This window comes from Vigna unguiculata, chromosome 11 (genome assembly GCF_037176805.1).
Source record: "Vigna unguiculata cultivar grain cowpea cultivar isolate G323 ecotype 2 chromosome 11, ASM3717680v1, whole genome shotgun sequence".
NCBI lineage: Eukaryota > Viridiplantae > Streptophyta > Magnoliopsida > Fabales > Fabaceae > Vigna > Vigna unguiculata.
The window spans coordinates 36,900,832-37,045,010 of record NC_140802.1 but is presented as its reverse complement, the minus strand read 5'-3'; the positions used below and the strand labels follow the sequence as shown (position 1 = coordinate 37,045,010).

General features: G+C 30.6%; 7 protein-coding genes and 2 pseudogenes across 11 annotated transcripts; 4 read left to right on the top strand and 5 right to left on the bottom strand.

Moving 5' to 3' along the window:
• Positions 1-2,556: 2,556 nt before the first annotated feature.
• LOC114169686 (protein ULTRAPETALA 1-like) lies at positions 2,557-6,707 on the top strand. Its single transcript, XM_028054948.2, has 3 exons — positions 2,557-3,065; positions 4,319-4,643; positions 6,347-6,707. Exons 1-3 carry the CDS (start codon positions 2,855-2,857, stop codon positions 6,519-6,521), a joined length of 711 nt encoding a protein of 236 aa, XP_027910749.2. The 5' UTR covers positions 2,557-2,854; the 3' UTR covers positions 6,522-6,707.
• A 1,327-nt stretch (positions 6,708-8,034) lies between these two features.
• Positions 8,035-10,743, bottom strand: LOC114170057 (uncharacterized). The gene is made up of 3 exons (XM_028055535.2): positions 10,053-10,743; positions 9,351-9,428; positions 8,035-9,175 (listed from the first exon to the last, which is right to left on the bottom strand). The coding sequence occupies exons 1-3, from the start codon at positions 10,602-10,604 to the stop codon at positions 8,168-8,170; spliced, it is 1,638 nt and encodes a 545-aa protein (XP_027911336.2). The 5' UTR covers positions 10,605-10,743; the 3' UTR covers positions 8,035-8,167.
• A 22,612-nt stretch (positions 10,744-33,355) lies between these two features.
• Positions 33,356-34,315, top strand: LOC114170357 (uncharacterized). Its single transcript, XM_028055832.2, has 2 exons — positions 33,356-33,836; positions 34,272-34,315. The coding sequence occupies exons 1-2, from the start codon at positions 33,356-33,358 to the stop codon at positions 34,313-34,315; spliced, it is 525 nt and encodes a 174-aa protein (XP_027911633.2).
• A 2,712-nt stretch (positions 34,316-37,027) lies between these two features.
• Positions 37,028-38,602, bottom strand: LOC146881872 (protein ANTAGONIST OF LIKE HETEROCHROMATIN PROTEIN 1-like; annotated as a pseudogene).
• Positions 38,603-42,049: 3,447 nt separating this feature from the next.
• On the bottom strand, positions 42,050-49,349 carry LOC114170443 (secretory carrier-associated membrane protein 1-like). Its single transcript, XM_028055918.2, has 13 exons — positions 49,101-49,349; positions 47,780-47,836; positions 46,148-46,249; positions 45,990-46,052; positions 45,593-45,626; positions 45,392-45,514; positions 43,947-44,009; positions 43,777-43,870; positions 43,344-43,389; positions 43,188-43,255; positions 42,856-42,904; positions 42,481-42,546; positions 42,050-42,387 (listed from the first exon to the last, which is right to left on the bottom strand). The coding sequence occupies exons 1-13, from the start codon at positions 49,158-49,160 to the stop codon at positions 42,301-42,303; spliced, it is 912 nt and encodes a 303-aa protein (XP_027911719.1). The 5' UTR covers positions 49,161-49,349; the 3' UTR covers positions 42,050-42,300.
• A 9,236-nt stretch (positions 49,350-58,585) lies between these two features.
• Positions 58,586-65,500, bottom strand: LOC114169511 (protein STRUBBELIG-RECEPTOR FAMILY 3-like). Of its 4 annotated transcripts, none has more exons than XM_028054686.2 (17): positions 65,344-65,500; positions 64,663-64,920; positions 63,981-64,110; positions 63,808-63,879; positions 63,550-63,615; positions 63,398-63,469; positions 63,248-63,319; positions 63,084-63,155; positions 62,940-63,005; positions 62,715-62,780; positions 61,724-62,145; positions 61,113-61,609; positions 60,222-60,493; positions 59,806-59,944; positions 59,486-59,622; positions 59,244-59,400; positions 58,586-59,136 (listed from the first exon to the last, which is right to left on the bottom strand). In XM_028054686.2, the coding sequence occupies exons 2-17, from the start codon at positions 64,781-64,783 to the stop codon at positions 59,038-59,040; spliced, it is 2,460 nt and encodes an 819-aa protein (XP_027910487.1). In that variant the 5' UTR covers positions 64,784-64,920; positions 65,344-65,500; the 3' UTR covers positions 58,586-59,037. The 4 variants fall into 4 exon arrangements, with proteins under 4 accessions (XP_027910487.1, XP_085525229.1, XP_027910488.1 ...); XM_085669103.1 differs by having other exon boundaries at positions 64,663-64,854; positions 65,344-65,488; XM_028054687.2 differs by lacking the exon at positions 65,344-65,500 and adding an exon at positions 65,092-65,295.
• A 30,445-nt stretch (positions 65,501-95,945) lies between these two features.
• On the top strand, positions 95,946-97,189 carry LOC114170356 (uncharacterized). Its single transcript, XM_028055830.2, has one exon. The coding sequence runs from the start codon at positions 96,092-96,094 to the stop codon at positions 96,992-96,994; it is 903 nt and encodes a 300-aa protein (XP_027911631.1). The 5' UTR covers positions 95,946-96,091; the 3' UTR covers positions 96,995-97,189.
• A 4,996-nt stretch (positions 97,190-102,185) lies between these two features.
• Positions 102,186-112,209, top strand: LOC114170355 (uncharacterized; annotated as a pseudogene).
• Positions 112,210-114,745: 2,536 nt separating this feature from the next.
• LOC114169157 (uncharacterized) lies at positions 114,746-116,529 on the bottom strand. Of its 2 annotated transcripts, XM_085668731.1 has the most exons (3): positions 115,972-116,529; positions 115,813-115,830; positions 114,746-115,339 (listed from the first exon to the last, which is right to left on the bottom strand). In XM_085668731.1, exons 1-3 carry the CDS (start codon positions 116,212-116,214, stop codon positions 115,172-115,174), a joined length of 429 nt encoding a protein of 142 aa, XP_085524857.1. In that variant the 5' UTR covers positions 116,215-116,529; the 3' UTR covers positions 114,746-115,171. The 2 variants fall into 2 exon arrangements, with proteins under 2 accessions (XP_085524857.1, XP_027909997.1); XM_028054196.2 differs by lacking the exon at positions 115,813-115,830 and having other exon boundaries at positions 115,972-116,521.
• Positions 116,530-144,179: the final 27,650 nt, after the last annotated feature.

Sequence of the window (144,179 nt, the reverse complement as noted above, 5' to 3'; positions counted from 1 at the left end):
CAGTGAAACATACCTATTTTACCTTTTCTTTCCCAATATGCTCCATTTTACACACCTGATGAAATTTTTTGTCACAGTAAAAAAAATATACCTTTTGCAATTTCTTTCCTATTATGGACTGTTTCACATCCCATGATAAAAGATGAGACCATGGAATCAATACATATCTTGTGCACTTTGGTAAAATCATGATGGTATTATAGCAGCTTCGAGCACCAACACAAGTTCATGCGCCCCCCCTGCCCTATCTGAGGGCCCCAATCAAGTGGCTAAGTTGTGTAATTCAGAGTAAAAACCAAGTTCCTTTCCAAGATAAAGATGTCCCTTTGTAATCTCAACTTGATCAATCACTTTATGGATGGGGACACAAAACAAACAACAATTATAACACAGTAAAAATGTGGAGATTTTCCTCTACAAACTACACAGAAATAGTCTGTTAAAGTAAGAACTTTGTTAAAGTATATTATGTAAGATCAGTCACAGAATTACTAGTTCTGATTAATCTGCAATTAATATTTAAACCACAACCCAGTAATTGTGGCGACCTGTGTGGGACTTAACTCAAAGAGTGCAAAATGTGATGATTTTAATGAAGTTGGAAGTACAGATAGATAAACATACAGTAGGAGGAGAACAAAATTGTGTGGTTGAGTTGAGACAAAATATGAAGAGTGAAATAATAACTGCTGGACCAGACATTGATTTCTTAATCAACGGCTTCTCTAATTGCTAAATATTCTCCAGAATCAAATCTATTGAATGGCACACTTTGCCTGCACTTTTAGTTGCAGAACAGACATGTATGAGATTAACTAGTAGAGTGATAGGAGACCAGATCAGCCACCTAGTATTTGCAATTTGTCTGCCTAAGTTGCGGCGTCAAAGTTGTGGTGTTGTTTGTTGCTTCTCTTAGGCTTAGGACGATAATATTAGGATGTCATGGATGAATATGAATTGGTTTTTTTGGCACTTTGGGCATCATCATGTGCATTACTGGACAATGGTGTGCATTTTAGGAAATTAAAGATGGTAACATGCTTCAGTCCTTAAAAATGCAACCGAGAGTTTAGAACCACCTCTGTTGATTAACAGGTTTTAAATCACAGGTTTGTTGCTGTTTTTTATGATACTGAGATGGTGTAGATTGTATTAGTTTCTGTCATGGAAACTCTAAAAATCTTGATCTTGTGGCTAAAATGGCAGACATTTTTTAAAACCTTTCTATCTACTACAATGGTGTAGATTTTCAAGGAATAATAGCACAAAAACTTGTTATTGGACTCCTACAAGAGAGTTTAGGCACATGAAAGCTGCCACACCATTAGCAATAGCAACTAAAACAAATTCAGAGCTTTAAAGTCCTGACAGTTTGCAGCAACTGAGATGCGTGCATATATATATATATATATATATATATATATATATATTTATATTTATTTATATTTATATATATATATATATATATTAATTCTATAATATTGTAGTGAATAATAAATAATTTTTTTTTTTTTTCTGGGGGAGATTTTTCGTGTTGTGCCTGATTAAGGGAAAGGTATATTCCTTTGATAAACTATGACGGCATTTTGATCGAGTCCTGGTAAAGAGTTGAGAACTTTATTCAGTGTGTCTGTATCAAGTTATCAAATAAAGACTTTACCAATTTTGCTGAATGGATTTTTCACACATTAACTGTGGTGTTGGGATTCAGAAACTCTTCTGCCATATATGGAGATAGATATAAAATCAATTCTCCTCTCATCACCTTATGTTGTTACAAGTTTTAACGTATATATACCATATATTATCACCATGGTAGTTGCGGCTGGAGTAACGTCTGATATAATTGTAGTAATCAAAACAAAATCGAAAAAGTTACCATATTTCTTTCGTGTTCAATGCTGTTCAATGCATATGAGTTAATGTAGTCACTGTCTTTGGTATATACGATCACTAAGTAATGTTATTAATTATATAGTTAATTATATAGAATATGACAAAACAACATAATAGAGGATTTAAATTCTGAATAAGGCATGTAATATAATATTATGGAACGTAAAAAAGATCTCCTTGTCACTATAAACGTGTAAATATTATACATAGGATCAAATTAGTCCAAGTAATAATAATATCAGAAGTTTAACATTAGTTTCTCTACTTCATCTCATTGCATTACCTTAAAAGTAAAAACTTTGAACTGAACCCTTTGACTCAGACTCATGATGTGGTAAAATGGCTTGCAGTTATGCAGAAGAGAATCAAATTCTCATTCCATATTGGCTTCATGTTTTTTATTTATTTATTTTTTTTTTCCTAAAAGGGTCTTTCTCTCTAAATTCGTTCCATTATTTAATGCAAAATCATAATATTAACAAACTACCCATAAAGAGTGGTTTCAGTTAAAATAAAAAAATAAAAATAAAAACAGAAACAGACTATCACACGAATATCAAAAACCTAGTCTGGTTTCATGAGAGGATTTCCCTATAAACTTTTGTTTTCTCTCTCTCTCTATCTCTCTTTATATATCAATATCCTCCCTCATCTCATGACATATCATATCATGCATAGCAAGTAGCACCCTAAGCCTTTTAACCCCTTCACCTCACTCACAACATTTGTTTGGCTACGCCAGCTCATTCATTTATTCATTCAACCCCATCACCAACCCCTCACTATCTCTCTCTATTCTTCTCTTTCTCTCTCTCTCTTCTCAAACATTTCAACGTTTCAGTGTCAGATCTCAAGGCTTAACGTGGTGTTGGGTCGTCTTCAGCATAGCGTTGCCTTTGGTATTTGATTCTACACCCACATCGTTTTCTGGTAAAAAACAGAGTCTTTTGAGGGAAAAATGGCTAACGGGTTAGAGAGAGAAAGTGGGTCGACGATATTCAGCGAGGAGGAGCTGAGAGAGGTGAGTGGGGTGAAGCGTGTTGGGGACTATGTGGAAGTCACGTGCGGGTGCACGAGCCATAGATATGGTGATGCTGTTGGAAGACTTAGGGTTTTCGTTAATGGGTACCTTGAAATCACTTGTGAATGCACCCCTGGTTGTCAAGAAGGTCTCTTTCTCTCTCCAAAGAAGAGGCTTTTGGTTTTTGTTTAGTTTTGTTTTGTGCGAGTGTTTTTGTGTTTTGCATGTCTGAAGTTTGTGTTGAGATGAGTTTTGTTGACGTTGATGGGTGTCATTATGGGGTTGTTTTGATCTGCTTTGGTGTGTGAGTTTGTGATGATTCCTTCATACAGTTGAACTGTATGTTGATTTGTCTCACTGAACTTATTGGTTTGGTATACTACACGATCGGGCTCGGAGGGTGTTTGTTTTTGTTGTGTGCAATTGTTGAAGATTTTTAAACAACACCTGTCTTTTTGTGTGTTTAGACGTGTCTCTCTTTCTTTATGAAGGAGACCTTTTTGTTGTTTGTATATAATAACGTGGCGTAGCCATTATGTTATATCGTTACTCCATGTTTGTTGAAAGTGATCGAAGTCTGAAATCTGTTTGACAGAGTAGACTGTTTGTGTGATCCTATGATATTATTATTAATCTATAAAAATGTAACGAGTTTTTCTCATGAGTTTGGTTCTTGTCCCTGATGACATATTCTCTTGTGTTAGGAATGAATGTGATTGATTGATATTTGTATCTGGCATGAACCATCCGTTCCACTTGAGTAGTTTTTAATTGTTGGGTACTGAGTTGAACGAGAGTACCTTCGGCAGAGACTGAAAATAGAATCTAATTCTTTCAATCACTATGCATATGCTTTGTCTAGTTGTATTTGTTCCATATATCAGATGTCTGCGTTATTTTTGCTTCCACACGAATGTATTGAAGGATTAATAACTTGATGCATGCGCATTAAAGAAAAATGAAAATTATTAACTGTTACTTTGTGAATCTTGTTCGCCTCGCAGCATGGGATATATTAAAGTAATCGTTTCTACAAAATATACATGAAATACCGCCTTAAGAAAATGATTTTCATAGAGTAATGTAAAGCGATGCCAATATGATTTGAACTTGAAAGCACCTACAGATCTACAATTAGTGAAGTGATCACATGATTAGACGTGGATAAGAATTCTGAAAAATTCACTGATAAATAAATATAAGAAAGGATTTTACGGGCCCTCTGGTGAAGTTGAGAGGGGAAAGTACGCTCCAGTAGCCTAGTTCTTGAAAAAGAAAAATCTTTTTTCTGATTTTGATTCTAGACTTTGCTTTCTATTTTAGTATTACATTTTTTTTTTATCTTGGTGTTTCTCTCCCAAATGACCTTTTTTATTTGCATTAACGTTGCTTTATTGATAGCCAAGTTGACTCCTTCTGCATTTGAGAAACACTCTGGAAGAGAGACTGCTAGGAAATGGAAGAATAATGTCTGGGTAATTGTTAATGGTGAGAAGGTTCCACTGTGTAAAACAGTACTGCTCAAATACTACAATCAGGTGTCAAAAGCAGCAAATGGATCCCACAGATCCCAAAATGGCCGTGCTTGTCACCGTGATGAGTTTGTTCGCTGCTCCAGGTGCAATAAAGAGCGTAGGTTTCGTCTGAGAACTAAAGAGGAATGCCGCATTCACCATGATGCTTTGGCAGATGCAAATTGGAAATGTTCTGATCTTCCATATGACAAGTATGTTTTTTTCTCTTATATATGGTGCACTTTTACTGTTGTTGATGGCTTGTTGTTGTAATGTCCATCTAATTCACCTTGCTTTGAACGCTTTCATTGATGCCAATAGCACTGCCTATTGGAAGTGATATGGTCACTTTCCAAGCTGAGCCAATAGCTTTGATCTTTTCTTAATCTTGAGTAAGATTTGAATCTGTAGTAGCCAATAGTTGCTAATTTGCAGAGTGCTATTCAAGCTATAGTGTACAGTCTTGGTGATAGTATCTTGCATGTCACAATCTGGGAGAGCTTAAGCATGCCTGGTTCTAAGGAAAGTTTGGTAGCATCTTTAGTGATGAAATTAAATATTTGAACAATTTTTTCTGATTTTTATGTGTTTGGTTGTATGTGTTCATGTGTTAGTTGAATTACGATTGTACAAACTTAAATTGTGGCATCTGTTGTTGTTACAAGTACATAAGTACCAATATTTCAATTTGGCCAGAAGCTGTGCATTCTGGATTTAATGATTTAAACAGGGATTCAAAAATGGAAGAGGGGCAAAAATATGCTGAAGCTGGCATTTGGCAAGGTCTGATATCAAGGGAATGATGAGTGCAATTGCATTGTACGACAAAAGAGCTTGAAATAGAATGCCTAATGATTAAGTTTTCAAAATTGTGAAGTGATGCGTTTGCAGTAGATTGAATATATTTGTTTAGAAAAAATTCACATTTGGCAATAATTTAATGACTATTTCCTGAGGCAACTTGGGCACAATTTTGTTATAGGAATGTAGTAGAAAAATAGGTCTTAGTCTCGTTAATGACAGTTACGCTTGTATGGGTCTTACTGTTCCCATGATTTCCTTTTCTCCTGAATTTAGAATGGAAACTATTCATAACCGTAGGAGCTTATGGTTTGAGGTAACACTTTTTATTTACATTTTTAATTACAAAAAAGGATGCCTTGTTTCTACTTTGTTTTCTGTTTTCAGATGTTTCTACAAGAAGCAGTGATACATGAAAAAATAAAAACTTTTTCATTATTTCCCATTTGAATTTCTGAAAACAGAAGACAAAGTACAAAGAAGGTGACACTTTTTGTAATCAAAAGTAAAAAACAGAAAAGGAAAACAAAAACTGTTTTCTATCTATCCCAAAAATTATAATATAGTTTTTTAGAAGCGTATTGCCTACATGTTCATCTTCCATCCACCACTGCTAATGCCTCTTACTGCTTTAGACTATTTTGCCCTCTACGGTTATACATACTGCTGTCTATGCTATTATTATATTTGAAACTAGATAGTTTCTAGAACTTCATTATTGTTAACTTAAATGTATACCATCGCTTTGATCAGCCATTGCACGTTATTTCCAGTTATCAGTCCACTATGTCCATTTTCTCCTTTCACCCCATGTCTGACTGATCACCACCCTTTTATTTAATAATAAAAGATTCTTTGCTTGAGATTTGCAACCAATGACAACGGATAGATTGTTACCCCCACTTTGGAGGCGAAGGACAAGCTGGTGGATGGGTATCTTATATTCTTATCCGTTACAAACAGTTATCTGAAAGCATTTTGGTAAAAGTACAGAAGTAGATAAATGGTTTTATTTTATATTTTCTATTTAGACAGTATTGGATTGTTTATGTTATTTGCAGGTTTGTGATTACTGAAATTTTTGGAGCAACTAATAATGGTGATTATTTTTCAGAATTACGTGTGATGATGAAGAGGAAAGAGCAAGTCGTAGAGTTTACAGGGGATGCACTCGTTCACCAACATGCAAAGGTTGCACTTCTTGTGTCTGCTTTGGCTGTGATATCTGCCGCTTTTCAGATTGCAGCTGCCAGACTTGTGCTGACTTTACAAACAATGCCAAAGCTTGACTCTTTCATTCATATTATGCTATTTTCTATTTTCTCACGTGTTAATGTGACCTATTTATGCCTCACGATAAGAACAATACGTTTAATTTAATTTCCTAATTGCTCATTACCAGTCTGACTGAGTTCACCATTCCTTGTTCTCACTGTGACTGGATCATAAATTTCAATCTCAGCAATTTATTTTCACTCTTTCTATTTTTCTCTCTCTCTGTCTCCTTATGTTTGTTTATATATATTATCATGAGGGAAAAAAAGATGTTAATAAAAGAGGTGGCAGGGTGGTGATTTGGTTTGCAATGGATAGTGACCTAGCCATAATAATGCAGTACCCGACCAGCTCCGTGTTTTGGACAATTATTGCCTCTAGTCGATGCATTCTTATTTAGTCCTGAATAGTGCCTTTGGAGGGTTGGACATGAGTGTGCTTTCTTTATCTATGAGCCACATGATTTTGTTCAAGTATAAATGATTCCAAAGGAAAGTAAGTGGTTGCTTATTCTGTTTTCTTTTTTTAAAGAATACTTTTATCGTCTTTTTGTTGTCTCAGACGGCCAAGGGAGCGTTTATATCTTTCTGTGTGATCATAAAAATAACCGTATCGGTTGGTTTTCATTTGTGAGAACGGTTAAGAGGTATTAAATTTTTAAATTAGTCCTACATTGTTAAACTTAAAACTTGAAAGTAGCTTGTATCTTACTAAAAGAGATAACATAAAGAATAAGAGATCTTTTAATGATAATCTATTATGTTTCAAAAAGAAGATAAATGTGAGATAAAAGCTCATTTCAAAATTTTACTTACAGGGAAGTCTTGCACATTATCGAACAATTAAACCATTATGCCTTTTGATTTCCGTAGGTTTGTAACTTTAACTCATTCCAGCTTCCTTGTAAAATGGTTTATGCCTGAAAAAGCTTCCAGGTTTACTGGCATTTTAGATTACAGAAATAAAATGGAGATGGTGTATAAATATTTGCCCTGAGCATAGAAGAGTAGGTTTTAGAAATTATTAAGACCAATTTTAGCATATAAATATTTCCAATTATTCTTCTGATCATTGCCTAGTGCAACACATTTTGTTTTGCCATTTTGGTTTATGTAATTCTTTGCATAGAAAGATTCTTAGCGATATTATATTGTTAACTTGATTGTTGCTAATAAGACATTCTACTTAGTTTAGGAAATCATACAATGAAAAGAAAGTCGTTAAATAAGACAATTATTTTAACTAATTAAAGAGTTTAAAAAAGTATTATTTATTAGTGATGCTAAGGTTCATTTCTCTCTGCACATACTGAAATTGTTTCTAGTTATTATGATAGATTCTTAAATACGGAATTTCTATCAGTGGCAGGAATAAATTGGACTTTCTAGGATGTGGTTAGATAAACATCCATTGGAATGATTCAGCCATTGGAAGTACACAAACAATAAAGAGCAGTCATCTATTCAAATTCATATAACTTTCAACCACAAATAAAATGCGATAATTTTATATTAGAAACTCGACTACTTCAAGAACTTGCCTAATTCATTTCAAAATTCAATAGGCTTACAAGAAATTTACATTTGCAATACATTCCTTGCAAAATAGCCCAACTCAATACATGAGTTCAGTTTACAATAGACCACACAATGAATGAACTTCACTTGGCTGGTCGCCACCCTTTCCTTCCTGCACCATGAAATGTTTTTCTACCACCACGATTACCAGATGGACGTGGATGAAACTGAGGGGGGGCAGCAGAAGAGGATGGAAATCCCTGTTGTGCAGGTGGCTGAAGCTGTGGGAAAGGTGATCCCATCCCAAATGCCATTTGGTTTTGACCAAGAAGCCCTGCTGCATACATGGATTGAGCAAACATATTTTGTTGCATTCCAGGTAGCATAGTTGTTGTAAGAGATCCCTGATTGCCATGTACTTGCTGTTGAAATGGAATTCCTGGCATTGGCATCTGAGGAGGAATTTGAGTGTTTTGTGGGAACCATGATACCCCATTTGCAGGAAAACCATTATGAAGCATAGCATTCTGTGGCTGCTGTGGAAATGTTCCGTTTGTCCAAATTCCATGAGTACCAAAGTTAGGGGGTGCGGCGTTTAAGTGGGGAAATGATGGAACTGTGGCAGTTCCACCCAACAGTGTTTGTCCAATGCCTTGAAAAGGAGGACAATTTCCCTGAGTAACCATTGGTGCAGCAGGTGCAGCAGGCATGGATTGTGCCGCAGGCTCTTTAGGTGAAAATTTCTTTCTGTTTTTCTTCTTGCCATGATTTTGATCATTTACACCTCTTTTTGTAGCTCTTTGCATTCTCCTGTATTCGGCCTCTTTCTCATCATCTGAGAACTCCATTTCATCAGATAACTCTTCATCATTCGCACCAGATGCATCGTACCCTTTCCTATAAAGATCTTTGTTATTAATCACATGCTCAGCAAATTCTGGAACAAACGAGATAAAGGTTCCCCCATTGATTCCTTCAGGAACTTCACTTGCAGAATTGTATCTCACAATATAAAAAGGGTTCTTGACTGGTCCAAAGATTTCATCAATTAAACCTAGTGGCTTCCGACTTTCAGTCAACCAAAGAATAGAACCCTCATTAAGAGGGTCATGCTTCTCCACTCCTTCAACAATGACTTGAGCACCAAGAATCTGAAAAATGAGAAACTTCATTAAGATGATTCCAACACTATTCGGCACCATTCCTATTCTATTCCCATTGCAATTTTAACAACACACACATTTAATTAAGCAACTAAAGAAACTATATTTGAAATCAATAATAGAATGAATATTTTTATTTGAGATAGGGCTATTGTAGACTTACAGAAGTAATGATTCCCACTGGCAACATTTGATGGTGTGGTTCCAAAGCAGCATTGACAGGAGGAACAAGGGGCAGATTCTGCATAAGTTGACAAAACCATTCAAAAGAATACCCAAAAGCACAATAAAATTGCAAATATCAATGATCCGAGTCATCATCAAGTTACTCACACTAGTTCCACTAATTAACTTTCTTCAGCACGTGTGTATTGTATTGATTATCACGACATTTTTCAAATTTCTTGTATTCTAATTCAAAATTCCTCATAAAACTCCTGTGTAAAAGGGTCAAACTTTGTCGTCTTTGGTTTGAGAAAAATGCTTTCTGTTTTCACTTAGTTTCTTAATTTTAGCAGTTTATACAGGTAATATAGAAAACAACTTTATCTTATTTCACATTTTCAATAATTACTGTGTAAACCCCCGGAAAACATGAAGCATTGCAAAAATAGAAAAAATAAATCTCAAACATAACTATCCTTGTGACAAACACTGGAACAAAAATATTCTCCCAGAAAAAAGCAAATTTAAATAAACATCTTACAATGAAATGAAAGGATCCAAACCTATCACACCGCATTTACTATAAACAAAAGTTAACACACAACACTTTACATCCTCACAGTAGACAACATTTTCTTTAAATGTTAATTTCAGGACAGCAATCAAATTAGCAATCTGACTCAAATAAATAAAATAAGACCTGAAGCTCGTTCTTTGACCTGATGGGTCCAACTCCAGCATCACCATCTTCATCATCATGTGCATCATCATCAACCATGCTCCAACTAGCCACCTTTTCTTCATCAGAACTAATCTCGCCTTCTTCAACTTCTACCTCGTTGTCGTCTTCGTCGTCATCATCACTCTCCTCTTCGCTATCACTACTGCTACTACCGTTACTACTACTAATTTCACTACCAGAATCAGAACTTTCAGACCCTGAATTTTCACTTCCGCTTTCGCTCTCACTTCCGCTTTCACTATCACTATCACTTCCGCTGTCATCCTTATCACCGTTCTCCTCAATCGGAAAAGAAAGAGAGGAACCCAACAAATTGATCTTCTCCACACCTTCCTCAATAGGAGCAACACAACCCAAAGTCGCAAACTTTTCTGTCTGCGCTTCTTGAGTCTCCACCCCAACTGGATTCGGGTCGATATCCAACCGATTCTCCTGTTGCAAAGCCATTGTTGTGTCGACCTCAATAGGAATCGGGTCCACATTCAACCCGTTTTCGTGTTGGGAGGCCATTGTAATAAACTTTCGGCACGAAATGGAAACCAAAAGCAGGTAGCTTCGAAATCAATGGGAGAATTTGGGATAGTTTAGGTGTGGTCGCTTAAACCCTAGGCGCTAGGGGTTTTTGTATTGTATGCGACCTTTATATGGGAAAGAAACATGAGATGTTATATATAGAATTTTATTTTCCCAATTAAACCTTTTCTTCTGAAAAAAATACACAAACATTTTTAAAACCTTTTTTTTTCTAAATTACATAAAGAGATGATAAAATTATGAAGATAACAGGTTTTTAATTTAAGAGAGAAGCAGTAGAAAAATATAAAAGACATGACTAGGTTTGTTTAAATAAATAAAAACAAAAGTGAAATACGGAGAAGTTTAGTTTATTTCTTTGTTTCTTCTATTATTTCTATTTTCTTTATCAAACACATTCATTTTGTTTTTTTCTTTTCTCTTCTCTGCCACATAAAAGGTAAAGGAATCTTTTTCAATAAAAGAAAAAGTGATTTGGTTATAATAACGTAAATATGGGTATGAAGTTGAAAATTTTATTATGAATAAAAATATATTGAAAAATTAATATTAAATTAGTTTTGAACTGATTTTTGTTTGAATGTTCTTATTGTAAAAGTAACCTAATTGCAAATATTTTTTTAACATAAAAATTACTTAAGTTGCCGGAACTTAATTAAATATAGATAAAAATATTTTTTTTAAATAAATAAAATTTTTGAATTGTATTTTATAATTATATTTAGTCTAATTTTTTTTTTTTAATTTGTTTCAAAAACTTAATAAGATTTCCATGTTGTTCAATTAAGTTCATTTGTTTTTTCAAAAGCATCTTTGATCATAATAAATGATGACGTTAAAATCATAAAACAACAGAGTGGGTAGGACTGTTTATGTGACAAAGTTTTGGCAATATAGACTTTTGATGAAGAATTTTGGATTTTAGTTATAAGTGTAAAAGATTAAAAACGTGAGGGTTCTTCAACGAGGCATGGGGTTGCTGGTTGCAAGTTGGTGATTGGGGTTTGTGAGTACAAATGAGTGGAGTGATGGGGGTTTCTGATCCCCGATACAACAACATTACGCGAGTAGGAAGAAGTGATTTTGTTGATTGTGTGATTGGAGGTTGGTTTCTCGAAGGCCCAAGTGTCAAATGTGAGTTTTATTGTTTGTTGTTGGATTTGGGGTTTGTTCTTGGGGTTTATTTAAGTGGTTATGTATTGTAATATGTGTGTGGATTAATGTTGTTGTTGCTTTTGTATATGTTGGGTAGAACTTGTGGATTGTCGCGTTGTCCGATGAAAAAAAGGCCCATCTTGTGTTTCTTTGTTTGTTGGTTGTGGTAACCCATTAAAAATCGTGTTTCAAAGTTTTGGGGCATGGGTTGTAATATATGTTGTTTTGGTAGAAATGAGTACTAGACAAAGCAATTGTATTTTATTTATATATAGGTTGATATGTCAGATGATTTTTTTAAAGTGGTGGTCCACCATGGGGATTTTGTTAATAATGGGACAATGAAATATAGTAGGGGAAGCAAGTAAATAGTCTTATGATCTAGATGGATAGAGTTATTTTGAGGTATTAAGGATACTTAAGGAAATGAGATATGTTGCAATCAATGAGTTGTGGTATGCTATAAAAGGGACTACTGTGTTGGATAAAAGGTTGTCGTTGTTGTGAGATGAATGTGTTGCAATGCACATGATTAATATTGCCAAGCGATATGGTCATGTCAACTTTTTATGGTACGCACAATATCTGAACCTAAGGTTGTAGACAACGCTGAGTTTGTCATTGAGGGTGAGGATAATGCTCAATTTGATGATATGGGTGAGGAGAATGATGAGTTTGAGGGTGAAAATGAGGGTGAGGACAATATTGAGTTTAAGGGTGAAGGGAAGGTGATGGTCATGCTGAGTTTGATGATGAGGGTGAAGGTAAGGGTGATGAGAATGCTTATAGTGATGGTGATGGTGATGGTGAGGGTGAAGGTGAGGTTAGGAGTTGGATTGAGTCTGAGATGAGGACGTGAGTGATAAGGATGGAGGTGTTGACAATGTTGAAGGTTTAGTAGATGTCAATATTAATTTTGATTTAGATCAGTTATGGAAGGGTAGTGTGGAGGTGGTAGTTCATCATGAAGAAGAAAATGATGTTAGTGGAGCTTGTGGGAATGAGTCCCGAAAAAGCAAGAAAAAAGAACATATGGGAGTTGATGTTGACAAAGGGTTAAGAAATGATTAAGATGTCGAAGTCAACTTTGATGAGAGAGGATGGTCTGGTGGTGAGAGGGAATCAAAAGAGTTGGATAATGGTGAAGAGAGTGATGCAATGGTGGATGACAAACAAAATTATGGGCAGTTTAGCGCCTTTCCAATGCTCAAAAGCATGGTTGAATACAATGGGAAGTTGGAACTTATTTTGCAAATAAGACAAAATATATAGACACCATCAAAACATATGAAGTGCATTGTGAAAGAAGATTGAAGATACAAAACAATAATAAAGAAAAGTTAGAGTCATGTACTTCGGGATAAAAGGAAAATGATAGTGGTTTGCTTATTGTGGGCATATGGCTCCAATGCAGACATGGCAATTAGGGAAAATTGATGACAACTATATATGCTCACAAGGTATATTGCCCGCTACACACACACTTTTACCTAAAGTTGCTCATAGGTTTTGTGTTAGCCATATGTACGCAAACTTTAGGAAGAGATTTGCTGGCAAAAATCTAAAGCAGTTGATGTGGAAGGCAACTTCAAGCACATACCCACAGGATGAAACATTCAAACACCTTATGCAAATTCCCTTAAGGTAATTTTCTCTAGACCTTTAACTGTTAGTTTTTATCCACCTTTCTCTTTTACTTTTTAAGAAACTTCTCTACAACTTTCTTTGCTTTTTCTGACACTTTCTTATTTTATATGTAAATTATGTGTTATTGGTGGTAAGATAATGTCAAATGGAAAACTTTATTTCCTAAAGTTTATGTGATGAAAAAATGACAATATATCTAAACTATATCTAAAATTGTGAGAAAGGAGTGACCATTACGGTGCCTAATCTCGTCATTACTAAGTCATGTCTTCAATGCATTGAGCATATTTGAGAGGGTTAAGCAATTACTAGATATAAGGTTTGGTAATTAAAAAAGGTTGAAAAGGAAGATTGGCATTGCAATTGTTTATAATAAGAATAAAGTTGATACTTTGCTATCATGTTTATGTTTTATTTCTCAATAGAATTTCATTAGTTTGAAGATATTATTGTGTTTGATCTCTTATTCAACCATGAAATCGCCATCTTTTACAAAAGGTCCTTAACAGGGAAATAATTGAAAAAAAAGGATACATCTTAGTCATCAAATAAAAAAACCAAACACTTCACTCAAACTAACAATTAAGTAGTGGTAGATTAATTTGCTATGAATGTATAAAAGAATTCTCTATGTTCAAAGTATAAAAACAGATCATTAAAAAAATGCTTGACTAAGGATTTTAATGGTTTTACATATGCAGTTGTACCAAGATGTTTACTGAAATATATTAAGGAAGAACATTAGAAATATTGTTTGGAGAATATGCTATTAAACCTACTGACAACCTTATCACTGATTAATAATTACTAATTTACCTTATAACTCTTATAAAACTATAGCTTAAATTAAGAAATACCAACATATAGAAACTTGAATTTAGAGGATCACCCAAAACTTATTGAGCATGCCTCAACTGATGTATGTGTGTAGGAAAAGATGAGTACAAGTATAATACAAGGAAAAGGCTATTACTTATGACTCTTAACACTTAAGCTAGATGCATCAAATTGGCAAGTTTATAAAAGTTAAAGAACTTAGTGAATGTATTTTATGTTTTTCGATTATTTTATGTTCTTCAATTAATTAACTTCTACATTATATACCTTGCTTTAATATATATATATATATATATATATATATATATATATATATATATATTTGGAAAATTTCATAATTTATACGTAAGTCAAAGTTATAATCAAACTTATACTTATGATAAATATTTTATTTATCTCTTAATTAAAGTTATATGTTAAATGTTATACCTTAACAACCAATATTTTATATGTTGAATGTTGGATGTATCATATCTTTTAGGACTATGATAATTGTTTGTTAAGTATTCATATACTCAAACTTGAAACCATGTACACATCATAGTTAAATAAAATGGTATTTTAAAATAACATAATGAATAACAAATATTACTACAATATAACAATTGTTGTTGTAATTCTTTTGCTTTCATTTGAGTCTATTACACAGTAAGATCTAAAACATAGGTTCTTTGCAGGTTTTGGTCAAGATCAGGGTTTAGTTCAACACTTATGTGTGAAACACTAGTTAATAACATGAGTGAGGCATTTAACAATTTTATTCTTACATCAAGGAGTAAGCCTATTATAACTATGATGGAAGATATTTGACTATACATGATGCAAAAATGAGCTAAGAATATATTGAAGATAAATACTTATGAAGGTTCAATTAGCCGCAAAATTTACAATAGATTGCAAAAGTAGTCTGAAAATTCAAAGTACTAGGTACCAAGGTACTTGCATTTTCATTTCAACCATTTTATTTTCATGATTAAGAAGTTCTCTCACTATCCCTCTATTTAATATCACAACAAGTCAGCAAACACGGTCTTTGAAGTTAAACACGTGTCAACCATTGGGGAGAAGTTTGTTGACAACATAGACAATCAAGAATGAAGTTGTAGGAAATGGATATTGACTAGGATACCTTGTTGTGACTCATTGACAACTATGAACTTTGTCAACTTGGATGGAGAAGATTACACCCCCACTAGTTTAGAAGATCGACATATAAGGAAAAATCACTTATCTTGTCATTGGCCAACATCTATGGGATAAAACTGCTTTCCCTAACGTATTTCCTTCAAGTAAAAGGGTATTACCTAGAAAACCAAAGAAGAATATAAGACTTGAACCTTGGGAGATAAAAAGAATCATAAAGAGCTAAGTAAAAGTGGTCTTTAGAAAAAATGTGGATTTGTAAACAATTGGGACACAAAAGAAAATGTTGCCCTTAAAACAACCTTCTCATGCAGGTGAAGCAACAACTTCAATTGCACCTACACAAACTCACTTTAATGAAGCATCCCCTGCACCCCCACCACCACCAACACAAACTACTCAATCTTCTCACATATCCCAACAACCACCACCAACTACGCAGACTTCCCAAGCATCCTATCCACCACAACCAATTCATCCTCCACCTAACTCTTCACAAGTTAGTCCCAACATAAGACATAAATTGCAAAATAGGAGAGGACGTGTGTGGAAACCATGAATTTTGCATTATATATGTTTTGAAGCTGTAGAATTTCTTTCATAATGTGTCATGCAACTTTTTGTTGTTAGGCTTATGTATCTCTTTTTGTTGTTAAGGGACATGTATCTCTGTTGTTGTTAAACATCCAGACCAATGTTTCTCTTTAAATGGATGTCTTATGTAATGTAATTATAAACTACCATTGTGCTTGAAATCTTGCCAAGTATATAAAGCCTTTTAAAGGTATTTTCAATTCCTTGATGTTGTTAGTATGTCTGAATTATTCATGGGTTAAAAAATGTTTATCATAAGTCACACCTGATGCAATTAATAAAATGTGTAATATCGAATGCACTATTTTTTTTAAAGATTGATCAATTTAATTCAATTATGTTTATGACAAGTCACACTTGATGCTTACCAATATGAAATCAATTTTAATATTGTTCACTCCATACAATTTACTTTTTAGTTCTTTAACAAAGTTAATGAATATTAAGTGTCTATTTTAAAGTTCGTATTTGGAAAATATATTAATGGCAAATTTGTATAAACAAGTCAACCTTTCCATTGATTTAATTTCATAATGTTACCATCATAATACAAAACACAATACAGTCATAACTAAACTACATACCATCCTTCAACACCTAAATTACATATCATATTACTTACAACCCATTCTTTTACATCAAATCGTGGAATTTTCATCAACTAAGACACTAGGGTCATGTTAATTACAAAAAAATAAAATAAAATAAACCATTCATATCAACACATTCACCCACTTCTTCAAAACCTTAACATCTTTCTCTATATTATATATCTTCATCCTCTGTCTCAAAATAGTAGAATCCCTTTAGTCACCACCATCTTCAGTGCACCATTTAAAATAATTGCATCCCACCAAATCTTTACTTCCACTCCTTTCTTCAAAACAACCATAACAAAATATAACCTTGTAGTTAGGTCAAATGCTAAAAACAACAACTAAAAAAATGATTAATATAACTTTGTAGTTAGGCAACCCCAAAATTGTTTCCCACCATTCTTTGCAATTTTAATCGTTTTCAACACTGCAAACTCTCCACAATTCAATGGATGTTACACCCAAACCCTTGGACCCATCACTATGAGAGGAAATGTTATGATTTTGCATCCCAATGCATTGCATGAGCAAGATGAAGATGAAAGACACCTAGCCAAAATTGAGATGACCAACATACAAAGAAAACAAAACCTATGGATGGAGAGACAAACTATTCATTTGGAAAAATTTCACATGTCTCAACCCTAAAAAGAAAATATTTGCCATGTAAACTCCCCCATTTGCACTCAACATTTAACAAATGTGCCGCCACGTTTCCATTATAACATACCACCTCACCACTATCTTAACGGTGTTTACTCCAAAATAACGGTGAGGACCATGTAGAAATGCATTGTTAATGTTTACTCGGTGAGTCGGTCATCGATATATGATTGCAAGAGTGAGAATGATACGCATTATTGTATATTTAACAACGGGATTGAATGTCTCCATATAATCAAGGCCATAAGTTTGCTGAAAACCTTTAGCCACTAAGCGTGCTTTCCTACGTTGTAAAGTCCCATCAGTATTGAACTTGTTTTTGAAGACCCATTTGGAGCCAATGATTTTTACATCAGATGGAGGAGAAACAAAAGTCCATATGCCAGCTTTAACCAACGCATCATACTCGAGTTGCATAGCTTGGCACCACTCAAGATGTGACAAAGCATCTTTGACAGTAGATGGTTCATTCATATTTAAATCAACATATATATTGTAGAGCTTGGGGTTAGATATACCAGCCTTAGAGCGAGTTACCATAGGATGGAGATTTATTGGAGAAGGAGTTGATAGATCACGTTGAACAAGAGAAGGGTCATGAGCCGACAAATGAGAAGAATGAGGAGCATCCTCATGAGACATACCACAATCTTCAGGCGACAAAGTTGGAAGGGTGGTGGGTAGAGACTCATGAGATGATGTAATAATAGTAAGGGGTAAATGTGGAGAAGAATAGATTATATCATGGTTAAAGTAAGTTATAAAGGGATTTGACGTTGATTTAAAAGGAAAATCATTTTCATTAAAAATAACATGTATAGAAATATAACGTTTACCAGTGGGTGACATGCATATATATATCCCTTAAAGTGTGGATTATAACCAAGAAATAAACATAAAGATCACATAGTGAGTTTATTGGAGTTATATGCACGTAACATTGGATAACACACGCAACCAAATGTTTTAAGAAATTGGTAATATGATGCTTTATTAAAAAGTAATTGATACGAGAAACATTATTAAGCACAACAGTGGGTAAAAGATTTATAATATAAACATCCGTAGTGAAAGCTTCACCCCAATATTGCATAGGTAGGGATGAGGTAGCAAGTAAAGATAAACCTACATCTACTATATGCCTGTGTTTTCTTTCAATGGACCCGTTTTGTTCATGGGTGTAAGCACATGTCAAATGATAGAAAATACCAAAATCACGTAAAGTAGGGGAAAAACATAAGAACTCTTGGCATTGTTAGTTTGAATACATTTGAGTTTATAACCCGTTTGTTTTTCAAAGAAGATTTTAAAAATTTTGAAAATAGATAAAGCTTGAGACTTATGTGTGATAAGGTACAACCATGTATAGCGAGTATAAGCATCTAAAAAGGATATGTAATATCGCTCACCACATGAAGCAGCCAAAGGAGTAGGACCCCAAATATCAATGAAAATTAATTGTAATGGTGCAATATAGACAATAGTAGATGATGAAAATGGCAACTGATGTGATTTAGCAAGAACACACGATTCACAAAAAAAACTTATGAGGTTTACAAGGTATATTGTTGATTTGTAGCACATGTTTAACAACATGTTGTTAAGCATGACCTAACCTAGAGTGCCAAATAGAAAAAAAATAGAATATTGTGAAGAACATTAAGTATTATTTGCAGAGTACAAAACATTCTTATGAAGAGGTGGAAAAACATATAAGCCATCTCTAACAATTCCTTGGAGAACAATCTTGTTGTCCTGAGTTTTCATGTAGCATTTGTCAGCATGGAACTCAAAAAAGACATTGTTGTCTTTTATAAACTTAGACACACTCAAAATATTTTTCACAATGTTAGGCACATGCAAAAGATGGCGTAAATAGATACGTGAATGTGTTTGAGGAACAACAAAGGAAGTAGAGCCTATGTCACAGATATTCATACATGTGTCATTGCCAAGTTTAACAATAACATTTTCTGTGTAAGGATGTTTCTTGGTTAAAAGATAAGAATCATTCGTCATATGATGTGTAGCTCCACTATCAGGATACCATAAAGGGTCCATCATCGTGGAAAGGGTTCCAAGAATAAAGGAGGCATTATTATCTGGAGAAAATAATTGAGACGAATTAGAAAGAACAAGAGAGGAAGATTCTTTGTCATACCTGTGCCAACAGTACTTTGCATTATGTCCAGGTTTATCACAGATTTGGCATTGAAGACATGACTGCAAAAAGGTGTTGGTCAAAGTAGATGATCTGTAAGAGTTTCGAGCAGATCTCCTTGAGTTCTTGGAGATTGACCGAAACTTATTATTATTGTGAGAACTTGTGCCAGATGGGTTGAACGGACTGCGTGAAGTCGTAACGGTGTTTACAGTCGAGCTTTGTTGATCAAGAATGCGAAACTTTTCATAGCGCTCTTCTTGAGCTAAAAGCAATGCCTCAATATCATCCATAATATAAGGATATAATCTTGAAGTGACTGAGGTGATGAAACCATGGTAGTCTTTAGGGAGACCATCAAGAATACATTCAATGTGATTCTCAGACGTAATGGGTGAGCCTATTACAACAAGAGTGTCAACTATCTTCTTGATATCAAGAAGATAGGTTGTGACAGACCTTTCTTTCTTTTGTTGACGTAATTTGATTTTGAGTTTTCTAACCTTGGTCTGAGTTTGGGTTGCATAATGAGTGCAGAGACGAGTCCAGATTTGGGCAAAGGTTCGGAGGCCAACCATTTTGATAAGAAGAGGAGTAGTCATTAACGCAAGAAGCCAAGATACGATCATCAAGTCTTGTTGCTTGTAGAGCGAAAGTTGTGAGTCAGGATCAGAGGTAGTGGTCAAGAAATCTTGGAGATTAAGGCTGTCAAGGGTTGCAAGAACCCATTGCTGCCAAATCAAGAAATTATCTTCATCAAGTTTAAGGGTGATAGGGGTTGTAAGAGTATGAAATTTGATGGAAGAGGATGCAAAAGATGTTGAATCAGTAGATGTCATTTTGCCAAAAAAATTGATTCTAGATACCAAGAAAGGATTACAGGAGAGAGGGAAGGAGAGATGAAGCAAGAGTTATGTAGAAAAGAGAAAGAATATTATTGTGTATTTGAAAAAGAGAGTTACAAAGTTTATATAAGAGTGTATGCATAACAGTCAGCATAATTGTTTTCACGTAACACACTTTGAGCATATGGAGCATATGGTTAGAGGTGTAGGCGAATGAGTTGCATGAACAATGAAGAGGGGAGGGAAGTGAAGGAGAATGGAATGAAAGAAAGGGAAATTAGGGTGAGACTTCATATCCATTCTTGAAAATTATTTCTTCCGTAAACTCTTTTATCAATGTTTCTTGCTGCATGAAAATGGTGAAACCACAAATATGGTGACATCATAGAAAAAGAAAAGGTCATTATGTAAGTGAACGAAAATTTTGAAGAAAATAAAATATTCAAATAAATAAAGAAAAAGAAAATATATGCAAATGACATATATAAAAAAGTCACACAAGTGAAAAGTTTTAAACGGAAAATTATATAGATAAATACAAAGTTTATTTTCCAATTATTTTGTTACTTGAAAAGTTATTGGACTTTCTGGTCAGGTATCAAGGTGATGGGTAACTCTTGTTTATTTCATTATAATTTGTAATTCTAGAAAGTTAAGAAATAGTTGTATTGATGATGAAAATCTTATGCTCTGAAACTGCTAAAATAAAATTTTATTTTCACGTATGGAGATCTAATTCGACTAAATTTATATAGAGGACAAAACTTTGAAACTTAATATCTTCTAAAACTTTTATGATAGATCATTTGTAAGTAATTAATGTTTCGTTAGCTATATATATATTCAAAATATCTTTTTCTCGGGTTTAACGAGCCACTAATTAAGTTTTATAATTTCATGAACAACCTAATTTCTAATAGGTACTTTACAAAAAAAATATCACTACTTTATTAAAACAAATAAATAAAAATAAACAATATCTTGCCTTCACAATTTATTTGGTAAATTAACAATAAATTATAAATATATTTTATTATTTATTGATCTTGTCCAATATCCAACTTTTCTAAAATTAAAAATAAACTTTTCTCTCTAAGCTTCCTGGGTCTCCACCGATAGGAATAAAATATATATAAGATATAATCAGTGACGGAACTTGACCAAAAATTTTAGGGGCCAAATTATATTTGTCATATATAAAATATTTTTAATTAAAAAAATTTAATTTCTTTTAATTAAAAAAAATTAATTTCTTTACATCATTTTGTTATTCAAAATAAGCATTCATAAAAATAAAATCTAAACAATATAACAATAATATATATGAAAGAGTAACATAAAGTTTATCATCAACAAAAATATATATAAAAAAACAAAAGTTACCTTTATTCAGATGTTCCTTTATACTCTTTCAATGACTTAAAATCTTCTATAATTGAATCAGAGTTGAAGCTAGTTGCAATATCCCTTTCAATATAGATTATTAGTGCTTGCTAAAAATTTAGCCTCCATCTTATTTCTCAACTTGTTCTTGATTATTTTCATTACAGAAAAAAGATCTTTTAGTTGTAGCTATAGAAACTTGAAGAGTCATGATAAGACGAAGTAATCTATCTATCAAGTAGTAAACTTCAGACTTTTTTGTTGTTGCCAAACATGTACATAACTCTTGCATTGTTGATAAATTCTTCAAATTTGAATCTTCGACGAGCATCAATAATGAAATGTTGAAGTTGAAAATTCAAATTAATCTTCTCTTGCTCATTAAAATCCATGGGATAATATTTTTCCACAAGAGTGCAAATTTTATCAATATTAAAAGCTTTATAAGCATCCTTAGGATCCAAAGCAGAGCTTAGAATTAATAACTCCATTGCTTGGTCATTAAATCTACAATTTAACTATTGTAATTGCTTATCAACGGTAACAAAGAATATTTCAACTTTGAAATAATGCTCCACTGTAATATTTCAATTCTTTTACTCTTTGTTATAATTTTTCTAATATAAATTTTTCACCTCTCACCTATTTACAAAAAGATAAAATATGAATACCCAAAATTAAATCTTAAAAGCAAGACTTAATATTTTAAGAAAACTAATAACTTCTAAATGATTAGCTTCCCTTACCTTAGAGTAGATTCATAATCTTGTTCTTCCGTTACACAACTTCAAAGCCTAAAATAGCTCTATCTACACAAAGAAGAGTTTGATCAACAATTAAAGCATGATTTTATGATCTCTAACAGATAGATATATGCCTAGAGCGTAGAAAAGCCACATACAAGAGGGAAACATATTGCTTAAAAAAAGAGAGGAAAAGATGAACTTACTCAAAAGAAGAAATTGTTCGCTCCAAAATGTTCCTTAACTCTTTAATTTTGTCGTAGTGCAATTTGATTTTGAAAATAATAAAGAATTGATGGTAAAAATTGAGATGAAAATAAAACGAGAAAAAAAGATGAAGGCACGGAAGAGAGAAACCAAATAAAAAAGTATAAAAAATTATAATAGAGAAAAAACATGATTTTTAAATTTTAAAAAAGATTTTTCAAACTAAATTAATATAAATAAGATAATAATATATAAATAAAGTAATAATATATAAATATATTTTTTAAATATATAGAAAATAAAATAAAATAAAAATTAATTAATATAAATAAAATAAAAAATATTTTTTAAATATATAGAAAATAAAATATAAAAAAATGTTGGGGGAGCCGTGGCTCCCCTCTGTCCCTTCATTCTTCCGCCTCTGGATACAATAATACAATATATTCAAAACATATTCAAGTATGAGTTAGAGTTAAAAATTGGTTTACCAAGAATTAATAAAGGATTCATGGAAGCACGTAGTATGAGGTGTTACTGTTCTCTTTCTTATGGGTATTCTAAAACGTAAGAGTGTTTTACGTTGTTACTCTTAAAATTGAAATTGACTAATGGGATATCAGTTTTATAACCTTTCAGCAGAGACCAGGGACATCTCAAATAAATATATGATTATTCAAGTCCATCATAGACGGTTTACTAAACAATCCTATCCATCACGGATCATTCATCAGAAATCCAAAATTATATATATTACCCATACAATAATAAATTACGTGCAATATAATTAACACTAACAAATAACTTAATTTATTTATTAATACTAATACATAATAATAACAAAATAGAGAATAATAATTTTATATAATAAAATTATATAAAATATAACATCCTCCCACTTGGATAAATTAATAAATAATTACTTATATCAATTGCAACATAAGTACAAATACCAATTAAGAAATATAAACATGAATCACAAAGATAATATTCTTTAGGCATACTTACCATATGCTTAGATTTCTTAAATAATGGATAATATATAAAATAAAATAAACATAATAAATATGTGATCCCAAATGGTTCATAAATTTTATATATAGAGGAGAAAGAGATGTAATGAAACTGACGTCATTGACAAATTTACATCTCATGAAAACCATAATAATAAAAAGTGTAAATCTCAAACTCTCACTAACCCAATACATCAAAAGACTTAACCACACCCATATGAGTTACATGATTTTGAAAAACTCCAGCAGATAAGCCTTTAGTTAGTGGGTCTGCTAACATATTTTTTGTAGCAGTATGCTCAATCTAAGTTTGATAATCCAAAAATTCTCTCTAATAAACATAAATTTTATATCAAAATGCTTTGAGCGAGTAAAACTTCTGTTGTTTTGAGATAAGTGGACGGCAGCAGTGTTGTCACAATATATCACAAATGGCCTAGAAATACTTTCAACAATTTAAAAGCCAAAAATCAAATTTTTAAACCACACAGCTTGACAAATAGCTTCATAACAAGCAACATACTCCTCCTGCCATCATAAAAATAAAGCTAGAAGTAGACTTTTGGTCGTTAGGGCAACCAGCAAAATCAGAATCAGAATAACCAATGACCTGAAGTTGATCGAACTTCTTAAAGGTCAACATATGATCCTTAGTTCCCTGCAAATATCTAAAGACCTCTTTAACAGCTTTCCAATGATTCAAACCTAGATCACTCAAGTATCTCCTTAAAGCATTAACAACAAAAGCAATATCGAGACGAGTACAAACTTGAGGAGCATACATTAAACTACCAACAGCGGAAGCATATGAGATTTTTTTCATTTCAACTCTGTCATTATCATTTTGAGGACACTGAGATTTGGAGAGTTTGTCACCTTTTTGAACAGGTGTTGCACATGAGGATTAAGAATGCATATTAAACCTCTTGAGGACTTTATCAACGTATCCTCTTTGAGACAATCCAAGAATGCCACGTGACCTATCATGAGAGATCTGAATGCCCAAAACAACAAAAGCATCACCAAGGTCCTTCATATCAAAGTGGCATCTCTAAAAGAGTGTGATTCCTCCTTTCCGCAACTCCATTTTGCTGAGGAGTACCAGGCATAGTGAGCTTCAATATCCCATTCATAAAGAAATCTAGCGAAAGGTCTAGGATTTCTTCCAGTCTCATCATATATGCCATAATACACTCCACCTCTGTCAAACCTTACACATTTTATTTTCTTTCCTGTTTTTAACTCAATAGCAGCTTTGAAAGACTTAAAAGCATTCAAGGAATTTGATTTTTCATGTAGGAGATCTATCCATCCAAATCGGGAATAATCGTCTATAAACGTGATAAAATACCTATATCCCCCCATGGAAGTGGGTGTGATAGGTCCACATATATCAGTATGAATAAGCTCCAACACATTATCACTTTTGTTTGCTCCTGTATTTCTTACTTTTACGGTAAGCTTGCCCTTAACGCAATCAACACAAGTATCAAAATCAGAAAAATCCAGATCATGCAGAATACCCTCTTTAATCAACCTCTCAATCTGAGGTCTAGAAATATGTTCCAGACGTCTATGCCACAACATAAAGGAATTTACATCAACTCTACTACGCTTATGTCCAATAACAGAATTAACAGACATGTCATTCAGATTCAGCATGTAAAGTCCATCATATAAAACTCTTGAGCCAACAATAATTGAATTGAAATAAAAAACAAGTTTACCATTGCCAAATTCAAAAGTGTAGCCATATTTATCCAAAATTGAAACTGAAATCAAATTCCTTCTCATAGAAGGTACATAAACAACGTCTTTCAATAGTGAAACATGTCCAGAAGGTAAATTTAAAGAAACTACTCTTATATCTTCAACTGGTGCTCTAGCTCCATCTCCCATGATAATCTTGGACTCGACATCACTTGGTTTTCTCAGACTTGTGAACCCCTATAAAGAATTCACAACATGAATAATGGCACTCGAGTCTAACCACCAAGAGTTAGTAGGAACATTAACAATATTAGATTCAAAACAAGCTAGAGCATATAGGAGTATACCTTCCTTATCAGCATTCTTCTTCTTAAGAATATAATAGTCAGCTATCTTTTGCCCAAATTTCTTACAATAGGCACAATTGCCCTTGAAGTAATTCTTCTTAGGCTCCAAAACCACTGATGTTTTCCCTGTGTTCCCCTTTTCAGGACGAGATTTACTTTTGAATCCCTTTTTCACAAGTTTAGTGTCAGAAGTAGTAGCTTTGAACTGCACATTATGCGACTTGGTCTTTTTAATCAATGCTTCCTCTTGAGAAATAATAGCTATCATTTCATCAATTGTCCATTCCTCCTTCTAAGTGTTGTAAGAAGTCTTCAACATATCAAACTAAGAAGGAAGAGATTTCATAACCTGCCATAATAGTGCACAAGCTTCATCATATGCTCACGAACACCACTGACACCATCATATTTGGTCTTCTCAAGAACTGACAAATATTGACCCTTTTGAGCTTTGTCAAAAGTCTTAAACTTCTCACCAACTGATATCATAAAATCCTTAGGATTGTCATTATCCGGAATGCTCTGTCGAATAGTCTCCATGGTGTATCTCATCACCATCAGGCACACCTTGTTTGAGTGTTCCCATTTTTCACTAGAAATTATCTGGACACTAGTGGACTCAAGCGTAAGAGCTGAAGGTTCTACTTCTCTCAAGGAAAAATCCATGTTGGTAATTGCCAAATACAAATCCAAAAATTCTTTCCAGTCCTCAAAATTTATCCTATTTAAAGTTTTGACCGAAGTCAATGGCATAGGCAAAAAAAACTAGTATCAAAATAACAAAGAAACATTTAATACACACTTATTGTGTAAATAAACAAAATAAATGTTTCTGAATACACAACAAAATATGCCTATAATACCAAATTATTTCTCATTCACTATGATCTTGCCTAAGGGTCCCAAATCATAATAAATAAGAAATATAATTAGAATAAAAAATAAAATGCACATCTCATGTCAAAAGAAATTTAATACTGATAGGGTACAAGACAAATAATTGACATAATAAAATTCAAAAAATACATTGTAACAAGAAAAATAAAATACATTAATAATAAAATACCGATAGGATATAATTAATATTAATGTAATATCAAATTAATTAATAAAATAATTAAATTATATCATTACCACAAAATTTCATACAACTGTACCCACGATAGGTAAGCTAACAATTATATAAAATTATATCATGTTTAACAAAAAATATAATAAAATTATATAATGCATGAAATCATAATAATAAAATAATAATAATATTTTATTTTTATTTTTATTTATTATTATTATTATTATATATATATATATATATATATATATATATATATATATATATTTCACGTGAAACTTGCATAGTTTATGGCTTCTAACCTACTTCACCACACTTCATCATTGTTTTAAAGATATTATATATAAATAAATTTATTTAAGAAAAATAAAAATAAAATGTGATATGAATGGGCTCGCTCATGTTTTCCGCTTAGTCTTTTTGTGTCCTTTGGGCCCAATAGGTTGAGACACATGTGGAGCCTGCTTCACTTGTCGTCGTCGCTCGTCTTCTCGACTAACAGAATGCAAATGCACCGTGTAAGCCACTGGAAACCACTCAGATCGGAGCAGTAGAACCAGAAGCATTTTGTAAGACCCGAGAAAATTAATTAATTAAATAATTAATTAATTAATAAATGCGGGTAGAGGGCGCCTTTATGGCATTAATTGTTGTTTATTGTGATGTGGAAAAGTACTAGCTCATGTGGTTGAGAGTACTTGGTTTGTGTGAGAGGACTTGGGTTTGAGTCCTAAGTATGCCAATTATATGTGATTGTTTTGTTATTGATTTTTTTTAGAATATGAATGAGTAGGTGATTGGTATTGTAAACTATTGTTGATTTGTGAGTATCACCAAATGTGGTTTGGTATAGTGGTTGTGCTTTGGCCTTATGAGTGGAAGGTTATGGGTTCAAACCTTAGTGGGCAAAGAATAAGCTTTATTTTTGCTAACTAATAGTTGTGGTATGAATGTGAAGGGGTAAAGAAAAGCCTAGCAGAATGGGACAGCCAACCAGGGCGCGGAAATTTTGGGTGTGCAAAGGCTGAAGCAAGAGGGAGGTTGGAAATCAAGGTGTTGTCTTCTCAATTTTGAGCACCAATTCCAGGTTAGGGTGTGGGTTTGGGGTCTGATGTACTTGTGCCACTACGTTGTCTTGATAATGATTGGTTGATGTTTTGGTATGATTTTAACGAAGTGGGTGCGTGAACAGACACGAAACCCTGCAAGTCTCGCCCAAGCGGGTCCATCTCGCCTAAGCGAGAGTTGCAGAGTTCCATGTAGAGTTCTGATTTGTGGTTCTCGCCTAGGCGACCAAGGAGGGGTTTGAGCGACATGGTCTCTCGCTCAAGCGAGAGGCACTCGCCTAAACGAGTGAGTGAGGAGAACTTGGAGGTTTGAGCGCAATTTCTCGCCCAGGCGAGAGGCTTTGGAGTTTTGAGCGACTGACACTCTCGCCTAGGCGAGAGTGGTTCGCCTAAGCGAGTTCTCGAAGTGTGTTCATGTTGGTTTTGTCGTTTTCTCGTCTAGGCGAGGTTTGTTTGTTGTTGGGCGAAAGTGTGACTCACCCAGGCGAGGGGATCTCGCCTAAGCGAGATAACGTGTTGTGGTCACTGTTATAAGCTCGCTCAAGCGAGGTGAGCTAGCCTAAGCGAGGCTAGAGGCTTAGCTTGGGCGGGTGTCCCTGGCTTAAGCGAGTTTATGTGAGTTGCTATGTTTTACATGTGCTTGTGAGTGCGTTTTGGCTGTTTATACCAAGTTTAGATTGTATATGCATGTGGTGTGATGTCTGGGCTTGAAGGACTAAGTCCAATAGGGGTTTGGGATGTGCTCGGTGGTTGGACACATGATGAACATGGAACTGGTTAAGTTCCCGTCGGCTACTATTGGGCGAGGAGTCCTTAGTATGGTGATTGCATGTGTCGGGCGCACGATGGGCAAGGAACTGTGATGTTCCTGTCGGCTACTATTGGGCGAGGAGTCCATAGTATGGTGATTGCGTGCGTGCCAGGGTCCAAGTGTGAGACTTGGATGTTTATACTACAAGTGAGGAGTCTGTACGGCAGGACTATGAGCGGGATAGGCTCATAGGGTTGGACCACAAATGAGTTAGTTTCGTGGGAGCACAGGGAAGTCCCAAGACCTAGTTCATGCATATGACTCATGAAGGACTATGAGGTAATGGTTTGGGTAATTTGGAAATTATGAAGTTAATTATGTTATTTTGGGTTGGGAAATATACTCATAAGCATGTTTATTTCACATACACCTGTTATATTTTAATGTGCATAGCTCACCCTATCTGTGTGTGTGGCGATGATCGGATATCTTGTTATCCGGGAGCAGATGATGTGACAAGTGGGCCAGGAGATGCATAGGCTTGGAGCGAGGGCTAGCAGGGGATATTTTGTATACACATATAGTATATGTTGATGTTTTTGTTTTGAGAACCTCATGTAAATTTGGAGGGAGCCACTGTTTTTAATTCCATTTCATTAAATATGGATTCTTGGTTTACGACTTTATATCTATTAAAGTTTTAAATTTCCCGTGTTTTTGGGAAATAATTTATATTAAATGTGGACTTTATTGTAATTCCGTTTTAAATTATTTATTATCAAGTAATATTCCTTAGGGATGTTACAATTGGTATCAGAGCAAAAGTTTTGAAAATATTTTGGGGCTAGCGGGGAGTGAGCTTATCGATGTGCTTGTTGTGATATGTGGTGTGTTCAATGTGAAAAGTGTGTGGTTTTGTTTGACTAAACGACTAATTTTTAGCAGTTGTAATGTGGCGTATCCAGGCTATGGCTGCTAACAGGAGGAGGAGGAGTAGTGGCGCTGATGACATCGAGGAGGCGATTCACCGCATGGTGGATGCGATGCAGCCACCCGTAGCAGCGCAGCCTAGGACGGCGATTGCACCAGTTAGGGTGCTGACAATGGAAGATTTCTTGCGCCACAAGCCAGCTGAGTTCACTGGCAAGGCTTCCCCCGATGAAGCGGATGCATGGCTCCGCAAGTGTGAGAAAATCTTCAAAGTGATGAACTGCGAAGATGAACAGAAATTGTTGTTTGCTGCGTATCTGCTGAATGGGGATGCAGAATACTGGTGGGCTGGCATGCAACAACAGATGGAGAACAGTGAGGAGCCAGTGACTTGGGCCAACTTTAGAGCCTGTTTCCTGGAGAAGTACTTTCAAGATACGGCGAGATAGGACAGAGAGGCTGAATTCCTAGCACTGCAGCAGGGAGACATGACAGTGTAGGAATATGTGAATAGGTTCGAACACTTGGCGAGGTATTCTTCCCAGAACATTACAGAAGAGTGGAAGTGTCTAAAGTTTGAGCGAGGTCTCAGACTGGAGCTTAAGAGGGTGGTAACCCCTCTGAGAGGGAGGAGATTTCCTATCTTGGTGGAGCAGGCCAAGAGTGCTGAGAGTCTTGAGAAGGGCCATGGCTCTATTGTGAGCCGACATCAGAAGAATGTCGCGGAGGCTAGGCAGATGAAAAAGTTGTACAGCCGGCCACAGGCATCTCAGGGTCCCAGTTGCTATTAGTGTGGCGGATCCCACCTGAAGAGAAATTGTCCACAGCTGGCAGGTGGAGTAGGAGGGTCAGGAGACCGTTGCAAGTGTTTTATATGCGACAAACCTGGACACTTCGCCAACAATTGTCCAGAGAAGAAAAGCCTTAGTACGAAGAAACCAGTCGCATCGCCAGTAGAGCGAGCGAGAGCAGCGGGCAGAGTCTTTGCCCTGACCACCACAGAGGCTACACAGTTGGGTAATCTTATTCTTGAACCTTGTGTATTGTTTGGTAATTTAGTGTTGGTGTTGTTTGATTCCGGGGCAACCCATTCTTTTATTTCTAATGTGTGCGTGGGGAGATTGCAATTGGTGACACGTGATTTGGGATGTGAGTTGCTTGTTTCAACTCCCTCCTCAGGTCAAGTGGCTACCAGTTCAGTCTGCGTTGGGTGTTCTATGGAGGTGGCAAGTCGTAGATTCAAGGTGAACTTGGTGTGCTTGCCTTTGGAGGGACTGGACGTAATTTTGGGGATGGACTGGCTGTCTAACAATCATGTCATAATTGATTATGGACGGCGCAGTTTGGTATTCCCAGAACATGTAGGACTGGAGTTAATCTCGGCTCAAAGGGCGATAAACGAAGTAGAAGTCGGAGCCACCTGCTTTATGATAGTGGCTCATGCCGAAAAGAATAGTACCGTCGAGAAGATCAATGTGATTCCAGTTGTGGAGGAGTATGCCGACGTATTTCCGGATGAAATACCCAAGTTGCCACCGAGTAGGGATGTGGATTTCTCCATTGATCTCATCCCTGGGGCTGGCCCAATATCCATGGCGCCGTATAGAATTGCACCCGCATAGTTGGCAAAGCTGAAGAAGCAAATAGAAGATTTGCTTGAGAAGAAGTTCATTCGGCCGAGCGCATCACCTTGGGGAGCACCGGTACTGCTAGTAAAGAAAAAGGATGGCAGTTCGAGGTTGTGTGTTGATTGTCGTCAGTTGAATAAGCTGCCGAGGATAGATGATCTGTTGGATCAACTGAGGGGAGCCACAGTGTTCTCTAAGATTGACTTGAGGTTTGGATACCATCAGATCATAGTCAAACCGGAGGATGTGCAGAAGACGGCGTTCAGGTCACGATACGGCCATTACGAGTATGTAGTGATGTCGTTCGGGGTGACAAATGCTCATGCTATTTTCATAGACTACATGAACAGAATATTCCGATCGTACCTTGATCAGTTTATTGTCGTGTTTATTGACGACATATTGATATACTCGGAGGATCGGGATGTACATGCAGATCATCTGAGAGTGGTGCTAGGAATTCTCAGAGAGCATAAACTGTATGGGAAGCTGTCAAAGTCTGAGTTTTGATTGGATGAGGTACAGTTCTTGGGCCATGTAATCTCAGCCCAAGTTATATCGGTGGATCCAGCGAAGATTAAAACAGTGGTGAAGTGGGAAAGGCCACAGACGGTTACTGAGGTAAGGAGCTTTTTGGGTCTGGCGGGTTATTACAGGCGGTTTGTGGAGGGGTTCTCTAAGCCGGTGAGTCCTTTAACTCAAATCACTAGGAAGGACTAGCCTTTCTCTTGGACAGACGAGTGTGAGGTCTGGTTTGAGGATATGAAGAGGAGGTTGACTACTGCACCCATACTAGCTATTCTTGACACCGCCAAGACATTTGAGGTATATTATGATGCTTCATACCAGGGTCTGGGTTGTGTGTTGATGCAGGAGAGACGACCCATTGCTTATGCATCTCGTCAGCTGAAGGTGCATGAGAAAAACTATCCTACACATGACTTAGGGTTGGCGGTGGTGGTTTTTGCTCTCAAAACTTGGAGGCAATACTTGTATAGGGCACAGTTTCAGGTATTCAGTGATCACAAGAGCTTGAAATACTTGTTTGATCAGAAGGAATTGAATATGAGGCAGAGACGCTGGATGGAATTCCTGAAGGACTACGATTTTGAGCTATTATACCATCCTGGTAAGGCTAATGTTGTAGCAGATGCTTTGAGCAGGAAGAAATCTCATGTGTCGGCCATGATGATTAAGGAGTTGGAGTTAATCGAGAAGCTGCGAGATATGAATCTAGGATTGGATATGGAGACAGATCACATACGGTGCAGCATGTTGAGGATCACTAATGAATTCTTGGATGAGGTTCGGGTGAGACAGGGTAAGGACCAGGAATTGCAGCATATCATTAGTGAGTTGGGCATAAAGAAGAGGAAAGACTTCAGGATGGGTAGAGATGGCATCCTGCGATTCAGAGAGAGGGTGTGTATACCCAGCAGTCGGGTACTGAGGAAAATGCTCTTGGATGAAGGGCATAAGAGTCGTCTTAGCATACACCCAGGTATGACTAAGATGTACAAGGACTTGAAGGCGACTTTCTGGTGGACTGGTATAAAAACTGATGTGGCAGACTATGTGGCATCTTGTTTAGTGTGTCAAAAAGCGAAAATAGAGCATCAGAGGTCAGGTGGTACGTTAGAGCCTCTTGAGATTCCTCAGTGGAAATGGGACAGCATTTCCATGGATTTTGTTACTCATCCACCGAGGTTAGTGAGGGGGCATGATTTTATATGGGTAATAGTGGATCAATTGACGAAGTGCGCTCACTTTCTACCTATTAATCAGAAAATGTCCCTAGATAAGCTAGCAGAGTTGTACGTCAGGGAGATAGTCCGATTACATGGTGTGCCTGATAGTATCATATCAGATAGAGATTCGAGGTTTACCTCGAGGTTCTGGCAGTCGTTGCAGAACACTTTGGGTACTCAGTTGAGGATGAGCTCGGCATATCATCCTCAGACGGATGGCCAGTCTGAGAGAACCATACAGTCTCTGGAGGACTTATTGAGAACGTGTGTTTCGGACCACCTCGGGACTTGGAGTGATGTGTTACCACTAGTGGAGTTCACTTATAATAACAGCTACCATTCCAGCATCGGGATGGCACCGTACGAGGCCTTGTATGGCAGGAGGTGTCGAACACCTTTGTGTTGGCAGCAGGATAGGGAAGCTATGGTACTTGGTCCATAGTTCTTACAACAGACCACAGAGAAGGTCAGGGTAATACAGGAACGGATGCGTGCAACTCAGAGTCGGCATAAATCCTACGCAGATAAGAGGAGGAGGCCACTCGAGTTTGAGGCGGGTGACCACGTATTTCTCAGAGTTACACCTACAGCAGGTATTGGGAGAGCATTGAAGTCAAGGAAGTTGACCCCTCCATTCATCGATCCATACCAGATTACGAGGCGAATTGGACTGGTGGCGTATGAGATTACATTGCCACCTCACTTGGGAAACCTGCATAATGTTTTCCACGTATCACAGTTGAGGAAGTACGTGGCGGATCCTACTCATGTGCTGGAGCAGGATGATGTTCAGGTGCGTGAGAACCTGACTCTAGGAGTTGGACCGGTGAGGATTCTAGATTCTCAAGTCAAACAGCTCAGAGGGAAGGAGATTCGGACAGTGAAGGTTCTCTGGGACGAGGCAACCCAAGAGATGACTTGGGAGATGGAAGATCTCATGAGGAAGTCCTATCCTCACCTCTTTACTGGTAAGTTCTATTTTCGAGGACGAAAACTTTTAAAGGTGGGGGAATTGTAAGACTCGGGAAAATTAATTAATTAAATAATTAATTAATTAATAAATGCGGGTAGAGGACACCTTTATGGCATTAATTGTTGTTTATTGTGATGTGGAGAAGTACTAGCTCATGTGGTTGAGAGTACTTGGTTTGTGTGAGAGGACTTGGGTTCGAGTCCTAAGTATGCCAATTATGTGTGATTGTTTTGTTATTGATTTTTTTTAGAGTATGAATGAGTAGGTGATTGGTATTGTAAACTATTGTTGATTTGTGAGTATTACCAAATGTGGTTTGGTATAGTGGTTGTGCTTTGGCCTTATGAGTGGAAGGTTATGGGTTCAAACCTTAGTGGGCAAAGAATAAGCTTTATTTTTGCTAACTAATAGTTGTGGTATGAATGTGAAGGGGTAAAGAAAAGCCTAGCAGAATGGGGCAGCCAAGGGGGCTGAGAAATTACCAAATAAGTAACATTGAAGAGGGAGGTTGGAAATCAAGGTGTTGTCTTCTCAAGGAGGAGTCCTTAGTTCCTTAGTATGGTGATGAGTTAGTTTCGTGGGAGCACAGAGAAGTCCAAAGACCTAGTTCATGCATATGACTCTTGAAGGACTATGAGGTCATGGTTTGGGTAATTTGGAAATTATGAAGTTAATTATGTTATTTTGGGTTGGGAAATATACTCATAAGCATGTTTATTTCACATACACCTGTTATATTTTAATGTGCATAGCTCACCCTATCTGTGTGTGTGGCGATGATCGGATATCTTATTATCCGGGAGCAGATGATGTGACAGGTGGGTCAGGAGATGCATAGGCTCGGAGCGAGGGCTAGCAGGGGATATTTTGTATACACATATAGTATATGTTGATGTTTTTGTTTTGAGAACCTCATGTAAATTTGGCGGGAGCCACTGTTTTTAATTCCATTTCATGAAATATTGGATTCTTGGTTTACGACTTTATATCTATTAAAGTTTAAATTTCCCGTGTTTTTGGGAAATAGTTTATATTAAATGTGGACTTTATTGTAATTCCATTTTTAATTATTTATTATCAAGTAATATTCCTTAGGGATGTTACACGTTCAACGAGCAACAAAAAATAGCGTAACACAGACCACCACCACGCAGATCCAACACTGTGAAAAACCCATCACTGTGTCGCGTGACCATTAACTGATCGATGTCGTCGGCAACAACTATGACTCCCAACTGTCAGCGGGATCGCATCCCATCACCAGAGAACAAAACTGCAAGCCACCGTGAAGTGAACAGGACCACCAATGCAAGCAAACGACCATTGTTCGCGCTGCTGTGAGCCTCCACGATGAAACCATCGCTGCGATTGCTGCAAACTACTCGCCAAAGGGGTGATGAAACCTTGTGAAACCACCATGACTAGGAACCTCCGCGATATCAGCATCGCACTCCATCGCACCAGTGATGGATATCGAACAAACCAGACGCGCCGTAGCTCCCCGCTAGTGACAGGTCGTTCGATTTCCAAGCAAAATGAAGAAAGGTTCAAAAGGTATTTTAGTTAGGGTTAGGATTTCTTTAATTTGGGGTTTCAATAATTTTAATCCCCTATAAAAATTCATTAATTTTCAATATCACCATGGAGCAGCATCTAGAACACGAAAACGAGAAAGAGAATGGGAACAGATAGCAATTAATGTTCGTGACAATCGAGAACAAAACGTAAACATAAATAATCAATTAAAACCCTTCATCAATTTTCTAATTGAAACGAGAATGTTAATATCTCCATATAATATTTCATGCCTCAGTGAATAGTTATGGAAATTAAAATACACTTTCAAAAGAATAATTATATTTTGTATCTTATAAGCTCTGATACCATTTGATGGAATAAAATATATATAAGATACAATAATACAATATATTCAAAACATATTCAAGTATGATTTAAAAATTGTGTACCCAAAATTAATGAAGGATCCATGAAAGCACGTAGTATGAGATGCTATTATTCTCTTTCTGATAGGTATTCTAAAACATAAGAGTGTTTTTCGTTGTTACTCTTAAAACTGACTAACGGGGTATCAGTTTTATAACCTCTCAGTAGAGACCAGGGACCTCTCAAATAAGTATATGATTATTCAAGCCCATCACAGACCGTTTACTACACAATCCAACCTATCACGGATCGTTCATCATAAATCCAAAATTATATATATTACCCATACAATAATAAATTATGTGCAATATAATTAACTTTAACAAATAACTTAATTTATTAATTAATGCTAATCCATAATAATAACAAAATAGAGAATAATAATTTTATATAATAAAATTATATAAAATATAACATGCACCGGATTTGGATGGATATCCAACTGATTCTCCTATTTCTAAATTATACAAATAGATGATAAATATTACGAAAGTAACATGTTTTAAATTTAAGAGAAAAGTAGCACAAAAATATAAAAGGCATAACTAGGTTAATATAAATAAATGAAAACAAAATTGAAATAAGGAGTAGTTTTAGTTTATTTCTTTGTTTCTTCTATTATTTTTATTTTCTTTATCAAACACACTCATTTTCGTTTTCTCTTTTATCAATTTTCTTTTTTCTTCTACTACATAAAAGGTAAATGAATCTTTTTCAATAAAAAAATAATTTGGTTATCAGATTTAATATTTTAATTATTAATTGAAATAAAAAATTATAATATATTTGATATAAAAAATTTAATATTTTAATTTTCAAATATGAAAACTAAAAACATTACATATTTGTTATCATACAATTACTAAAGTCAACTTAAAATATGACATAATATCTATTCCATAACATGAGAACATAAATATCATATATGATCAACCAAAGTCAAGCTCTTCCATTCGTATAAGTTTGCAACCTCTTCCAACAATATTTTGTTGGCATCCCCATAATACATCTTGTATGGAATGGGTGTGAACAAAGAAAGTCGTAGCACTATCTGAATAAGTTGTCATTGAAATGTTCATGCTTCTTAATAACTCAGAAGTTTGCTCTCTTGTATATTGAGATGAAGGAGTTCTAGGAATTGGGTTGTATCTATCATTTAGAATGGTGTTGTGACGTTCAACAATTGCAACTTGACAGTTAATAATTGCATTCATTCATCTTTAAAGAGCATTTGCTTCCTCCTCAGTCCATTTCGTGAACTCTCGAGGAACCATAGCAGAAGCGACAACTACTCCCTTTTTCCTGTATTCATATGATAATACTTAGGGCAAACAAAGGTTCATGACATGATAGTAATTTAATAGTTGATAAAAATACAAATTTTTATTTAATGAAGGCATTGTAAACATGCTTAATTAAGTACATATAGCTAATTGTTTTGGTAATCAAACCACATCTAATTTACCATATCATCCCTAATATTACAATCAACCCTATAATCACCATCACGGTCCACTTGAGAATTTCCTGTTTCATCTAGATGTTTCCTCAACTCACGATCAACCTCATCGATCGAAGATTCATCATTGTCAAAACCTCATAGGAAATTGTGGAGGATACAACATGCTAAAACTATATTTGTCATTGTCTCACAAGTGTAACGAGGCCTAGTTCCACTTGCTATAATAGAAAATCGTTTCTTCAAAACACTAAATGTACATTTCTCAAAGATGAATGTCAATGATTAAATAGTTCATGAGGATTTTGTAGCCCTCTTCATGCATACTCTTTAAAGTGATATATGAAACCTTTGTATGAAGTCATTATTGATTTTTTTAGAATAAAAGCAACATCCCTAAGATAGTATTTTTCTACAATAGTGATAACATTTAGGTTATCAGTGACCGATAACCTAAACATAATAAAATAAACCATATAAAAAACTAACTTTCGGGTATGACCAAAGGATCATCTCTAAATATTGCATCTTTCAATATTCTTGAATCAGATGTTGTCCCCTCCCATCCGTCCAGCACATAAGTGAATTCATATCAATATCACATGCGGCGAAGACATTTTGAGTTAGCCAGTCCTTCCTACCTCAATACCTGGGAGCCTTAGATCTTGGAACCCTTACTTGAGCATGAGTTCCATCCATGACCCCTAGACAATCCTATTTGAGCCAAATTAAAAGTGTAAATGAAAAGAAAAAAAAAATTATTATGGTCACTATTAGCTTGAAATACAGAAAGAATCAACTATTGTTGAGGACACAATCTTGTACTTTTGTCCCTGAAGACTAAATTAAAAACTCTGACTCCAAAGTTAAAATTGCATCCAACATATTATGGAAATGTTTACTAACAGTCGAGCCAAAATGATAAAAGAAAAATGGCACACTACGATTCTTGACATCATGCCCAATGATGTGTAGAAACTTTGCAACTTGTTCATCCAATGTGCATCATACAAATCTTTCACTAACCCAGTTGCCCTTAACCGCTGACATAGGTTAATAAATGCCTCTGGTCCCATCCGAATAATGTCATGGCATCAATTTCTATGTATTAGCTAAGAAATCAACTACTCTTTGCGACGGCCTCTATCCGGGACAAAATCCCTAACACTATTTCTTGAACTAGAATATATATTCAATATATTCAATGCATGCGCAACAATGCATAAAATTGTCAATGCAGTTATCGTTGTGTGCAATTGTAATTGTTCAGGCAAGTGTTCAACTATATTGAAGTCAACACTGACATCATCTACTACATCTTCAGCATCAAAAAATGACACATTTAAGTTCTCTTTCATTTAAATTACCCATATAAACAATATAAGCATCTTACATCAAAATAAATACAAATAAAGATGAACCTAAAAATGTACATGTTTTATACCATATCAAAAGCACAAAAATTTATGATCAAACTAATTCAAAACGTATACAACTATCTTACATAGAATACATATTTAGCATACACAATGAATAACATAGAACTTGTAGAACTTATCACCTATTTGTATAAACGTCTACAGAGGTTGAAAACGAAGTGGATAAAGAAGTCAGATACCACGAACAAATGACAACTACACAACATATCCTTCTAGGATACTACCTACAACCGTAAACAACCACAGCGAGGGTATCACCTAAAATACCAAACAACAACAACATTGGGTTTAAATCACATTCAAATCATAGCAATATCATATATTTTCTTCAAAATGAATATATGTCAAGTTCATCACCTCCACGCCAAGCTCATGGGACCAAATGGCCTTGCCTAACCACGCATCACCATATACTAGCCACAACAATGAACTAGTGCACCATGTCCACAACAACAAACAACCCCAACCTTTTAAATATCACATACAACAACCAACAACCATAACAACTCCAGCACCTCCTTCCAGGAAATCACCTATAATACCAAACACCAACAATCTAGGTTTAAATGACATTGAAATCAGAAGCAATATGAACCATTGCACCACCATATAGCACCCAAAAGAACCAACCACTGCACCACACCCACCAGTTCACGCTGAAGAGACTGAAAACAACAACCACCCCCAACGTCCAACAAGCAGACACATCCTTGAACTCTCTAGTGAAGTCCTTCAACGAGCTCACCACTTCCTGCCACAGAAATAGACTTTCAGAACTTTGGAATAGGTTCCACGAAAACGGAACCAGTTAAAACCACCGGCATGAAGTTTGGAATCAAATCCAACAAAAATGGAACCGATTTCATTTACTTCTTCAAACCACATATTTGATTCCAATATCCATATCAAGTTCCAACGATGTGGTCTTCGATTTTCGTGAGCCTGCATCTCCCTTGACGACCAACAATGGTGGAAAGGTAATGGACGGAAGGAGAGTGGTAGGGAATATCACAAAAATAAGAAGAACATATCTCTTGTTTGTGCTTTAGGAATCTATAGTCCTCGAGCTCCAAATGAGAATGTAGTGTATTGGTTTATTTTAATCAAACAACAGCGTTATTTTAGTAAAATAGCTCAAATCACTCGTAAATCTCATGTTGAAGTGGGATGACATAATGAGACAGTTCTCCCAAATCGGCATTTTGTCTCACTTTCCATTCAATAGAAAAGAATATTAAAGATTCCTCAAATTAGCACTACCTATTACTTATGAATAATAATTCTCTCCAAAAGAACACAGTCTTAATGTGTTTTCTGTTTTAAAATTTATAAAGCGAGTAGTAAATTTATTTTGTATACAATTTAAAAAAATTATTAAAAGAGATCGCTATTTATATGTAATGAAATATAACATTAATGTTTTTTATTATTGCATATTTTTAACATTGAATTTTTTTTTAATTTTAGAAACAAAAATAATTAGTCACTGTAATAATCAGTTTATAAAATTATAAATTATTGGTTACTAAAATAGTCACTTTTATAAATAAAAATTATAATATCTTAAATTTACAACAATTGTATTCTTTAAGTGTTTTTTTTTAAATTAAAATAATGATCTATAATAAAAAAATCATCTTTAAAATAAATAAATCTATCTATAATAAAATTGTAAAAATAATTTATATATTTTATTATTTTTATTACCATACACATATATTTCCACTAATTAATCTGAATAGTTTATTTTTATTTTTTTACTTTTTAAATATAAGTACGAGTAAAATAGAAATATTGAATATAATCTTTTAAATCTTACTAGAAAAAATATATGTACTATATCACTTTTATCCTATGATAATAAAAAATAAAATTAATTTTTATTATTAAATTTATCAAAAATATAAATGGGGAAGTAAGAATAAAATGAATCGTTTTTATAATTTTAAAAGTGAAAACACATGTGCTATATGTGTATACGTCTGTTTCCTTTTTTTGTGATAACAAAAAGTTAAAAAAAATATATATTTTTATTGTTACGGTAAAAATAAATTGAATAACTTTTACAATTTTATTATAGATAATTTTTTTTAAATAATTTTTAAATGTTTTATAAATCCTTAATGGAGAATGAAATTTGTATATGTTTAAAATTTTGATACATTTTAATTTCAAACTTTAATAGTTAATGAATATAATTTTTTTTAATTTTATTATATTAATTTTATTTAACGTGTCGAATACCTTTTATATTAATATTTGAATATTTATATTATTTCATACGTTTTCGTGTTGTTGTCAACAGAAAAATAACATACATATTTAATCCTAACTTTTATCTATTTTGAAAGAGTAGTTAAATTTAAAAGTTGTTGAAAGTAAAAAAATAAATTATTTAAAAGATAAAATTAGTAAAATAATTATCATAATTTAAAAAAAATACCTAAAGGTAAAACTGAAAACAACGTGTATACCAAAAGAAACTATCTCTTTTATATAATAGCATAAATAAATTAAAAATAGGTAGTTTTTTTTTTTTGGAAATAGTTACTGATTAAGAAATTCAATTCCAAAATTAGAAGGGTAAAATAATAAAATTAACGTTTATAAAAATGAATCTTCTTTTTTATATTAGTTATAGATTATAAAAATATATAAAAGTGAAGGCAAGTATAAAATGAATAATTTTATTATAAGTAGATAAATTTTTTGCAGGTAGTTATTGAATTTTAAAAAACAAGTTTCAAAATTAAAAGGATAACATTTATATTAATAAATACACGAAAATAGCAATAAATTTCTTGATAACAGTATAAATTCTAACCTTGTTTCCTTTTTTTATTTTTAAAATATAATTAAAGATAAATAGAAATACTGAATATATATATATATATATATATATATATATATATATATTTAAATATTTTTATATATTCTTTCTTTTATTTTTAAAATATGATTACAGATAAAATAGAAACATAAAATGTGTAGAAGAGAATCCATATTGTCATAAAAAACATATAATTAAAAAATGTTCACTTTATAGAAAATAAAAAACATTCAAATTCATAAAATAACTACTAATTGATTGTGTTTAAAATCAGAATCCAACACAAGCATGAAAAACCATTTCCATAAAAACAGCTATTCAAAACATCTTATTTTAATTGGGTTATTGTTCACATTACTTTGAAGTGTTGAAACAAGCAAATAAAAAACTAAATGGAAGCAATTATGTTTTTAACAAATGTACGAACCCTAAAAGTCGCAATTTGTTCTTATATCTGTACTGGATGAGCTTTTACATAAGTTGATTCAATTATTGATGGTTTAGTGAAAGCGAACGCAAGAAGAAAGACGCAGGAATAGATCGAGTATTTTGTTAATAAAAATATAAGCAAAGCTGAAATAACTAACATGTAAAGGTACTTATCTCAAACAATGTTTTTCTATATATGCACAACTAACCTTCTTCTATCTTAATGATTTGGTTTGACTCAAAACTAGTCAAAAGCCTAGAAAAACAAATCCAGTATTAAACAAAGCGCGAAAAGTGTGTAATGATATGGTAACTTATGAAATAATCTTTCTTGAAGAAAACATTTGCAGGTGCCATGTTATAGAGCTGCCATCATTGTCCCTCTCGCAGCATCACGTTTCAAAACTTCAGCCTTGCCACTGCCGCGGAAATACATGTATACTTGCTGCAATGCAAATATCAAATCAAACAGTCAAACAAATAATATCTCAAGTAACTTCAACGCAATACCAAGTTGACGTCATAATATGATAAAAACCTGTATAACCCAGATGCTCAGCACCGACTCAAGACAGAAAAATCCAAACCCAATAAAGTAGAATATCTGCAATTCACCACCACAAGTAAACATCATTTCCATTTCCATGTAAATTTGTCATTCTGGTACGGAGACAAACATCTTCATAAACACTTTTAGAATAGAAAATGAATTTCTCCGCAAACTTAAATTAATTTTTGCATGAATAAAATTGTAGAACCTCTACATAATTTTTCTAAATTCTTATTTTAAATTTATGCATAAACTAATTTTAGTTTATTGAGAAGTTCATTTCATCTTTTTCTTCTTATTTTTTTTCCTTGTAAAAATATTTCTGCAAAAGTTTGTCCAAATATGTATACAAATGAAACGTACCCCAACCAATGCATTATCGCCCAAGACGTCAATCGCAGCCAAAATACCCCTGCCCACATCATAAAATGTAACCATTAGTATGAGTAGAAGTGGAATAAGAATAATAAATGTATTTGTCACACTAATGATCCACAACAAGGTCATCAGAATTTATTGATGATTAAGATATAGTATATGGATGAAACACCACACGGGAAATTAATAAGCTCGAGACGCTAAAGTCATCCTTAGCGATTCCCTTGCTTCCAGAAGATCATATCAGTAAAACACTAGTTACAGAAGAAAATCAGTTTGAAAAAATTATCCCGTAGATTGAAAATTAGGACACTAACGTCAGAGATTTTCCTTTGAAGATAATTGGTGGAGCAACTGCAGCGAGAATGCAGAAGCCAATGTGAATCTGTTAGAGGGAAAGGGAAAAAATGAGCGCGTAACGAAATTAGAATAGAACTAGCGAGACTAAAGAAGGAAAATACATAAAGACTTGCCATGTAAATCAAGAAAAACCAGCCAAATTTCAGAGCACTGTCAGTCCTGTAACACAAGATGGCACACAATTATAACAGCAACAAATTGTAACAAAACAAAAAATCACTAATAAACTAACAGAAATTAGAAAATAGAGTGATTTCTGTTCATGATAAGCATTTGCATATCCATAATTTTCATGTGATTTGGAAGATGTTATGCATCAACAGACTCCACCCGCCTCATCCATTCATCTCACCATTTCCCCCACACATTACCTAGGCGCAAACTAGCAATAAAAAATTTATGCTCGTAATTCAGCTATAGTTTAGCTTCATAGATATCTTCTGCCTCCTTTTTATTTTTTCAGTTTAGCCAATAGGCTCAAAAACTTCTTTAACACACATCCCTACTTTAAACTGCAGAAATTGCATAAATATAATCTAACACTACCTCATAGCACGATAAAGAGGGCGATACCACAACACATAGGATCCTGGAACACCAGAAATACAATATATAATCGCAAGAAACCAGATGGTTGGACCTACAAGGAGAGACAAGTTGTAAATTAAGCATGACTAAACAAGATTGATGCATCAATATCCAGTTGCAGTACAAACCTTCTCCTTTGATCCAAGCAGTAGTAACTGCCACAATATTCCATACAAGACACAGAACCAAACCTGCAGATATTACAAAGTTGAAAAAGCTAAGCCTCACGAAGTAAATACATATAGATAATTAAAAATGCAGAAATACAACTGTAAAGCAAAAATAATGGAAGACATTACCATATAATTAATAACAATAGCAAGTCTAAAAATTCAAATAACAATAAAATCAAATCAAAACACCACTAAGTTCAGTTCAAGAGATTAAATAATGACAAAACATACAGCTTAAAATAACAGTTGTCATTGAGATTGCTGGAAAATAGGTGATCAAGTGTCCCAGATGTACAGAGAATAAGCATGAGTAGAATAGAAAAAGAAATAAAGAAAATGGAGAAGGGTGATGCCACTAAACAAAGAAGAAATAGAAGATAGAGAAACAAGATGACCTTGTAGTGGATGGCGGCAGTGTGTTGGCAGCATAGGGTGTCATAGGGGTAGGTTATGTTTCTACTTTTTCATTTGGCAACCCAAACTTTTTCAAATAATAAAAAGAAACTGGGCGGACTAATGCATTGGGTCAGGTGTATAACCCAGAATAAACCAAAGAGAAGAGAAAATCAGGGTTTACACACCCTGAGACAGGTCGTGCTGACCAAAGGCTTCTTTCTATGTAGCACAGGATTGCCATGGCCGCTCTGAACCCAAGATGGGGACTAAGTGCCATCACAGAAAACACAATCCACAGTCATGTTGTGACAGCCTATGAAAAGTCTGCCCATCAAATCTGCCATGGCCATTTTTCAATAACACTGATTCTAATTAAAAAAATTATGAAACCTGTGGAAACCACTTCTAAGAGATTATCTAAAATATCATAGTGATATACATTTCAAGTGAAATGGTGGAGGGACACTTTCGAGGTTTTATAGGTTGAACAGGGGAAGATAGAAGCGTACATCTCCCCACTAAAAGAAAAAGAAAGAAATGAAATGTTAGTGGACATAAACCATATCTTGTACTTTATTTATATATTATTGCAACATTAACCATGAGTTTCCAAAGGGTCTTTAATTTTGTTGTGAATCATTGGAACAAATTATTAACCGAGTTAAAAAAACAACAAATTAACTGAATAAAAAGAAACAAAATATACACAAGACTATAGTATTTTGAGAAGACAAAATCTACTAAAGTGAAACTCCTTTCAAGATGAAATATATATGAATTTTAAACCATACTGATCTCTTGAAATGTCCATCAGTGCGGCAGACAAGGAATGCTTAACAATTTCAATAATTTCTGTGATAAGATAATTCATTTAGAAATTGATGCAATTGATTGCACTAGCTATATGCCAATGCCTATTTTACCTAGAACTGAATTACATGTCATCAAGTGAGTAGCAATATGACTTCACACATTCTAGAAGACAGTTCTGGAATTCAACATACCCAACCATGTCGAAAATGCAATGTATTGGGTCCTTTGAAGATGTATTGGTATTTCCTTTCCAATGTCATGATGAATGATGGGGAAAAAAGGTGGCCAATTTTTCTCCTCTATAACTATTCCAGCTGCAAGTAAAAGAAGAAGTTAAAACACTAAAATAAACACTCCAACTGATTTTAATAAGAATAGATGAACCAAAGTACCTCGTGCTATGGCATCTTCCCTTCGTTTTAGTTCCTACAGAGCATTACAAGAGAATCAATTTCTAGATTACAGCAAAAACTATTATAGCATAATGGCTAAGTCAAATTCATAACAAGGTTAATTAATGTACTGAATAAGATTCTCAACAGAAGGTCGACAAACAAATACTAACACTAAAAATAAGAAAAAATGGCCACTGATAACATAATTGACCTAAGTTGCCCTTCCTATCAATTAAGTCCCTGATGCTAACTTAGAGTCTATAGATTCATCATATATTTTTGCATGTATATAATATAACAAATATAATATTGAATCTGACAAACCAAGTTTTTAACTCAAGTACGTTGTGTACTTGGTCTTAAAGATATCAGATGAGAAAACAAGATGAATCACCTGTTCCCTTCTTTTCAAGTCAGCTTCTCTAGCTTGAAGTTCCTTCTCCTTTGATTTGATGTCCTAAAGTTAGGAAGTGCAAATTAAATCTATAGTCTACAATAACATTGAGGAACATGGTTTTGATATATATTTCAAAATTTTCATAATCACCCTACCTTGGAGCTATCAAGGGGGATGTCAATATTTGCTCCACGATCATAAGGCTCTGGAGGAAGGGGAGAGAGCTTTGAGTTTGCAGCGGGAACACTTCCAGAATTCTGTAAATTTAGAAAAAGAATGTACAAAGTTAATACAAAGACTTTTTTTCCTCTTCCTTTTACATATTATGTTTAAACGGAAACACAGAATTTTTAGAAAATGAGCCTCAAAGAGACCGTAGGAATAAAAAGGACACAAAATAATCCTGCTGACAAATTATCAGAAAAGAACATCATATAATAGTTTTGCATCAATCTACATTAAGTGATCCCCCCAAATGGAAAAGGAAAAGATACAGACAAAATACCAAAAATGAAAACCATAATATAATAGCAGTGTACTACCACAAACTGGTTCCCAAATTTCATAACAAAAAACACCATAACATATTCTATTAGTAAGTCCGCCCAAAATTTAACACTTGATCATTTGGTTGTAGACTTGTATGACCTACTTTGCAATCAAAACAGGGAAAAAGTCTAGGCCAACCAAGAACACTTTAAGATACCTTCCAAGGAAGCCGGGAAAACTTTGCTTCTTAGCCCCTAATGCAAACTTTGTACGGAACAAATTCTTTCCCGTCTCCACCTCAACAAAACCCTCACTCAACTACTACATTAAATAAGCAATGGACTACAGAGAGTGACCTGAGAAGCTGTGTTTTGACTTCTCTGCTACCCAAAATGTATCAGGGGATCCTAACAGAAGAAATAGGGCCATTATGGTTATCCACAAACTCTAGCTATTTCATAGTCCTCATCATAGGCTATAAAAAGATTAGCAAATCTCAATTCAAATCAAGAAATTCCATAGATATCACATCTGCCCTTCCAAGTTAGTAAACCCTGTCCTCAATTCCTACTTCATTGCTGATGACTGAACATGACTCTTCAGCCTCCTGACTATCTTCAAATGCCCCCCATTCAGTGGACTCTTATACCTTACATACTATTGATACACCTATTCCTCACAAAAACGAAAACCCATCCTTAAATCTAGAACCTTCATCCACAAATCATCACTTTCATGCAACAAGGCGAATATCTCCGTGCCCTTTCCCCGAGAAGTTCAACACTAAGATCTCAAAATTTTCACGTCCTAGTTTCCCCACTTTAAATGGAAGAGTCATCTTGACAGACAACTAACCAAATGAGGCTGAATATTTCTTTCCCTCTCCCACACGAAATTAGTTCCTATCATCATACCCCTAAAAAGCTCCATAGAAACAGAGTTGCCATTAGTGTATAACTTTACAACCTATTGCACAGAAGTGTCTTCAAATCCCATTGTTTTAGCTGATAATAACATTCTTTTAAGTGAGAAATCATAAACACTTGAAAACATTGTACATTATGAAAGAGACTTATCACTGAATTCTAGAGTCCATTTCAACTTTTTAGTATTCTACAACATGTAAATCTTCAGTAAGTCAACAGTGACAGTTATCACCCTTGCACTGTTGCACAATTAAAATACAGAGGATACATATCAAAAGTTAACAAACATTGATTCATTTATTTGTTTAAAAAATATTTAATAAAACAGTGTATAAATGCATCAGTCACGTTTACAGGAAAAGGCAAACTTACAGTGGTATAAAATGCACCTCCACCATAACTTGACCCTTTTCCTTTAGCATGTCCATCCTAATACCAATAATAAAAAGGCAAAATGCTTCAGTTCTAAATTAATAATCAAATAAGCAAGACTACAAGAACTCAGTATATGAGGTAGCACTTTTGCAAGTTCAAACCAACAAAAGCAACAATCATGGCATAGTTAGAAGAACATGTTTCATTTAACAATCACTAAACAAATCATCAATAATTCAATAATATAGAAAAAAATTATGAGAATACTTAATAAATACTTAATAACAGCATGTTTCCTCCCAAGAAGACAGAATCAGCCCAAAACGTGAGTTTAGCCTTTCTGGATATCAAGAGATTTACATATCCTTTATCTTGTGCGAGGGAGAACTACTAGTGTAATTGGTAAAATGCTTTTTTTTTTCTTAGTTAGATTCATGACTTTCTCACATTAAGCTGTGAGGGCAAGCCTTGACGCAGCAGTGAAGTTGCCCTTTGTGACTTGTCAATCACGTTTGAACCCGAAAATAGCATTTTTCCAAGGCTAGGGAAAAAAACGGCGTACAATGACTCTTCCACATCTTCCTAAAGCGAAGAGTCTTCAAACCATCAGGGTACGCTAATTTTTTAGCACGAATTTTCCTTTTATACAAATCTAGCTGTTGGCCCGATATACTCGGTTTTTTTCTGACCGAAAAGATATTTAACATCATATGAATACATTTCAAAACTGTTTTTTATTTCGAAAGATAACAGTAAAGTTCAAATAAAAAACAATTGTTAGATTTTTCAACGGAGAAACATCAGCAGGAAGGAAAACGATACAGTTTCACATAAGCAAACATAATTACAAATCAATTACATTATTTAGCCGGCCAAAAATTAATCCCGACAGAACCACTGTTAGCGACGGTTCGATCTCTCAAATCCCCAAACCAAACAAATTCAACAGCATTCCAAAAAAGAATCCACCGTTAAGAAAAAAAATCAAGTCGTTCAGCCTAAGACAGGTCCATCAACCAGATCGTAAAATGGAAACGAAAACCGCTAAAATTAAAACTAAATAAAAATCACGATCCGCATGCTTCGCAAAACTAAGATCTTATCCACTCAACCCTCGCTCTCTCACTGGATATCTCCGCAGTTCAGTTATCAGTAGTAACACATCCGAAAATTTCCGAACGATACATAAGGCGTTCGTTGAATTGAGGAACGATCTGGAGCAACGAAACGGATCTAGGTATAGCGAAGAGCGACTGCGAAGAAAGAATTAGGCAGTGGAAAAGCGAATGAAAGGAGGTTAGGGAAAATGAATACTAACCGCAAAGGGATTAACCTCGACCTCTTCTTCCTCGAAGGGATTGGGATCGTAGCGACTCATGAATCGGAGCGAAAGAGAGAAATGGATGCGATTGTTAGTGCAATGTGCGTGAGAGAGTGAGAGAGTGACAGACAGAGAAGAAAGCCTTGTAATCTACGGCTTCCTCTCTTTCCGATTCTGTTTGTTTCTGACAAACTCCACAAACGAAAAGAAAAATCTGCATGCGTTCTTTTAAAACCATCTTCTTCTTCATCACCTTTTAATTTTTAATTTTTTTTTTTGGTACAAAACTTTACTTTAATATTCTTTTCAGGGAATCCGTTATTTTATTCTTACGAATAGGTATTTTAGAAAACACCTTTGTCTTTTATTTCCTTTTAAAAAATGATTTTAAATATTTTATCAAAAACAAGCTTTTATTAAAAATTGTGGTTATGTGGCATCATTATCATATACGGTAGTGTTTCTTAAACTTTACTTTGTTGTTGGAACATACACGTTGAACTTTAATTTATTTAAGTTATACTTTTTTTTTAAATTAATATTTTATACTTTAATTAAGTTTTAAATTTATCTTTTGTACAAATAAATAGACTTCTTTATAATTTTATCTTAAATTAACATTTTTTTCACGTACTTTTTTTTGTTAGTTTAAATTTTATTTTACCTTAAAATTAAGGTAAAATACTAAGAAAAGGAAAAATTAATAGCTTATTCAACTTTAATGTTAATTGGTTATTATCATTTTTCTTGCATTTCATTCTTTCATATAATTAATAAAATATTAATTTAAAAAATTATATGAAAACAAAAAAGTAAGTATCTTTTAATCTTTACTTTCGGAAAAGGGCTTATAAAATTAAATAAAATCACTGAACGATTGAGAATTATATATATATATATATATATATATATATATATATTTATTGTGTTTAATCTTAATCTATTATAGGATATTATTATAAAAAAAATAAAATTTAAGGATTAATTGGATGGAATTAACAGTTAGGTGTGCATATGTTAAATTTAAGAATTAATTGAGACAAAATTTAAGATATTTATTTATAAAAGTGACACAAGGTTTAAGAATTAATTGGATGAACTAGAGGATTGAATCTGTTTGTTTCGAATTTATACTTGATCTCATGAAAGAAAATATTTTATTGTAAGAATTTGTTTAAACTAATTCGTGTTTTACTCTAAAGAAAAGAAAAAGAAATAGGTATATATCATATGGCGGATCTCAAGTCTTAAAATTTGGAGGGATCAAAATAATATATCTAAAATTTATATATCTCTTAAATAGTTGTTGTAAAACTTCTCTCTTACAATTATAATTATTTAAATTCTAAAAAAGGTTTTCTCTATCCTAAATTAAAATTCATATATCTCCCAAATGGTTAATACTAAACACTTCTCTTACAACTATAATTCTTTGAATTCTAACAAATGTTCTCTTTAATTCAAAAATTGAATTTTTAGTATTATCTTTTAAAGTATGTGAAATATTCAAAATATGTGAAGTAAAATCTATCTTGTTTTCTCTCCCAAAGAGTTAATATGAAACTCCTATCTTACACTATAATTTTTTGAATTCTAGAAAATGTTCCCTCTAATTCAAAATTAAAATTCATATATCTCCCAAGGGGTTAATACTAAACTCCTCTCTTACAAATATAATTATTTGAATTCTAAAAAAGGTTCTCCATAATTCAAAAATTGAATCATTAGTATTATCTTTTTAAAGTATGTGAAGAATTCAAAATGTGTGAAGTAAAATGTATTTTGTTTTCATCTTTATTGTATCTTCTCTTATCATTCCTAAACAATAATCTATTTTTTATTGTTCATCTATATACCTATTAAAAACAATAAAAAAATAATTTATCAAAATTTAATATAAAATTAAGAGATGTAATTATTAAAAGAAAAAAATCTATAATAATCACGTCACAAAACGGTTGTGAAAAAATATATAATACATATAAAAAACTCATAAGATAAAAAAAATACTGAACTAAAATTTCTCTACAAGAGAAAGTTATATTTTTATTATAATATATGAGAAATTAGAATAAAAATAATAATTTATGTCTATCTAACTTAATTTTTTTTACAAACAAAAAAATCACATACAAAAATAGAAGATAAATATAATATATAATCAAATCATAATAAAAAAAAACATACAAAATATTTTTATAAATTTGTTTATTCTTTATTACTTAATTTTATATTTTATTATTTATTAACATTAAATATTATAATTTATAAAAAAAATAAAAAAAAAATATAATTTAATTTTCATAAATAAAATATATTACATATAATTTAAAAAATAATATTTTTTTGGGGGGTCATAGTCCCTGCAGATCAAGATCCGCTTCTGGTATATATAATATAAACTCGACATAATTACATAAAACTATTTTCAAGGTTAAAAAAGATTTAAGAATAATTCAAAAATAAAACAAAAAAAGTATGAGTATTAAAATATACTAATATATTGTTAGTGCAAATAATATTGGACTCGTTAAGGTTGAACATAATTAGTCCTAAAAAATTTATTCACGAATTTTGATTTTTAAAATCAGTTCTAATAGTCTTCATTTAAAATTCATGATTATTTTAGTTTGAATGACTTACATTTTTTGTTATAAAAAGTCATGTTTAATTTAGACATATCTTTATTAATGTTAGGATTTTAAGGGTAAATTGGTTTCATATTAAGAATGAATGAGTATCAAGAAGACTATATAAGAAATAAGATTCACACAGTGTTATTTTAAATTTTAAGATTTTGAATTAAAAGTGTTGTTTATGATTCAATGATACTAAATTTCTAGATTTTTTTTCACTGAAAAATTTAATAAAATAGTACTATGAACATGTATCGAACACAATGAGTGATTGAATCCAGTATTAAGATTTTTTTTTTGTTGAAAAATTTTCTGACAAATGTTTTAAGTAACCTGAGATTGTTAGGATTTAAAGTGAAATTTGATATTACATTAAGTAGAATGAACACGAAGAATACGAAATAGAAAAGAAGAGTGGTAGAATTATTTTGTCTCAATGTATTTTGAAAGTAATTTCTTTACTTTATTATATAAAATATTTATGATTTATTACTATGGAATTTTCATAATAAAAAAAACTTAATTATTAATATATTTTTTATAGTATTTAGCAAATTCACATAATTTATATCTAAATTTAATATTATTACTTTAAGTTAGAATGTGTAATATTTTATAGTTTGGTAAAGTTGTCATTTTTTTTATTATTAATATATTATACTTAAACTTTTTGTATTGACATGTTAGACTTAATTTCATACAAGATATTGTCCCATATAAATTTTATTTATTAGGGTCAAAAGCCAAACCATGAAAGATGTATAATTTGTCAAAAACGGAAATTTTGGGTGCAAAATGTTCTAAAAAAAAGCATTGAAAATGAAATGCATATACTTCACCTGAGATTTGTTTAACTAAGGTTAACTTTTTGGCTTGTATGGTGATGAATTAGCCACTAAAAAATAAAAAATGAAAACTCTTGCATTTCATCAGAAAGTGATGAACACAAATAGTAAGATTTCTCTTTGGGTGCATTAGGACCTGTCAATTCGATTTAACACGATACGTCACGTAGTTCAAATTATTTATCTCAATATTTAATCATCCAACACATTGCAGCAACCATCAGCCAAATTTGCTTTTGATAGTGAAATCTAGGTTAAACTTTAATCAATGTGATGTCCTTCAAATTACTCACTTAAATATAACATCTAATAACTGTTTCTATATAATAATAATAATATCATTAATTATATTTACAAGTGTTTCCGTTCAACCAATTCATTCAAATATTTCAATTTTTTATTATTGTTTTCTTGTTTATTTATTTCATCAAGTGTGATTTTCACATAGACCTCATATATTTTCACCTTTCATATGTGAAAAAAAAAGTATTTAAAATAACTAACTTAAATGTGGATTACGACTCTTGATTCAATTTAACCTAGTAAACAAACATTCGAGTTAAATTGGTCTATGAGTAAAAATAGTTTAAATAAAATAAAATATGAATGTTTTAATCATGTTAAAAAAATTATAAACAAAAAAATAAAGTTATTTAAATTGTTAAGGATTTGATTCGTCCTAGTCACATTAGCATAAAAGAGAATGCTACTTATTAATTTTATTTTTAGAGTAAATTTTTCTTTGTTCTTCTTTCTTTCGAGTTGATTGTCTATAAGGTGGTTTATATGTCTAGAAATGTGCATTTGTATATATAATTTGATGAATAGAGATGGGTTATATATATTTCATCATATATATGGTTATGGTTATAGACATGGTTATTGAGAGATTGTGATTTTATATGCTTATATAACATTAGTCTTACACATATAAGACCTTAGGCACCACTTTTACACCAAAATCTTAACGCAATGTTGTTATGGGTCTTTATTCTTATATAGTGTTTAACTTTGTCTTTTCTATCCAATGTGGGACTTTTGACTCACACTTGGACTATTCCCAACATCTTTGTTAATTTATTAATTTAGTATTATAATAATTTATTTTTTTAACGATTAAATTTTTTAATAAACAAGGTTAAGTTTCTTGTATTAAGTCGTGCATTGTTGGAGCTTTATTTAGAATTATAATTTCAACTAAGTTGAGTTAACTTAATTAACTTCATTTTAGTTGAGTTGGAATTGTTTGTAGGAGTGTGAATGAGAATTTGCTAATATTGTTTGTTGTTAAAAAGGAAAAGTATAACATTGAGTTAGAAAATAAAGGCATGCATGATGTATTTATTTTTGTTTGAACTTGAGTTTTGGAGTGATCAATTGGAAATAGAAGTTGTGTATCCATAATGTCATGTAAAACAAGTGTATATGAGAATCAATATTATGTCATTTTGGTTTAGACATTTTCAGTTTGATGACATTGTATGATTGTACATGTATGGGTTGAGATGAATATAGAATATTACTTTTGTTCTGATCTTGATTATGGAAGTAACCATTTTGGAACTAGAGTATCGAATTAGAAATCTTGTATTAGTGTTATTATAATATGCTAAACAAGTATACTATATCTTTGGAATGATGCTCGTTGAATATATGTTAAACAAATTATACTTGGTTAAATATTGATTTTTAGTTTTGGTGGTGCTATGAGTTATTGGTATTTTTTGTAAAAATAAGAGATTTATATTTAAGCTAAATATTTTCATTTAAGCAAGAGATTTTTACTCAAACAAATCTAACATTTTCTCTCATGCTTATTTTCGTTTAAAGAAGATATTCCCGACAACACAAAAATAAGACAAAATAAATCTAATATACTCTTGCTTAAGCTACATTATAACTCAAGTTATAGCTCAAGTTAGAAATCTTACTAATGAATCAAATTCCTTTTTTAATTTGACATTTATATGATGAAATTAAGTTATTTTTAAATTAATAAATGTTATGTATAAGTGTATAACACATTTGTTTGTGTATCATACTCGTCTGAATCTTGGTAACTCAAGCCTATTTATACTTAACACTCATGATCAAAGTGAGCACCACATCGGCTTGATCAAATTCATGTCGGTCAACCAAGATCGACATATGGAAAACATTGACTAAGTCGATTGGCTTAAAATTATGAATAAATAGATTAATCAGCTAAAAACTAATCCAAGTAATTAGTCATGTGGACTAGGCTAACACAATCTATGAGGTAACTATTACGTTCATTAATGACAACATTGATTACCTGCTAACACACTTAGCTAACTTGAGCGTCAAAACTTCTTTTGTAGTTCTACAAGCACAATTCCTATTCGACTATGAGAGGACAAGTACCATTGGAGATGACGAGTACCTTGTGCTTGGAGTTGAAATTTTTACAGATATATTTAGCTATATAAGAACAATTTGTTCCATTGATTGTCATCTAGACTATGATTTTAGATGAGAAGTTGATGAAAAGTTCTTGTAGGTCACAAGATATTAGTGTTTATGAATCGCTTAAGATTACATAGACAAGACATGTTATGTCAAAACATTCCATTACCAACAATTTAATTGTTCCATTTTTTATTTTTTTATATAAATTTCATTCATTATATAAGGCATTAATGTTAAGGGTTTTCAACATATTTGTTCAAAGAAATATCAAAATAAGAGAGGCAAACTGAATTAAAATAATCCAAATGAGATTTTTAAGATTTTAAAAGGAAAAAGTTTTTAAAAAATGTTAAAAGAGAGCTAAGCAAATGCAAGTATATTGATTAAGATTCAAAATGGCAAAAAAACTAGAAGAATAGATTGTAGTAATAGTAAATGGCAGAGAAATAAATGGCCAAAAGAGTAAATGAAAAGAAATTATTAAAGGAGAAAGAAAAGACTGCATACAGAAAAATAAATTTTAGTTAACCCTAATTTTCTCCGTCAATTTGTGGCTCTCTATATATCTCTTCCATACAATTTTCCACCAAATAATAATAAAGGTATAACGTATTTGTCACGTTGCTCTTTTAACGGTTTAATACACTTAACTAAGCTTAATTGTCATGTTAAGTAACAGTTCATTTTCCACGTAGTCTCTCATGTGGGTGTCAACCTATAAATAATTAATTTGAAAAATTCAATATTTACTGTGTTTTGATTAAGAACTTTCTAATTTTCATGTTTAAATACATTGGATTTAAATTGACACAATTTTAAATTATTTAATTTTTTAAAATATTTTGCATAGGTTAATTCAAATTTATCAAATTTTAATTTTTCTCGTTTGTATTAAGTATTTTAGTTACTCCTAAATGCATAAAGTTATTTAAATATCAAGCAATCTCAATTAGTATTAGTTTAGGGTTCAGGATATATGATTATATTTCGTCGTTTCATGGCCTGAATAACGTTATGATACAATAAATCATTAACATTGTTTCTTAAGTATTTTCAATAATGCAAGCAACTTATTTCATTTGATTAAATATCTATAACCAATCCATTTATTCTCATAATTAATTTTCAATAAACTTTAGCCTCTGATCTTCTTCAGTAGACAAAAGCTCTGAAAAACTCTTCTTAGTAGAAAAATAAAAAATAATCACATAATTAGTTTCAACCACTTTTGTTGAAGAATTTGAAGAACAAATGTAGAAGGCTAGATCAATAAAAGATAAAAGTGCAACAAAAGAATATGGAGAAAGCACATCATAGTCAAATCCTTATCATGATAATGAAGATATGTTAGAATGACGGAAACTGCCAATAAGACAATATGGATGAACCAATAAGAAGTGTTAGGCATAAAATGGACAAGAATATAGTAAAGATTATAAAGCAAAAACTCTTAAATTTGTGGGTCACACTGAATAGTAAAGATTTAAAAGCCGAAGTCATACAATTTTGTCGGTCACAACCAAAGATCAAGAAGTTAATTGTAATAGTATATCAAATTTGTGGGTGGAGGCAAGCCTGAACTTGTAAGAAAATTATTTGAAAGATCTTTCTCTCTTTAATAAAAGTTTGAAGTTTGATGTATTCAACAATATTTATTGATTAGCTTTCATCTATCCAAGAATTAAGGTGTCAATGATTCGTGTTTTTAAGAAGTAATTTTAATTTTGATATTTTTAGAGGCCAAACAAGAAGCATTACACACTTAAATGTATCATAGAAGGGAAAATGACTTAGTTTTATATTAGTGATTAACTTTAAAAGTTAATATCTTTAATCATGTTTATGTTACTTAACACATACAAAGTATAGTTAATTCTAGGTTTAATAAAGTTTTAAGTCTTAGATACTTTTAATTTAACCTCTATTATTTTTTTTATTGAGGATTAAAATTTTTTATATTCTTTAACGTGAGAGTAAATTTCACATTGGGTAGAAATAAAAAAAATTTAACGTCAAAGAAAAATATTTATATAGTCATTGTGTTAAGGTGTTGAATTGATGCAGTGTTATTATGTTTCATCAATACTTCTCTTGAAACACAAATCATCTATAATCTATAACAATATATAAAGATGATTCCCTCTTTTGTGTTCACATTTCATAATACCAATTATACCCTTTATAATATAATTATTTATTAAATCTTTTAAAATTAATGGTTACTTTTACCTATTTTTTATAAAACGGTTTTTCTTTTTTCTTTTTTTTATTCATCAATAATTATTCTCTATTCATTTCATTTTATTTTTAATAAATATACATTTATTTTATATATTAACTTAATAATATTATACTGTTATCATCTACTAATATAATATCATTCATATTTCAAAAATATGTACACACAAGCGCGATAACGTATGTGTTTATGCTAGTTATTAATTATTAATTAATATATTAAGAATATAAAGAAGATTCTCTCTTTTGTGTCCACATTTTATAATATCAATTCTATCCTTCACAATATAATTATTTATTAAATTTTTAAAATTAACGGTTAATTTTATCTATTTTCTATAAAATTGTTTATCTTTTTTTTTATTCATCAATAATTAATTTCTCTGTTTATTTCACTTTATTTTTAATAAATATAAATTTACTTTATATATTAACTTAATATCATTACACTATTATCACTTACTAACATACTATTATTCATAATTAAAAAATGCGTACACACAATCGCTATCACGCCTCTGTGTACACTAGTATTTTTAAAAATTATTTTTTTCATTTCCTACATTTTTAATACTCAGCCTAAAGAGTATACACTTAACATGAGCCACATATAAAACTTGCCCGATTAGACAAATAACTTTGTATGAGGTGTAATGTTGTGGACCTTTTAAGTAGGATATAGAAGCATTTCATCTAATTTCCTACAAGTACATGGTTTTTCTTTTTCTTCTCTTATTTGTTGATTTGAGTGGCCATGATTTGAATTAATATCCATGCATACCTAATACCCATTTGAGTCTAAGTATTTATAATGATAACTTTGAAAATGACCTATATCAAATCTTAGGTACGAGAAAGAATATGTGTTGACCGAGACGAAAAAACACTCTTGATTAATCCAATTGGCTAATAATTATCCTACATGGAATTCTAGATTCAAATCCCATTGCTTCTGTTGTATAGAAAATGTTAGATCTGTAATTAATATTTTATTTAATGATTAAATCTTATAATATCCAAACTTTAATTAATCAATATTTTATTTCATTTTTAATGTTTTTAAGCCAGAAAAATAATTTCTTATTTTCATGATCTGGAATTTTAAATTATATATCATATCAGCATACTCTAATACCCTAATAGAAAACTACAGAACTTGAAACTTATGACTTATATATAATCCCTGAAAACAAAGATATCCTAACGATATCTAAGAAATAAAATTCAAAGAACTTGAAAACAATTATTTTGCACCTAAAATTAATAAACTGTGATCTTTGAAAGAGAAAATGTAACAATTCATCTATCAATAGATCAAACGGGCACAAGCACAAGCACAACTAAACAATAGATATAATTTTGAAGTGTACAAAGAACAATAAATATCAAGTTACAATGCCTATCTGATTTGGTACAAATGATCAACAATTTTTATTGTGAAGGATGAAAACCTAAAAACCACAATTTGGAAACAATTATGAAATAAATGGGTTAGTTAGCACACCTCTACAATACTAACATGGCAATGGTCTAATCAACTATGAAATTATGAGATACGATGGCTACAGATACAAGTGTTGATCACAACAATTCAATTCTCTTATGTTGATAGGACAAAAACTCCTGCTAGAACTTGGCATTGAATGTTGAATAGGTTAGTAGGAAATAATGAAGCATGGAGACAACTAATTGGGCTCCTCAGACATGAAATTTCTACTAGTTGAAATTCATCAAGTGATTCTCTGCACATTATGATTAATTCACAAACAAATGTCATCACCATTCTCATTTTTCATTTGATTCACCTTGCTGAGACTCCTTCTTTATCATATTTAGTAAGTATAAGACAACCTCGGACATTGCTGGCCTAAATTCTGGCTCGGACTGCATTACATTACATTCAAGGAAAAAAAATTAATTCCATAGAATAAAGATGAAATAAATAAGCTAACAATAACTGGAACTTAAACTTCACGTAGATAATCAATCACCTGAAGGCATCTAGAGATAATGTCTGCAAAATTTGACAATGATTTTGCTGGGTAATTTCCATTCAAAGCAGGATCAACCATGTTCGATAAGGCTTCAATATCATGAAGTTGGGGAACTGCCCATCTGGCCAGAAATTGCTCACCCCGGGGACGTGTCCTGTGGAGGATGTTCCAAACAATAACTGAGCAAGAAAGTTAAACATATGACTGAAGTACTTTGATTACGATGTCGTCATTCTAACCTGTCGTGGGACCGACGGCCAGTCAAAAGTTCTAACATGATCACTCCAAAGCTGTACACGTCACTTTGATATGTGTATATTCCAGACTCAAATTCAGGAGCTCCATAGCCATAAGCAGTTAACAGGTTCCCCGAGAGCTAACAATACACAGAATACGAACACACTTATATCATGCAAACGGCATTGACATGCTTATTTAATGACAAGCTATTTAAGAAGAAATCTTCCTTCAGTAGCATGAAGTACATCAACCTAGTAAAATGTTTATCATGTCCCTCGTTGTGTTGAAAAAACTTTTACAATATCAAATGCTATCTTACCTGACTGACTGCTCCTGACGCTATTAATGGAGCTAAACCACAATCAGAGACCCGCACGGATAGATCATCATCAAGTAGAATATTGGCAGACTTCAAATTTCTGTGTACTACAGGTGGCTGACATAACTCATGCAGATATCTTGTTGAAGGACAAGAAAAATATTATATTCAGAACATCAAATTTTGTATCATAAAACATAAGTTTAAAAAATAAGTTCCCACCACACAGCATCCAAATACGTTTTTGCATAAATTATAGAAAATCCTATAGCTCTCTAAAGAGACTGAATATGAGATTTCTAAGTTTGACAAACAATGATTTGGTCAGCTACAAACAAAAACCTTTGAACCTATCATAAGCTAAAATAACAAGCTTGAGCAAATATTTTCTTCACGATAATAGCTACTTGACTTACTCTAAGGCTCTGGCTGCCCCAAGAGCTATTCGAATTCGAGTATTCCATGAGAGTGTTGTTTTGAAGTCATCGTCTGAGTGGAGCGCATCATACAGTGACCCATTACTGCAGTACTCATATATAAGAAGCCTCTGACCATGCTCGGAACAGTATCCAACAAGCTCAACAACATTTGCATGCCTAATTCTGTCAATACTATTAATCAATTCAAGAAATTCCTCATCCTTCTGGTTATCTGAAGCTCTCTTGTCCAGTTTCTTTACAGCAAGAAACTAACAATTTATAAAGGAAGTCAAGTGTCAGATATGCATGCAATGAAGTGATAACACAAAGATTATTTTATTGAGTAAGGAAAACAGATATCAGTAGTTAAAACTATGATTGATCAATATATGCATTTAGCCATTTACCATGTCATCCAAGAAAAAACTTCAAAAAATATTGAATAAACAATCTTATACCGTTGAACGTAGTTCAAGAATCATGGATGTAACAGAAACAAGTAATTGCGTTAGCAAGAGAGGGAGCCGTCAATACATATACCGCAATTGCATCTCCAGGAAGAGTAGTGCTTGTTTAAGATTTTTAAAATAAGAAAGTCTAAGTGTGTAAAATTCACATCACCATGCAAGAACAACCATCAGAAAAGAAACCACAAACAGCATTAATAAAAAATTGCATACTACACTATATTTTGACATCAGGCTAGAAATGTTGAAACAAGAACAAACGCGAAGACAATGTCTGTTCAACTACAAAACCATTCGAGAAACTGCTAATGAAAAGGACAAAGTATCAACAAGAGAAACGTAGCATTATTGCAAATTCAAAGGTGATAAAAGTCAAGAAACATATGACATATTCAATGTAATTGATAAGCAACAATGCTACCTTGCCATTAGGAAGCTCAGCTCTATACACATTACCAAGCATGCCTCCTCCTATAAGATTTTCTTGAGAAAAGCTATTTGTATACTGTTGAAGGGATGCAATACCAAAAAACTTTGTAAAAGTAGGAACTGAACTTTTTTTGTGCGTAGTGACATTTGTTGCTCTGCGCGATGTGGCTGGCTCAACAGTCACCTTCTCAGTAGTAGGAGGTGGAGGTGGAGGTGGTGGTGGAGGAGGTGGTGGGGGTGGAGGGGGAGGAGGCATTGAATATACTTCTAGTGTACTAATATCTATCTCATGATCGCCTGGGTTTGGTATTGTTGCCATTCTTTGCACATCCTTCTCTTGCTCACTCCGTGGATTTGTATGTGGATTTGGAATAGCCGAGACTGTCCTGATCTCTGCCTGACGACCTTCTTTTGGCCTTGGATTAGCCCAGACTGTCCTATTCTCTACCTGACGTTCCTCTTTTGGCCTGGGAACATCCCCTACTGGTACTGATTTAATAAATGATAATTGTTTAAAATTAAAAGGTTTGAATTGGATAATCATTCCAATGAGTAATTAAAAGTTAGATAAAAAAAAATGAAGGACTGGATATATTTATTTACCTTTTTCAATTTGACTAGGTGGTTGGACTGAACTCCCATTACCCCTGGGCATTTCCCTTTCAGCCCCATACGCACCAATTTGATGCTTGGACCTTCTGCCATCCCGTTCTCTTCTGCTGCATCTTGGAATAAAGAGAATGAATCCTAGTAACAAAATAATGAACCCCAACACACTACCAATAGATATCCAAACCACCCTTTTTGTGGAATTTTTGGATTTCCCAGTGTGCGATTCATTTGCTGCAGCTGGTCCATCGGCCTGTTTAGTAGGTACACGGCCAGAAGATGGTGGTGACCCAGAGATGGGAGTTCCCGGTGGTGTCCCAGAAATAGGAGTTCCTGGTGGTGCTATTGCTGGGGAGCGAGGTGAAGAAGCCGGAGTTGTTGTTGTACCATTAACATTAAATGGGTTTCCAGCTTGCCTAAATAACAAATATATCACCTTTAAAATCTAAAGCTACAAAATAAATATATATACTTCAAAATCCAAATTCTGAGGGGACCAAAATCAATAAATAATAGAATAAATATCAAGCAAGAAACAAACACCTCACAGTCAAAGAAAAAATAGCAAGCTACAGGATAGCCGGATATGATAAGCCAAAACAAAACGTTAAGTCCTGCTATTGCTAACCCCCAAGTATTACTTTCAGTACAACTTAAACTACTCACATCTTATGTCATTTAAATGATCCAGAATCACAAACAGTATACCCCACTCAAGGTAATGCCCCCATAATAACCAATCTGAGCGCAACACAAGTGCATCTTACTTAATGCACAGTAACTATTACAAATTGGAAATGGTGTGTAACATTGACTCTTGAGACTAATCATAGATAATGTGTTTACTTTTCCTGGCCACTTAACTAGAGAAAAGCTGAACCACCTACTTCCATCTTCATCTTCCCATTTACTAATTCAAGGTATCATCCCATTTAAGCATAAAGAAGCAAAATACATAAAGTTCTTGATTTTTTAAGACTTTCACCTGAAGGCTGGGATGCTTAGCAACTTTGGAGGTATTGGGCCAGCAAACTGGTTGTTCTCAATATTCCTGCTCAAAAAGGGTAGAAAAGCATAAATTTCAGAGAATCAAGTAGTACTAAAATCAGAAAGATAGCATCTAACCCTATACACATTTTAAAAGGAATCAAATCCAAAATTAAAACAACTTTATAAACTAAATAGCAAGAGACATGGTTAAGAGAAGTACAAATCTTTCAGAGGAAGGTCTTGTAAGACATCAAGTGTCCCAGATAATTGATTGTTTTGTAAGCGTCTGCCAACAAGGAAATAGTGAGTTTGCTTGGCACAAAAAATAAGTCATAATTTGATCTTGCTAAGACAAAATACTAACAGGGTGGTCAGAGATGACAAGTTATCCATAGAAGAAGGCAATGCCCCACTCAAATTATTATGAGATAAATCACTGCACAATAGGTAATGCCTCAATCAAATATTTTAATATATAAGGAAGCAAAGAATCTTCATCCAAAAGAGCTAAATTAAATGGGGTCATACAGATTGATCAATTGCGTAAGTGACTGAAAAGCATCTGGTATTTCTCCAGTTAAGAAATTGTTGTTAAGAGACCTGAAAGGAGATAACTCAATATAAATTGAATGAACTTGCATAAAACTTAATATAAAACAGGAGAAGCAACAAACTCACATGTCTGTCAGTCCAGCCAAAGTGGATAAAGAGGTTGGAATACTTCCAGTAAACTGGTTGGCTGAAAGAAAACTGAAAATACAATCCATCACGCCTTTTTGCACAAATTGTTGGTAATAGCTAGTATCAGAGTTGGGTTATTTATTACATACAAGTTTCTCATGGTAACTGGCAAACTGGATGGAATATTTCCTCCAATGTTGTTGTTGCTTAGATCACTACCTCCAAAATACATAGCAAAAAGTAAAGAGGATGCAAAAGAAATTTATATGTACTACAAGAAGAATGACCACAGAAATACATGAGCAGGAAAAAGCAATAGATGCGCAAACATGTACACGTTCATGCATATGTGCATCTACACAGATAAATGAAGAACGAGAGAGAGAGAGAGAGAGAGTTATGTTTACATTACTGAGATTGAAACAAAAGTTGATAGTTTATCTCCCAGTTCTCCTCCCAAATTTGCACCATTTAGAACTCTGTGATATATAAGATGATAAGAAAACTTGTGATTATCTATTTTGTTCAGATTCTAATCAACATATCAACATGAAGCCAGAGTGATAACAATATAACATACATTTTTTGTATGAATGACCCATTACACAGAATGCCTTGCCACCCTTCTCCACATGGATCTCCTCCACTAGCAACCCACCCAGGAAGAACAGGGGATCCCAGTGCAGCATATAAGCTATTAATTGCAGCAACTGATACAATCAGAAAACTTTAGAACTCCTAAAGACTTCAGATATATGACATGACAAATCAAAAATATGTTGAAACAATAATTCATAAATATTCTGTTTGGCTACACGAATCACACTTCACCATTCAGCTCATTTAAAGACGAAAAGACCAATTATTAAACATTAATATTACAATCATCGTGTTCATTATTAAACATAATGCTAATTATTAAACATTAAATTAGGGACATTCAAACATAGCAATTAACTATACACTGAATAGCCACGGGAACACAAAGTGTAATTACTTCAGTTTTAAAGGGGAAGAAGGATATCAACCCCAAAGAATCATCTAAGAACACATGAAATCCAATTTGATCGTCATCATAGCAGAGAAGAAGATAGACTTCAACCACCATTGAAAAACACAATATTCAAAACAAAAAGAAGTCCCAGAAGCCTGCACTATCAACGGTCCACTACACCAGTGTGACCACCGAATCTACAGTCATTCACTAGGGAGACCATGCAAAATGCCAAATCTCAATATACCAAAAGAGTAAGAATCCTTACCATCAGTGGGATCGGTGACAGCACTTGAAGTGTGAATTGTGCAGATCAACAAGAATCCCAACAGAACTTGTCCACAGATCTTTACTCTCTGGCACTCCAAAGCAGATCTCTTCCAATCCATTGATCTCCACCACACCCTTAATCTTCAGCACACTCCTCTCAGTGAACCCAATCACAGAACCATCCTCTTAACTGAAGAAGAACCCGGTCAACTCCTTGAAGCTATTATCACCACTTCAACAAATCCAAAAATCAAACCTACCAAAAAGGTCCACATCCCATCCATTCACGCCGTAAATAAGCAAAACACACCACGAGATCAAAAGAAAAAACAATGCATACTTTGACACGAAGCATTAAACATGAAACAAAAATTAAAACCTGACAAATAAATAAAATAAAATAAAATAGTGAATTAGGCGAACTCACTAGTAAAAAGTAAATAAATGAAGAGCAAAAGAAGGTTGGCAAATGCAGAGAATTTGTTTTTTAGATTGTGCTATAAGAAGTAGTTACAATTGTTGGAGGAGTGGTGAAGAGAAACAAACTTGGCGTGTAAGAGTGATGAAAAGGAAGGGAACGTAAGCACACACAAGGCATTGCATCAAAAAGGGGAATTTGGCGTATAATAATAAACTGATAATTATTGTTAAGTAGTTGAAACTTGCGTAAAACCCTAACCTTTGTAAAAGAAGGAGCTGGGAACAAGGAAAAAGGCAAAGGCAAATTTGGAAAGGTACAATGACGAAGCTAAGAGCTTGGTCTGAAACTCTCTCTCTCTTCTCTGTCTCACTGTTCTGTTTTTCTCACTTCTATAAAACAAAGGAAAAGGTTGTGCTAAAAATGAAGTCAAGTCATATATATCCACTCTGTAAAGTTTTCAGAAAGCCAGAGTTATCTTTCCACGCTCTACGCCTTGGCGCGTGCACTCTCTTTTCTCTCTCTCCATTTTCTGAATAATTAAAATTTAAGATTATTGTAATTTCAATTTTCATTTCTTGCAAAAACCATGGAATATATCAATTCTTTTGAAGAAAAGTAATTTGATTCCAACCTTTTTATCTGCTTTGAAAGACCAGGGTCAGTTGCTTCTTCAAATTAGCATATATTCTCCCAATAAATAAAATAATAAATTATTGTCACAATTATAAATATCTTTTATTATTGTCGTTCCCAAGAGATATAGTTTTTTATTGTAATTTGTGTCTATGAAAGTTTGTTTAAAATATTTAATTCAGTTCTTGAAAACAATTTATTTAATTCAGTGATATATTTAGGATTAAATTTAAAAGCAGTTAATTAAATTAAAACAACCATTTATTACATGTTCAATGAATAATTTAATTTGATATGTGATTTACTTATGCAACGATGAATGTTGTCCAACATTATTTTAGAATAACTTTAAAAAGTATAAAATGGAAAACAAAAACAAAATTCTGTTTCACCTGTTGCAGCTGCACGTGATGTTAGAATTTATCAAGGTTCTTTGGAACATAATTTGCTACCTGTAATTACTTTCTACTTATTTGTTTATGGAAAGTTTACTTTAATTAATAAAATGCTAAAAATGTTAAATTTTACTATAAACAAATTAAAAAGTATGATAGAGTATATTAGTATTATTTTGAATATAGTTTACATTTCCAATCAACTCCTTTAAATAAATCTTTAACATTACTTTAAAATTATGGTTAAATAAGAATATTATGTTTCAAATGTCCACACACATCAGTATTAGGTACACTTAAATGTAATTTTATAATATTTTTATTGTTTTGGTTTAATTTTGTATAATTTGATGTTATAAAGACTCGCGTAAACATAGACGTATCTTTTAAATCATATTATATTTATAAACCATAATATTATAATGTTATTAAATTTATATGTGAAATAAATTTATATTTATTAAAAATAAAGTAAAATAAATAAAAAATATTAAAACATAATTATGGATGAGTAGGATAAAAAAAGAGAAAATATATAATTTTATAGAAAACATGAAAAAAAAGTCTTTAATATTACTCTAAAATTATGGTTAAATAAGAATATTATGTTTCAAACGTCCACACACATTAGTATTAGGTACACTTAAATGTAATTTTAAACTGTAACATTTAACTATAATAATATTTCTATGTAATAAATTTAAAATGTAGTTTGAAAATTAAAAATTTAAAACAAGGTACTATTAAAATAAAGTATACAGTACTGGTATAGAAATAAATGCAATAATAACAACAACCAATGAATGTTTAATAATGCATTGTCTTTGTTCAATGTTAAACTGTGTAAGAGAGCCATTGGTTTCAAAAAGATGACCTCACACGTGCTTTTACATGAATATCCACTTATATAATTGGTTGGATGCTGATTTTAATAATTGTATACAGCATTAAATTAGTTCTTTTCTACTTCTAAAATTGATGCATGATAATATTAATATATTTAAACTTATTTTAAACTTAAAATAAATAAGAAAAAACTTAGATACAAATCAATTTTAAGATATCAATAACTTATTTTATGAATAAGATGTCAAAAAGTTATTTTAGATAACATATTTTTTATTTTTGTTAATGAATTGTATAAAATGATTGGTAATCGAGTAGAACAAATCGTATAAGCAACTGTGCTTTATCTTTCAACACAAAACTCAAAAGGCTTTCAATAACCATCGATTTTCTTGAAACAATGATTGGTTTTGAGAATAGAAAAGAAAGAACAGGGTAGAAAACATGGTGGAAAGGGACAGGGACGAAATTAATCAACATAGTATATGATGATTTTTAAATGATGAGAACGTTATAACCAAATTTATATTAATCATGATCTTATACGAGAATATAAATAATCAAATACAAAATCTATGGACTGTACATTTCATCATCCGCGTGATTTTGCATGTATTTAATGTAAAACAATAACCTAAGCTTGTTCTTAATCAACCTAGTAATGTCATTGTTTAGCAAAAAACAATGTTATGTTTGTTGTCGTTTTCTTGTTTGTTTATTGGAATAAGAGTGTGCATGGCTTCAAAGAGTTGAAGCATGGGAAGAAGGATAAGTACTGAGAGAATTTCCAGGTCATGATTACGTGGGAAGAATAATTTCCACGTCGGAAATGAATAAAAAAAAAAGAGAGAAGGAAAAAAAAGAAAGAAGAAGGGAAAGTCAATTCCATAGCCATCAAGAACAGAAGTGACTGTTATATGATGAAAAGGAGAGAGAAAAAAAAAAAAAACTTAAAAGGTTGGCCATCTTTATCTCTTTTATGAGAACCAAGATGTCATTAATCACTAAAAAGAACAGTAAATTGGATTCTATGTGATGGACACTCTTTCGAAAACCCTACTCTCATGGCTTAATTACTTTCGTGTCCACTTTATAAAAAACAAATAAAATAAACTTTGGAGTTAAGGGTGTAAAATGCATAAAATTTAATTTAAAAATTGTAATAATTTAAATAAACTGTATTATATTTTGAGCAAATTCAATTATCATTATAAGAAAATGTTTTATAAACAATTAATTTTAGTGACTATAAATTATTATACCAAGATACCAATTTATAAAATAAAAAAATTATTGGTTAATAAAATAGTCTCTATTATGAATAAAAAATTATAATTGGTCTCTAAATTGGTTTTTAATATTTAGTTACTAAGGTTTTACCTACTAAAGGAAATTGGTCACTAAATATTAGTTAGTATTTGTTACTAAAGGAATTTGTTTATAAATTAATATCTTAAATTGGTCACTATAGTGAGTAACAAATTTTGATCATTAAAATTGGTTGTTAATGAGACATTTTCTTGTAGTGTATGATTTACATTTGAATCGTATAAACCATTGAAATGTATTATATTTAAGAGTAATTTCATTTTAAAAAGTTATATTAAAATAATAATTCAATTTAGTTTTTAAAAATAATTTTTGTTAATGTTAGAAGGTTTGAGAAAATAGTACAGGTAGTATATATATGACAAAATAGAGTAGATTAAGAGATCAATTTATGAAAAAATCAAATAATGTTTACATTTAACTTAGTTGTAAACAAGTTAATTCTATCTTCTTCCTGAGTGGACTCAACTCGAACTTCGTTCTAGACTGACTCGACTCGATCTTTTGCCTGTGCTGAATCATCTCGACATTTAATCCAACCGACCCCGTTCGGGACAACATGTCTCAACCTTTGGCTCATACCAATTCTTCTAAAACTCCAACCTAGTTCGAATCGATTTGATTTTCAGCTTGAGTCGACTTTGTTGAGTCTTTAGTTCGAATTGACCCAACTGAGTTTTCAGTCATGCTTATTGAATTGTTAGCCTAAACCCATTTGGATCGACCTTTGTGAGTAGAGTGAAAAGGAGAGAAATTTTAAACATTTTAGATTTTTTGGTGTATTTGAATTTTTTCTGTTTTATTTATTTTAAATATCTTCCAAATTTTCTTAAATTTCAATTTCTTTCTAACTATTTTATCCAAACAAATCATTTTAATATAAAATTTTTTAATTTTTCAAATAAATAAATTACATTTATAAATTATCTTATCCAAACACACAAAAAGGATTTCAAATATCTCTTCCTAATCTCCTGTAATATCATTATATTATTTTCGTTAATGTTATTCTTTTACTTGTTGTGTGCTAGTTGGTTTGAAATTTATTTAAACAAAAGTACATGAGTGATAATTTGATCTATTCAATCATTGTTGACCGACCATATACAATTAGAGGAAATCAATTTTTATGTTTGTTAAAATCTTGACAAATCATAGATTCTTTGCTACCATTTATCCTTTTGAATGTTCTTTTGAATGTTGCAAATAATATTGTAGATAGACCCTCCGTCAACTTTAGTATAAGTTATTTTTTCAAATTGAATAAAATTTGAAATGAGCATTGACTATCACAATCACTTAATCAACCGTAGAATGTTCACACATGTATGATGCAATATTTTTTTAGCACACTTGACCCTTTTGAGGGTAGTTGTAGAAATTATGTATGTCAATGTAAATATGCATTTACTAAGTGTTTTGTTTAGTAAACAATATATAAATATAGGAAAATGAAAATAAAAAAAAATGAAAATGTGCACAAATATAAATTAAACGTGTTTGGTAAAAAAAAAATTAAGATGAAGATAAATGAAAAGAAATAAGTAAAAACGCTTTGGAAATTTTACTATTGATGTAGTACCACCATTTTAAAACTGTTTTCTTTCTCTCTTGCCGCACAATAAAAACTAATTATATCATTTCTCATCCTTTCAATTTCTTACAAGAAATCAAACAATAAAAAAATTAAAATAAGTAACAAACATGTAATATTTTTTTTAAAAATTCACATTAGCATTAATTGTGAAAAACATATTTTATTAAGAAATTTGTAATTAATACATTAATTTTGTGTAAAGGTAATTTTTGAATATAATAAAGAAAAAGATATATTAATTTACTTAAAAATAATAATTTTAAGATAGTTAAATTCTAAATTCTGTTTGTTTTAAATTTTATCCACAAATTTGATTTCTTTAATTTCGGTCACTAAATTTTATAATTTTAATCCAAAATCAATAATAGAAATGACTAAATTTATTTTAACAAATGTAGTCTCTTAACAAACTCTGCGTGACTTTTCTCGTTACAACGATTAAAGGTATGTGGTTGTGAAAATGACACTGTCGAGTGTTCTTTCACTAAGTGATAACTTAAGATATACATTTTGCATATAATAGTCACATGTGGGCATTTAGTGAAACTCACTGACATAATCACCAAATTGACTATACTTTATCCAACCACAACTCTATAATATGTTTACATATGTGGTAGTTGCTTTTTCACAAAGTGGTCACTTGGTATATAATTTTGAAACATTACCTTTTTGTTGCAGCATAGGAATTCATCCCAAACGAGTATCCCACTAGCAGAATTAAGATTGTACCACCACTATATTCACCAATAAGTATTCACTTGTCCTTGGAAGACAAAGGCAACAATTACACCTATGTGGCAAGTTCTTTTTCATTAAGTGGTTACATGCGATAAACATTTTGAACACAATGGACATCTATGATTTTTTACATCTGTTATTTTAGGCTTTTCATGTTTGTTTAGGTTAGATATAATTGTGGGAGACGTAAATATACGTCAGTTAAAATCTCCAACATAAATTCATGTTTGTTGGTTGAATAACAAACATAAATTTACACATGTTGGTTGAATAATATACGTGAATTTGCGTTAATTGATTGAATAACATGCGTAAAAAAGGTTAAGTGCAATTGTTTCAAAACAATGAACCAACCTAGAAATTCAAAAAAAAAAATGAACGTCACTAACCAACTCAAAACCACTAATTTTGACTCTACACACTGAGTTGTCAAAATAGGATTTTCAAACACTCAAAAGTGCAACATCCACAAAAGATGAAAAAAATGAAAGTACCTTCAACGCATGAGGGTAAGAGGTCTCCCTTGGATATCTCGTCTTTGTGTATGATTATGTTAATGACATCACTAAGGCGATCCCAAAGCATATCAATGTTCAAGTACTTTGCCTAAAACATTACAATCATAATAGGTTAAGAAAGAAGGACTTTATCCAACATAGTGAAAGATCTAATAATTTTCGAGCATTTGAGAAACTAGGAAAACCTCAGAATTGGCTTTGGAATACATGATTTCTTGATTTCTTTGGCCCTTAGAACAACTACAAGGAGGTTCTCCTGACATTCCTTGTTCTTCATTTGTCTATTTTAATAAAACAATAAATTGACTATATATATATATATATATGTGTGTGTGTGTGTGTGTGTGTGTGTGTGTGTGCGTGTGTGATTGTGTGTGTGTGTGTGTGTGTATGTATATCACACTTGATGTAACATCTCGTTCGGATATTACAAATTTCAAATAATAAAATAAAAACATAATAAATATACCTCATGTATTTCACTTCATTTCCCAAAAACGCGGGAAATTTAAAACATTTATTACATTCGAAATTATTCCAAAGTCCATAATTATAAACTCGAATAAAATATAAGAGTCGATCACATAGGTGTTTACAAATTTATTTAAAAACCATAAATCATAAAAAATCTGATAAATCTTTCTCAAAGACTAGCCCCGCTCCGGCTCTCGGCCTCACCAGATCCATCTGCAACATCCTCTGCTCCCGTATACCGCGTACACGATCATCACCAAACACAAGCAAATAGGGTGAGCTAACACTTTAAACAACATATACATAAAACATATATACATACAAACACACCAAAGGAATTACATCCTTTGATTCCATATCACATGGCCACCACCATGTCATCCATGGTCTACGTCTTTAGACGAATATCTCAAGATGCCTTACTGCCACACCTACAAGCCACAACTTGTAGAGCACATGCGGGAAACCTGCTACAGACCATACTCTGTAACGCCAAGTGGAGTTCACAATACGAACATAATTCGTACATCCCAAGACTACCAAACTCGTCAGTTTAATACCGAGGATGACAATCTATATAGACTCATCCGTACGAGCCACAACTTGCACACTCACACCAGCAACACTCGCCATCTCGAGTCACAACTCAAGAGTTCCTCGTGTTCATCCATCATCCCAAGCCACAACTCAAAAGATGTCATTCTGAGCCATAACTCAAGGAATGCTACATACTTAACCCCTATCCCGAGCCACAACTCAAGGGATACGTTCCAAGCCACAACTCAAGAAACACCAGCAAGCCGACCTTCGAGATATCGCCAAAACCTTGTAGACTACACCCATCTAAAGCAAGCAAAACACAAGCCCTACCTATGCATTATCGACTGACACTGCTTTTGAGACACCAGGCGAAATTCGCTTCCAGACCGCCTGGCGGGGGACACGTGCTGCTAGGCACCACTCGCCTCGAAGCCCACTGACGTTGCAGACATCGCCTGGCAAGACCACCCTCACTGTCAGGCGCCACACGTTCCAGTAGCCACTATGAGTGTAGCTATCACCTGGCGATCTAGCCTTGCCGCCAAGCACTACACCAGTACAACGAGTGGTACTGGTTGGTCACAGTCCTGTACAATTTTCAACAAACCTCTTCTACCTCAACACTTACCCAGAATTCATAGACTTAGTTGAATATTATCAACATGGCTTCCCATTATCCTATCTGGTCTCATATATAATTAATTAGCTCCATGTGGTCCCATATATGAATTCATTCTTATACTGCCAAGTGCACATTATTGTACTCTTATGTAATCCTTAATCCAGCCTTGGTTTAAAACTCCTCTTTTTAATTCACTACTACAATATACCCATTTTACCACATTGATTCTACTCTTGGTTAAATAGGCACTCCATATCAATCACAAGGTCTACATCCTTTTTCCACAACCAACATTATTCATAATCATAGTTGATAAACTAACTATATTGTATTTACTACTAAACCACTTCTCCTCACACTCCAACCCTTACATTAAATCGTGCCAATATTCATTCCCTTTTCTTTCTTGAGCCATATAAAAAAGATCCAAGTTCTCTCACATAAAGTAATTTCTACTCAACATAAACCCAAACTCAGCGTCTGCCATCACAGCCACGCAATGCAGACTCCATTACGCTGGCACTTGGCGAAAATGCAAGTGCCGCCAAGCGATGCATGAAAGTCGGGGTAAATTCTAGAATTTCATTGCACCTGCGAATGCCCAAAAATCCAAAACACCTACATTGATCATTTACCCAATCTCAGCAATCAATCATGCTACCAATGGTACCTATTCTCCAACCAGAGTCAAATTTACAGATTATCAACACAATTCCAGCATCAGTAATTATTAACACTCAAAATCCCCAATTTGCCAAACCCTAAAAGCTATTCATATAACTTCATCCAATTTAACCTCCAATCACACGTAATTCAACTATATATGACATCTAATTATTTATAAACAGATAGAACTTTCTTTCTCCTCGATCAGAATCATCCTAGAAACCTCAAAACACCAAAATTGAACCAATTTAGCTTGTGTCGCTTGGCGTATGTTCATAACCGCCAGGCCTTTCATCTAGAAACCCAGAAACTGGGTGGCAGATATGCGTCGCCTAGCGGTCAAGATCATGCCGCCAGGCGGTTCCTCTTCAGGAACCTAGAAACAAACATAAAGGGATGAGTCGCTTGGCGACAGTTCATCGCCCGCTAAGCGGTTTCTGAAAAAATTGCAAAAACACAAAGTTCAAGCGAAGTAAGGGAACGATCATGCATATACATGCTATAATTTATACAGTTATGCAAAAAAAAAAATAAAGAGAACGTAGTCCAGCTCCCCTAACCTGGATTTCCTTGCTAAAACTTGAAGGTTCTTGGCTTCTTCCTTGATTAAAAATGGTTGCCTCGTGCTTGTCCACTTTAGCACTCCTTCTCACTTCATTAGCACAGTCCACTCTCTGAATTTTCTCTCCTCACAGTGCTCACTAACAACAACAACAACTCTAATCCTCTCTCTCACAGTGCTCACTAACAACAACCTCTAATCCTCTCTCTTTTTCCTCTTAATTGGCCAATTACCAAGTCTTAATGGTGGTTAGTGGCAAGGAAACGAAAATCACCTTAATGGTGATGGTAATGACTATTCAAGGATCATTAAGAGTTGTTTTCCAACCCTCTTGGCTAGCTAGGGTTCCTCTGCCCTTTCGCATTCATGCCAAAGAAAATTTTGGCAAAAGGAAAGTTTAATTTGGATCTACCAAGGTTCAAATCCAAAACCATGCCAATGTCAAATCAATGCACCACCATTCAACCAATTCATGTTTCGTGATAATTCCTATAATTCTAGGATTATATTATTACTCATTATGATTAAGCATATTATTAAAATAATAATCAATTAAATAACTTATAAATGACATACATAAGACTTAAACTCAAGTCCCCTTACACAAACAAGTACTCTCTACCATTTGAACTAGTATTTTTTCACGTCACAACAATCAACATTTAATGCCATAAAGGCTCCCAATACCTACATTTATTAATTATTTATTTATTTAATTAATTAAATTTAGCAAATCTTACACTTGACATGTTTAATAATTTGCCATGTCACGTTTATGTTATATAATTCTTTAGAATTCCATCGTACAAAAGATGCTTTCTAAGTTTGGAAACATCCAATGTTCTTTTGTTCAAACAATTCACGCAAGGGCAACTCATCCTTAATTTGTTTTCTACATTACGAACATTATGTTGAGGAAACTATATAAATTCTTTCACTCCTATCTTGTAATTGTTGTTGATTAAATGTATTTGAAATGTTTTTGATGATGTCCATAATAGCATGACAATGGTTAACATGACATAGCATGACAATGGTTAACATGACATGTGTATAAAATATTGAATCTGTTAATCTGCTGCCTCGATAGTCGACTAGCTAACTAATGTAGTCGACTATGTGTGTAAAATCCTGAATCTGTTAATCTGTTGCCCCGATAATCGACTAGCCAACTAATGTAGTCGACTAGGCTCGTGCTGACAGCAACTGGTTTTATAAAATGGACTCTGCACCTGCTGTTAAAAAAAAGTTGTGCAATCAAAAGAAAGAAAGAAAAGTGTGGAACAGGTTCTTGGAGCTATCTTGGAAGATCTTCTTGAGAATTTCATCAAGACACATCAAATTTGGCTTGACAAGAAGAAGAAAATTCAGATTTGGAAAAGGTGTACTCAATCTAATCTTTGGGTTGTGTTCTTGTGTTCTAAATATAGTTTGAAACTCTCTGATTTACTATTTTCTGGTTAAGGCAAGTGTGTGTGATAGCCTTGCTGTTTTTGGTTGTTAAAGCAAGTGTGTGTGATAGCCTTGCTGTTGTGTGGTTGTGCAAGTGTGTGGATGCCTTGCATTTGTATTCCTTTATCTTAGAATTTAGATTTATCAAGTGTATTTGTAAATCTTGAAATTCTTGTGATATAATGAATATCTCTAGCTGTGGTTTGCTAGATGAACTGGATGTAGATTCTTAAGAATCGAACCAGTATAAAAATTTTGTGTGCTTTATCTCTTTCTCTCTATATCTTGTCATAGTATAAATGCTCCATACATTAAGCATCAAACCATACTATTTCAATTGATTCAAAAGAAAAGGTTTTTATCAAAACAATTTCAAAAGTGCTAAAACTGGGCAAAATTTGTTAATACCAATTCACCCCCCTCTTGGTTGTGAAATATTGCTGCATCAATTCTAACAGTAATCATCACTTATAAGTGGTGAATTAATCCAACTCTGGTCCATTTCTATGTTCTATAGATACGTGATTGAAATTAGTTTTCTATCCATGCATGCAAAGCTCATTTTTTTATCATAGGTATGACATTATCCTATTCTAGAAGATTCACTTTTATTATAGTTGAATAGTACATAAATTGTAATTGTCATCCTTTATATTTCACAAATTTTTTACAACATGAAATGAAAGTGATGACACAAAATCTCAATAGTCAAATATGTACATGAAGATCAACATAAAGTGTAATAAACCAAAATTAAATAAAATATATGAATTGTAGATTATAATTTAAATATTAATCAATTGATAAAATGTGACTACTCTTCTCAAACTGTCCAACCGGACAATTCAAAATTTAATACAATGATTATCGATACAAACTTCATTAGTTTTCATATAAAGTTTAAATTAACATACGAAGATGTATAAAATTGGATGAGTACTACACAACTCAATGCATTAAATTTCAAACGATAAACTAAGGATCGCTCAATAAACAAGTACAAAAAAAATTAGTATAAAAAAAATAAATAATAATTGTAGAGAGTTAGACACCCTTAGACTCAATACCAAACGTTCAACTAAACAAATATAACAATGTTTGTTAGGGTCAAAAAAATATAGTAGCATAACAAATATAATTTAAATTTAAATTATCCAAGGTCTAACACAAATATAATAATACATTAAAAAAATATATATCTAATAACACATAAGATACAATTTAAATTTAAATCATATCTAATTTGTAGATAATAAACATTAATCAAATTAAAAAAAAATACTTGGAATGGAGAGTGGCATTGTGGGGAGCAAAAGGAATAGAGAAAGTGGCAATGGTGACACAAAGCAATTGTAATGGAGACCCATAGAAACTAAGATGTGACAAACAAGGAGGGAGGATGGTTGTAAACGTGTGTAGACCCAAGACGAGAAACTACGAACAATTATAGTAATGATGTTAGTAAACAATGGTGGCACGACTAGAGCCGATTGTAGTGACAACGATGTCAACAAACGACAATAGTAGCAATGATGTGAGTGAACGATGATGGCAGCAACACAAGCAAACAACGACGATAATGATACGAGTGAACGACAATGGTGGCTACGGTAGCAATGATACAAGTGAATGATAGTGGCAGCAAAGCGAACAACGACAACAATGATGTGAGCAAACGATGACAACGACATTGACGAATGGTGGTAGGATCAACGATAATAGTGACGAAGAATTTAAGAGTTGTGAAGATTTAGTGAAGGAAGGAGAAAAGTCCCGTTTTTTTTTTTTTTATAAAGAAGACATTTATGAGAGTTTTGCATCCAACCATAATCGATTCTCCTCCATTCAACTTTTAATGAAAGTTCAAAGGATGGTCTTCTTTCAAATTTTTAGTTTTAGGTACAACTATAAAACACAATTTTGAATCGTTGGCTCCAAAAAACACCATCATATAATTATATAAATTATAATTATGTCTAATATTTATACTTATATATAAAAAAATATCTCTTAAACTACCCAATTTTTATTTTTATTTATCTTTTATAATATAACTATTAACTATTTCACAGAAATAATTGTTATTTTAAAATATTTTATACAAAAAATATTACAAATTTAATTTTTTATTATTATATTTTCAATTTTTACCATTAATATTCAATTACTTTTTATTATTTTTTATATATATTAACTTAATAAATTTACATGTATTATTTAACTTATAATACAAATATAAATATTTAAATGATATAGATACATAGGCTCTACATTAGTGGATTTTTTTTCTCCGAATGGTGCAATTTGAAACCTTATTTCCCAAACTAGTGCACCTTTTTTTTTTTAAATTCTGAATAGAGGTAAGTCGTGTGAAAATGGGATGACTTCATCGGAAAGAAGTCGTGCCAAAATGGGACGATTTCAGTTAAGAGGAACTGAAGTCGTGCCAAATTAAAGAGACTTTAATATATTTGGTAGAAGTCGTAAGAGATTAAGACAACTTCACTTAAGTTAATTACGAAAATAATCAAAGTCGTGCTTGATCGAAACGACTTCAAGGAAGCAAAGTCTTTCCAAAATGGGACAACTTCATTTACAAAGAAGGTCTTGCCATAATGGCACGACTTCAGTGTATTGGGCTGTAATGCTATGTTGTGTTTGGATTAGGGTGTGGATTTGGAGGAGTGGATTTGCATTGATTTGAGTTGATTTGCAGGTAAAGACAAGGTTGTTTGGATTAAATAAAAGATGATATGATTTAAGTGGATATGAGTGGAAAGTTTATAAAAATTTGTGTATGACGTGATTGATAAAATTTAATAAATTATAATTTTTAATAGAATAAATTGTATGATTACCATCTTACCCTTCAATGTAAATAAAAGAAATGGCATTCAAATAAAATTAAAAATATTATTTAAAATTACAAAAATATAATTTATTCATATTATAATTAATAACTTAAAATAATTATTATTATTCTCAATTATAAGAGAAGTCTCGCAATAATAGCATGACTTCAGTGTGGGATGTAAGAGAAGTCTTGCCATAATGGCACGACTTCAGTGTGAATTCGTAGCAAAGTCTTTTCATAATGGCAAGACTTTAGTTGAATGGTATTATTGTAAAAAAGTTATTTGGTTATGATAATATTAAATTGAATAAAGAAGTTAAAATTTTATTATATATAATAAATTATAGAAGAATAAAATAGATATAAAAATGTAAAGAAAAGAAAAAGTGTTTTTAATAACAAATATATGAAATCAAATAATTTTTTGATAATATAACTACAAGAAAATGTCTCATTAGTAACCAATTTTAGTGATTTAAAGTTGTTAGTCACTATAGTGACCAATTTAGATACCAATTTAATAAATTAAAATTTATTGGTTACTAAAATAGTCACTAATATAAATAAAAAATTATAATTGGTCACTAAATTTGTCACTAATTAATTAGAGACCAATTTAGTAACTAAGTTATTTTGGTGACCAAAACTTAGGTAGCTAATTTTTAGTAACTAGTTTCCTTTGGTAGCAAAAACTATGGTAGCTAATTTTAAAAACCAATTTAGTGACCAATTATAATTTTTTATTCATAATAGTAACTATTTTAGTAACCGATAATTTTTTGTACTTTGTAAACTTGTATCTAAATTAGTCATTATAGTAATTAACAACTTTTGGTCACTAAAATTGGATAGTAATAAAACATTTTCTTGTAGTGATATTAAAATAAAAGTGAACAACAAAGTCGATAAACTGAAGTTACGAGAATTTCATAAAATAAAATTTCAATGTCTATTTGGGCAGTTGGTTTTGTTATGACCAATACTTCTTCTGCAAAATGAACATTTCTTTGGTTTATTTTCTTTGTGGATATAGTTGTAGTTCGTCTTCCTGGTTTATTGTATCGCATGTGAGAGTCAGTTAAATTTGGACCAGTTTAAGTAGACCAATAATCTTCATTTTGAACAGGTTGAAATAAGATCTCAAATAAGACCTAGACGACAAAGAAGAAGACCTCCTTGTGGCACAGGCTCTCATAAATAACTTTCACGTCCTATTATAATGAAAAAAATCATCATGAAATTTTTAACTACTTATATGCATTATTATTTAACTAATTAATATCACTAAAAAATATTTAATTTTTCTTCTGCCCAACTGAAGTCGTCCGAATATGATACAACTTCTTCATTACCAATATAATACTGAAGTCTCTCTAATATGACACGACTTTTTCATTAAAAATTTAATACTGAAGTCTTCTCATATTGCACGACTTTGCTTAGACAATTAACTAAAATCGTCTCAATTTGACACGACTTCTTAGCAACAAGGAAGTCTTTCCATACTGACGTATCTTTAGATCATTTAAATTAAAATTATTTTATATTGACACGACTTCTTTATTGCTAAATCGTACCATCTTGGTACAACTTACCCAGAATTTTTAAAATTTCTAAACTTGATAATTACAAAAATAAATTATACCATTATGATAAAGAAAACCACATTAGTGGGAATAAAGACACAGATATAGCATGACGTGATAGTATAATGATAATAGTGACATCAAGATTATAATAATAAAATATAGATTTTAATTTAAGAGTGCTTATTGTAACGGTAATAAAATTAGTCCGCTAAAAAATAATTATTTAGAATGTGTAACCTTTGGATTCCAATCATCATTCCATTATTTTGAACAAGTTGCATTACTTTACGACTCAAAAGAGTTATTGTGTCGATTATTTAATCTATGTTAATTGCTGTACACATTCTTTTTTCTTGTTGTCAAATTTCTTTCCAACAATTTATATTTTTTTATACATGAGTCTTATTTAAACAAATCACACACTTTACCGTAAAGGTGATACGTAAAAGTCACACACTTTGTGAAAAAATAATTATATCTTTATCATTTAACTATTATTAGATTATAAGTTTCACTACATATTTTTTTTTACATATTTATTTATCTTGTATGTTTTAATATTGACAATTTTAACAAAACAATGTTAATAGTGATAAAAGTATGCAATCAATTTTAAACTTGCCTCCAAATTAGGTATAAAGTAAAGGTGTTAAATGACACGATGACCATAAAATTGATGGCATGGAAAAATTGAATTGAATTGAATAACACAAAAGTTGACTAAATTGGACTCCAAAATTGAATTTGAATCTGTATAAGTAGATGCTAACTGATGACAACATGAATGGAGTTTGCAAATGTTTGATGGATTAATTTAATTTTTCTATTTTATTATGTTGTTTATTAATTTATTGCTTACTTTTTAACTTGAATTATTTTAATAAGTTATGAACCTAATACTTTATTAGTTGATGATAAGTCTCTCCATGTTAAACATGAAACTCATTTATCTCCACTAAAATTATTAAATAGTACCAATATTAATATTAGGATAATGATATTTTGACTCCCTTAATTTGACTTTCATCTTATACTTCCTGATGTGATTTAGCATTAGAATTGATTATTTCAAAGGAATAGATACTGGTACATTAATCAATGTTCCACACTAAATCACATCAAATAATACAAAATGAGAGTCAAAATATAATTTTCCTTAATATTATTAGATAACAAATGATAATACATGTTTTTCCATATATATAAAAAGTCAGTTTGAGGATAAAGCAAGTAAAGCATTTACTTTAGGACTCAAGTAAAAGAAGCTCTCAAAAAAATTATTACTAATATTTTTCTATTAAATTAATTATAAAATTATCTCCATGTTAAACATGAAACTCATTTATCTCCACTAAAATTATTAAATAGTACCAATATTAATATTAGGATAATGATATTTTGACTCCCTTAATTTGACTTTCATCTTATACTTCCTGATGTGATTTAGCATTAGAATTGATTATTTCAAAGGAATAGATACTGGTACATTAATCAATGTTCCACACTAAATCACATCAAATAATACAAAATGAGAGTCAAAATATAATTTTCCTTAATATTATTAGATAACAAATGATAATACATGTTTTTCCATATATATAAAAAGTCAGTTTGAGGATAAAGCAAGTAAAGCATTTACTTTAGGACTCAAGTAAAAGAAGCTCTCAAAAAAATTATTACTAATATTTTTCTATTAAATTAATTATAAAATTATGTTTAAGAAAAAAAATCTCAATTTTTTTTACTAATATAACCCTATTAAATTAATTATAAACTTATGTTGAAGAAAAGAAGAAGGCCTCAAAAAATATATTTCATTACTAATATAGCTCTATCAAAGTAATTGTAAGTTTATGTTTGAGAATAAAATTCAATTAAATTATTATTGGTATTAAAAATGTTAATTAAAGAGTTAAAAACTTTATTTAGTGAGTTATAATTTTGTTTAAGAAAAAGAAAAGATTATTTATCTTTGTTCTCTTATAGAAAGATAATTCAAAGTTAGGTTTTTTTGAAGAAACATAATTCAAGTTTAGAAAAAAAACTTACTATCAAGTTTAGAAGAACCTAAGTTTGGTTAAAAACGTATTAGACGCAGAAAGAAACAATTGGATTAAAACGTGAGAATAAAATTGTAAAATCTTTTCAAGAATCATTTAGAAATGATTACTTTTTATATATTGTAGATAAAGTAATTACCACACTTCAAAGTAAATTTGAACAATTTAAAATATATAAGGATATTTTTGTTTTTTATTTAGTGTTAAAAAATTAAAGTCACTAGATTGTACATTTTTTAAAGAAAAATGTTGAAACCTTAAAATCTTTAAAATATGATAATTTGTTGGATATTGATGAATTTAATTTATTTTTAGAATTAGATTTCTTAAGAAAAATTATAGGTTTAAAAAATGATAAATCATTTGACATTCTTAATTATATAAAAAGAATGAATTCTTTTCCAAATGCACGTATAAATTATAAAATAATATTAACAATTAATTTAGTCGAAAGGATTATATAAATGGATTAGTCATATTATCTTATTTAAATTGCGTATATTATCTTATTTAAATTGCGTTTAATTCGATTCCTAAGAAATTTATTAAATGTACCAATATATATATATATAATTGTATAGAAAGAAGTGAGAATTAAATAAATATTTTTAATGTACCCAGTTGTGTAGAAATAGTAGTGTATTATTCTAAAAGTATAGAAAAAATATATTTTAAAACTAATTTGTTTTTATAAGAAAGTTAAGATCTATGACCAATTCAATCCTATATTGGATTAACTTAATTAATTCTAAAAGAAATTTTTTTTGGACTGAGTGATAAACCTATCCCATTTGCACCCTACATTGTATAGTAAATATATGATGAATGAAAATGATGCAAATAATAATAGTTATGTTGATAATGTTACATTACATTATTGAAGAGCCATCACAAAACAAAGATTGAACATGAGGTGGGGTTTGTGGTTCAATAGAGGAATCAAATATGGAACCTAACAAAGACAAAAATTGCTGACAAAGAAGAAAATTATATAATCTTATATAGTCCAAACAAAACGGTATCAAAGTGTTTAACATTTAAAGAATTATTCTAAATCATTTCACCACATTTACTTTTAAATATTCAATTATTTCAATAATTGATTGTATGTACAATAAATCACCGCTAGAACTAATTTATATTTAAATAATTTGATGATAAATAAATTTAAATTGATTTACGAAAAATGTATGGAGCCATTGGAAAACAATTAACAGGAAAAATTGTCAAGAAATTCTTTTTTCATAGATATATGAAAATAACTTATTTTTGAAGATTTTTTTTATTCGCACATTTTACCTAGTACTGAACACATTAACTATTTTTCCAAGCACTTTTTTTTTTCTCAAAAAATAAATCTAAAACCTAATTGTTGCATATCAAGAATACTAAATATGTTTTATGATTTCATGACATTCAAATGTTTTGTTTTATTTTCTTATAAAACTCATACCAAATATAAATAGGTACTATGCCATTTTAGTCAAACTGCACACCAAAAATTTATTATTATATGAAAAATCCTTGTTTCATAAAAAAGAATATGACGGCCATTTTGGAGGCTTCCTAATATTGTTTTAATAAAAGTTTCATATGTATATATGGTGGCTAAAATTTGTAAAACTATGATTAAAGTACACAAATGGAAAATGTTAAAAAAATTCCGTAGTTCATCAATAATTTGTAAGATATGATAAAATATCTTGAAAATAATGTTTTTTTTTTTCTTTGAGAAGCTAGTATTGATGCCAAATTACCACAAACATTGGCCAAATTAATATATGAAAATATCATTAACTGGTTGAATATAACCATTTTTTGTTTGTTTCCATTTTTGAATAATTCATCATGTTAAATTAATATAAGTGGTTAAATATTAGAAGTCTCACATCGACTAAAGATAAAGTAATTTCATAATATATATAACTGAGGTGCAAATCTCACCTTACAAGTCAGTTTTGTAGGGTTGAGTTAGGCTTTAAACCTACTTCTAACATGGTATTAGAGTCATTGTTTAAAAAAAAAAAACTATCCTGGTGAAATTTCTTGAATATTTTGTTTCACCTCCTATTGGACCGTTAACGAACCATTCGTTCATTTCTAGTCTCACACACTTTTATAAAAATATTAAAATTATAATTGATTTATAAGTAAAAAAATTTGCACTACAAATGTTTTATCTATTTTCTATAAATTAATAAGACAAAATAAAGTTGAATGAGATACATGTTGCAAAAAATGGTAAAAAGAAACTCTTCTTTTAGCACTATAAGTAAAAATAATAAGATGGGTCAGGTCCAAACCTAAGAGCATTTCCTTCATGCACCCCAATAATTTCTCACTGCACACCCTTAATTTCAAAATGATCATTTTCTTCTTTGTAAAAATTGCTCTCTCTATTACTTGTTCTACAAATCTCAACTTTTATGAAATTTCCAGTATAGAATTCCCAGAAAATGTAACTATATTCTAAAACAATATTTTCAAAATATAACTTTTGGAATAAACTTTCAGATCATATATAATAATACTATTTGAAACAAATTTTCTACAATAAACTTTCTAGAGCATATATGTTTTCAAATGAGTTTTTTTTTTTTTCAAAATTGAACTCTTTTTCTTTTTCTTCTCCCTCTAGTGAGAACCGAGTGGTAGCAGCTATGGTTCAGCGACAGAATATAATTTAATATTTTTGGTTGGTAAGAGAAGCAGTCAGTAACAATGGAGGTGCAGCGAGAAAAAACCATTATAAGGTATTTCAAAGATAATCCATTTTGTAGAATGGTCCATGGGCTTTAACCCACGATGTCAAATAATAAAAACAAAAGTTTTTTCGAGAAGGTTTGAAACAGAGTTGTCGTGAACTTTGAACAATATTTGAAATACAGAATAAATAATCGAACCAGTAAAGGTTAATAATGAATAATATACCAATATCATGTCTAAATCGATATTCTTTTATTGAATTGGAATAAAGGTATGCTGGACAATTTTTTTTTTATATATAAACATCTACAACAAACAACAATGTATATTAGTTTTTTTATCTGCTTTTTACACATTTCCTTTATTTTTTAATCTTTATATTTGTTAATCAACATTTTAATTTTCATATCTTATTATTTTTATTGTCATAAAAAGTATGGACATATATACAGCTGTATTTCCACTAATTTATAGGAAAGAAGAATAATAAAACTAAACTAAACAATTCTTTTATAAGTTAAAATTAAGTTATAAGTATTTAAAAAAATTAAATAAACTACATAATATAAATTTTATAAATTAACTTATGCATAACCAATTTTTAGTTTTTTTATAAGTTAATTTTAGCTTAAGGTAAAATAAATTTATTTTTTACATTTTTTTTATTAAAAGTACTTTAAAAAATCCAAATAAAGTTAAATTATACAATAGAATCTTAGTTTGTGTTTTCTTTGGATGAATTTGAAAAAGTGGACTTAATTAAATTTCAAGGGAAAGAGAGATGAATGTAAGGTATTTTTTTGGGTTAAAGAAAATATGTTGAGAAATAAAGAAAAAATGAGATGAATGTTTATGTAAGTTAGTGATTAATGTAATGAGTTTAATAGATTTAAAAAGAAATATTTTAATTAAAAAAATTAAATGATTACCATTGGTCATACAAGTAATTTAAAATAAAATGTAATTAGTGTAATGAGATTTAAATTATTATTTTAAATAAAAAAATTGATGAAATTATTTTGAAATAAAATGGAATTAGTAGAAATAAAATTAAAATAAATTGTGGATGATTAATTTAAGGGTTAAATATGTTTTTGGTCCCTCATTTTTTAGTGAAAATTAAATTAGTTCCTCTCTAAAACTTTAGTCCCCTAATTTTAAAACTGTGTGAATTTAGTTCTTTCTACCAAATTTTGTTAAGTTTATTTAACGTTTCAAATGCATTTTATGATAGCATTTGAATTGTTTAAAATACATTTTTCTTCAATGTGATCTAAGAAACAATCATAAAACGCATTTGAAATGTAAAATAAACTTAACAAAATTTGGTTATAAGGACTAAATTCACGCAGTTATAAAGTTGGAAGACTAAATTAGACCAAAGTTTTTTAGAGAGACTAATTTCAATTTTCACTAAAACTTAAGGGACCAAAAACGTATTTAACCCTTAATTTAAATACAATTAAGTAATAATTTCTACATTATTATTATTATTATTATTATTATTATTATTATTATCTTATTCATCTTCTTGGGTAGAGGAATTGCAATACAAATCTTTAGTAGCTTCTTCTTCTTTAACACGGTTTGTAACATAGATCTTCAACACCAATTAGGTATGACGAAAAATTCGTACTTGCATATATTTGTAGGTAAAATTTGTGATAGATATTAAATGAAAATCCTTAATAGATATTCAGAGATAATGGGTATGGGTATTTAATTACCCATTTGATGAGATGAGTGTGAGTATCATGTTATCTGACTCGTAAATAATCGCTCAAAATTTTTTCTTTTTTAATATATTTTTTATAATAACTATTAGTGATTTTTATTTTAGTATTTTTTTTTTTAAATCAAGGGTCAATTATTAAATAATTATTTAAAAATTGACATATATATTTTAATATTTTATGGAGGCTTAGAATTGAAGTTATTTTTAAAAAGATTAATTTTTAAATTTATATTTTGGTAAAACTCATTCAAATTTGTATTGCATTAATATTTTAGTTAATAAGTTAATTTGAGTTGTACTTTAATATATATATATATATATATATATATATATATATATATATATATATATATATATAAGTATTTATGGGTATTTTTTCACGGATACTCAACAAATAACGAGTTAATAAAGGGGTTGTTGTTTTTTGAACGAGGCCGATAACGAATAAACACTACTCGTATCTGACTTGATCTGTTATTATCGCAAACACCAAACCACATCAATAGGAACAACAACAAGCCACACCACTAGGTACCCAAAACTACACTTCCACCACTATCACCAGACCAACACCATTACCAACACATCATCACCACCACGAGAGTCTCACCTAGACAACCTCTTTAATAACACCTCCATCACAACATTAGAACACTCATCGCGAGACCACAATAACATCATAAAACAATCTCCAACACCAAACACCACACAAGCCACTACCAAACTATCAACAACCACACAATGATTATCGAGCACCACCTATAACATAATAATTCGAAAATCACAAATGAAACACAAAAAAACTAAATGGAAAATTGATTCTCATCACAATAGAATCGATTCTCGGTGCAACTATACTCTTCAAAATAACACAAAAATTGATTTCTAGGAATTGATTCTCTGGGTCTAGAATTGATTCCCTTGTGTGTCTGTGCCATGAATCCTTTCCCTTACCACACTCTCGGTCCATTCTTACAACACCAACACAAGTTTGATTCCAACCACAATCCTCGCCATCCTTCATGCAACACACCAATTTTGTGTAACTCAAATTCAAAACTTTAGAAACCAAGAACTAACATTTTCAAATGTACAATGTTACTCGACTTTTGCAACATATATACACAACCCAACCACTCATTCACAAGTCGTTAATGATGAATTCAAATCTTCATCTACTATAACAATGGTTTATGCATGCACATGAATCTCTATTGTTGAGCCTTATGAATTTGTTCAATAAGAAATCTCTACATGCATGCCATGCATAGTAAAAAAAAACACATAATAAAAAGAATAAAAGCATATAACTAAATCTATAATTTCTTCTACGATAATGTATTTTTATCGACTCTTCTATTCACTTGGACAAGAACCCTCTTATCCTATAACCTCTCAATTTTACGGTTCCGTCGGTAAAAACAAACATTTGCCACACTCACTTTCCCTCTTAGGGGAAAATAAACACAACTTTCATTTTTTCTAATAAGATAAACAGTTTCTTCTACGGAGAAAAACAAATTCATATTTGAACTTACTGAATTTGTAATTCAAACACACACACTCAGAAATTAGAATGCAAGTGTTATTTTGTAAGGATATGTGGAAGTTTGTTATTAAAGGACAAAGAAAGGAACAAATAGGGGATAAGTGATTGGAGTGTAGCATTGGTGTTATTGTATAAGATGTTTTTGTATTTTGTAGGGTTTTGTTTGGATGTGGACAACTCACAGGAAAATTAAACAACTACGCCCTGTTGGACACTGTTAGGGAAAAATGAATGAAAACAAACAAACTTCAACATCATTTCTCTACCTTCCGTTCACCACCATATAGGGCAGAGAAGGTATTAAAGAATTGTTTTTAGTATCATCACAAAACACAAAAGTATCCTATATATATATATATATATATATATATATATATATATATATATATATATATATATATATATATATATATATATATATATATATATATATATATATCATAAGGGTCATTTTCTTACTTTGAAATAATTAGAAGTTAAATATAAAAGAAAAAAAAAACACCTTATTATACCCAAACAACTATTTTAATATGTTTGAAATAAATTATATATACTTTGAAATAACATTGAATGGCAGTATACACTATATTCAGATATAATATACTTTATGAACTATTTATCACAAAGGCATGGTGCCCATCCCTTTCAGCAAAAATAAGCATAAACTATTAATCACAAAATTAAAATACAATTTACATATTAATAAATATTTTTTTTAATATGTTTATAAGTGGAGGTATTTATTTATTACAATTTTCTTTTATGTAACGTAAACATTTATTTTATATATTAATACTAGGCATTGTATAATACATAGTACATTCAAACGCTTGTGAAAATACTGCTTCAGTGTATTATTAAGGTGATCTTCCTTTTAATCAATCATCCCCATGTTTTAACATTCACTTTTTGCTAAATCTTTCTCTACAAAATACACTCTTGTTTTGCTTCTTTAAAAATGAAAACTGGTTGGAAAGAATATGGATAAATAAATAAAAATATATATAAAATCAAACTATCAATAATTTTTTATTATTAATATTATTCATAACTTTATTTTAGTCATTTAGGTCTAAAAACTTTAAACAAAAAATATTAACAGTATCATAATTATCATATTTATTCCACTAATGATTAAGAAGTTTGTATTTATTAATAGCAAATATCATTAAAAGTATTTTTTAATATTCATTAAAAAAAATCATTTCATTTGAAGGCAATCACAAGCTTGGATTTGTTTACATGTCTACTCTTGTTTTCTCTTTGTCACATTTTTCATACTATTTATTTTTTCTTAAATAATACATTTTTTTAAAAATATTTTTCTAATGGACCAATTGACAACTAATTCTCCAAATGAACCTATTTATTGTACATGTTGGGAATTCGGTCTCGGAGAACTAAATCCATGTTCAATTTGCATCTCTGACCGGAAAAAAAGGTCCTCTAGAATTTGATAATACATGAATTTTGAGTGAGTTTTTGACTTTTTAACAAAAAAAAAGTAAGAAAACATAAAATGGAATTAATTTCAGAGAAAAATAAATTAAAATAATTAATTATACATTTGTACACTATTTTGAGATAGTATACCACCAATATAAATAGATAAAACTATATATCACTGGGATTGATAAAACGAATTATTTAAATGAATGGAAACAATAATTGTATAAAGGGTCTTGCAAATCGATGTTCTTAACATTAATTAAGAATAATTGAGGTATTAGTTAAATATAACTAATGTTATTTTATTGATGAGTATTGTTAACCCGTGTCCTAAGTACATGGGTTTAAAATAATTAATATGTATTTACAAAAGTTCAAAGTGAAATGTGACATTAAATAAATTTTAACTTTAATCATTAATATAATTTTACTTTATTGGATTATGCTAACCAGTGTCATAAGAACATTGTTTAAAATGTAATTAATGAACATTAAATTCTATAAAAGTTCATAAATAATTGTAATATCAAATGAATTATGACCTTAACAATTAGGAGTAAGTAGAAATATTCAAAATTGTCCAAATCCGTAAAACCCAAAAAATAATAAATAAGGATTCAGTTTGATGCATTTTCATTCGATTTAAATGAGTAATATTAATTAAATGTGGATATATATGGTCGGATTCAATATCCAATAAAATTTTTGTAGATACCTGACCCTTTCCGGAATATTAAGTAAAATTTGTTCATAAACCCTACTCTACTGCTATCGCTGATTTTCTGAGCCTTTTGCACATGCCAATCACCTTTTAAACCCAAGACAACAATCTTCCAAAATCAAGTGGTTGTATAGGAACATCAGAAAACACAAACCATCTTCGTCTTTCTCTAACCTTTCTCGCAAGCACCTCTTCCAGCTCAACTTTGAAATGATTTTGCCTTTGGAGGAGTGGGTGCCATAGAAGGCAGTGGAATTACCTACCAAGCTTGCAACGTCTCAAGCAAGTGTGCACAGTGGTTTGATCTACTATGATATGCTCTGATGTGCTTGGATCTACTCTGATATGCTCTGATGTGCTTCGATCTACTCAGATATGCCTCGATCTGCTCATATATGCCTAGATCTACTCATATTTGTTTTGATATGTGTTGTAGGTGGCAGCGTGGTGGTGTTTGATGATGTGGTGACAAAAAGAAGCTAGAATGATGGAGAAGTTAGAGAAACCATGGCTAGAAACTAGATTTCACCCTGTTCGTCACATTTTTAATCTTTTGTTCGGGTAAACTGACATCCATCCGCATTTAACCGACCTAAATTAACCTGAACTCATTTAACCTGAAGAATAAAACAATTGGATATGGATTATAAATATTAAATTCAAACTGGTTGGATTGGTCTTGCTGAACCAGAATCTAGCCAAACCCGACCGTTGCTCACCCCATTAACAATTGTTAGTGGACTTTTACTTTATTTAAAGAACAAAAATACCTATAAATATAATGCATTTGTAATTAATAATTTATTTGATGAAAAAAAATAGTTAAAAAATAATAAAACAATATAATAATTATATTTTAATGTTACTAAAAATTAAAATATAATTAAACATAAAAAATTAATTAACATAAAATAAAATAATGTTTGTTTTTTTAATACAAATATTATGTTAATTATTTTTATCTTATTTATTAAAAAAACAAATAATATTTAATTTTTTGTTAATTTAATTTTTTATTTATTTTTAATTGTATTTTAATTTTTAGCAACATTAAAATATAATTATTTTTTGATTTATTTAATGTGTAAAAAATAAATTATCAAATATATATATAATATATATATATATATATATATATATATTTATATATATATATATATATATATATATTTATATATATAGATGACAAATAAACTCGTCCCCGTGGGTATTGTCCGAACCCGTTCCCGTTTTGACGGAGAATTCCCGTATTGACTGGGTATGAGTATGGATATGGGGAATCCCCGATTTGTTCGATTGGGTATGGGGATGGGGATGGGGATGGATATATCCCTGCCATAATACCCGGCCCCGCTATATCTCCATCCTCTTTTAAATTATTAAAATATTCACAATTAATTAAGTAACCATATATATATATATATATATTATATTCTTTCTATTTTTTATTTCTTCTAAATATTTGGTTTGTCATGAAACTCATTTGAATCTCCAATATAATTTTTATCTTATCATAACTTTTATGTAATTATGTTAAAATGATGTATGTCAATTAAAAAAAAATGTCTAACATTTGAATATTTCTATTATTTTTTAATATTTTTATTTATTGTATATTTTCCTTTCACATGAGAATGTTTAATACTCTCAATTTAAGTGTTTAATAGGATAAACATTTTATTTACTAGGTAATATAAAAAAATTCTTTACTTATTATTATTATTATTATTATTTTTCATTTGAACTCTTTTATTTCGCTAAAACAATTTTTGTTATTTCTCAACCATTGAGTATATATGTTGATATTTGAAAAGTTTTCTTAGATCTCTAAGATATTTTTCGTCTTATCATACCCTTAATTATACATTTGTTTTTCTTTGTGCAATTCCTTCCAATAGTCTCCAAATTGTTTATAATACACACATTTGTTAATTTTTTAATATTTTTATTTTTGTGGATTTTCATCATGTAGAATATTATTTCGATAAATTTTATCTAATTATTTTTTATTTTCTAACTCATTACAATCATACTTTAATTTTTTTACTATAACTGTATAAATAATTTTTATTTACTACAATATAAAAATTTAATGTAGTTGCCATGAATATTTTTTTATCACCATCTAACATATATTGGAGTTTAAAAGATACAAGATCTATGATAAAATTTTATTATGTTTATTATTTATTTTTTGCGTCATTTTTTTATCAACCATTGAGTATATATGTTGATATTTGAAAAATTTTGTTAGATCTCTAAGATATTTTTCATCTTATCATACCATTAATTATATATATATATTTTTTTTGTGATTCCTTCCAATAGTCTCCAAATTGTTTATAAGACACACATTTGTTAATTTTTTAATATTTTTATTTTTTGTTTATTTTCATCATGTAGAATACTATTTCGATAAATTTTATCTAATTATTTTTTATTTTCTAACTCATTACAATCATACTTTAATTTTTTCACTATAGTTGTATAAATAATTTTTATTTACTACAATATAAAAATTTAATGTAATTGTCATGAATATTTTTTTACCACCATCCAACATATATTGTGGTTCAAAAGATACAAGATCTATGTTAAAATTTTATTATTATGTTTATTATTTGTTCTTTGCGTCATTTTGATCAAATGATGTATTATAACTTTATATGAGTGTATAAAAAATAGATTCATTATAATTTAAAAAATTGAAGTAAACAAACATTTAAAATATATTTTAATTTAAATATTTTTTCCTTTCATATTTTTTAAAAAATATTCTTAAAATTTATCAACTAGGTTTCATTAATATTTGCAAATTTAATAAATGTTTTGGTTCTAATCAAATTTTATTTGGTATTATAATCTAAAATGTAAATAATTATAATTTATTTCAAAGTATTTGATATCGAAGAAACAACAATACTCCTAATATTGAATATTTAATAATATTATGTTTCCTTTACCGTAATTTTTTATAAAAATTAATTAAAATTAATATTAAAATAGTAAGAAAACGGGTATGGGTATGGGTACAAGATTACACCCGTTGCCCGGTAGGGATGAGGATAAGACAAAAGTTTGATACCCGTTATGTTTGGATATGGGGATAGTGATGAATTTTTTTTACGGGAATGGGTATGGAATAGTGAAACCCGTCCCGTCCCGCCCCGTTGCCATCCCTATATATATATATATATATATATATATATATATATATATATATATATATATATATATATATAATACTTTATGGACAATTTTGTCTGCTAAATAAAGTAAAAGTGCACTAATATTTATCAAATTCATAATTGAGTTAATATTCCGTTGCCATCCCTATATATATATATATATATATATATATATATATATATATATATATATATATAATACTTTATGGACAATTTTGTCTGCTAAATAAAGTAAAAGTGCACTAATATTTATCAAATTCATAATTGAGTTAATATTCCGTTGCCATCCATATATATATATATATATATATATATATATATATATATATATATAATACTTTATGGACAATTTTGTCTGCTAAATAAAGTAAAAGTGCACTAATATTTATCAAATTCATAATTGAGTTAATATTACAGTTATTTATGAATTTTTGTAATAAAAGTCAATGTTTATTAATTACAACTTAAATAGTACCTTAGGATACAAGTTAATATTCTCCTTCTTTATTTAAAATACAAAAACACCCATAAGTGTTATACAATTCTTATTTATAAATATTTGATTAAAATACTTTTTGGTTTCAATTTGCTCAAGTTTTGTCAAATCAGTCTTAATTTTTTTTTTGTTTAAATATGTTATATTTTTCATCAATTTTGTTCAATTTAGTCTTTTTTTTTCTAACACCGTTTAAATCATTAACGATAATGAATAATGTTTGCCATGTATCACTTTGTGAATTTTTTTAATTTTTAATTTTTTTAAATATTCACATGTCAACCCAACAATATCTCACGGGTTAGAGTTAATATTTTATATCCAGTTTGGTCCCTATATTCGTTATTTTTGTTCAATTTAGTCTCATTTTTTTTTAAATGAAACAATTTTATCCCTCTTCAAATTGAGACCAAATTTACTTTTTATATTAAAATTCACATTTTTATTAAATATTTTTGTTTAGTATTACAACTAGTTTAAAATTAGAACAAAAATTCTATGGATAAAGACTAATTTTAAAATTTTAGATTAATGATGTTAGTTTTTATCCTTAAAATTTTCGTTCTAATTTTAAATTAATTATCACCTTAAAACAAAAATGCAAAATAAAAAAGTAAATTTTAACAAAAACATCATTATAACTTTTATATAAAAATTAAATTTGGTCTCAATCTAGAGAGGGACAAAATTGCACAATTTTAAATAAAATGGGGACTAAATTGAACAAAAATAATAATTATAATATTAAATATTAACTCTGACATGTGACATGATGATGGGTTGGGTTGACAGGTGAACATTTTTTCAAAAAAAAAAAAAAAAATTAAACAAAATTAACGAAAATTATGACCTATTTAAAAAATAAAATAAAATTAAAACTGATTTGACAAAACTTGATAAAAATTGGGAAAAAAAAGTATTTTAATCTAATTTTTTTATGCACAAAGTTAAAAGTTAAAAACTAATTAAATGATAAATAATTTTAAAGTATTTATACAGTTAAAATAATTAAATAATAAAATTTAATGTCATCAAAAGTTTAGCTTTTTATTTTATTTTTAATCATTCTCATTACAAAAATTGTCGTAAAGACTTCTAAAATTTAATTTAAATATTATTATACTGTATTTTTTTGAAACAAAATAGTGTTATACTATTCATACTTTTAATATAATTTTATTTTACTAATTACAAGTATGTTAACATTATTTTATTATTTAATTATTTTAATTTTAATTTTAATAGATAAAATTAATTATTATAATATTTATAAATAATTTTTTCTTTTAAATGAAGTAAAATTACATTAATAATTATTAAAATTATAATTCATTTAATAACAACCTAATTATGAATTTTAAGTTTATTAATTATATATTAACCCATATTTGCATTCTTCTACTTTTATTTAGAAGATAAAGAATATCCATAAATATTATACAGTTGTCATTTATAAATTTGTTTGATGTATAAAAAAAATTAAAAAAAGATAAATAAAAAAATAATTTTAACGTAATTTTGCCATTAAAGTAATTAAATAATAAAATTTAATGCAAAAAATTTAATGTTCTTCTTCTATTAATACATGTTGGTAAAATCCTATAATTAACTTTTTTTATTCATTCTTCAATGTAACTGTATTAGTTATTTTTATTATAAAAGTTACTGTATATAATTTTAAATTTAATTTAAATTTTACTGTACTATATTTCTTTAAATAAAACGGTGCTATAATATTTATATTTTTAATATAATTTCATTTAACTATATTATAATCATGCTAAAATTATTTTATTATTTAAGTATTATAAACATTTCTATCTTTTAAATAAAATAAAATTACATAAATAATTATTAAAGTCAAAATTCATTTAATATTATTATTGTTAACAATAAATTTAAAGTTTATTAATTATATTTAATCGATGTCGTACCATTTTCGAAACATAAATCAGATTTGGCAAAGAACAGCCGAATTTTCAAAATGCTGTCTGAATAAATCCATTTAAAGAATTATCTTGCCACATCATAAATGGAGAAATTTACTTTTGAAAGAGAGTATGTGGGTAAAAATTTCTTTTTCATATTAGTGGTCACTTTTATAATTTAAAGAAGAAACATTAATGGCACAGTTACTGCAAACCAAACCACATTCCCTCCTCAAACATTTCAATAGCCGTTGCACTTTTGTCTGCTGTGCTGTCTCCACATTTTCAAACCCAAATCTCTTCCTTTCACTGCCTCACCCCCACACTCTAAATTCAACCCCTTCACATTCTTCACAATGGGTTGCTGTTTATCCACACCCAAAACCCAAAACCAAAACACCCAAACCACTCACAAAAACCAACATCATCAACCACCACCTCCACAACCGCCGCCGCCGCCATCACCGCCACCACCACCCTTTGAAGAAGAATCTGTGAAAGAGGTTCTGTCAGAGACCCCAATTCCCAAACCACCCCAAGATCCAATTTTGACGCCAGAAACAAAAACCCTTTCGCCTCTCCTTCAAAACCCACTTCCCATTTTTGAAACCAAGCTCCCCATCGAAGAACACTCCGAGCCTGTTTCTCAGCACTCGGAAACATGCAGTATGAGCGAGAGCTTCTCCGCCGCCACAACCACCACCACGGCCACCGTTACGACTACAACGGTCACCGAGGTGAGAGAAGAAGACGAAGCAACCAGCAAAGTCCACAAGTGGGATCGGTCTCCGTCCAGGAAGAGACCCCACGCCCCAGATGGCAACTTCGCCGGCGGGAGAGACCGTAGGCTCAAGTCTCCGGCTAGGAAGTCGGAGCCGTCGCCGGAGAAGAAAATCAAAGGCGGTTCCAGGCCAATTCGGGGAAGGGAAACGAGGGAGCCCGTCACGGCGGCAAATCGGAGGCGAAATACCGGCGCCGCTGCCATCCGGCGGGACTCCGGTGAAGGTTCAGGTCGGAGGTCGAGGTCGCCGGCACGTGCTATGACGGGGAAGGTGAATGCAGGCGGTAGCCGGAAAGAGGTTGCGCCACCGAGTGTGGCTGAGAAGAAAGAGACTGCGCCGGAGATTGCGGTGGGGAAAGAGAATGAGAAGGAAAAGAAAGGCGAGAGTGAAGAAGGTGGGGAGAAAAACGACGTCGTGTCGCCGGAAGAGTGCCTCGAGAACCCGCACGTATCGATGGAGTGCTTTATTTTTCTGTAGAAGCACGTTTTCCAAGCCTTTTTGGGAGTTCTAGAAGCGATTTTCACATGCAGTTGCTTTTCTTTCAAGCAGTAGCAATTTCACTTTTTGACATTTTTAAGGGCTTTGTTAAAACGGTGGAGCTTTTGTGCTTCGCTTTTTCCATTCTTCTTCTGGACTTACTTGGTGTAAATAATGAGTCCCCACTCTTTCATATTTCCTATTTCTTTTTGACAAAAAAAAATTCTTCTGATTTGATTGGAATATTTTTTCACACATTTGATCAAAGAATAGAAAGGTGTACACGATTTTACAACAGACATCACAAGAATATTATACAGTGTTTGTTTTATTGGTCTAAAAAAAATAATAATACAATTTTATTTTGACAAACATTAGATTTTTTAAACTCTGTGTTTGACCATATGAAGTAGGTGATTTCGATATTCTATACGTATTTTATAAAGAAGTAAAAAATATTTTATAATTCTATGAAAAATTAAGAATACTAAACAATACTTTTAATTTGGGTTTTTCAAAAAAATATTAGATGAAGTATAATGAAGAACTCAAACTTGAAATGGCTTCTTAAACTAGACTCATTCTAGGTACAAATAAATATACAAAAGAGGAAATAAATATACAAAGTAGGGTGTTTTTTGATGAAATTAATGTAATTTTAATAAAATTTATCGAATTGATAAACCTTTTAAGAACGATAGAAATGAATAAGTTGTATTTGAAAAACGTGACATCAAAATAAATAAATAAATAAATATATATATATATATATATATATATATATATATATATATATATATATATATAAAGATAAAGTTGCGTTTTAAAATAGATTTATTTAGTAGTTTGGTTTAAAATTTTAGAATGTAAACTCTTCCATTAAATCACAGACGATGTCACAATAATTTCACATGTCAAAATCTTCAATTTCTATTTTATTTTTAAATTTTTGTTGAATTTTTTGTTTTCTTTATTTTTTCTGACTTTTTTTCATCATATCCTTCCTTTTTCTCCCCACACTATCCCTCTACCTCCTTCCTCCATATCTTTTCTCCTCCTTCACTCACCACCAACTCTAACTCTACAACTTCCACACCACAATCATTCCCTCTTCATTTGCGCCATCGTTAGCATTCTCAAATGTGTTATTTGAGACATATAAATAAAGTAACAAATAATATTTAACAACATATAATCGTGATTGGAAGATTTTTAAGGTTATGATAGTTTGATCTTATCCATTTTCTTTCTTTTTTTATTTGTTGTTGTTAATTATGCACAATTGAGTGGAATTAATACAACAATTTAAAATGACATAAGTATCTCTAGCTTTTAAATGAGTTTATTTTGGAATTTATTTGAATAAGTTTATACTCATTACTGGAAATAAAACTAAAACAAAAAATTAAATACCTAACTAAAAATTACTGATGTCTATCTAATGTGAGACTTATAGTTATATTGAATTCTATATTAATTTTTAACTTATGCATAAAAAATTAGAGAGATAACCTTCCTCATTTCCTGAACCACCCTATCACCAATTGTTACTTCCTAAAAAAACAAAAAATTAAAAATTAAAATCAACTCATGACACTATCAAGCAGATATTAATGTTAATTTAAAAAAAATCAATATTGTACAATATTAAACACAATTGAAATTCAATAAGAAAATAGTAAAAAATAATCGAATATTTATCTTTAATATAAAAAACTTAAGTACTAATTAAACCTTTAAAACAATGACTTTTTAATTTTTCTAAATTAATACATAATTTCAGTTTTTGTAAAGGTTGTGTATAATAACTTTTTCTTTTTCTATTTCTCTCTCTCTCTCTCTCTATATATATATATATATATAATTTTGTTATTTAAAAATCATACTTTTAATTTTGCTTTCTTTTTTTTTTCATATTTTACTTATTAGTATATACCATACTAATAAAATATGAATTATTTATAATAATAATAATACTAATAATAAAAATATATATACAATTCAAGATATAATTCGTAATTTTGATTTAATATTAATGATATTTATTCAATTCGATTTTTGTTTTCTAAATTCAAATTTCATTTTATTTAAAATAATTTAATGTAATTCCTACACTAAATTGATATTACTACCTTTGGCCTTTGGAAGGTAATCATTATTATTATTTTTTTTTCTGAGCATCTCTATCCAGCAATCTCCTTCCTCTAACACTAACACTAATACTAACTATACCATCACTAACAACGCACACTCCCCCCACAACTATAAAAAGGATAATGTATTTTTATTTCACATTTTTTTACATACTTTTAATTTTTTTTTATTTCACATTTTTTTACATACTTTTAATTTATTATTTTAATTATTATTAAATCATTTATTTTGATGTGATAATCTTATAGTGATTAAAATAATAAACTAAAAAATTAAAGTATTACACTCCTGTAAAAATATCCTAGCACCATCACCAACCCTATACACTGCGACTACCAAAGTACCACCACACAATCCCCACATCACCAACTCTTCCATCGCTCTAAACACCGCTTCAAAATGGGGCTCCATTAAAGTTGCGTATGTAAAATACAGTTGAAAGAAATTAAATGTTATGATTTTAAAATACGATTTCATTTTTGTTTTAAAGTTGTGTTTGAAAAATATAATTTTGTATAATTTAAAAAAAAAATTGCTTACAGCAATGTTATAAAAAACTGTACCAATTTTGGTAAAAGAAATTAGATGAGTGTTGTGTATCAATAATTGAAATAATTTTATATTATACTCTAATTATAATATATGATTAATCAATTAACTTTATAATAATTATTGCCAAAGTGAAAAGAGAATCTTTATTGTGGTGCAGAGCCATCAAAGTCCTTAAACATATATGGGGAAACATTTGTGTCACCAAAGTCTTTCTGTTTATCTTTTCACCCAAAAGGAAAGTGTGGGTAAAATTAAAGAGAGATCCTTTAATTCAGTTTATATGTTCAAAAAAGGTTATCTTTTTATTTATTTATCCTTATAAGTTATATCTTGATTTATGAAATGATGTGGATTTGTATAAGAATGTGCAAATGATTGTGGAATTTGGAAGGCACCATGGCATCTTTTTCTTTATGGGGATGGGGAAGAGAGACTCTTTTGACTCTTGATAGTGGCGTAGATTGTCTTCTATCTGTAGTGTGAAAGCGTGCAACTATCCAACCTATGTGCTCAACAATAAAAAAATCTTGGCTGCTTGATTACTAATACAAGCAAAAGAAAATATTAAGAGATATGTTCATAACTAAAGAAGGATGGTATGATACATTAGATAAAAACGAGAAATAAGTTTTCCAATATTAACTCTATTAGAGAAGATACAACAAACATATAAATATAAAACATAATCAAACATAAAAACTAAATTACTCTTAACTAATATACATTAATATTGTTTAATATTTTCTCAAACTCAATGCATTAATACGAAACAAGAATTTGTCACTTAAAAATATAAAAATGTTTAATAAAGTGAGATTTTATAAAGAACTAAAAGAGAATATGCTTACTATAAGTTAAATATAATGACAATTATAATAATAACAATAAAATTTTCTTTCCTAATAATTTAGTCGTCTCTAAGGAAAGAAACATCTATATGAAAAAAGTCAACGATACTAAAATAAGTAATAATTTAAGTCATAATATGATATTCAACTTTAGAAAAGAAATGAGAATGAAACAAAATATTTTATTTCTTACTCTTTTAAGATATTAGAGTCTCCAGAAAAATATAAAATACTTGTAGTAGACTTACCACAAGTATGTCATCAATCCGATCAACATCAAAATAAGTACAAAACTCTAAGGGATTTGAGATCAAGTATCACAAATGCATATAAGAATGCAGAGAACAATTTCCCAATACATTGTTTACTCTCTTATTTCTCAATCTCTGTCAATAATGTCATTTGGTTTATTTGATTGCCCTAAATATTCAGTTGTCACGCTCAATCACTATTAGTCACATTCCTTGTAGATACCATATATCTTAAAAGGTCCAACTCAATCCTATGATGAACATCAATAGTTCTTACAACCTGAGATGACCTTATTTGGTCTTCCCTTTGATACATGGTTGAGATCTTCACTTCTTTTATGAGATAATAGACTTTAGTACCTAAACAAAGTCTAAATTCAAAAGAGAAAGAAATATGCAATTACAAATGTCATACAAAATATATCAACCTATTTATAAAGTTTTGATAAACCTTTTACATGAATAAAGCCAAATTAACTTTGACAATTCCTATTACTTCCATAATGTTTGATAATATTGCTTTAAGTGACTAACATCTCATATGTATGTGTCTAAAATCTTCTTCATATCAAAAGGTAAAATAATGTAAAATTAAACGAAAGAAGATTTTTTTTCTAAAAAGAAATATTGAATATAAATGTGAAACATGTATCAATTTGTACTATTTAATTTAAAATTTGAGAGTTTGATATCCAAAAAAGTAAAAGACAATTACTTCACAATCTTAAATATTAATATTTTAATTTTTTTAACTTAAAATACCAACATATATCACTATATTATTAAAATAATGTAATATTTTATAAAGAGTATCAAATTATAATTTTCCTTAAAATATTAAGTTTAATAGGAAATATACAACACATCAAGATCTACTAAACTTATAATTCAAGATATCACATCTTAACATCCTCCAAATTTATTATAGTGAAGAGCAAATTTAAGAACAAAAAGGTTCTCATTGATGTTGTAGATTTTAATAGTCCCATTTGACACTAGTCCACATAGTAGATATATTATTTTTTTTAAAACTTGGAGGGCAATGTAATGGGATAGAGAAGGGCAAGTAACTTTGGAAAGGTTCCCTTGTTGGAATTTTGATTTGGCCCCCCTCCTCGTTTTCACTTTCACTTTGGTACTTTCTTCCTTCTTTTCACTTTCATTTTCGCGTCCCCCTCCTCCTTTTGAGTTTTCTCTACTTATTGTGAGTTTTTTTGTTCATTATTCCTTTCCCTCTATCTTATGAGTTTCTTTTAGGGTATTTCACTTCATCTCCCCCTTCTCAATTATCGAGGGTAGTCCATTGATTATTTAAAGGGTTGTTTTGGGTCATTTTTGGTTGGTTTGGTGGAGTGATTTTTTATTATCATCTTTGACGTGTTGGAGATGGTCCTGTGTGGCTTTGTTAGTGGTTTCAAGGTCTTTGTCGTTGTTGTCGATGCCTCGTGGGTGGTTTCCTACGCCTTTTCAATGGCTTCATTGTTTGGTCAGAGAAAGGGTAAGTAGTAATGATAGTTGTTTTTGTATAGAAGAAACTCAATTCCTCGTTTGTGATATTTATTATTTTAAAGTTGTGTACTAGAGTGTATTTATGCATATTTTGAAATGTTTATGTTGAAGTTTTGTTCATTACACTACAAGAATGTCATATATTAGCGTCGAAAGAGAAGCGTCGGACTGTCTTCCGACGCTGCATGCGTCGGCTTATGCGACTTAAAATAGGACGCTAGAGCAGAAAAAAAGAAGAAAAAAAACATGGCATTTGCGTCGCTCTTTCGTCGATATTAAAATAACGCAGCGAAAGAAATCAAATAGAAATGAAAAAAATACTATTTTCAGACTTTTTAAATAATAATTTATTAAATACAATTTAATATGCATCGGTTGTGAATGACTCTACACCGACGATAGAGAAAGAAAATAAATAAAAAATAATAATAGGTTCTCATCTACACCACCACACTAAGGAACTGAAATTAGAGAAAAAAGAAATTAGTTAATTTAAGTTAAGGTGGGAAAACTAAATATTTCACTTTGCCTCTTTCTCTTCTCATCGGGTGCCACAGGGCTAACTTCCCCCTTTCTCCTCTCATCGAGCGCCACAAGACTAACTTTTCCCCTTTCTCTTTCTCTTTCTCGAGCAAGTGCATCTTGAGTGGCCTTTGTGCATTTTGTGAGTTGTAAGTCATGGGATACATTCCAAAGCTTAGTGCAATCGATTGGGATGCGTGATTGAAAATATTGTGAAGGCCATTTTCCCCTTTCTTGCTGGAACCCTAAGAGGGTGATAATCCCCAATTTGTTTTTGCATTTTTCGTGAAAGATTGACAACCCGTTTGAAGGGATTTAGATGCAATTGAGAAGCTTAGTGGAAGGCGAGGGTTGGGACATTACGAGGCGTGGCCATTTCGTGCACGGTTTGTGGCAATCAAACTGTATATGTGAAGTGAGTTGGTAAGCTATATTGCATTGTTGATTAATGTGAACTTATAAACCCTAATGAAAGATTATTATTTTGTTAATGGGTACCCGATGTGGGAGGTCTCTGTGAGTAGGCATGTTTGGTGGTGTTGTGGAGCTGAAACCTTGAGCGTAAAGGTTAGTTCCGTCACTTTTGGAGTGGAATCAATAGGTGTTGGGGTGAAGCAAAAGCATTTGGTGTGGAGGAGAAACTTGTGTTAGAAGTAGGTAAGTTTTTATGTTCAGATTGGTAATCAAATAAGATAGATGAATGGTATAATTTTTTTGTTTGTTGTTGGCATGCGTAAAAATTTGTTTAGCTTTTGGATTCTGAAACATGCATTCTAAAGTCACCAACTTCTGGTACTTCTTTGCTCTTACTTATGGATGTGCTCAGAGCCTAATTAGTTCTTCTCAAGACATGAAAATAAAAGGAAAAGAAATCAATGGTGTAGGTTTGGACACTACATTTCCTTAAGTGGAGTTATTTGTAAGAGTTTGATAGATAATTGTATTATGTATGAATACAAGGTTAAGAGTGCAGGAATTCTTAAGTTGATAATTTTTTTACAAAGTTAGGGAAAGAGACCAAAATTACAGGAAGGTTCAACTATCCTTTTTCATATGAATTTTTGGGAGATGTTGGGGATGAATGAGGTTGGGATTGGTCAGTTGCTTGAAATTTTTTTCTTCCTTTTAAATTCTTCTACTTCAATGTTGTGGTCTATTTTTCTCCAAAAACATTCTTCCACATTAATGTTCTATTAGAAATTTTAATTCTAAATGATTGAAATAATATCCTGGATTGTTGGAAATGTGTAAGGATACAAGTTTTTGGATTGGATGCAGGTTTGGGATGTGCTTGGGCATAAATTTTTCATACAAAAAATCGCTAGTATTTGCATCAGCTAAGCCCATGCTAAGCTGATGCCAATTATTGAATTTCAAATTGTTTGCGTCGGCTAAACCCATACAAAACCAACTCGAAAGTTGTTTCAAATTTTTTTATTATTTAAGTAGTTCGTGGGCTTGTCCCACGCATAGAAAATTATTATTATATTTTTTATTTTTTTGCATCGGCTTAGCCAACGATTAATGAGCACCAAATCTTCGTCCCCATTTAGCCAATGCAAACGAGCTTTGCATCGAAGAAATGGGCGTGGTACACTTGACTGTCGCTAGACCGACGCGATCTTCATTTTATCGTGAGTTTTTGGCTGGTAGCGTCCATTTATGACTGACGCAAATGGCCTACATTCTTGTAGTGTTAAGAAAAATGGTTGTGTTTATGTTGCAATAATATGTAATATTGTTGTACCCAATACCCCTTGGGTATAATTTCTAGTTTGTGCATGTTCATAATCTTTTGAAGAGTGCATCCAATGTTAGTTTAAACAATATTATAAAAAAATGTGTAAGTTGTATATAGTTTACTGTTATATATCATTATTTTCTTATAACTACAACCTTACTAATTCACATAATCGTTTTACTAAGCAACAAAAACAATATGCTTTAATCTGTAACATTTTATTGTTCTTTATATTTAAATCAGATCTTGTGTGGAAGTCAAATAAGTGTATTATATGTAGGGTCAAATCGAAAAGAATTAGTAGAAGCATAAAATTGTTCCTAGAAAAGACCAAAAGAAGAGACCATAACATTGCATATTCTGATCTAATGAATGAAGGCTAAGGAAAAAAGTTACAAATGATCAAAAAAATTACAACAATAGTTAAAATGATTGAATCCATTAGCTAAGAATAAGCAAACATCCTTAATCCTAAACTACTTCTTAAGAAAATAAATCAAAATCCAAATCATAAATGGAATGAATTGGACTTTAGTGGTGCAAATTTTGATTTTGTGGTGAGGAGTTCCCGGGCAAGCTAGTGTATATTTTTTTATTATACTAATTAGTTTATTTTGTTTATCAAACTTGACTTTGTTTCTTGTTATTGATCCAAAGTAGTAAAAATTGTACTTATAATAATGAGTTGTTATAGAGGTGTACCTAATTTTCTACAAAAAGAGTTGTCAATTTGTTGTCTAAAATTTAGGCAACGATTTTTTAGCTTTAGGCTGCAATTTTTTTATTGTTGCTTAAAGTCATTTTTGTTGTAGTGAATGCTCAATTTAATCCATATGTGACCATTAAAGGTTTATCTGAATAACCTAAAGAAATTTTGCATTTGACTTATATTTGTAATCATTTCTCTTTCTTCAATGTGGTTGTGATCATCAACATTGTTGTAGGGTTTTCAGAAATGTAATTGTTTCCTATTATTAGTGTATTTTTAGGAAATTATGAAAATTGTTTGTAATTGTTCGATGATGTGAAATGTTGTTTTTAAATGATGTATTGAATGTAGATTGACACTATTTGCACCATCAAAATGACAACAGTTACAAGGGAGGCATTTGTGTATTTGAGGGTCTGTTTTTACTCGAATTTGAAAAAATGGGTCCGTTGATTTTTGTTTTATAAAATAGGGACAAGTCGTCCTCCATCCTGCCGATTTCCTTTTTTTTTTCAAAAAGTGAAGTCGTTATCTGTAAGACCGGTTTCTATTAATTTATATTAATTTAAAAAGTGAAGTCATCCTGACGCATGATGACTTCACTTTTCATTTTTATTCACTACAAGAAAATGTCTTATTAGTAACTAGTTTTAGTGACTAAAAGTTGTTAGTCACTATAGTGACCAATTTAGATACCAATTTACAAAATTAAAATTTATTGGTTACTAAAATAGTCACTAATATAAATAAAAAACTATAATTGGTCACTGAATTTGTCACTAATTAATTAAAGAGCAATTTAGTAACTAAGTTATTTTGGTAGCCAAAACTTAGGTAGCTAATTTTTAGTGACCAGTTTTCTTTAGTAGCCAAAACTATGGTAGCTAATTTTAAAAACCAATTTAGTGACCAATTATAATTTTTTATTCATAATAGTAACTATTTTAGTAACAAATGATTTTTTTTACTTTTTAAACTTGTATCTAAATTAATAATTATAGTAACTAACAACTTTTGGTCACTAAAATTGGTTACTAATGAAGCATTTTCTTGTAGTGATTTTTGTATGTTACAGTTATAATTTTTAGATGCTCTTAAAGAGAGGTATTCAGGCATTTTTCACGGAAGGGAGCAGAATCTCTACACACCCTACAATTCTGCAGTTTTTTCTCCCTTTCAAGTTTGAAGACATGTTTATATCTTATCTTTTTTCAACTTTTTACCTCCAAGAATAAGCTGGGATTTCATCCTTTTGGATTCTACAATAAGACTTTTAAAATAAGATATATTGAACGAAATGATCACAAATAAATTAATTTTTTTTGTTTATATATATATATATATATATATATATATATATATATATATATATATATATATATACATATATATAATTTACATCATTTAATGGCATGACAAAAAAAAAATTGATGGATAATATTTGAAGCTAACTTATAACTTGATCTAAGAATGTATATTTTATAAAATCAAATTACAACAGTAACGTAAAAAACAAATTGAAAAGTGAAGTCGTCATGTACGACGACAACTTCACTTTTTAATTTAATGGAAACCGGCTTCACCAATGACGGTTTTGCTTTTTTTTTTTAAAACAAAAGGAAACCGGTAGGGTGGAGGACGACTTCACCTATAATGTCGTCCTCTACCATAACGACTTGTCCTTATTTTACAAAAAAACCCATTTTTACAAATTCAAATTAAAAAAGACCATCAAATACAAAAAAGCCTACAAGGGAAGTTGAGAAATATGTTATAACAAACAAGGTTTATATGTTGTTTTTTTTTTTGTTGAATTATAAATAAATCTTACTTTTGGTGGTGACAACTTGAACTAGTGATTATGATATATAGTTTCTTGCAAAATTCATGCAAGGCAAAAGCATTTGGGTATTGTGAATAAGATGGTAATGGATAAGTAGAACTGTTGTATCCAATCAACCTTGTTTGCATGATTATTGTTTATGTGGGAAAAAGTAAAAATTAGTAAGATCTTACTAATTGAATTATGTAGTAGGTGGGAAGAGAGGAGAGGAAGATTTTAAACATAGTTGTATCATTTATATTATTGGATGTTTGTTTAGGTTTGAGACTTTGGGTGGGTGGAGAAAATTTGATTTGTCCACAAAAGATAGTGATTGTCATACTAAAAGACTATTCCATAAAAATCATGTGAATATGAATATGGTGTTGGATGAAACTGTGAAATATTGTAGTAATACAAAAGTTGACGATTTTTGTAGATTGTACATACTATTAGGGTTGATTGAGTTTTTTTCTCTCTATTAGAATAAGAAAAGTGCATTCAAGGTTGTTTAAAATGTTAGATAAATTATGTGGAGTTGGAAAGTATAATTTGTGGAATGTTATGAATATTTAGTTGGTAGTTTGTGTCAAGCTTCAATGTGTATAACCAAGTAAAGAAGTTGATCACATTGCATATTGTAAGCTATGTTTTTGTATTGCAAGTAACTTTCAAAGTTTGTTATTATATGTGTTTTATGCAACACTCTTTAATGTTGTAACTATTTTTGCTGTTTATTTATGACTTATATGTATGTTAATGTTAATGAAATAAATTTGGACTTTGGAGCAAGTTTTATTTTTTCACAAAAAGTTGGGCTTCAGGAAAAGTACATTTCCTAGAATTATACATTTGAAGGATGTTAGCATTCGCGAAAGAAAAATTGCATTTTTTAAGCATAATGTGGTTAGTAAAATATATGATTTAAGATTTGTGACAAATATATTTTATTCTTGATGAGAAGACTATTCAATTAAGTTGGAGTTGACATTATGATGAACATGTTATTATTAATGTAACAGTCTCAAATGAAGAGCTTTCTTACAAAATTGTTAAAGAAGCCTTCTAAGATGTGAGATGTCAATTTGAGGAGAACTTGATAAAGTATAATCTGTTTGACCTTCTTGTAGAAAAAGAATTATTAATTTGTTGGGTTTTGGATCAAGAGGCAACACACCCAGCTATGTGTAATCTAGCCATATGTTTTTTGCTTGTTAAAGTTTTCAAAAGCCTGATTCAAATTACTATTTTTTTTTCATAATGTTGAAAGACATACAATTACACTTCAACCATAATTTCATCATGCCATAGTGAATAAAATCACTTGGAAAACATAATATTTAAAACCATTCCCACTCAAATCATCTAGTTTCCATAATTGTATCCCAAAAATTCTTGAAATATGTGATCAAAACCAAAAACAAGATCCTTCACTCCATATCCATTCCTAACAAATTTCACTCCAACAAGAAAGGAAACCAACTGCAAAACTTACCCTTCCTGTTCACTTTCTATCTCAAATTAAATTCAAAAACTTAGAACTTTCAGATAACACTCATAGACCAACCATTAGGTTAAGAATCATCAACACAACAATGTAAACAAAGAAGACATGATAAACCTATCAACGTGCATCCATTTTGCTTCTTTCAAAACGTACAAACTTCCATAGGGTTGAAAATGACCATGAAAATGTTAATTTTTTTTTACACAGACAACGACAGTTGTCAAAAAGACGTTGGAGTCCACCTTAACTAACCAATGAAATAAATCCGTTGAAATACCATCTTTATAACAGCAGAAAACCCTCAAAGTAATGAAACCATTATGCCATCAACAAAAACTCTGAACCACATCCACTTTCGAAGGTGCCACAAAATCACCACAAATTGACACTGAAAAATAGTTAGTAAGGACAAAAATCTAAATGGAAATTAATCAATACAAATTAGAAAGAAGACGAAATAGCAACGAAAAACTACTCTAGAAGAAACAAAAGAATGATCCTGAAGAATGTAAGCTTCTAAAAGAAATATAAACACCAAATAGTTATAATAACGAGAAGAAGAAAAGCAGCTGAAAAAAAATGAGATTAATCAAAACTCAAATGATGTAGAATTAAATTATCAAAATTACTCATCAACATGTCATCAATCAAGACTTATCATTGTTTAAAATAATAAAAACACCATGTAAACAAATTTTAAATAAGAATATTCAAATTAATTGTGTCAAAGTTAAAAAAGAGCACTCCAATTTTTCTCTTACACTCAACTTACACCTTCATAGCTTATTATTTTATTACAATGTTCGATATATATTTATTTTTGTCATGTTAGTATAATATTTTATTATAAACAACATGCACTAGAAGAAAAATAATTTTTAGTGGCTGTTATAATAAAATGACTTTATATTAGAAAAAAAGAAAAATATATATAATACTTATAGTCGGTTTAAAACTAACAATATCTTCTCATATGTATTCAAGTTATTTTCATTGTGAGTAGTATAAACGAGGTGGAGTAGGTGCATCTTACAAAGTTCCTCTAAAACCATCTTTGCTTCTTTTTCACACTCATGCACATCATCTTCTCTTCTCCTTTAGAGCATTTTCTCTTCGTACAAGTCATTCTCCCGTCTAAGTTACCTTTTGATCGATACACATATATACATGTCTAGTATCACTCGTGGATGTCTTGTTGAGAAACGAAAATCATGGTGGAAGAACCATTCACATGTTCATATCATAACACTTTCCTTTTTTTTTTCTTTACTTATTTCTTATCAATTTTGTATTTCACTTTCGTTTCAATATATGATTGTTTCTCCTAATTTAGGATTTTGTTGTCATGCCTAAGACTTTCCCTGATGGCACCGTCAATTTAATGGTCTGACATTGCATTATTCTTGGTAAGATCAAGGTGTGTTTTTTTCTCTTTTATTGCATCCTGTAATAAATATGCTTTCCCTATTTTTATTTTCAATATTAGTATGAAATATGTTTGACTGTTATCAATTTTTTAGCTGGTGCTCGACTTCAAAAGGTTTAGTGATTGGAAGTAAACTATAAGGCTTGAGCTTTCCCATCCATGGATTTTGTATCAATGGAGCATGATTAATAATTTCAGGTTGATACATATTGATGTTTATATAGAGCATTCTCCTTTTTCTTAATTTCTCCTTTTTACCTTTCTCTCATTTGGAATTTACCTTGGCATTCCTATTTATGAACATATGTAATTACTTAGTAATAATTTTAAACAAAAAGTGATATGTTTATATGTATATTTTATTAATTCTTAGGTTGTATGTCTTGGACTCTACATTATCATGTGATCTTGCAATGCTTAGGGTTTTAGGATGTATATTTTAAAGTCTTAAATATGTTTTTGGTCCCTCAGGTTTCAGTGAATTTTAGAATTAGTCCCTATTCGAAATTTTATACTAATTTAGTCCTTCATCTTTATAAATGCGTGAATTTAGTCCTTCGTATAAAATTTTGTAAAGTTTATTAGACATTTTAAACACATTTTATTATAATATTTGAGTCAACATCAAAGTGAAAATGTGTCAAACGGTATAAACAATTCAAATACTATCATGAAATGCACTTGAAACGTTAGATAAACTTAACAAAATTTGGTTAAAAGGACTAAATTCACGCATTTTTAAAGATGAATGACTAAATTGATTAAAACTTTTGAAGAGGGATTAATTCCAAATTTCACTGAAACTTTAGGGACTAAAAACATATTTAATCCTATTTAAAAAAGAAAGAAATTGAAACAAATAAATAATAAATTTTAGTGGAATTAAAAGTCAATTCTACATTAAAAACTGAAAACATAAAATAAAAGATCTAACACATATCCCCTTTTTTTTTTTCTTCTCTATCTTTAGATAGTGTGAAGAAGGAGCACTTTTAAACTTATTACTTATTGCAATATCCGTTTTTTCTCTATATCAATTTTCTTTTGTCTCATTTTCTTCTATTACTTGTCTACATATTATTGTTTTCTATAGCTTTTGTAATTGTGAACAATCTAATTTCTTTTCCTTTCATTATTTAATGACTTAACCTTTTTTTTTTAGCTACCACTAGTGCAGAATTCCCATTTTACCTCGTCTTATATGCTTCGGTTGGCCAGGAACCGAAGCATATAATGGCGCGGTGGCATTTTTGCAATTAGAGCCAAGTTTTAGGCCTCGGTTCTCCAAATACCCGAAGCCAAAGAGGGGTATAGGCCCCGGTTTGCTCAAAACTGGTGCCAAAGAGGGGTATAGGCCTCGGTCCAGTAGGACCCGAAGCCAAAAAGTGGTTGGAAGTCAAGGGTATAGGCCTCGGTCCAAGGAGACCTGGTGCCAAAAGGGGGTCAATGGCTTCGGTTCCTCTAACAACCGAAGCCATAGGGTTTATTTAAGGTTCGAAATTCGTGAACCCTTCTTCCTTCTCGCGCCAGCGCCTCTACAATTCCACTCTCTCGCGCTCTCTCTCTCTCTCTCTCTCTCTCTCTCTCTCTCTCTCTCTCTCTCTCTCTCTCTCTCCGCTGTACCCATTGCCACCACACCCTCCAACTACCGTTGACGAGTCTTCGCCGCCGCAGCACCAGCAACAACAACACCCGAACGCGCACGTGCACGAGCGCGAGGGGAGTGGGAGATAGGTAGCAGGTGGGACATGCCCCGGCCCACACCCTAGGCCAAAGCATAAGCCTGTCAAACCAACTCCTTCAGGTGGTTCCGGTGGCTCAGAAGGTTCCGGTGGCTCAGGCGGTTCCGGAGGTTCAGGTGGCTCCGGTGGTTCCGGTGGATCTAGTGGTTCAGGTGGCTCTGGTGGTTCCATGATGCACTTAAACTAGGAGTGTGTACCAATGTGCTAAACGGGTTGGTGAACACCACCCTGGGTCAACCACCAGTTACCCCATGCTGCACCCTCCTGAATGGTCTGGTTGATCTTGATGCTGCGGTGTGTCTCTGCACCGCCCTTAGAGCAAACATTTTGGGTATCAACCTCAACCTTCCCATCTCACTCTCCTTGCTTCTCAACGTTTGCTCTATACAACCCCCACGTAATTTCCAATGTTCCTAATCATGCTGCTGCTGCTACCTGCTACCTATTCCCTCGTGCCTTCCCAGACCACAACCACTTCGCACACTTCCACGTCTAATAACACCACCACTCCTCCTAGGAGTTTCGACACTTGTTCGAGCCACTTTCTGTCTCAAATGAGTTCAAACATTCACTCTTAGTTTCAGTAATTCGTTCTACTTCTTAAATTTTAGGGCTTTTGTATCGAGTTTTTCATTAAATTTCTCTTTTGAAACATTGGAGAAAGAGAAACAGACGATTTCTTTTCATTACAAAGTGGAGGAACAAGAAGATATCTGCTAGCGTGCTTGGCGGAGCCACTGCTGCTTGGGTCCTGTTTGAGTTGCTTGAGTATCACTTTCTTACTCTGGTGTGCCACATTTTGATACTGTTGCTCACAGTTCTGTTCTTGTGGTCTAGTGCCCATACTTTTATTCACAAGTGAGCCTCTAGAATTTCTTAGTATGTTGTTTTGTGTTTTGGGGTTTATCTTATCTAAACTCTTGTTCGGGAATGTTAAAATATGTATTGCAGATCTCCACCTCGCATTCCAGAAGTTCATGAGTATGCATGGTGAAAATTGGTGGCCATGTGTTCAAAAAGTCTGCGAAAATTTGAATTAAAAAAAATATTTATCACCTATGGCCTCGGTCCTAACTGACCCGAGGCAGAAAGCTGTGTATATGGCACCGGTTTCAAAACAACTGAGGCATAAAACTGGGTCTATGGCTTCGGGTGATAACCGACCTTTTGGCCTCGCCCCAATATGCCTCGGTTCTAGACCCGAGGTAAAATGTAGAAAATAACCGGGGCAGAAAGTTTTTACTGCACTGGTGTACACTTTGTTTAGTATGTTCGATGACTTGATACTCCTGAAAAAAGGTCGTCTTATTGTATATCACAGATCAGTGAAGAAAGTTGAGAATACTTTATAGACCTTCTTGTATTTGAAGTGTTTATAGCTTGTTTGTGTTCACTTTGTTGAAACTCTTACCTTGTTTATTTATGTTTGAATCTAGAGTTGGTATTATTAATATGATAAAACATAGTAATCTTGTTGTATTTCTATTTTCCTAGTTTGAAACTACTAAACATGGAGACTTTGTTTTAGATTTTTGAATTGTTTTGGATTATGATATGAGTAATCCAAGTCCAGTAGTAAGCATCTTACTCTTTCTCTTAAGTACCTATTTATCACTTTAAAAAATAAAATTCTAGATTATTTGTATAAGTGACCTAAACGGAAAAACATTCTTTAAAAAAGAAAAAGGAGAAATTATTAGATACCTTTAGCATAATTACTTGACCAATATATGTGCTGAAAAACGATTTGTAACAATGATTTTAATTATGACATCAAACCTTTTAGGAATTACATTATATAAATAATCTCGACAACATTAGTTTTATTTTTATTGTAATGAATCTAGAACTATAGTTCAAATCCTTAGTGTTCCAGGCTTATCAACATTTCAAAAGATTTCTTGACTGTTTTAGAAATTAGAAATTGTGTACTATTATTCTGATGTGTCTAAGTGTAATAGATATTGAAAATATGTTTACTTTATTTTCTTCTATATAAATTTCTTTATTTTTCTAGTTGCATTTTGGTTAATTTCTCTATATTTATTTTTATTTAAAAAAATTATAATTTTGCGGACAATTACAACCTTCATTAAATATTGAATAATTTTTTTAAACAAGTAATGATTTTTCTTATGGTTACACCTGCCACTAAACACTACATGAAATTTTTTTTGGTTTAAATCACCACTAAATATTGAATTCCTTTAAAAAAAAGTTAAAAGATTTTTCCTGCAATCGTTACCGCTATTAAATACTAATAAAAATATTTTAGTATTAATTAAGAAGTTATTAAAATCGACTCCAATAATTGAATGATGATTATTCTGTCTTTTATATTAAAATCGACACTACGATACTTTTACTACGCCAAATTCTATATAAGTTAACTAACTGAAATTAAATAGTGTACCATTAAACAACCAACCTAACTTATTTTAGTGTGGCGGTGGCAAACAATACTTTTCTATTTAAAACGTAAACATGTCTGGTGTTGTTATTTTCTACTCTTTTTTTTTTTTCTTTTGTCTTGGTCAATGATCAAAAGAATGTGTATCAATAAAATGCTTTATATCAAATTTATTGATATTTAGTTTGTAAAATAGACCAAAATTTACTGGAATTCATTTCGAGTAGAGATAAGACTAATTCATAATATATAAGTGGATGCAATTCTCACGTTACAAGTCGGTTTCATGAGGTTGAGTGAGACTTAAAATTCATTTTTATCATGATATCAGAACCAAGTTAAAACCTATCTTAATAAACTTTTTTAAAACCCGTTATTTTGAACCGCTAATAAACTATCCACTAATTTCTTGTCCCACTTATAAGATAAGTTAAACTTAAAATCCGTTTGTAACAAAATTCTCATCTCGTATAATAATTTGTAATCATAAGCCAACGTAAATCTATTCTTCCCTCATAACTTTGACAGTTCTATTAATCATATTGTGCTCTGAAAAAAGAGGATGTAATGTAATGATCTTCCACTCACTTTGACAGATCAAAACAACAAATCCATGAACAGCTTGAGCACCACGCAACTCAGCATGATAACTCACAAAAGGCATCTAACTTTAACCATAACTTCCTTGGAAAAGGTAACTTCTCAAAATTTCATGCTTTTTGGAAGACACTTTCATCGGAAATTACAATGCAATTGTTTAACATCGTATATGTACAAATTGTTAGATCCGAGTCAAGTTTTAGAGTTGATTAATTGCTTCTAACTAAGCTCAAATCTAATAATACACATATTCTATAATATCTCTAAGTAGAATCACCTAATTGATCAGAGAGGAAAATGATTTCAACTATGACTTCTGACCTCAATTCTTGCCCCAGTTCAAAAGGGACGATGAAACACATCATATTCTAGTTACTTGTTAGGTTAATTAATGTCTGCCATTGATGCTAAAGGTGGAAGGAAACATGAACTGTGTTGAATAGGCCATGACATGGGTTCGCGGCGACATGGTGCAGGAACAGGAAGTGCAATGAACGAAGGAATCTGCTCTCCAGGCATCAACACTAGTACACCTCTTCCATAAATGCTCATCTAATTAACTTGAACAGAAATAAAACAAAAACAGTACCTTTCATTACAATTCAAATAATAATAGAGTTTAATTAAACCATCTTTACATTGTACTTCAATCACATACATGAAAACCAAAAAAAAAGCTTTTGACCACAACATCAAGGTTTATATATGGATAAAATCAAGGTTCTCTGTCATTTAGTCCTCATAAGATAAACAAACTAGTAAGAACAGGCAAAAAGATAACATAATTAGCGTTTCCTTCAAGAGTTTCTGCTGTAGATAAATAAACTACTAATATTTATGATATACTGCCATCAGAAGATATTTCAGACCTAAAAACCACTGAATTTGAACTCTTTAAAGAACGAAAAAATACGTTTACCATATGGAAAACTGAAAATCCTTTTCATCTTGACCATGAAGCATAGCAAGAAAACTGTAGTGCAAATGAAGCATAGCAATATGTTATGCTTAAAATCATTACTTACTGGTATGCAAGTTGGTGACTTTGTTGCACATGCATGGAGAAAAGACCATAGCCATAAGTCATAACTACATCATTACAGAACAGCATGCGAGGAAAGTAAAAAGAGGAGAAAATCACATTTTTATTGAATGAACTACAGTAGAAGTATACGAAAGTGCACCTTGGGTGATAGATTTTCCAACTTTCCACCGCGGTCGATTTGGTGTTCAAGATCTATCGGAGTTGCAGCACTTGATCTTTGTCTAAGAAACCTCTCAAAGATAGCCAGAAGAAGAAACATAGAAATGAGGATGGCAGTGGCAACAAACCCAAAAGCCACGGCATTCACCGAATCATCAAATTGCTTCCAATGGTCTGATCTGAAGGGTGCCACCGTTGGAGCTGTGGCTTCAACACCCATCATCACACCATAAATTTTGCAGCACTACTTTTTGGTAGCTCTATCTTTCTCATTAACTAATGAAGACAGAAAAGAGTGAGAGAAAGCGGGTTATTTAGTTTATGATTTTTAGTCTTATGAGAGAGAAAAGATGCATGGAGCGGTTGCAGTAGTCACAACAAGTGAGAGAGTGTGATGGGTAGCATTTGTGCAGTGGTATGGTATGTTAGAGTGAGATGATGAAGGAGACATTGAAATGATGAGACAGAGGGACATGACAAAGAAAGAACAGCATCTCTGACTAACTGTGGTACAGAGGGACAACAAAAACCAAGGGTTTTATAAGGTTCATCACTTGATATCTGTTCAACTAAAAACTTGATGAAGTTGGATGCAGTGAAATTATTGTGTGCTGTGGACCCTGCCTCACCACAGTTTCTGTTTCTGATCATTTTCATGACTCATGCAATTTTATTTATTTTTTAATTTAATACTTCTGATCGTGAATGATCACATATATTATTATGAAATTGGTTAAGGATGGGAAGGATATTTAATATTTAAAAAAGAAAATTAGGATGTTTGTTGGTGAGATGTTCATTGTAAATTAATAAAATATTATTAACAATTTATTAAAGTCATAATGAAGTTGATACATTTTTATTGTTAAGTATCAAATCATATAGAATACCATTTTTTTTAGTTTATAGTTTTTAATAAAATTAATGGTGTTGTTGGGTGGTTCAAGAAAATTATAATTTGTCACCACATATTTTTATTGGGCTTTTTCAGCATCTTCAACGACTTGACACGTGTATATGATTTTTTTTTCTACGAATTGAAATTTGTTTTTATTCTGTACCATCTAATGTCTTGCATTACTGGCAATTCTTATCATTTATGAAATAATTGTACTTTTACGAAAAAAGTTTTCTTTTAGATTTCATATGAATAATAGTTTTTTTTTAAATAAAATGAATCGACCACTTATATTTGACACATGTTTATAATCACTTATTCTTTTATAATTTCTGTAAAACATTCACAATATCAATGAAAAAAATATTTTTTCATCAGGTAGATTTTTCGGTATGACAAAATTTATCATTTGTTAATTTTCTCGTGTTTAAAAAAATACTTTGAGTTTTTAAAAACTTTTTACTATGAAATATTTAGTATTAGTTTTCTTTACTCTATTTAGTACTAGATACTAATAGTTTTAAGTTTATCGATCAGTATTTTTTATAGTTACTATTTAATAATTTTTGTAGTATAATGAAAAAATGAAACAAATGTGCATAGTCTTTAATCAATTCGTGCCCCAAATCTACACGAACAGGACATTGGAAGCAGCGCATTCTAAACAATCGATATCAAATTTTTGCTATCAACCATTTTGCAAAGTAACTTTATAAAGTTAAGTTGTTTTTTTCTTGTTAAAAGAAATTATTTTTACTTCTTGTCATGGCCATGAACCTACGTGGTCTAGGAATTTGGTGACATAATGAATATTAAATGTTCATTTCAAAATTTGAATGTCTTTGGTATAGCTACTGATAAGATGGAAATTCTAATATCTCTGAGTTGAATTATGGAGGACAATAAAAAACGAAGTTTGCATCAATAAAAAACTAATACAAAAGTGATGTATTTTTCTTTACTGAATAATTTATTTTTTTAAATTGACGATGCAATCCTATCCAATGTTTTGATGTTGCAAACATTGAAACTATAATAAAAGAAAGGAGTTATTAGATTTGAAGTATGTCCTATAAGTAAAAAGTTATTTATGATTAAAAAAAACTCAGAAATTATGTGTTGTTTAAATAGATAGTTAAAAAATAATAGGATGCAAAAAAAAAATCACTTATTTGGATGAGTAACCAAAATCATGAAAATAAACATTTATCCTTATTTTGATAACTTTTATACTATAAAAAATGTTAATCATAATATTTAACTATCAACATTAAAGTAAAAAAATTAATTTAAAAAATAACAAAATATATAACACGAAATACATGTATAAAAAGATAAATAGTTTTAATAAGATGTTATTGACAGATTTTATTCTTCTCTTTTTCGACACACGTGTCTAAATAGTAAAAAACAAAATCACAGGCCTTTACCCTTTTTATGATAAAATAAAACATTATCACATAATACAGGTACCGATCACAAAATTCCTCTTCTATGCCTTTCCTAGATGATAACACCCTTCATAATTTTTTTAAGGTTAAAATATTTTTTTCTCCCAATTATTAAATAAGTATTTTTTATTTAAATAGATCTTAATTTTCGTCAATTTTGTTCAATTTGATCCTTTTTGTTAATATTGTTTAAATTATTAATGGTCATCAATTGTCACATGTCACTTTCTTTTCTTTTTAATTTTCTTAAATGTCCACGTGTCAGTCAATGTTTTCTATTCAATTTGGTCTTTATATTCATTAGTTTTGTTCAATTTAGTTTTAAATTTTGTTAACATTAACTAATTTTGTCCCTCTCCAAATTGAAACTAAATTTAATTTTTATATTAAAATTCACATTTTTTTATTAAATATTTTTATATAATATATTAAAATTCACATCATTATAACTTTTATATAAAATTTAATTATAACAAATATAAGGACCAAATTGAATATAAATCATTGATTTTGACACGTGTTATGTTGCTATTGCTGGGTTGACAGGTGTATATTTATAAAAAAAATTAAAAAAAAAATTAAAAAAATCACGAAGTGACACGTGACAGTTAATGATTTAAACAGTGTTAGCAGAAAAAGATAAAATTGAACAAAATTGACGAAAATTGGAACCTAATTAAGCATAATAATAAAATTAAGACTTATTTAACAAAACTTGATAAAAATCGAGATAAAAAATATTTTAAACATTTTTTAAAAGATTGAAGTAATAGAGCAATCTCTACAACAAGCTCTACAATATGCTCATATAAATTTGTTTGTACTTGAGTACAATCTGCCATTTTTAGGATACTACGATGTTTGATGCATGCAAATCTTCTAGGCTACATGTGATTTTTTTTTTTTTGTTCTAAATGAAGTGATGGTCATAAAATTGCATTATGATCAACATTAAGGTTTTGTTGTGTTTATATGACAAGCTTAAGTAGTGTGATAGTATCCAGAAAAATGTTGATAGACTCCTATTTAAAGAAATTGATTTGAATAGATTGTTAATTTGTTTGGAATTATGTTGAGTTTATTTTGAAATTGAATTTGGGAGTTACGTGTGTTAGAGTGTGTTTTGATGTGGGTGTTGATGGATTGACTAAATGGACAGAACAAACTCAATTATAAAACTCAATTATAAAATATACAAATTTTACAAATATAAAACTAAAAAAAATTAATTAAAATTAATTAAAATATTCAAATCTACAAATTAAATTACAATTATATAAAATTTTAAATAAATATTAATTAAATAAAATTTTTAGTAATTCATAAAAAAAAAATTAAATGAAGTTATTAAATTTTCATACTAATAGTTTTCTTTTTTAATTTGATTAATATAATAAAATATTGATAAGAAAGTTCACGTGATGTGGCAGAGAGAGGATGGAGGGGGTTGACATTTGGAGAAGCGCACCTTCACATGATGTCTGTGTATGCCCAACTCTCTACCATCACGGGACATGGTCCCCACACACTCCAACACTGTCACTTTATCACACAACATCATTTACCACCTGCCTCTCAATTATTATTTTACCCACCTCTTACTTTTCAGTTCTCACCCCAAAAATTTTATTATTATTATCATTCTTCTCCTCATCTTATTTCTTTCAAATTTAAATCGATCTAATTTTATTATTTAAACAATATATTGTATATAATTTTTTTTATCAAAAATATCGGTCATTAGTGTACATCCTGATGACCAGACTTCTGCCGACCTAGCTGATGCTACTCATTGTGTTGATCTAGGGCAGATAGATCATGAAGTCATCCTGTCTCAGGCCGATCTGAAACCTACCTCGATGTTGAGCCAGCAGACAACCGACCTGTGAGCTGGGCCAAACTACGATCGACCTCGATGTTGGGCCAGCAAATAACCGACCTGTGAGCTGAAGGAATAAGATTGTCAAAACTCACCAACTGTCCAAACATTCCTTCCTAAAACCCTAGCTCACTTATTTATCCTCAAATATCTAATTACCACACTTGTACAATACACGTAATACATCCCAATACAAATTGTGCCACCTGTACAATGCTTCGTTAATGATTTAAACGGCGTTACAAAAAAGGACCAAATAAAACACAAATTGTGAGAATGATGACCGTTTTAAACATTCGGTAAAAATGAAGATCATTTTAAACATTCTGTCAAAATGAGGATCATCCGCAACAAATACTACGAAAATGAGGACAAAAAAGATATTTAAGCCTTAATTCAACAGAATGGAAACTTAACATTTCAAAAGGCTTTTACTTTGTGCACCTCCATAATTTCTAACTTCACCCCATAACTTTTAAAATCATAATCTTATAATTTCATCTTCGAAGACGTGACTTTCAGATTACAACTACCAAAAATCTTTGGAAACAAGTCGTCTAGAATTGCCATAACAATTTTTGAAAAATAATTTTCAGAACACATTAAATATATTCTTGAACAATCTTTTAAGAACAAAATTTCTAGAACAAACTCTACAGAATATAGTGTACCTTCTAAACCAGGTTTCCTGGGATGAATATGGAACAAGCTTTTAAGAACACTTGAAATGCATTTTGAGAAGAGCTTTTTTGAAACAAACTTTTCTATTTTCAAAAGGATCTCTCTTCTTCTCTCTCTACAATGAAAAGCAAAGGTGTGGCACAAGGAACAAGAGTGGCGACAATGACAATGGTAATGTGGTGCAGTGAAGGAGGGTATCTTAGTCCTTTTGTTTTAGTATGTAGATGCAGTTAGCAATAAAGGGGTGCTGTGAGAAAAAGCCAATTTCATATTACATTAGGCTTAGTTAACCCTTTTTAGGATAATGATACCTGTAATTGTTTTTTTTCTTCTTTCATTTCTATATATAAACATGGGTTTTTCTTCCTCTACCCCCAATTTTTCTTCTTACACCCCCAACTTTTTTATAATTCCCATGCTACCCTTTTGGTCTGTAGTTACCGGCTTTCAAAAATCGGAGTTATCGACCTTTAGAAACCGAAGTTACCGGTTCTCAGAAATTGGTGTTATCGACTTTCAGAACTTGATGTTGTTGATTTTCAGGATGTGGATGTACCGGTTTGCAAAATTTTCTTTGAACTATTTTAATTTTTTTGTTTTTTTTTTTCATGCTGAACCCTTGTTAACAAGCCACAAGTTATGGAAGGAGGGAAATAGGAGAAATATTGGTGGTGCAGGAAGAAAAACCCTTTAAACATTGGTAGAAGTTCAAGTAAAGAAAATCTACGGAGGCCCAATTGTAAATGGACTTACAAACAAAGGTACAAAAATAAAGCAACCCACAATTTTCAGGGCCATTTCTTGTTGTACCCAGTGCACCCCTTAACTTTTAAAATCTCAGTTTTGTCCTTATGAAATGTTATTCAAATAAACAATTAAAATTGCATTAGTCTTGCACTTCATATTTTTCTTGTTCTTCGTTCTTATCTTTTGTCTTGGTTCTTTCTCGCGTGTAGAAGTTGTTTTATGACTTTCATAGTTATCCGGTAGGGGTGTGGTACTAGTGGTGGGTGCTTGTGTTTGGATTTCTTAATTCAATTCCGTATCTATTGAATTTAGGAATGTATACAAGAAGAAATTACGAATTTTGAGTTTAGATGAATCGAAATAAGATAACGTGAGAGACGTTTAGAAAATGGACACGGTATGAATTGATTAAAATCGACATTATTTTAATGTTGTTGTCGGCAAGGTGTTGTTCTCTTAGATTTTGGTTTGATTTGTTTGGTGAAGGAATCAATGTTAGGGAGTGACCCACAAAAAAAAATGATAAATAGTGAGCATTGAAATAGTGGCTGTGGTTGTTCAAGCAATGGCTTTCTGAATGGACCAGCAATTAGTTGGACTTTACTGAATAAAGATTTTCGATACAAAACGCAACACTCAATTAATCACTTTTCAAACCGCTCGCAGTTAAACCACGTTTTTCACGCCTTTTTAATAACACTCTGCACACCGGCCATCACTTTTTCAATCTCCAAATCATGCCCAATCCCTACCTTTGATTTTCCATCACAATAAAAAATAATATCTTTCTAAATATTTCCACAACCGCAATAAAACTAAAGCATGCAAATCTCTCTAGCGCACGTTTGATTAATAATATCTTTTCACTTTTAATATAAAAAAATAATTAAAATGGTTCAATTATCAATAAATTAAATTGTAACACATTAATTTTGTTTGAACTGATTTAATATTCATGAAAATATGTTGGATAAATAGTCTATTCAACATATTGATATATTTTATTTTTAGTATAGTAAAATCAAATCTATAATTTTTATACGACAACTTTAATTTTTATAAGATTTAGTAGTTTATTTAAGATTAATTGTATATTAACGTTAATTTTTCTACTAATAAACATACGTTAGAAATACTACTAAAGACCAAATACATGCTCGGTTAGTTCAATCATTAATAGAGTTGAAATAAAATTAGCCGAATTAAAGTTTTTGTATAAAGTTTGAAAGTTTTTCTTATTATCCTAAAAATAAATATGTTAATACTTTTTATATTTAACTGATTATTTATCTAAATATACTTTTATAAGAAAAAAATAGTTTATCTTTATAAAATTGGTTACATTTTTAAGGAGTAGTTTTATGATAATGCACTTCAAACTATATTTTTCATTCATCTAACAAGGTTAAATGTATTTTTTTTACAAAACATTTACAAACTTTATTCCTTTCTTTTCCTTTCATCATGTCTAATTTTGTATTTCAATTTTATAAGAAATTATTTACTATAAGATTTTATTTTTTATTCTCGATTCTTTTAACAAAGTTTTGTTATCTTAGTGATGACACAATTGATCATAGCAATGTTAATTCTCAATGTGGTTATAGTAGATTTCATAGAATGAGGCATATGTTTAGGTATATAGTAAGGGATTTATGTTTAGAATTTCATATAATGACTTTATAAAACATATTCACAAGTCTTTTTGAAACTTAACAAGTAATATAAAGTTCAATAATAACATGATTTTTATATTGAATCACCTCAACCTAGATTGTTTCTAGCTCCCGAATGTTGGCACCAAAGGGTTTCACAAAAATAAATCATACTACAAGTATTACTTTACTATTTTTAGCTTACAATGAGTACTTTCACTTTTAATTATCGAAGTACACAATGTCTTTCCAAACTAAGTACATAAAACTTTAGTAAGTTAACCATTTAAACTTTCTTTGAGTGTAAGCATGGTAGAATGACTCTTTAGAAAAAGTATACTTTGGACTATATACCAAAAATATGTTGTTTGGTTACAAGGTTTATACTCAAATGAATGGACATGAAATATGAAACTTTCATTGCTTTAGAGATATACTACTTTAAAGTGAAATGTTTACAATGAAGATCTCTCTCCGAGTCTATCTAAATCTACAATTTCAACCTCAACATTTTCTACATGCATTAAATTTCTTATATAGATATTTAGAAATGGTTGTTGTATGTTATATACTTCAAAGCATTTTGATTTATAGTTTTTAAAAAGGATCATAATTTTCACTAACAACCTCTACTTTGTAGTACAAGAAGTTAATGAAACCATACTATTTATCTCTAAGATGTTTGTGTATCTTTGAGATAAATGTCATGACTTGTTTGCCACAACAACTTGTCTTAAGAAGTAAACAATATAGATACAAATCAACTAAAAATACTCCATGACACAACAAAGTCCAAATATTGAAAATTTGTTAAGCATTGCTTAAGTTAGTTTATTCACCTTTTAGGATGGGGTTAAATATAAAACCAATGAATACAAACCTATTCTTAAAAGCCCTTCAAGATAAAGAAAAACCTATTACAATATTAAGCTCCCAAGACACTTAAAAACATAAAAAAATGATTTCATTTATCTGATGTGTAAAAAATACGTGGGAGATGACCTTTGATTCATAAGAAAAGTAGGAGGAGAAAGAATCAAGAAGTTAAAAAATCGAAGACAAACCGATATAACCAAATATGAAACTTTATATGGTTGAAATTTTGTGATGATGATGATGATGTGAGGAGGAAGTTACAACCTCTTATTGATGAGGTTGTTAAGTTCATGAACTTGGTTAACTTTCTCATAAATGAGAAGGTTGTCTGAGTTCATATGCATCTTCCCACTTCATTTTTCTTTCCTATAAAACTTTATAAACTTCTATAATTTTCTAAAGACTTTTAGAACCTTCTAAAATATTTTTCATCACATTAGTAAAGAAGCCTCTAAATTTTACAAATCATGTTATGTTTCTTAATTTTTTTCTCCAAGTTCTTTTAACTTCTCTTTTGTCGTCATCCCTTAAAAAAAAAGAATCGTTTTCCTTTTTTGTCATGTTCTTTTATGTTGGTATCATATTAGGAGTTTTGTCGGTGCAGAACATGAAACCAACATGATGTGGATAATGAATGTCCTATGAAATAGATTTTTAAAATATTAAAGATTGAGTGTATATTTTAACTTCATAATAGGTATTGTGCAACACATAAATGATGGGATAAAAAATGGAAAGATCACAAATTTGGATGCTTTGTCCAAAGAGGTGAAAAGTCTTGATTTTTGAAAAATTGATAAGATTATATATCTTCTCTTTAGAGGCATCAACTTAGATGTAATAGACTAGATGACAACTTTCTTTGGGATATAAAACTTAATGGGTTATTTTGAATGTAAAAGGTATTATGGACGAAAATACTATGTTGTTGTTGGTTTACAAAGTTATTTTCTTCTACAATATGATTGTCTTTACTACTTGTCAAAAAATATATTTACCTTATCGTATTACGTCTTTGTCAATTTATAGGTATTATTGGTTCAATGGCATAGTATTTTTCATTGATATTTTATACCTTCTTTAAACCTATCTACTTTATTAAAAAAAATCAAACTGTAGAACAATAACTATATTATCTCTAAGATAGCAAAAATAATGAGAGACCAAATGAAAAAATTAAAAATTATTAGAAACCAAAATTAATTTAAGCTCCTTAATTATTACTTCAACTCTTACGAGATCCATTACTCAAAAAAAAAAAAAAAATTCTTTCATTTTAAATATCTAGCTTCCACACTCTATTCTCATTGTACAAGCTTATTTTTCTTTTATTCAAAGCTGGAAACACTTTCTTTTTCTTAAGCTATATTTCTTTCCTCCCCTTTCATTATATTAGAGTAACTGTGTCATTGATTATTTTTGTCCATGGATATGGTCCATTAGTCTTTTAAAATATCATCTCAAAATAATTTGACTTTATAAAATATGTAAAGTTTAATAAAAGATTACGTAAATCAAGGATCAAATTTATAGTGTCTATCTAATTGATTCAATATTAGATTAAATGCATTAACCATTTTTTTTTTCTAAATTTTTAGATATTATTTTAAAATACCCATCAATTTTATTAGTAATTAATCTTCTAGAAAATTTAAATTGATAATACACGAGAAGAAAAAGTTCAAATTTTGTTTTATAAAATTCATATTAGACATTACAATGAACTATAATAACTCAATTAGTCGGATACTCCAAAGTTCATCAATCACATGCTATCACAAGAAATAATTTGAATGGCATAAACTTAACATACACTAACACAAAATATGTTTATTACGTTACTCTATTTATGTCTGACCTATAGAAATCATACGTGAAAAATGTGCGGTGATATTTTTATAATTAAGTTGTCAAAATTTATGTTTGATCTATAGACGTGGTGGTATTTTTTGTTCCTATTTTTTACCCATTTTTCTATACTTTACAGATTTATTTGACACCTATGATGCACTGATACTTTAACTTGAGTCACGTATTCGTGTCTGACACGCATCCGTATCCAATACTTTAGGATACTTTATTGATACTTATTAATGAAGTATCTAATTTATAAAGTCATAGTACACTACAATAAAATATTTGAATAATGACAAATTTTAATGATAAAATGTAATTAGTCACTATATAGTGACTAATTGAGGTACCAATTTAAAAACTAAAAATTATTGGCAACTAAAATAATTTCAAAAAATTATAATTAGTTTCACTAACATTAGCTACCAAGGTTTTGACTATCAAAATAATTGGTTTCTCAATTGGTCAATAACATTAGCTACCAAGGTTTTAATTACTAAAATAGCTTATCTCTAAGTTGTTTCCTAATTATGAAATTGGTCTCTAACATAATTTTGGTTACTAAAATTAGTCATTATTTAAGAGTTTTCTTGTAGTGATACTTTTATGATAACAATAATTTATATTTTTTATGTTGACAACTTTAGTATATATAGTTTTAATTTGGATTCACACAATAACAATATATATTTGTTATGTTTTTAAGAATTATTGTCCACTTTTCAATATTCATATATCACGTATTTATCACATTTCGTATCCTATTATTTTTAAAATAAACGTATCGACGTATTAGATACGTATCGAATCCGATACACGTATCGTATCTGTGCATCATAGTTTGACACCATACAACTTAAAAATTCTGAAACTTTTTGTGATATATTATTGTATTGTATAGAGATTTTTCATGCTTTAAAATATACAAAAAAAAAGCATACCACAAATTTACATCTGTTACTTTTGCAACATAAGTAAATTTACGTTTGTTTGTTATATATGCACCATATGTAAATTTACGTCTTCTGCAATTACGTTTGACATGTCAAATGTAAAAAACCTAAAATATCACACATAAATAACCTTTTCTCTGTTAGTACTATAAAGAGATTCAAATTCTTAAGTAAGAGGATTAATTTTCAATGTGCTCCTCCCAACTACCTTTAAAAATACAACCACAGGTAACATGACTTAAATAACCTCGAAGAGCACTTTCATCCATTCGACATCAGGTATTTTTGTTCACTTAAAGAATTATAAATTCTTTTCGAAACATATTTGAATATAAGAAAAAAAAAACTTCAAAATAAAAGAAAAATCAAGTATATTATTCTACATAACTTTTTTAGATGAGTTTCAAATTATCTTATGAAACCTTTAATAATGTGTAAAGTCAAATTCAACTAGGGGTGGCAAAATATGGGCTAGCCTGTCAGTCCATGTTAAAAGGGACGAGTCGTGTTAAAGATTTTAATTCGTTAGTCTGTTCTGACTTGATCGTCAATTTGACAACTTGTCCAGCTCGATTCGTTAGCCCATATTTTTTAAAGATAAAAAATAAAAAATAATTAAAAAGATTATTTTTTTTATAGTATATTTTTTAAAGGTGTAAATATATAATAGTATTGTAATTTAAATCATTAACACTTACAAATTAAGTTTCAATTATTAGTTATAATAGAGTAATTTAACATATAAATGTAATAATTATTTTAATTTACCTATTTCAAAATATTAACGAATCAATTAAAATTTTAGAAAATATTTTATATGATTAAATATGCTTATAATATTCATTTTTATGTAAATATAAACAAATTTTAAAAATTAAAAAAAAATAAAAAATTTGAAAACAAATTAAACGAACTTAAAAGAATTGAAAAGAAAAGTAATGGGTCAGTCCGACCGAACCTATTATATACAGACGAGTTATTATTATTGATTTTTTTCTATTTGACTAACAAGTCCGACCTGACTCATTTTTAACATACCATTGACAAAGATCAAAATAGATAAAATCACCCCATTTTATCACTCCTAAATTCAACTGTGCATCCTACTAAAATTGTACATAGTATCTTATTTTTCAAAACATCCAAATAATAAATGACATTCTGCCAATTAATAACACTTTATGGTTGTTTAAGTTATATTGTAGCTAATTTCCATTTTCAAATAAACAAGTATCACAATTCTATAGCCAAAAATATAAGTACCACAATTAAGGATCATTAATGGGACAAACAATGATTACTAACTTTAATAATGGAGATTTATACATGTCACGAAGATGGGGCTTGATGGGAAAGGAGTACATGTATCAATTTTCAACGGTAAAAAACAAAGAAGTTAGATTCCACCATACACAAATAGATAACACTAGATATAAAAACAAAACAAAACAAAACAAAAAGCAGAAAATTAAAAGCAAGAGACATTCATATTATGGTATAATTGAAATTTGGCTCCAATACACATAGAAATTCGACAATGGAAAAAAGTAAATCGAATTTCAAAATTGAATTAAGATCTTAACAAATTTCTTTAGTGCGTGTTAATTAAATACATTATTTCTTTAACATAAAAATTTATAATATAGATTAATTTACATGATTACCTTCCATTTAATGGAAATATTAAAATAAAATATAAAATTATCATACAATAGTTAAGATGATAAATGTAAGTCCCATGATTATAAAATATTTATTTATATATCTATGTAGAATTTAACTACAAACAAAAACTTTAAAAATAACTTGACAAATATAAATGATTAATATATTAGTTGGTTTGATCCCGAGTTTCCAAGATATTATCTATTTCGAAAATTACGACATCAGTCATAATTTTATTCTTATAAAACATTTTAAAAAGTGAAAAAAATTATTTAAACGGTTAAATATTAATTTTTAAGTAATATAAAACTATTAAACATAGTAAAAACAATAATTTTTATTAGTGAGAAAAATTAAAACTCACAATCTATCATTCATTTTCTTGCACTTTTATCCCGAATTTAACTTATATCATTTATTACATGTAATATTAAATTGAATATATTTTGTGAGGAGGGAAAGAAACATACAAGTTAAAACAATAAGTCGCTATAGGTTGGACCATGCATTTACATGAAATGAATTGCGATTGATTTTTGGATGATTGGTATGTGCAATTTGAAGAGAGAAAAGGACATAAAAAGACAAAAAAACGTGGGGTTTATGGAAACCACTACTTGTTCCTTATTTTCGTAGCTGGAAGATGCGATTATATTTTGCAGGAATCAATGTCATCATTAATGCTAAAAATCTAGAGAAAGTAAAAGAGCAAGAAAAAATAAAATGAAAATAAGGCTTATTGAATTGTAAAGAAATAGAGAGTTAAAATAATCAATAAATACAGAAAAAAATACAAGTTTTATTATAATAATTATCATCACTATTTTATTTGTTTATTAATATTTAAAAAAATAAAACAATAATGTAAGGAAAGCATAAAAAAAGTATCGCAAAAGGTGAAAGAAATGGAGATTTGATCCATTATTTATATGAAAATAGTGAAATAAAATTTTAAATTATAACGAATTATGTAAGAAAACATATATGTTACAACATGGTTGATTATGTTGCAAACAATTTTTTTGTACTTTCTTCTGTAAAATGATAAAGAAAGTGTAAATTCCACTTTACTTTTTTTGTTTTTTATTTTTTTTATTTTCACTCATTTTTTCTTATTAATAATAATATTTTGAAATACAATTTTTTTTACACCTATTTAATTAACATCATCCTTCAATTTCATTTTCTTAACAAATGCATTTATTCTTAAAAGTTGGTTGTCAAATGACTTATTTAATTGTCAAAAAAAAAAAAAAACCATTTTCCGTTTCATAGCAAATTACCTTTCAATACTTTTCTTTTTCTCTCTTCCATTACGTCTCCTTAGTAAATAGATGATTTTTTTTTTCATGTATTCCCTTCAAATGACTTTTAAAATATTTAGGGACTAAACTCTTGTTTCCATTAGTAATGCTTTAATAACTAGATAAATATATTGAGATTTGATCATAATAATGATAAATTAAGAGGTGTTCGATTAAATTATTATGTAAATACTCCCAAGATGCCAACAAGTAGTTGTGTGAGAGGTACTAGTCTCAATTTTCTTTAAATAAGGTATTCCAATTTTCCTTAATTAAGATTTTAAGTTGAAGTCTTATTATGAATAAGAACAAAAAAAAAAATGTAGTCGGAATAGGAAACTTCACTAATGATTGCTCAATTTATGATAGAAATTAGTCATTTTCAAAAAAGTCGTATGGATACTCTAGCCAATAACATAACATAAAAATAAACAATAGTAAATTAGTACTTGAATGTATAAGTCAATACAAGTAACAATTTTTAAATACATAATTTGTGTTTAGATATTTATTAATAATTATCATGGTGCAATGGTATGTTGTATCGGTTAAGATGAATGTTTATACTTAGAAGAGCCCATCCTAATATGCATAAGAACACCATTGTTAAAGACTTGCCTACGATTTTTCATTAAAAACAATAAAAGATAAAAAATAATAATACCCAAGATAATATAATCAACAAGTAAACAAATATAATTCAAAAATAGAAAAAGAAGAAGAAAGACTTTAGTGTATCACATAATCTTATAAATAAGTACATACAATAAACAAAAATATAAAGGTAAAATACTCAATTATTCTTCATATTTATTTGAAAATCTAAAGTAGATCTCCATATTTTGATCGGTCTATATGAATCTTTATTTTTGAAAATGTGTAACAATTAAATTATTTTCGTTAATATTACATTAAATATGTGTCACATCATTTCGTGATTTTTTTTAAATTCTATTGTCACGTGTAAAGTCCGTGTCGTGTTATGTGTTAAGTCAATGTCTTAATATCAATTTGGTCTATGTATGTTATTTTGATTCAATTTAGTTTCAATATTTTTTTTAAAATTGAGCAATTTCATCTTTTTCTGAAATAAAATTTAACTTTTATATAAATGTTATAGTGTTGTTTTTACTGAAGTTGATATTTTTAGTAAATAGTTTTAATAATATTAACTTTACTTAAATTTATATTTTACATTAAACTTTATTTAAATTTTGTTTTAAATTTTTAAATATATTTATTTTAAATTGCTATAAAATTGTTTTAAAATTTTACATTTAAATTTATAAAATTTTTATTTTTAAACCAACTCTAACATTTATATAAAAATTATTGATATATAATATTATACAAATATTTGATATATAAATTTATAAATCTATACAAATTTATATACAGTTATTTGAAATATAAATTAAAACAAAATAAACAATATTAAAGTTTGATGCAATAGAATGCCAACACAAATACATATAAAAATTTTAAAACAAAATTTAAATAAAGTTCAATGTAAAATATAAATTTTTAAAAATTAGAATAAAATTGAATTAAAACAATAAATATAAGAATTAAATTGAGATTCAGATAATGATTTGACACGTGATACGATAGTGCTTAACAAGTGATAAAAGAAAGTTTTTTAATTTAAAAAAATTTAAAAAATTAAAAAAATCACAAACTAACACGTGATACATATTTAATGTTATTAATATAATACTAAGAAAAATATACCTAATTATAACATATTTTCAAAAATAATAATCTAATTAAGATCAATCAAAATTAGGGATCTATTTAAAATTTTTGAACAAATACGAGAATCACCGAGTATTCATCATAGGGTGTGTTTAATTTTGATTTTAAAAATTGATTCTGTAGTTGAATCGATTCATGGGATGGAGAAGCAACATCTTTGGATGTGACTTTTTGGTATTTAAATCAATTCTGCATCGGTTAGAATTGATACCAAACATGCACTAAGTTAATATACTTTAATAAAAGAGTGGAGCATATAAAAACATTTAAAATCAAAAAATGTATTTTAATTTATACTCAAATATGATTCTGGTTCCTAAAAAATAATTATTTTATTATTCTGGTTCCTAAAAGATAATTATTTTATTATTTTGGTTCTTGATGTTTTCTTCTTTTGTCCTTATAATTTAAAATTTTACTATTTTGTTTCCAATAATGACATAGTCTTATATAGGGATGTCAAAAAAATCCGTATCCGCGGGTATCCGCGGATAAAATTCGCAACGGATAGGAAATGAATATTAAAAATGGATACCCGTTACCCGCGGGTATGAATATTTTTGATACCCGCATGTTAACGGGACGGATACGGGTATCATAGTATCCGTACCCGTGGATACCCGTACCCGCTAAACTTTACCTTTTATATATTTATATATATATATATATATATATATATATATATATATATATATATATATATTAGTAAACAACATTATGAGTCTTTATTCAATAATGGTGGTCAGATTCTTACCCCACAAATGAGTAAATTACTTCCATATACTGTGGAGGTGTTGATGTGTCTCTAAGACTGGTTATGGACCAACATGGAAGGTAATGAAATTAACACTTTTACTTAGATATTTTAATTAAGTGATTGTAAGAAATTTTTACTGAACTTCTTATGTTTTAAGGCTCTTCTAGATTAAAATTGGACAACATGAAACTTTATACAATGTTGCAAGGGGTGGACATTGATGAAGTTAATAATTTCTTTAATATTTTATTCAAAAATAAACTACAATATAAATTGATAGTGATTTTTTATTTGTTTGTTTTTCAAGAATCAATCGGAGAAAGGGGACTTGTTGATCTAAGCACTAATTATAGTTAAATATTTACTTTTTAAAATATTTTTGTAAATATCCGCGGATACCCGTGGATACCCACGGATATGAAAAAAATAGACGGGTACCCGCATAACGAATACCCGACGGATATGGGTACAGGTACGAGGTAAATATTTATCCAACGGGTAGGGTACGGGGGAGCTACTACCCGTACCCTACCTGCCCCGTTGACATCCCTAGTCTTATATAAAGTAATGATGAAATACATAAAATATGATATGTGTCGGTAGACAACATATAGAAAACATCTTTAAGTGAAAACAAACATACACGTAGTAATAATAGAAATATAAATAAAAGTACGATACCTTAAGTTTACGTCCATAAATACTTCATACAAAAATATTAAAATATTATTATTTAACATGTAATTTTTCTAGTAAAAGTTGCATATTTTTATACATTTTTCTATAAACAAAGTTGTATACCTTTAAGTAACAAATACCAAATCCCTCTATACCCAAATGACTTATTAAATTTTGACACTCAAATCAACTCATTACTTTTATAATTATTTTTTATTTTTTTCTACTTTTTCTTTCTCCACTTTAGTTAGTATTGATTTATATATATATATATATATATATATATATATATATATATATATATATATATATATATATATATATATATATATATATATATATATATATATATATATATATATATTCATCTCATAATAACTGAATGACATTCTCACTGTTGGTTAGTTTAGAAGATATTTTATTTTATGCAGTTACTGTTCTGTTTCTGTGATCAAATAAATTTATATGCTATTTATTAGGGATAGTGGTTTGAAGTCTAAGTCAGCACGCACCCATGAATTTAGCATGAAATTGTGGGAGTGGAGTTAAAATCTGTAACTGCTGTGTATGGCTTTAAAAGCCAATCTTTCCCGATTAATAAAATGTGAGTTGACAGTACATACAAATATATTTCTCTATTCTCCTGTGTTTAACAATTGGTATCAGAGCTCCTACCTAGGGGCCTGATCCAATATTTCCTTGAGTGTGTGAGAGAAACAGTCGGTGAGGAAGTGTGTAGAAAAAGAGCGTTGTGAGTATATTGAAGAGAGTGAGATACATAATGACAGACAACAACACCGACAAGTGTGTGCAACCTGCGATTCCAAAATATGATGGTCATTATGACCATTGGGCGAAATTAATGGAAAATTTTTTACGTTCCAAACAATATTGGAATTTGGTGGAACAAGGGATCGCTAAAGTAGCGGATGGAGCTGTATTTTCTGCAGAAGACGCTAAAGTGCTAGAGGAGCAGAAACTGAAAGATTTGAAGATAAAAAATTATCTTTATCAAGCGATTGATCGTGAGATTCTGGATACTATTCTTAATGACGAGACCTCTAAGGATATTTGGGATTCAATGAAACAAAAATTCCAAGGTTCTACAAGGGTTAAAAGAGCATGGCTGCAAGCATTACGCAGAGAATTTGAAATGTTACAGATGAAGGAAGGAGAAACCGTCAACTCCTATTTTGCTCGCACTCTCAAGATCGCTAAAAGTATGAAGGCGTGTGGTGAGAATATAGGTGAAAACAGTATTATTGCAAAAATCTTAAGGTCCATGATCTCTAAATTTAATTATGTAGTTTGCTCAATTGAGGAGTCCAACAATTTAGAGATTATGACAATAGATGAGTTATAAAGCAGTCTTCTTGTTCATGAGCAACGAATGAACGGTCAAGAAGAAGAAGAAAATGTGTTACAAGTTACCAATGAAGATAAAGGATGGAGAGGAAGAGGAAGGGGACGTGGAAGAAATTCCAGCAGAAGTGGTCAAGGGAGAGGAAGAGGCAAACAATTCTTCAACAAAGCTGAAATTCAATGCTTTAAATGTCACAAGATGGGACACTTTCAATATGAATGTCCCACTTGGCAAAAGAAAGTCAATTATGCTGAAGTACATGATGAAGATGAAAAGGAAGCGGAAGATGAGATCTTATTAATGGCCTATGTTGATCTGAAACAAGGCACGAAAGAAGAATGGTTTCTTGACTCTGGATGCAGTAATCACATGAGTGGAAATAAAGATTGGTTTGCTGACATAAATGAAAGCTTTAGACACACGGTAAAGCTCGGTAATAATACCAGAATGCCTGTGATGGGGAAAGGGAATGTTCGGCTGAATGTTAATGGCATTACAAATGTGATCTCAAATGTCTACTATGTTCCTGATCTTAAAAACAATCTCTTAAGTTTATGGCAACTTCAAGAGAAAGGACTCACCATTTTAATTGAGAATGGGAGGTGTAGAGTTCATCATCCTGAACGTGGTCAAATTATGGAAATCAAGATGAGTAGCAATAGGATGTTCTCAGTGATCGCTACTTTGATGCCTAGAAATTCTACATGTCTTCAAGTAGAATCAACAGATGAATCCCACCTTTGGCATCACCGATTTGGTCATTTCAACTATAATGGTTTGAAACTACTCTCCTCCAAAAAGATGGTCAATGGGCTACCTTCTATATCAACTCCAAAGGAACTTTGTGTACAATGCTTAGAAGGAAAGCAACATCGAAACTCTATTCCAAAGAAAAGTAGGTGGCGCGCATCAAGCAAACTTCAACTTTTGCATGCAGATATATGTGGGCCTATCAAACCCACTTCAATCGGTAACAAAAGGTACATTTTAAGCTTTATTGATGATTTCTCTCGTAAGACTTGGATTTATCTCTTACATGAAAAATCAGAAGCATTCTCTATGTTTAAAAATTTCAAAGTTTGTGTTGAAAAAGAAACTGGAATGTATATCACTTGTTTAAGGACAGATAGAGGTGGTGAATTCACCTCCAATGAATTTAGAGAATTCTGCAAGATTCATGGCATAAAACGGCAATTGACAGCAGCTTACACCCCTCAGCAAAATGGAGTGGCTGAGAGGAAAAACAGAACAATAATGAATATGGTGAGATCCATATTGATTGAGAAACAACTTCCAAAGATATTTTTCAGATAAAACCCCTAAGGAGACATGGAGTGGAGTCAAACCTACAGTGGAATATTTTCGGGTCTTTGGATGCGTAGCACATGTTCACATACCAGATCAACACAGAATCAAATTAGACAACAAAAGCAAAAGGTGTGTCCTGTTGGGAGTAAGTGATGAATCCAAAGCCTATCGCTTGTTTGATCCAATCTCCAAAAAAATCATCATCAGCACAGATGTAATTTTTGAAGAACAAAAGCATTGGAATTGGGAGAAAAACGAAGAGGCTACAACACAAGATGCTTTAGATGTGGAGGCTGAAACTGAGGAAGAAGCTGCTGAAAATAATGATATTGATGACACCATGCAAGCTGCTACACATCTTGGTGATTCCAACAGAGTTGATACAAGTATTGATGAACCACAAGCCCATGACAATCCAATTGAAGGGAGGGTTAGAAGAAATAGACGAGAACCCAACTGGATGCTTGATTATGAAAGTGGTGAAGGCTTGTCTGATGAAGATACTTTAAATGTTATGATGACAGTAACTGATACTGATCCACTGTCATTTGAAGCAGCCGCTAGAAGCAAGAAATGGCGAAATGCAATGATGAAAGAAATGGAATCAATAGAAAAAAATAAAACCTGGGAATTGGTTGATGCACCAAATGGAGTAAAGCCCATTGGAGTTAAATGGATTTTCAAGACAAAGTTCAAAGAAAATGGTGAAGTAGATAAATTTAAAGCAAGATTAGTGGCGAAAGGATATGCTCAAGAATATGGAGTTGACTACACAGAGGTATTTGCCCCTGTGGCCAGACTTAATACCATTCACATTATACTTGCTATGGCAGCCAACTATAATTGGCAAGTTTATCAGTTAGATGTGAAGAGTGCCTTCCTTCATGGAGAACTTAAAGAAGATATTTATGTACAACAACCCACTGGTTTTTTGAAGAAAGGGAAAGAAGACAAAGTTTACAAATTAAAAAAGGCGTTGTATGGCCTTAAACAGGCTCCAAGAGCATGGTACAGCATGATAGAGAGCTATTTCTCTCGTAAAGGTTTTGAAAGGTGTGTATGTGAGCACACTCTCTTCACAAAATCAAAGGAAGGAGGTAAAATTTTAATTGTAAGTCTTTATGTTGATGACTTGATTTATACTGGAAATGATTGGAGCATGTGTGATGAATTTAAAGAATCAATGATGTTAGAATTTGACATGACCGATTTAGGCAGAATGAGATATTTTCTTGGAATAGAAGTTATGCAGAATTCAGATGGTATTTTCATTTGTCAAAGAAAATATATTCGTGAGATTCTAACAAGGTTTGGCATGGAGAATAGTAATGCAGTAAAAAATCTTATTGTCACGGGTACAAAACTATCAAAGAATGATGGAGGAGCCATAGTTGATTCAACTGTGTTCAAGCAACTCGTTGGAAGTCTTTTGTACTTGACTGCAACTCGTCCAGATATTATGTATGCAGTTAGTTTAATTAGTAGATTCATGTCTTGTCCTTATGAATCTCATTGGCTGGCAGCAAAACGCATATTAAGATACCTAAAAGGTACTACTGAAATGGGCATCTTCTACAAGAAAGGTGGTGGAAGCACTGATGTTGTAGCTTATTCTGACAGTGACTTTGCTGGAGACTTAGATGATCGAAGAAGTACTTCTGGATATGTGTTTTTCTTTGGTTTTGGAGCAGTTTCATGGGCCTCGAAAAAACAGCCTATAGTTACATTATCTACAATTGAGGTTGAGTATATAGCAGCTGCGTTTTGTGCTTGTCAATGTGTGTGGATTAAAAGAGTATTGGAGAAAATTGATCCTAAGGAGCAGAAGAGCACGTTAATCTTGTGTGACAACAACTCAACCATACAATTATCCAAAAATCCTGTTTTTCATGGAAAAAGCAAACATATTGATATAAGGTTCCATTTTTTAAGAGACTTGGTGAAGGATGGAGTTGTCAAATTGAGTTACTGCAAATCAGAAGTTCAAATTGCAGACATTATGACTAAGCCCCTGAAGCTGGATCAATTTGAAAGGCTTCGATGTATGCTAGGCATGACTGACGCTTCAAATATAAACTATATATCGTAACGTGTATAGTTTAAGGGAGGGAATGTTGGTTAGTTTAGAAGATATTTTATTTTATGCAGTTACTGTTCTGTTTCTGTGATCAAATAAATTTATATGCTATTTATTAGGGATAGTGTTTTGAAGTCTAAGTCAGCACACACCCATGAATTTAGCATGAAATTGTGGTAGTGGAGTTAAAATATGTAACTGTTGTGTATGGCTTTAAAAGCCAATCTTTCCCGATTAATAAAATGTGAGTTGAGAGTACATACAAATATATTTCTCTATTCTGCTGTGTTTAACACTCACACCTAGGGATGTCAAAAAAATCCGTACCCGCGGGTATCCGCGGATAAAATCCGCAACGGATAGGAAATGGATATTAAAAATGGACACCTGTTACCCGCGGGTATGGATATTTTTGATACCCGCATGTTAACGGGGCGGATACGGGTATCATAGTATCCGTACCCGTGGATACCCGTACCCGCTAAACTTTACCTTATATATATATATATATGTATATATATATTAGTAAACAACATTATGAGTCTTTATCTAATAATGGTGGTCAGATTCTTATCCCACAAATGAGTAAATTACTTTCATATACTGTGGAGGTGTTGATGTGTCTCTAAGACTGGTTATGGACCAACATGGAAGGTAATGAAATTAACACTTTTACTTAGATATTTTAATTAAGTGATTGTAAGAAATTTTTACTGAACTTCTTATGTTTTAAGGCTCTTCTAGATTAAAATTGGACAACATGAAACTTTATACAATGTTGCAAGAGGTGGACATTGATGAAGTTAATAATTTCTTTAATATTTTATTCAAAAATAAACTACAATATAAATTGGTAGTGATTTTTTATTTGTTTGTTTTTCAAGAATCAATCGGAGAAAGGGGACTTGTTGATCTAAGCACTAATTATGGTTAAATATTTATTTTTTAAAATATTTTTGTAAATACCCGCGGATACCCATGGATACTCGCGGATATGAAAAAAATAGACGGGTACCCGCATAACGGATACCCGACGGATATGGATACGGGTACGGGGCAAATATTTATCCAGCGGGTAGGGTACGGGGGAGCCACTACCCGTACCCTACCCGCCCCGTTGGCATCCATACTCACACCATTCTCCTATTTAGTAGAAGAGGTCAAAACATGAAAATATTTTATTATAGAGATGAAAAAAAAATTTATAAGAACTAAAAATAATAAAATAGATATATTATAATCATCCACATATTTAATATAGAACTTTTTTTTAATTAATATTATTATTTTTGTGAAATTTTGAAATATAGTGTTATCCAAACATATTTTTTGAAAAATAATTAATTTATACTTTTTATTTATATCAAATTTATTTATGTTCTTCATTCCATAAAATAAATTTTAAATTATTTTGTATCAGAGTGATAGGAAATTGAATCATACTGTTCTTCATTCCATATATTTAATTCATTACGAATAAGGGTAATTTAAAAACCGTAGCTATTTATTCATTTGAATCAACAAATATTAAATTAATTTAACAAACACAAGAATTTTTAATAAAACTGTAAATGAATAACAAAATATTTTAAAAATATCACACAAATAATAATGCTAAATTGGAAAAATTGTTTTTATTATAATATTATCAATTATACTATTTTGGTTTTTGATTTTTTTTTAAATTTTTTTATCTCTTTAATATGATATTTTTTGTTTTAATCTCAATCTCCAGAATTTTATATCTATTGATGACATGACAAATAAAATAACGCGTCACTATAATGTGTTACAACATGTTCTTATCATCTGACATTTCATCTTTCCATCGTCACTCACCAGCAGGACAAGAAAAGTAGAATACAAAGTAAAGAAACTAAAAATGATAATAGAAAACAGATTTTTAGAGACTAAAACAGTATAATAAAATATTTAAAAAATATTAATGTATTTAAGTACTTTATTATAAGTAAGTGTGAATAAAAAACTGACGAAAATAAACAACGTAGAAAATCATATGCTTTTAAAATTCAAAATATTTGAATAGTTACAAAAGATTTAAACTTTATTGAAAAAAATCATATTTTCTGTCAATTTTATTTTAATTTTTTTTTTAAAAAATACTTATAAATTTAGTTGTGAAAAAAAAATTGTAAGAAATTACTACCAATTTTTTTATAAAATATTTTGTATAAAATACTTTTTGCAACAAATTTCATAGAAAATAATTATAAATTTTATAATTTTGTAGAAAATAATTATTTACGAAAAAATTACATGTTAATTAAAATTTTTAGAAAAATTGGCGAAATTTTTTTTTGTAAATATTTTTAATAAATTTGCATAGAAAATTTTATGTAATATAAAAATTTATAGTAATGTGGTAGACTCAGCTTTTCACAATTTTAGAGTGTTGGAAATAAAACGAAGCTCATGACTTCTCAGACAGGAGGTTACTTGAGAAAAAAAATAAAAATCTAAGATTTATGCTTGCATATTTATGTGCTCATTTGTTACTAATTATTCTCCCATGCAAGAATCATTTTCACTTGGTAATTTTATGTTCCAAACATACATTTTATAATACTATCGGGTCCTTTTGCATGAAACCATAACTAACTTGTAAGCATTTAAGTTTTTATTTATTCATACCTTTGAATGTTTTATAATATGAAAAGAAGTATTATGATTTTCTTACTATAATACAGTCACTCATGGATAGGTTAAGAACAGATCAAGCAATCTAATTCTTGTCTGGAAATTACTAGACTATCTCCATAAAGTTATGACGATTATAACTATTACCAGACATTTGAATCATTTTTTATTCTCTTTATGATCTTTTTAACACGTATTCTGTAAATAAAGTTGCATTTATATACTACAAAAATCTTTTAATGGTAGTAAGATACGATTTAGAAAATCTTTTAAGAGTAAAAATATTTTGTATAAAAGATATTTAATTATTTTTCTTAAAAATTTCAAGTTATAAATAAAAATTTGTTAATCGAGTTTCACTTTATAAAAAATTTGTATGTCTTTAGAGAGTATTTTATTTTCTTTCTCTATACTCTCTCTAAGTTTTTTATCAATCTATCAATTTGTTTGAAGATAGAAGTTTGTCAAAGAGTTATTGTGAAGAGTATACAATCTTATCCGATTAAAGTCTTATACAAAGTAAATTTATATATTTTTTCTTTTGATTATTTTAGCAAAATTTGCTCACATGTGAGTGCAAATGTTGCATTTGTTATTTATAAGCTCAAGATGAATCTAGGATTGTTAGGGCGTGATTAAAGCATTTATAAGAGTTTTCTATGTGTAGATATTTGTATCCTTTGTGAATAGAGGTCGTTAGAGACATTAGAGGTATGGTGTTAGTAGATCACAAGTAAGGAAAGTGAAGCTAGATATTCAAATTGTTTTCTTTGTTTGTTGTGATTTGACTGAATTGATGATGATGATATATTGTTGGAATTATCATGTGTAGTATTACTGGTTATGCTTGAGTATTGTTGGTTGTTTTGTTAAATGTCGGTTTATGTGTGAGCTGAATGAACATGTGTATATGTGTGTTTAAAGAATAATTGGACAACAGATAAAGTGGTTGGGATGAATTAACTATTGCTGAACTATTTTGAACTAATATGTACTTGTTGTGACTTTAAAAAGGGAACAAAACACATATTAGAGACAATTGATCAAGCCAAAGTATTTGTCATGTTTCTAATTTTATATAGACTCAATAGGCGAGTCAAACCATTACTGAAAAAAAAATGTAAAAATTAAAATTCAGTAAGCTTCAGATGTTTCACTCACTAAGCTGAGCCATAGCTCATTGGGTCTATTAAAAGGAATCATATGGGCTTAGTTGTTTGGCAAGCAGAGTTATGACTAGACAAAAAAATATTTTTGAAGAATCCAACGAGCTCAAGGTGGTTTGACTCGTTGGGCGAGACCTAGGCTGGTTGGTGAGAGTTGGGCTTGTTGGGCGAAAATGTGAGTGTTTTGCTCTAGTGGATGGTTGCTAGATAAGATAGTTCCTTGCTAAGCGAAAACTTATTTTAGAAGATCTAGAGAACTCCCATAAAACTTGTCACTAAGCAACCCCAATACCCGTTGAGCGATACCTCCTAGATGTAGTTGCTTGGCGAATAAGAGGGACTATTAGGCGAGCTTGTTGATTTGGAAAACTCATAACTGCTTTCACTAGGTGAGATAGAGAGCTCACTTAGCTGAAAAGGAAGATTTTAGGGAGGAAAATGAGATTCTCTTAAAGAGGAAAAGTGTGATAGGCTAAGTAGAGTCTAGATAATGGCCAAAATCTACTCATATATATTGAATGTGTTGTGTATGTGATTAATATGAAATATTTCCATGGAGGAAATGCTCTCTGGTGTGGTTTAGGATGTGTATTGAATAATGATTCCTTGATGAGATTATCGATACTACTAGATATTTGAACTCAAATAAATGAAGATATTTAGATAGTGAGAGTCAATAAAAGTTCCTATAGTAGGAATTGATGTGAAAGAGAACCATTCTGGAAAACTATTGTGAGTTAACCCTATGTTATGAAGAAAACTTAATATATTGAGTCGAGTAAAGCCTGGGTGATTTTGTTAGAGTATATCGAATGTCCAAATGACAAGAGTAGAATCTCTGAGTCCACCTCAATGCACGAGTCTTTCGGAAGTAGTGATTTAGTGGCAGTAAAGTAATTGTGTATGGTGGGTGAAATGTTTGAATTTAATTGAGATATGGTATGTATGTTAAAGTGTTGAAATTATTGTAAACTCTTACATATTTTAAATATACTAGTTTATCCTTACTTATTTATGATTACATGTTACACAGGAACAAATGACAATAAAGGTAGAGATTCTCCGTAGTAGAGTAGCTTAAGAGTGTTTTGGGGTTTTATAGATAATTTTGTATATCTATGATGGTATAGAGTTGATATTCCTCTAAATGATAAATTCTATATTTTATTTTGAAAAACTTTATTTCATTATAGAACCGTAAACTAATCTTGTACATATTTGTATCATTTGCTTAGGTGGTGCTTTGATGCATGATCATGGGTGATGTAATTGCAAATAGGATTTTTATGATCATTATATATAATCAAATGATAATTAAAATCACATATTTTTTGGTTGTAATTTTAAAATTGTTTCTATATAAAAAATTCATATATATTAAAAAAAATTAAGTTACTCAAAATTAAGGAACAAATCATAATTAACACCCAACATGTTAATTTTTTCTATATAAGGAAACATTTTGTTTGAGCAATGGTAGAAGACCCTTTTAAGGAATCAATTTAATATTAATAAAAAATGTAAATTGTAAACAGAAACATGTACAAATAAAATTGAGAGAATTATTCTTGCATGTTTCTATGTTTACGGTGTAAGTAAGAATCATCTTTTTCATATAGCTATATAAATATCAAGAAGTAAGAAGATTATTCACTTTATGAAAATCCTCACTTGTGAGAAATTTCGTTCTTTTATATATATATATATATATATATATATATATATATATATATATATATATATATATATATTATCTTGTTGACTGTATCTTTGGATTACACTTAAAATATCAAAATATCAAAGTTCTTAATGTAGGAGGCTGAAAATAAATAATCACACATTTAGTTATTCTAATCAATTTTTATTAGTGGAACTCTTTAAGTTTGACTTAAGAAAGAAGTGCTTCACTACTAAAAAAACTCATATTTCTTGTCAATTTTGTTTTTAAAATTTTTTTCGTAAAAAATACTTACAAATTTTGTTGTAAAAAAAAATTGCAAGATATTGCTACAATTGTTTTTGCAAAATATTTTCTATAAAACACTTTTCATAACAAATTTTGTAGGAAATACTTGCAAATTTTATAATTTTGTAAGAAATAATTATCCACGAAGAAATTACTTGCTAATTAAGATTCTTAGAAAAAAAATGACAGAAAAAAACCTTTCCTTGTAAATTTTTTAACAAATTTACAAGAAAAATCCCATGTAATATGAGAATTTCTAGTAGTGCATGTATCTTAGGAGTTGTAGAATCAATATAATTTCTTTTTAAGAGTTCATCTATGTTGTGTTCTTATTGATTAGATGGTCTAACAGATTGCGAGAAAAATTCTTATATTGATATCCAACCTCCTTTTTCTAAAATTTTTGTGTACCTTTATGTCGTGTTTTGATGAGATAATTTAGAAGGGTGATTCATTTATGTGAAGAATTTAAAATTCTTTACGCTAAAATGATTTTT

Excerpts from the sequence above, each read along its gene's own strand:
- LOC114169157 (XM_085668731.1), bottom strand. The coding sequence starts at position 116,214 with ATGATGGGTGTTGAAGCCACAGCTCCAACGGTGGCACCCTTCAGATCA.
- LOC114170357 (XM_028055832.2), top strand. The coding sequence starts at position 33,356 with ATGCGTGCAACTCAGAGTCGGCATAAATCCTACGCAGATAAGAGGAGG. Across the intron at positions 33,837-34,271 it reads CTATCCTCACCTCTTTACTG|GGGTAAAGAAAAGCCTAGCA; the intron begins GTAAGTTCTATT and ends ATGAATGTGAAG.
- LOC114169511 (XM_028054686.2), bottom strand. The coding sequence starts at position 64,783 with ATGGATTGGAAGAGATCTGCTTTGGAGTGCCAGAGAGTAAAGATCTGT. Across the intron at positions 63,320-63,397 it reads TTGGCTGGACTGACAGACAT|GTCTCTTAACAACAATTTCT; the intron begins GTGAGTTTGTTG and ends ATCTCCTTTCAG. Across the intron at positions 59,623-59,805 it reads CGTCAGGAGCAGTCAGTCAG|CTCTCGGGGAACCTGTTAAC; the intron begins GTAAGATAGCAT and ends GTGTATTGTTAG.
- LOC114170356 (XM_028055830.2), top strand. The coding sequence starts at position 96,092 with ATGGGTTGCTGTTTATCCACACCCAAAACCCAAAACCAAAACACCCAA.
- LOC114170057 (XM_028055535.2), bottom strand. The coding sequence starts at position 10,604 with ATGGCCTCCCAACACGAAAACGGGTTGAATGTGGACCCGATTCCTATT. Across the intron at positions 9,429-10,052 it reads GGTCAAAGAACGAGCTTCAG|AATCTGCCCCTTGTTCCTCC; the intron begins GTCTTATTTTAT and ends CAACTTATGCAG. Across the intron at positions 9,176-9,350 it reads CAGTGGGAATCATTACTTCT|ATTCTTGGTGCTCAAGTCAT; the intron begins GTAAGTCTACAA and ends CTCATTTTTCAG.
- LOC114169686 (XM_028054948.2), top strand. The coding sequence starts at position 2,855 with ATGGCTAACGGGTTAGAGAGAGAAAGTGGGTCGACGATATTCAGCGAG. Across the intron at positions 3,066-4,318 it reads CACCCCTGGTTGTCAAGAAG|CCAAGTTGACTCCTTCTGCA; the intron begins GTCTCTTTCTCT and ends CTTTATTGATAG. Across the intron at positions 4,644-6,346 it reads TCTGATCTTCCATATGACAA|AATTACGTGTGATGATGAAG; the intron begins GTATGTTTTTTT and ends ATTATTTTTCAG.
- LOC114170443 (XM_028055918.2), bottom strand. The coding sequence starts at position 49,160 with ATGAGTCGCTACGATCCCAATCCCTTCGAGGAAGAAGAGGTCGAGGTT. Across the intron at positions 44,010-45,391 it reads TGCATTTTCGACATGGTTGG|GTTTGGTTCTGTGTCTTGTA; the intron begins GTATGTTGAATT and ends TAATATCTGCAG. Across the intron at positions 43,390-43,776 it reads CCTCTTTATCGTGCTATGAG|GACTGACAGTGCTCTGAAAT; the intron begins GTAGTGTTAGAT and ends CTTGTGTTACAG.